Genomic DNA, 138528 nt, shown 5'->3' with positions numbered 1-138528 from the left:
TAAAAGAGTTAACGACAAACTTAAAAAATTCCACGTTTAAAATTACACTTCACTTAGTTTGTCCCTCCCCCCCCACAACAACACTTTTCATGTGGTTGTGGCTATGTTTTTACAAGACGGGGGAAATTTTAGAGTGTCGTAAGTGTATAATGGGAAACATGGATGCATGCAAGGAAAAAGAATTGCAGAAAAAGAAGCAACTTGCAAAAGCAATGCATCCTGCAAATCAGATGTCAAGGTCGTACTCTTTGCAACCGGCATATGGAAAGAAATAAAATAATATTTCATTTTGTAATGGTTGTGTGTGTGTGTGTGTGTGTGTGTGTGTGTGTTGGGAAAAGGGGACTCACAAAGGGATTGCAGAATAAATCCTGAGGAGTGTGAGAGGAATGTTTTCACAGATTGACTTAATACACATCAACAAATTAGGACTTCTGCATTCAAACAATCACCCTTACAGGTTCAAGCCACACTTTCTTTGGAATTAAGCTATTAGTTGTTGTTTTTTTAAAATGTGTGGGAGATAAATAAAAAACACTAAAATGATATTACAAAAATCCTCATCCATTTCCATTGAATGAAGATTGGCAACCAAAGTTTTTCAATAAACTATCAAAAAGTTAAAATATGTTGCAAGAGAAATGTCCATCCATCCATACACCCATCTCTTTTCCTCGCAGGGTTGTGGAAGGTTGGTGCATCATCCATGTCAGGCACCTGAGACATGTGCCATATTTAATAGCGAGTTTCCTTTAAAATGAAAGACTTGAGGAAAAAAAAACATATTTGAAATGCAGGTGGAAAAGGATTCCATCTTGGTCTATCTCCCTGTTGCATAAATGCAAATTCCATTCCGGTCTATATCGTGACCAAAAAAAAAAACGCAAAAGTGAAACCAAATGAACCTGACATCAATTCAGGCTGCAAGTTATTTTTCTTGGTATCTCCTCTTCCAGTAGTTGTAGGTATTTTTCCTCAGACCTGATATTTCAGTAAACAGAGATGTGTTGTTTATGTCTGTTGTATGCCTCCAAAGATACATACAGGAAGGTGAAGCCGACCCCCTCCAATCATGCCTTTTTCCTGCTTGCAGCATTCATCAGTATTTAGCTAACTGACGGAGCACAGGGGACCGAGGGAGGGTTGGGGGGGTAGAGAAAAATACAAACAGTCCCAACACGGCGGGGTGAAAGGTGAAGAGAGCCCTCCCCCCACCACTGTCCGCGCATACTTCAGGCTCGGATTGCAACTAAAAATCACATTCTCTCGTGGCAGTGGGGGGTGGAGAGGAATTCATTGTTTTTGGCATGGGGCAGTGGGTTTGTGTCATAAAAAGTCCATGCTCTTACAAGTGCCAGCGCCTCTTTGACCAAGTGTCTCTATAAAACTGAATGCGAAACAAATGAGAGCTGCAGCGCCGGAGCGGGAGGAGCGACGCGTTCGGCCGGACGAGTGTTTGGGATGAGGTGGGGAGGGGTGCAGGGTGAGGAGGAGGAGGAGGAGGGGTGCTCAGGAGATTTGCTCTGCAGCTTTATGGGTGAGGAGGCAAAGCACAGGCCGGAATGACATGTTGAGTGTGGAAAGTTTTATTCTGAAAAATATACAAAACCCCCAATTTCAGAATATTAATGTCAATATCAATGTCAGAATTTTTGGCTTATGTGAATTGAAAGCTTGAGACAATTCATTGCACGTGTCCGTTCGTGCACTCCTCTTATAGACAGACAGATAGACAGACAGATAGACAGATTTAATTGTTGCAGTTTGTCATTCAAACACATCTTAATTATTATTTTTTTATTTATTTACAGTTTTCCACGTTTCGTTTTTAGTTTTAATTTACCAGAATTGAGAATTGAAATTCAATTCCATTGAGCAAAACTATTAAATTACGTTCCTGCTGATTCCCCTTAAGCCCCAATCTGTTGCTACAGCCATGCCCAACTCCGTATACTAAGTTGGAACCTTATGCCAGGGCTTTGGGGCGGTTTGAACGTCTAAAACGTCTTCTCGTCTTGTTAAATATCACCACAGTTTTTGAGGTGTCTTGCTTCGGCCACTCTTGGTCTCACTTCCAAAGGGAGTTTATTGTCTCCACCAGAAGGAATCCAGTTTATTCGAAGAGCAAGACGTTAAGATGAAACAAGCCCTGATTGTCCTTTTCCAAACCTCCCCCACGCAGGACGGACACGGCGCGCACAGTGGCTGTGCGTGGGGATCCGTGGGCTGCTCCTCCCTCCGGGGGTTATTCGGACTTTACCCCTCACGGCAGCTCCCGTGAAACTCCGAGTGCATTTCTGCTGTCATGCACAAACAAAACTTGAAAGCCACTTTTCTGCTTTGTCTCTCTTTTTTTTGTTTTTTGTTGCCGTAAACAAAGTCAGAAGATCTCCATTTGCGGGGTTTATGTAGAAGCGTTGAGAATGTGGGTCAAATGATCCTGAGCTGCAGTGGGAGTTATCTGAGCTAAAGAGACTTGGCCTCACATAATCGCAGATAGTAGTTCAAAGGTGTGCGCGCACACACACACACACCCTTCTAACGCACACATACACTCCGATCTTCTGTAATCCAAAATTCAATTTGGGTGTAAAAAGAAAAACTTGCATTTTAAAAACTTATCCCCCCCCCACCCCCCCCCCGCTGTGCGTGGTTTTCTGGTGACTAGGCTTCTCCACGTTGGAGAAGGTGTTCAGTGATTCACCAACCTGTGCAAATGTGGCTCGTATTTCGAGGTAACGCCAGGGTGAGGTCGATATTATTCAATACATGCTGGCAAGCCTGTAAATAAACATAAGCAGGCTTAATGCTGCGGAGATGAGCATGCCCAGTCTTGAGGCTGACCCCGTGAGGGACGCGGCCACAGGGGACTCACGTGTTTCATCCAGAAAACAATGTCGAAGCAAGGAAGTGGTTGAGAAAATGTGACGCTGGGACAATAGGCGATCGAATGAGAATAATGTGGGACTATTGCTTTCTCTTTTTTTTCTTTCTTCTTTCCCTCCGAATAATTAACCGATAATGGTACCAATAGATTATTCTGAGAGCCCATAAGGTGCGGAGGCTTCAGCTGCATTCTCCCCCTTTTCTTTTTGAGAAGCCTGTCGGGTGTGTGTGGATGAATGAGGTGTGCGCGAGCGCTCGTTTCAGGTTACGAGTCAGGACTTGTGTGTATGTGTGTGTAGGGGTGTGTGTGGGTGTGTGTGTGTGTTTGTGTATACCTGAGTCGGTGCGTGCAAAAAATCGTATGTGCACGAGCCTTCATTTTATACCACAAAGTTGCTATGCGCAGAGACAAAGTGTGTGCAAAACGGTTTCTTCAACGGTGGGTGAATTACATTCAGTGCTTTTTTATTTTATTTTTTTAGGTTTCTTTAAAAGTCTGCTCTGAAGAAATGCATTAGTATCCATGGATCAATTTATAACTTAATTCTAATTTATTGTGTGATATTTTCTATAATTGTCCCAAACTCCATTTATAATGGCCACACGTCAAAATTTAGGAACGTCGTCAATTTAAAAAAAAAAAAAAAAACGTGGAAAGGGAAAAGCAACCCTGACTGGCACTTCTGTTCTGCACTGTTCACTGCTTGTGTCAAAAGAGGGAAAGAGGGAATAACAAAGCAAAACGTTGAATGTGTTCTCCTTTAATTACCTTAATAATTACACCCTAAACGTATTACAAGAGGCACTTGTTATTTACTTTTCGCTCAATAAGCCGTGCGTAATTACGCATAAGAAACGGTACAGCAATATTCGCATCTTTTGAACTAAATAGTCAAAGTATTAAAACCCCAACCTGTAATCTTACGAGTATATGTGTTTCATTCTGCGCAAGCGTAGAAAATATAGCATATTTGAAACGTATATATATATATATATATATATATATATATATATATATATATATATATATATATATATATATATATATATATATATATATTTTTTTTTAAATGTTTAAAATGCACTGCGTCACACATACACCAACATAAGATGGAACTATTTTATAAGCATACGCATGTTACACCTATTGCACCTTATTGTTAAACCTAAAGGGAACAATATCATACATTCCGGTTTATAACGGATTCCAGAGTTGTTGCTGATTATTTTTGTAATAAAGAATAGTATGGGTTTTGTGTGTGTGTGTGTGTATAAGTGTGTGTGCCTGTGCGTGTGTATAGCTACAGAAACATCCGCTCCTTCTAGAACAGCACTATTTGCTCAAACGGCAGACTGTGGGCACAATTGTAAACTACTGTAATGGCAGGGTGTGGGAGGGGGTTGGGGATGGAATATCCATTTTTATTGCATCACCTGTCAGCGCCGTCCAATGGGCGTCCACTCCGCCAGCATTAATTGATGAAGGTGTCTCCAGACTGGTCCACCTCCCTTTGCATGTCGGTCTTTTTTTTATTATTTGTGGCTTAGCCAGCAGCCAGAAAAGCAGCTGCTTTTTTAGCTCTTATTCTGCTTCTCCCCTGTCTCCGATTCACTCTTTCCTCCCTCCCTCCTCCCTACCCTCGCAATACCTCCCTCTCTCCCTCTCCTCCTCTCGCTATTTTATCCCTCTGGCTGAGGCAGTGGTGCACACCTACCCCTCGTCCTGCTGCCGACCAGAGGGGGAGTGGAGCCGGGCGGAGGCAGGTAACAACGGCGGCCCCCGGCTTGGTGGACGCATCCCTGCGCATTCCTTCACCATGCCGGACCGGGGTGGACGCAGTCGGCAAGCTAGTAGACAGGGACAGCCCCATTTAAAACTCCGCATGTCAAAGTTTGCATTTTCATGACGCAGCAGCAGCAGAGTGGATGGATTAAAGGTATGCAGGATGCCTTGAGCCCGAGACCCTGTGCCATTTGCTGGTGAATCCACAGAGTCCGAGCAGACACTGCATGGATTGATGCGCCAAACATGGGAGACCTGGTTTGTGGGTTTGAGGAAATGCAAGGAGTGAGACTGGGATACCTGCTCATCAAAGGGAAGCAAATGTTTGCTTTGTCTCAGGTCTTCACCGACCTGCTGAAGAACATCCCTCGGACTACGGTGCACAAGCGCATGGACTACCTGAAGGTGAAGAAGCACCAGTGCGACCTGGAGGAGCTCCGCAAGCTCAAGGCAATAAACTCCATCGCTTTCCATGCGGCTAAGTGCACACTTATATCGCGGGAGGACGTGGAAGCTCTGTACGTCTCCTGCAAGACGGAGCGGGTGCTGAAGTCCGCGAAGAAAAGGAAAGCGACAGCGGCGTGCCCTCGCGCGGACGATGAGGAGGAGGAGCACGCGCCCTCGGGTGTCCTGCGCGCGGACGCGGAGCTCATGTGGAAGGAAAAAGTTTGGTTCAGTTTGCACGGCGTCCCAGAGAATCACGCGCTGCACGGCAGAGCGGGGAGGAGGAGGGAGCTGAGTCCTTCTTCTTGCCTTACCGACGCCAAACTACCTCAATTTTACCACAAAGCCCACGGACGGGATTGCCGTTGGACGACTAAATCCAGCCGCAAACACGTCAAAAACTATGAAACTGAGAAATTTACAGGGAGCAGATTCGCTGTGAGCCAAAGGCACGCGTTTTTCCGGCAGCCGGTCTTGTTTCAGTCCGCCGCCGCAGCAGCTCAGTCCAGGCTCTCGCGCTCAGCCGGCGACTCGCTCCACAAAAGGAAGAGGAGGCGCGAGGGGGGCGGCAGGAGCAAACACGTGCATCTGCACGCGCCGCCGGTGCTGCTAGTCCAGCCCAAATCCTCCGGAGCTTCTTTCGGCGCTTTCCACCTCACTCCGGATTTCTATTTGGACCCGCGACCTCACCACCATCACCACCACCACCACCACCATCACCACCACCACAACAACAACAGCAGCAACATCAACAACAACGAGCCCGGCTTCGCGGAGAGCTACAGCAGCGACACCGAATCCTGCAGCACATACTCGGACCCACAGTGCCAGGACTCGGACTTCGGCTCCGGGTTCTCCAGCAGCAGCAGCAGCTCCGAGGAGGAAGAAGAGGAAGACGACACTCAGTCGGAAAGCTCAGAGGTCAGCTCCGATGAAGATGAGGAGAGTTCCACTCAGTCCGACTCGAGCTCCGTTTCAAGCCGTGTTTCGGTCCAAAGCATCCGGTTCAGACGTGCACGGGTGGGTCTGCACAACGGGAAAGCACCTTTGGTCCTGCAGCCCACCTTTCACTACAACAACCAGCAGCACAGGACGCTGAGTCATGGCGACAGCAGGCAGGACAAATATCAACAATGTTGCTTTGGTGAACCACGAAAGGACTCTTTACAGTTAAACCAGGTGGCTAGTGGCAGCATTTTCACCGAGCCCGCCAAAGATAAAGCGTTTGACTGTGACCCAAACAGGACTGAGGAGGAGCCGGTCCCTTTCTCCCCGGGGCTCGACCCGAACAAGGCCTCTCTCCCGGCCTCGTTCAGGTCCCGGGGGTTCAGCGCACACGCTGACCCCAGCAAGCTCCAAAAATGCGTCGACAAGCGGGAGAAGTTGAAACCGAGCACCCCGCCGAAAAGAATAAAGACCGAGTCCGAGGAGCCCCGCGCAACCGCGTCCCCCTACCCCGACAGCGGCAGGACAGCCTTCAATCTCTGCAATGTGAAAATAAAAGTGGAGGAAAGCTGCGATGAATATGAATACCTGCAGAGCCAGACCGCTGTGGTCAAATGTAAAGGAGATAAGGCAGATCTCAGCGGCGCCATCAAACAGGGGGGCTTTTCTAGCAGCGGGATTAAAGCCGCGGAGAAAAGCCCCGACGTGGCCCCCAGGTCCCCCTGCGGTCCTCAGGAATGCAGGAGTAGCCAGGACGCCCCCAGCGTAGAGGAGGGGGAACAGAGAAACAAAACCTGCAGGGCTCCGGGGCGGGAGGCAAAGAAACCCCGAATTTCCCGGACGCACATAAAACAAAACGTGCCTAGAGTCAACGAGGCTCCCGCTTCCTCTTCCTGCTCCTCATCTTCTTCGTCCTCCTCCACCACGGAGGATTTACGGAGCAGACGCAAACGCAGCACCGCCAGCAGCTTAGCAGCAGCAGCAGCAGCGGCTTCTTCGGCAAAAACGCCTTTCAGCCTGATGGCAAATTTCCCATCCCCGCCGTCGCTCGTCGTTGACAGCGACGGGGATTTGTGCCCTGCTTACTCACTGAGCTCACTGAGGGCAGCCGGGCCTCCTCCTCCGTCCCACCCCGTGTGGAGGTGGCAGCCAGGCGGCCAGATTCTCCCTCCCCCACTGCACACTCAGAGAACGAGGAAATATTGAACTGAGACAAAAAAAAAAAGTCCCATATATGTCCATTTCCACAAACCCTGTGTTTTAAGGTGCTCACCCCTTTTGCCTTTGTTTTTTTTGTTTGTTTGTTTGTTGTTGTTTTTTTTCAAACTTTTTTCCTTATCTGGGATTTACACTCCGTTTTTATTCCTCCTCCCTCCCACCCTCCCTTCCCTGAAGAAAAGCCACAAGATTCCACTTGAAGCCTCCACAGGACTGTGAGACACATCTCGTGGATTAATGCCTGAAAACCTCCCTTTAAAATAAGCTATTCAATTTCAATCTAAGCAATATGTTTTGCTCCCCGATCTTTTTTTTTTTTTTGTGGCGTAACCTTCGTTGTCGGTTTTCCTGGTTTGCTCGACCTGTTGGATTGTCTGGTAGCAGGGTTTCAATGAGGTTGTTCTTTGTCTGAAAGGAAAAAAAAAGTGATTTTAAAAATAATAACAATAATCCAAGAATATTTTGGATGAGGCAACCGCAGGGACTGTTTCACTTTGTAAGTAAAGAAGAGACAAAATATCAGGGTTTCCAATTATGTGCCACCTGGTATGTTTTCTAATAAGCGCTGTGTTTTTCTTTCCTTTTTTTTAAAAAAAAAAAAAAAAAAAAAAAGATGGCCAAAATAGTCCACGTGAACTGTGAAATAACTTGACTATTATTTTAATTTTATTTTTATTTTTGTTGTTGTTGTTGTTCAAAACCAATGTATTCTTCTGGACTTTATCTTGGGGTGCTTGAGATTTTCAGTTATTTGTCAGAAGTTTGCAACCGTGTGACACAAGAAACAAGGGGCCCGAGATGCAGAACAAGCCTTATGTAATCAGACAATCAAAAATGAGAACATTCGCGGACTCCTACCCCCAACCCCACCCCCAAGAAAAGGTCCCAGGATAATACCATATTCAAGTCACTCCGAGTCCATCTGGCATACGCAAGACCTTTCGGTCAGGCTGGGTGCGTCTAGTGTATTTCATGTAGTACATAATGGGAGGGGAACGCAAGGATGTCCAAAGTGGGTTAACAGTGGTACACCTTGTAATCACTCCGGCTAGAAACAATGCGACGAAGCACAAGGGAAAAGGTTTGAAAGTGTGGCACTTCTACACCGTTTTGCGTCGTGTTTCAGCTCTATGTTTAGGACCGACACGTAAAGGAAAAAATAATAATTATTAAAAACAAAAACAAAAAAAAATCAAAATCATACTTGTTTATATAGGGGAAATGATTTGATTGTGTGTGCTTCTGGAGACAAAATTAGCAAAATTACGAATGGATTTTGTTGCTGGGTGTTCGCTCTCCAAAATTTAATTCAGTTTTATATATACATATATATATTATCCTGCCTTTATTTTACTAATAATGTCCTGTTTTTAATTAATTTTTTTTTAAAGAAAAGATGCAGCCGAGTTATTGATAACCCTATCTATCCACTCACCTCTCCCTCCCCTCCAAAATAATAATAATAATAATAATAACAACATAAACAACACAGTTTTAGGTTTTGTGAAATGTTGCTTTCTTTATTTGTGAAATGCATCCTGAATGTAGCCTTTCTGAACATGGCCGCTCTGACGTGCTCCATGCAGCCCCGTTCAGTGTGTGTACAAACCTTTAAATGAAGAGGGGCTGAAGTTTGCACCGACATGTAGGCATTGTTTTTGTAAGTGAATGTGTCCACGGTGTTCGTGGCGGTTGCAGGACGCGCTCTGCTAATTGGCATGCTTTTCTGTCCCGCCACAAAAGAGAGGCCCCAGCAGCTTATATGGTGAGGCAGATCACAACAAACTCCAAAGCCCGTGAATGATGTCAGCCCTCCTCACAAGCACACACCAGAAAGAAGGGAAGAGGAAGGCGTGGGGTGTGAGGGGGGCATTCACTTGTAGAATGATTGTTAAAAAAAGAAGAAAAAATCAAAAAGAAAAGGAAAGAGAAAGAAGAAAGAAAGAGAAGTGTAAAAAAAGTGCGTTTAAAATAACTTGTGGATACATATTGTAGATGTCAGTGACACACACACACACACACACGCCCCCACACACCCTGTACCCCGCACCACACACACACACACAAACACCCACAACTCACCATAGGCCTTATGTCCGAGGCTGGAGCTACTACAACTAAAACTTGAACTTTTTGATATTCTCAGTCTGTCTTTGACTCTGTGCGTCATAGGCTTGTCCTATACTACAACTTTATGTTATTCTACGCGGGAATGACTGTAGCAGTAAGACGGAGGGAGGTGTAGCTGCGTTACAAGAACATATAGGCTGCACGGCGCAGGAAGGAGCGGAATCCATTCGCAACGCAAAGCGGCAGCCTATTTCCCCGCACAAACCACGGCTGACGGGCATAAATGGTGGTTTTCTGGGGAGGGGACCTACCTGACAGAGACCCTATCAACGTGAACAAGTGTGTGTGGGTGTGTGTTTGTGTGTGTGTGTGTGTGTGTGCGTGTGTGTGTGTGTGTGTGAGCAGCTACATCCATGCCCTCCTCACCCATTCAGCTGGTTTGACATATTACAATACTTGAGGTCAGGTGTTTTTTGACGCGGAATTTTTTCGAAGTCACTGGCTGTTTATATATTATATGAAACTGAATATTTATTTTTGTGAATTTTTTTATGGGAGGGGGGATTTTCTTGTACATTGATTCTTTGTTGTGAATGCAGAACAACTGCACTCGAAATGGAAACTTGAACTGTGGTTTTCTGAAGCACTTTCCCTTTCTATTCTTCTTCTTTTGTTTGTTTGTTGGTTTGTCTGTTAATTATGGAACCTTCATTAAACGGGACTGAGTGTGATCATCAGCGTGCCTCTTTCTTCTGAGCTTCTGCGTTTGTATTCAGTAGTTCCTTTAGGATGAACACGCTTCACTTTTCTTAACGCTGGCATTTTATGGGCGATTACAGCTGTGAGCTTTTTGTCTTGAATTACCTTGTCATAAAATGCGCACAACCTTCCAAATGACGCTAATATGAGCAATTTTTAGGGAACCCTCAATTAAATAACACTTATGTCCCGGGGGTGGGAGATGGTGGGGTCGGGGGGTGGGGGAGGGTGTCAGAACAAAACAACTTACTCGGTTTAAAAATACAATTCTGGTCAAATGTTTTAGAAATACTAAACGCTGTGTCCTTGGAGTTGAGAGGTTTCCCTGGCTTGGTATGTGTGGACTAAGATATAACAAAGCATACAGGCTTCAACGTGACCAAGCACTCTGCAAATAAGGTGCATGCAAGTCTGCTCCATTTACAGAAAACAGAGGGAAACCCCAGTAAAAACTGAACTAAACAACTTCCTGCACACACACACGCACACACCCAGAAGCACAAACACGTATATGGTGTGCTTCCTTTAAGCAGAGACGATTAACGCGCCTAAAATAACCCACACGTTCACGCAGCAACATAACAGTGCCGAATGAAGGGGTTACCCCCCCCCCCCCACCCCACACACACACACACACATTGCTGTTTCCGTGCCAATCGACGCAACCACCAGAGCTGCAAGAAAAAAAAATTAAATATCAAAAAATTATTTAAATGCGCTGTAATGTGTCTCAACTTAATGAGAGCGTGGAAAACTCCGAGCCTGGTAAGGATGGCCGGGGTCAGTGCAGGGGTTTCTGGTCCCGGATAGGCGGCTGCTTGCTGCGGGGAGTGTGCAGGGGCCATGCTGGGAGCGAAGACAAGCCATTATGCTGCTGCTGCTGCTTCTGGCGTTTCAGGGTTAAATTCCTGCGCGGATTGGGGAGCAGCAGACTGTAACTCCTATACAATAACAATCGGAAGAATATAGAGAAGAGGAACAAATCAAGCGTCAACACACTCCTGGGCTTCACAAATAAAAAATAAAAAGAAGAAGAAGAAGAGAAAACAGTGTGTTCCTAAATGGGTTTAAATGCTTGTATTATTGTTATTTATTTATTTTGGTGGTGGGGTGGAGAAGTAATGTTTAATGCTGACAGACCCCCGTGTTGGGGGTCAGCACTTTGCATTGATCTGCGAGACAATTAAATACGTGGGGGCCGATCAAAGCTGTCAGGACGTTTTTATGTGGGATCTCTCGACTAAAACATTCGCCCGTCTGTCCTCTAGTTGTACAAGCGCGATAACATGCACATGGGAGAAATCGCCTCTTAATTCTAAGTCTACTGAAGTAAACAGCAACTCATCAAAAATAAATAGCATAATTAAAATATATATTTATATATATATATGTGTGTGTGGGTGGTTGTGTGTGTGGGGGTGTGTGTGTGTGTGTGTAAAAAATAATGGGGGACTTTGGTGTTCAGTGCACTGCTTTCAGTGGATTTGCCATGCGGTTGTGCAAAAATAAATAAATAAAAAAAAAATAAAAAAAAATGAAGAAACAGCTCGTCTCTGCGTCAGCGCGACTTAAAACTGCACAACGCAAAAAGCAAAACTTTAGCGAACAATGCAGATATGGCGCATTTACAACACAGTGACGCACGTTGCGCAGCTTTTTGTAATTGCGATCTCTGCGGTTGAGATATGACTTGCATGGAAGAAGTCTGAGTTTTAGGGGCGGTCTTTGCTTTAATTAAGCGCGTGGAGGACCTGGTCAGACTCCTGTCCAGTCCAAAATTTGCCAAAGACAAAGCACCAAAAGACCGGCCTGGCTTGTAAATTTGCTTAACGTTTCGATCTCCTTTTCATATTGCTCAGATGAAAGAGATCCGCGTGTATTGATGGATTTTTAATGAATTGAAATGAAGTTCGGTCCATTCAATACAGCGCATTCTCTAAAGCGGCAATACATGACTTTCCCACGGTTCCCACGTAGCATTCTAGGAACTTTAGAGTACGCACATGTCCACGCGACGTACATAGCAAATGATAGTGGGTTATAGTCATTTGATCGTGCCAATGTGTCGCAGTAAATAAACGGACGCCTTTTCAACAATCTCAACAACTTGACTCTGGTTGTGTGAAATATATGTATGTGGTGAAATTATCTGAAGTTTAGTGATGCGAGAGGAAGCAGAAGGGGAGAGAGAGAGAGCAAGAGAGAGAGAGAGAGAGAGAGAGAGAGAAGGTCCAGGCGGAGAGGCAGCGGTGACTCTGCCATTTTTACCCTGCGTCCCCCTGTACAGACCCGGGGTCGGGTCAAAGGGTTGTCCTCCCTGATGTGTGCACAACAGCAGATGGGATTCAGCTCTCTATTCCCTAAAAAGAGAAGAAGAAGAAGAAGAAAACAAATAAACAAACAAACAAAAAAACTTTCAAATCGTTGAGCAATGTAATTTTAAGTGGGGGTGTTGACTGCTTTTAATTTAATTTAATTTAATTTAATTTAATTTAATTTAATTTAATTTAATTTAATTTAATTTAATTTTTAGAGAATAAGTTGAAAACGCCAGTTGAGCTAGGTATGTGTTTACAGTAAGGTTTTATTTTTTATTATTATTATTTGAAAGATTTATTAGAATTTTATATTTCAAATATATTTCTCCAATCACAGTAGCGTGTACCTTAAATAAATAAATAAATAAATAAATAAATAAATAAATAAATAAATAAATAAATAAATAAATAAATAAATAATTTTCCCTTTATCAAAATGCCAAGACTTTGCTCTGACGTACTTTGAATCTTGCCAGTGTACATGCACTAATGTGGGGGGAAATAAAAAATAAATAAATAAATAAAAATAAAACAAAGCAACAGCATACAAATAAACAAAACCCGGGAGCCCGGAGAGCTGCAGTCTCCGGGATTTCTTCGGCCACTTGGACCGAGGCAGGGTGAAGTTGGGGAAAAACCAGCGCCAGAGGGCTTCTGCCCGGTCATGGAGCTCAACTCCATTTGTAAAGGCTTTCCTATGGACAAGAGCGAGCCAAATGAATAACCCAACGCTGCGCGGGGGCGTGAGGACTCTCTCCATACATTTCAATCGGTCACCAACACGACCTGTTTTCGTGACGGACAGACTCGAAGTGATCAGGAAAAATCAGCAAGCGTAATCAATCAATCAATCAAACCCAAACTGTGTATGTTGTAGACATAGTTTTAATAGCCTGCTAAAACAGATTTAGATCGAACAGCTGAAAGGGTAAAGTGTACCTGTCTTACTTCAACTTACTCAAATGTGAAATAATGAGCGTTTAAACAAAAGCAAGAAAAGCCCCACACACTCCCTGTAAATAAACTGAAAGTGTAAGGGTTTTTTGTTTGTTTGTTTGTTTGTTTGTTTTTTAAATATGGCACTAGTTAAATTACAGCAAATCTGTGATCTAAGATTCATATTTAAAAAGCAACAATTATTCTAGAAGAAAAAATTATACAAGAAATGTACACAGCAGCTGCAAGGTAAAAGTTTTAAGTATTTAAGAAGGAGAGAACAATAAATAAAATAAATATTCCTTGTTGCTTAAAAGTCAGAAACTCACTTACTTACCCACATGCTTGCACTTAATTATCACATTTTATGTTTGTTCAGTATTACAACACAGGTATTTTTTTTGTTGTTGATGTGCCCAATGCGTTTGAGACGTCCTCTTTTTTGCAGTGACCCATAAATTTCGCTTTATACATCTAGATTAAAATGTCCCCACTTTCTGAGAATGCAGCTGGTATTTAGGCACTCCCCTCTACTCCCCCCTTTTCCAAAGCTCTGTTGAAAATACTGCACACTATGGAGGGATTTGAACATGGCCACAAGCAGGAGTGACCTTTGACCCCACCCCCCACCCCACCTCATACCGGGGAGTTATAGGACGAAGAGCCGAGGCCAACAGGGCTGAATCAAAAGCTGCTGACACACAAACACACAAACACAGGCTTGAATGCTCAGAGATTAGATCTGGAAACAGGCACTTGTTTGATGCCGTCTCTGTCCTTCGCGTAATTTCACCGTAAAAATCCAGAAGAAGCTTATGTGGATTTTCAACTTCGTGCCGCACGATCTCAGGCCACAGCTTGTTTCGTATCGATTAGCACGTCAGCTTGGCTGCCTTGCGCCTGCCTGAGCTGACAGATGCTCTCACCTATAGGAGCCTATTTGTCAGGATGGAGACGGATGGAAACCTCAGCCTCTCTGCTTGCTGCAGGGCAGCGGGAGGCGGGAGGAGACACAACGTGTCAGAAACCCATCTGAGTGGGTGCGCTTCCTTTTCCCTCTGTGCTTTTAAAGTGAGTGTCTCAAATGAAACCACAGGGAAAAATCATAGGACTTTTCTTCTGGTTGTCTGGGCCTCTGGGTGATAAGATTTCAGCCAGTGGATCTCAATCTCTGGGGTATTCAGCAATTGTTAGTCAGGTGGTAAATGTAGATTATATCCCTTGTAGGAAATCTTACACACATCTGCATCATTCTGAATCCCCCCACCACCAACAACTATTATCAAACCGTGCATGATTTTGTTTTTTATGTTATGTTTTGAAGAGATAACTTGCTTTGTCTCTTCAAGTTGTAATCTCTTAAGGCCCAAACATAAACGTCATCATGTTCCCAGCCTAATATACATAGATTCAAATCAATAAAATCACAAAGTCTTTAAAAGTTAACACCTCATCAAAAACAAAATGTCACTGGACTGCATATGAAGCAGCTTGGTATTACTTAGAGATGAAACTTTGTGGCAACATTGGAGCTCAAACACAAAAAGCTGAAATTAATTTATTTTCCAATCAAACTTGAGTCTCTCCAAAAACAAACAAACAAAAAAGTCACAATTTATATATATAAAAAAAATAACACAATGTGGTGCTTTGGTTTGTTACATCTTTGATTGTCATTTATTATATTGCCATAGAACAAAGAATGTAGTTAAATTGCCTTTAAATATATTGTAATGTAAGTAAAGATGAGGACATGAACAAAGCACTGGACTTTAATAGACCATTAGAGTTCAAAACTATAGTTTTGTATGAGTGTCTACTTTAAGTAAAATTATTCTATAGACAGTAGTTGCGTTAATATCCATATCCATTTTCTATCTACTGGTCAGGGCTTAGTTTCTATTTATCAGCTGTTTCCTCTCTCTTAGAGTTAGTTGCATTTAAGGCTCACAAGAAAGTTTATCCTCCCCCATTCCCCCCCAAAATTAAAAAGAAATTTAAAAAAAATTCCCTACACCTTGATGCCTCTTTAGTTCATCTGAAGATAAACAAGATGCAAATTAAACAACGAAAGCACAAAACTGCAGACAAAAAGAGCTGATTGTGACTCTGAAACGGGCCACAGATTCCCATCGGTCTCCTTCAGAAACTAAAAACAGCTTCAGTCAGAATCACCTGAGGGACAAAAAGTAGCTGACGGGTTAACATTTGAATCAATGCATGTCTGTCCTCGTAAATCAATGCAAAACACAACACATTAACACTCGCATTTACTAAACCATAGGATTCATGTTTTCTGTAACGACATTCACCTTGGACATTTTAATAATATTACGCTTTTCTAGATTGTCTAAACCTGAAAACTAACAGAACAACTATGGAAAATGGAGGACTTAAAAAAGAAAGTAAGTACTTTTTTTCTTTTTACTTCTATTTCATGTTGTGATTTTTTTTTTCATTCCATTTTGGTGACATGCTTTATCCGATTTCCTGAGATGTTTCCATTTTTTCACAAAGACAAGATTTTATTTGATCTTATTTTTTTGCTTTCTTCAAGTAAAAAAAAATAAAGAGTTTATTTGAATGACCTAGTAAAATAAAATGATCTCATGATATCACAGAAAGTTGGTTCAGTTTAAATAAGCTGCTCCTGTCCAGCATACAAGCCCAAAGGTTTGACTCCTATCCAGTTCTTACAAATGAGTCTAAATGAACTGGGAGGGATTCAAAATGAATTCCACTAACATTGAAATACCTTTTATTTTATGTTGGGGGGTTGTATAATTTTTTTTTTTAATTTTGCACCTTTCAGACACAGAGCTCTATTTTTTTATTGCCCACAGGTCAACCTTTGCACTAACAATAAGTTATGTTGTTCAGGCTTTCTTCGTTAGCACAGCATGTTTCCAGAACGGATCCTCTGCAATATATTCAATAAAAGTCAGTTGAGGATGATTAGTGATGATTATTCCTCCTGATTTATTATTATGATTATTTTTTTTCATTATTGGAATCTTATTGAAACAGATTAAATATTCCTGGTTAGGGATTGGGGGGCGGGGGGAGCACATTGTTGTGTGTCTTTATTTGAGAGAAGAGCGTTTTGGGTAACATTTCAGTCAGGTTTAACCCGGTGAAACTTGTATGTCGTCCCAAAGGAGACCATCACACCTTGTGATTTCAGTTTGCTGTCACCAAAAACGTATGGAGAAACTTTTCTATAGCCACCTTTCACCTTGGATTTTGGCGCACATGATTTTCTGCCATGAACCCAACCAGTTATGTAAATGAAGAGGTGAGTACCCTGAATCTTCAACCGCGTTATAAAGATATCACTGTTATGTTCCTTCAACCTCTCGGCGCTTCGCAGCCTCCCTGTCCCAGCCGACCTATTTTCCGCACCGTGTCACCGGCGGAGGCTCAGTCTGAGGGGGCGCTTACATAACTGCCTCGCGCACGATCTCGGCGCCCCTCGGTTACGGCTTTTTCTCCACGCCGAGCTGGCAGCTGCTTTCTGGAGATTTCGTTGATTTGATTGTGCGCTAATTACATCACCGCTTGCGCACGCCGAAAGCAGCGCACGCATTTAACGAATGAAGACAGTTGCTCGAGTTCCGCGGGCCCAAAATGGGTTTTTGGGTGGGTGGAGGGGGGGCGCACGTTTGGGAGTACGCAGCGTGCATTTACGTTGACGGGTGGGTTGAAAAATTCGGGAATCACCGGGGGACCTTGGACTGACTCCAGAGGGGTTCCGCAGCATTTTCGTTTTGGTTTCAAAATAAACCAGTTGATGTTTGAATGCCTTCCGGTTAGCTCGATTGAGTTGAAATATAATATTTTTCCTGTTTGCTGGCTTAATAAATCATATGAAGGACCACACGTGAAAATATCGGTTTAAAAAAAAAAAGTCCCCACTCAGTTTTAGGAGCTCAAACCAGGCTCATTTGGGATTACAAGAAGTCCTATTCGGTGTTTTTACAGCATGAGAACCGACAATAACTCAGGAAAGACGAAACGGAACGAAATAAAAAGAAACATGCTCCAGTATAGAAACGAACAGGGAGAAAATGCGTTTGATTCCCTCGTTGTGCCTCTTTCGACCTCAGAAGTGCTTCAGCTTCAGAGACGTTGCGGTCTCCCAGCGCCCCCTGCTGTCCATGCAGTTCAGAGAAAAATTCTCTTAAAGGGGATGTCGAGAAGCCGGAATAGCTTTTTAAGGTGGACCGCTGGAGTTATTCCTGCTGTTTCTGTTTTTTTCTGTTTCAGCAAAGGGCGCACAGGGCAAGTTGGACTCAGACGCTTCCAAGCGCATTTTTCACGCCCTTCCACGTTCACTTGAAGCGCACAAAGAAGAAAAAATAATGCAACACTTAAGCTTTCCTACAAGTTAGGTAATACAGTTGAACTACTGGTAGCATTTGTTTTTACAGTTCTGGTTAAATTAGGAGCGTTTTTAAATGAAGCAAATGGGAAAAGAGGGAGATCGAAATACGAGCAATGCATAAGCAGAAGGCAGGTTGAAATCCGTCCAAACTGAGAAAAAACTGGAAGAGTTGATAATAATAATAATAATAATAATAATAATAATAATAATAATAATAATAATAATAATAATAATAATAATAATAATAATAATAATAATAATAATAAAGTAGCAAAAATTTTTTTTAATGTGTAGCATATTTTTCGCTGTTTTTTCCAGAACTCATGGTGCTTGCTCTTTAAATCGTAATGTGACTCAAAATTCTCTTTAAAAGCTACTCGGAAAGCCTCAGCTTTTTTTTTTCTTCCTTCCATTTTTTGTAACGGAGAGGAAATTAACTCCTCTCATATTTGAGATTTACCTGCCTTGGTTGTAGCATATATTGATTGGTAAAAAGATAGTAAAAGATGGTGACAAAGTTTTTAAAATCAGACAGAAGCTACAGTACTGCCTAGAACTGAGCGTGTATCTGAATTAGCTTTTTATTGTACGCACATTTTATTTCAGTTTGTCAACAATTCTACCAAAAATATTGTCTGCCTAAGTTGTGCACATAATCCTCACAGCAAACACTACGGTAGTTCAGTCCGTAGCAGAGAGCTCATGTTCTGGTTTGATTCTGCTTCAAAACTTCTAAAATCTTTGATTATACCATGACTATGAGATTTCACACTGGTATAAATCAGATCTCGGATTTAAAGGAACAGTTTATCCACATTCGTACATGCCACCCCTTTCCACATGATTGGGGAAAGATCAGTTCAGGTAGACAGCAGTATGTTAAAATGATTCTAATCTTCTGGCACAACAACCCTACCAGAAATGTCAAATTATTCTTAATGAACCATGATTTTCAATCATGCGTTGATTCTCAGCGGACTTAAACTCGTCACTCTTCGTATTTAATACAATTTACTGCTTGACCCCTGCGGTGTTAGACGATCCTCCTCGTCATCTTTTCCTCCTCATCGTCACACCTTCATTATTTGCATACAGTGGCCTCCGCTGTGTTCCGTTCTCCCCTCCCGTTCACCTCATTTCTCCTCTGCAGCTCTTCGTCATTTGATCCCGGAGTCATTTGGTCTCCATACGGCCCTCTGTCCGGACCAGTTATGGCCGCCGCTCTTCTCCGCGCACTGATCCTCGCTCTGCGCTTCGCTCTCGCCGCATCCTCCTCGCCTCCGGGTCAAGAGGTTCCGCTGTACTTCGTCCGGTGCGCCAACACCGGCTCCGACCGGGCTTTTACACCCACGGGTGTCGGTGACCTTGACCCGGGGAGCTGCTCTGCGCACTGCCTGCGCCAGGGGTGAGTTGGAGCTGCAGCTTCCAGTCAGGGCTCAGAATGGTAGCACACGTTTTGTTTGTTTTGTTTTTGTTAGTTTTTTTATTTATTTATTTTTTGTTAAAAACCAAATTCTAGTGCAAAAAAAAGCATAAGTTTCTAAAATAAATAAATAAACTATAATTTGCATGATGCAGCATGATACACTGGAAAGCTAACTGTTAACCGTTAGAATGCAATCAATAAATTTGTGTAGCAATTTTTTTTTAAATTTTGAATTAATTAGTTAAATTTCATTCAGTATTTCACATTTACTAATGCAGCTAAAACAGCTGTGCCAAAATAAATTGGGGTGCAAACGTTATTTTCATAAACATTCACAATCAAGCCAAGCCTACTGAACAAAAACATTTGAAATGTAACCTTAAAGATGTGATGCAACTTTTCTGTCACAACAACCGCTGAAATGTGTTAACAGCTGCTTAGCATTAAGAAGGTTATTATTGTAGCAAGTTTGCCTTTTGCATTTGCTCTTCCACTGAACCAGTTAGGTTGGACAGAAACTTGAATTCTTGTTTGAGTACAGCAGCCTTTCCCAGCCATAAGCCTCCTGAGAGCTTTTAACTCTTACAATGTTTGCTCTTTTAGTAAAAGTCAATTAAAGCAGCCTTACTGTTCTCTGCTTGTAACTGTGAAAATGGCCGACAGTTGACTGAGGAAACATATTCAGTCAATTGATGAAGATGTTGTAATAATTGCTAATAAAACCCATATTTGCAAGCAAACTTGTAAATCTGCACAACTTCATCTGAATGATTAAGATGTTCATCATTTTAACAAGTAATATTTGATAGCCTCTAAAATCCTATTTTATAGTGCACATTTGCTTTTGTGAAGTCCAGTCATAACATTTGATCACAAGCAGGTTTTCCGTAAATCTCTAAAACACCTTTGGCTTGTATTGCGCCTCCGTTGCTGTTCTGCATTCTCGGTTCATCAAATATTTTGAATGTAATTTGTTAGTTTATAAAAAAGGCAATTTTTTTAGTTGTAAGGAAAATAAATAAAACAGCTAAATAGTTCATCTGTATTCTAGAAATCTGTTTTTAAGTCCCAATTTTTTATTTATTTATATATTTTTTTGCATAAAAGAAAGGCTTCAGAAGACTTAAATGAGCAAGTATGCAATCTTTGGACCAGTTTGAAGTTAGATGGAAAAAGAAACATAACTCTTCAAGCACTGCTCTGCTTCTGTTGAAAACATGTTGTTGGAAGGAGTACTATATAAAACCAAAATTTTGAGGTTATTAAATATTCACCAATAAACTAAGTCAAAATTTAGCTAAGCATAATAGTTTATACATGAAATGCAATGTTCAACTTGAATTATTTTAGTTTGGTCACAAATTGTTTCAAAAGATTTTGAATAGAATTTAGCTTCATGTTGGCTCAGTCAACTATTAGCCTTTCTTGTTCTCCTATTCTTTGGTGTCCTGCAAAGAACTGTAATTTGGATATATTTATATTACTTAACTTATGCTGTGAATCGATATATTATTAGAATAATTGAAGAACTGTCAAAGACCTTATGGTTGAGAACATTTTTGTTTTATAGCAAGAATTTAAGCTTTCATCCAGCATTTGCTAGCTTAGCAACAGCGCTAATGCTAAAATCAAACTTGCTAGCAAGTTAGGCTTCCAAACCCAGAGGTTGCCATCTTAGCTCAGCCATCAGGAAAAAATGTTTAGTCTCAATTTAGTCACATTTTATGGCTTAATCATAAGGAAATTTTACTTTTTATTTTTTCTTTAAGATAACAAAATTAACAGATAACATTTTAATTATCAAATAGAATTCAGCTAATTTAGTATATTAAAAAATGGTAGGCACCATTTAGATGTTTAACATATTATATGTCTACCCATAAATTAAAATCTACATAAACAAAATGCATAAGCTACTAGCTGTACCCCAATTTCATTGGATAAATACTTTTTTTGTCAACATGTCTTTAAAAAGTAGTGAGATATTTGTTGCAATCTGTTGATCATTGATCGTGTTTTTGTTTCATTTAAGGTGCCAATATGCAGCATTGTCTTCGGAGACTTGTTGCTGTGGAAACCAGCCTCACACTCTGCTGCTCAGCGTTTGTTTTATCTCTTCTCTTAGAGAGGGGACAATAGACGTGATAGAAGGAAGTGAAAAACAAAGGTGGGAAAAAGCACAGTCTTTTTCTTCATTTTTTTTTAAATTTTAAGTCTTCTCTTTCCTCCTTGATCCTGCAAAACTAAAGAGACTCCAAAAAAAATATTCTGCAACTTTTCAAGTCAGCCTTCTGTTTCCATTTCAGTCCCATCTATTACGTGCCTCTTGGAATTGTTGGAAGTGGACAAGAAGGCTCTGAGTCACGAAGCGAAGGACCATTATTTCTCTATATGAGTTTGTCATCATGTCCTGAGGGAGAGCAGGCAGGGAGGACGCTTGAAGCGAAAGTCTCTGGAAAGCTGGCTGGATGCTGGAGGCAGACCGCAGGTCAGCTGCTAGTGTAATTTACTGAGCTGAAGCTGTTCAGTTTCTACAACACACAAAACTCTCCTGTGCTAAAAATGTACCATGGCTTACTCTATGGGTATGTGAAAATACAGTCATTTTCAGTAGATAAGAAAAGTTTATTTATTTCAATAACTCGATTCACCAAGTGAAACACACTGCATGCACACACAGATTGATGTTTTCAGTCCTTTATTTCTCTTAATTATGATGGTTTTCTGCTTACGGCTAAAGAAACTCAGCATTGCAGATACAAATCTTACTACACACCAGTAAAAATTTGCAAATGCAGAAATGTGGACTTTATTTATTCTAACTTTTGATGTCAAATGTATTGTATAAATTATGTATCTTATAGATTTGAAGTGAAACACTCCTATCCAACTGAGAAAATAGCTATATATAAGTAGGATGTAACAAAAGTTCGAGTGACATAGTAAATTCTGTCAAACCTCATTTCCTGAAATTTAATTTAATTTAATTTAATTTAATTTAATTTAATTTAATTTAATTTAATTTAATTTAAATTATTTATGACACATTGTAAATAATGAACACATGTTTATTTACAACACAAATAAATAGGCATTATGTTTTTTATAACATAAATAAATGTATGTTATAAATTTAAACTATATAACATAATTTAGCCAAGCAGATAGGATTTCTAAAAAAACCCCAAAGTAGTTTACAAAGTACAAACTCAATGTAACAACATGCAAACAAGTCACATCACAACCTGTGAAATTATGTTAATAAAATAATGATTGTTAGACATATGGAGGCTCTAAAACGTGAGAAACTGAGGAATCATGAATGTACAATAAGCATAACCTAAATAAATCATCTGATATAAAGTCAACTATTAAATAATAAGAGTCTCTAAGCTTCCCAAGTGATTTAATCTATAACTGTAAGTTGTCTCATTAATGTTTCAGTAGTTAAGAGATCCCTCTATTATTGTGACGTCCAGACTGGTGATTTTATGCTCTTATGTCCCAGTATTTCTTTTGGAAATATTTCCCAAAGGTCAAGGTTCACGTCATGTGTTGTGTGATTAGCCCTTTTTTTGTTTCCTTGGATTGGAAGTTAAAAACTGCAGGGAGCTATAACATTCTTGTAGTAATGTTTCTTTAAATGCTCGTTAACGTCCTGCTAGACGTTCACAGCACCTTCTCCACCCTCCACTTCTCCGTCTCAGCGCTCTCTCCTGGCAGCTATTTACGTCAAGGCCTCCTTGACAACCTCTCCTGCCGTCCCTCATCGCATTTAGGCTCCAACAGAAAGCCTGTTGAGGCCGAAACTGTCACCCAGCAGGCGGATATGAGTGAAGGCGGGGAAGTTCTCCTTTGCTGGGGCTTAACACATAAACAGAGAGAGAAAATACTGGAGGATGTGGAGAAAGCTAATCCTTCAAGTGCCGACTGCCTGAAAAGCCCTTTGGTGAGTCAGGATGTATGAACACTTTTGTTTTGGTCACTTTTTGAAACTCTTTTCTAAAATTATTATTATTTACTTTTACAGGAGAAAAGCACCTTTTCACAATGTGACAGAATCTAGATAGAATTTTCTGAAACATTTATTGATGCTGCCAAACACAACTCTGCAAGTTTTTCAAAGGAGAATCAGTAAAAATAAATAAATAAATAAATAAATAAATAAATAAATAAATAAATAAATAAATAAATAAATAAATAAATAAATAAATAAATGAAAAAGAAAGTGTGAATTTTTGCTTATGTTATGCCTGGATTGTCCATCTAATGTCAAGACATAAGATGTGTTTCCATGTTTTAAAAATATTTTGAACACTAATTTAGTCTCAACTCAGAGTTGTTACATATTTGTTCATTCACTTGTTGGACAAATTAAAATAAAAACAGGAAGTAAATTCAATATATATATATATATTATATTTCGTGTAATCCTATAACAAATTAATAAATAAAAACCTGTAACAATAAAAATTATCAAACTGGACATTTCTAGATATTTTATTTTCAGAAGATGAGTTGTCAAATTGGTCAACATTTTTATACAAAAAGGTAATAATTTTAACCATGTAAAAACCTCTTTAATTGCACTTTAGTAAACCTCTACAGTATTTTTACCACTAATACTCTACTAATCCTTTGTCAAAGACGGTATCTTAAGCCGATAATCTGCGGGCAATCACAAAAAAAAGAAAATCTTCCACAAACAAATGTTTTTGTGTCTAGTAATGTTAAAAAAAAGAAGCAGAAAAAAGGGCCACAAATCTAAACAAAAAATATATACATATGTAAGAAAGGCCAAATGTTGCTGTTTTGCATCTAAAGTCATGACAAAATCTTTTGGTGTACAAAAGAAATGCATGTTTTCAAGTGGAATATTGAGTCAAATATGAATCATTATAAACTAATCTATAAATTCCTATTTTCTCCATAAATCTCAACATCATGTCTTCCATTTAAAATAACTGCGGTTGTAGTTGCACATACAGAATAAAGGCTTTAGTTCTAAATAAAACTAAGGCTCATTTTAACATTTCAAGCATCAACAAACCCTCCTTTAATCACACATTACTGAGCTTCTGATGATCTTTATGTGCCTTTTGTCCTGCAGGTAGTTGCATGTCTTTTCATCTCCAACCACAGCCAGGATGTGTCTGACAACAAGATGGCAGCAGGTGATATTTCTGACAACAATAAACTCTTGAAGCTCACAGTGGAAGCAGAATCCAACCGCAGTTGTGATGATCCCAGAGACTGTATCTGCACAGAGAAGCACTGTAACCACGAGCTGGTGTTCGACCTCGCCAAACGGGTCACATCAAACCAAACGTGTCTGGTTTCATGTAGCATTTCAGGAAAGTCAGTTGCGACCGTCTCTCTGCTGGTTAATGCAAAGGTAAAGTACAGAGGCAGCAGCTGCACCGCAGGGGCCGAGGCAACAGTGGTTTTGCTTTTCACCCGCAGCGAGCCCCTTGCGAATCAGGTGCGAGCTGAGAAGCAAGTCTATTTTCAGAGCAAAAGTGTGATAATGTGTGTCAAGGGGAAAAGGAAGTCAGAAGCTAAATATATTACAACAGAGCAACCACCAGCTCAGAGTGAGAAGGAAAAGGGTAAGAAGTGAAACACTCTTAAAGAAGTGCAACTCTCTCGTGAGAGTGATTACAAGATGTGTGCAGTTTTTAAGAATTATTGCATGAATTGATTTTCTTTATGCTATTAGATTTCTGCACTGAACAAAACTATTGATTTTTGTTCCCTCAGCTGTCAGGATTTATGCAGAACGGCAAGTGTATCCCACAAATAAAGACATAATCTTCCTGGTTGTCACTGACATACCTGATCCTGTAAAATTCCTCTGGGACTTTGGAGATTCCAAAGTAGCCAGAACTGGATTAAGGACCATCACAAAAAGATACCACAACCCTGGACGGTACGAATCACCTGTAAAATATGCAAATTAAAAAAATGCTTTCTACTCATAAGCTTGTTTATCGTATCGCATTGTATTGTATCGCATCGTATCGCATCATATCATATCGTATCGTACCGTACAGTACCCGATCGGGGAGTCAAACCCAGGACAAGGACAAGCTGATGCAGAAAATGGATGAATGGATAATTTAATACAATACTGCAAAGCATCACATTACATTATATTATATCGTCTCATAATATGTTGCATTGTCACGTCACATTTAATCACATCATAGCATAACTTAAAGTAAAAAAAAAAATGCTTTCATTGGTACAGTTTTTTTTTGTATGTTTCTTGCTGAGACATCATTTTTATCCTCCTCTCTTCACATAGTTACAACGTGGTAGCGGCTGCATCTTGGGGTCAAATGTCGGTCACCTCGGACGTGTTTCCCATTGAGATCCAGAGGGCTGTGAAGCTCAGCAGGCTGGATCACCAGGCCTCGGTCTTAAGGAATCAGACTCTCACAGTAACATGCAGAGTCAATGTCGGGACCAACCTCACCTTCATCTGGAGCTTCGGAGACGGAACAACCAGACCTGGGCTGAGCATAACACGTCATGTCTTCCACAGGCAAGCCAGGGAGTTTCACCGAATTTAGAGATTGTTTTTTTTTTTTTTTCTGAGCTTCTCTTTTCCATAACGCAGTGAGGGTTTGTGTTGTGTGTCAGCAGGTTGGGAGAGTTTACAGTCAAAGTGATTGCGTCCAATCTCATCAGTTCTGCGTCTTTGAGCAGCTACGTCTTTGTTGTGGACCGGCCGTGTCGGCCTCCACCTGTCAAAAACATGGGTCCGCTCAAACGTCAGGTACAAGCTGTAACTCTACTTCAGCCTCATCATACAAGAAGATAATTTAATAGATTAGTGTCAGAGAAGTTAAGCCTGATTCTTGTGCTAAGTTTCAGAGACATGAAGTTATCCATCTGGGTGTGACATTTGAGTCAGATGTGGAGTGTGACATATCAGAGGGCCTTCGCTACTCCTGGACTTTACTTGATTCTGGAGGCCACATTATTCATTTGCCTCACACAGACACACAAAGACAAAGCCTGATTCTCCAGAGCCATCTCCTGCAGTATGACACCTACATGGCCATAGCGAGAGTAAGTTATTTAATGGGAAAGAGAGCCAATATCATTTAGAGTCCAACTCAAATGAATCCTCTAGTTGTTTTTTTGTCTTTTCTTTGTTTAGTTAGTTGAGGCTTTAACTTGCATTTATGTCCCAGTCCTATATTTACATACCAGAGCATCTTTGATTTCTACTCAAGTGAGGTTTCTGTCCTCTCCAGGTTCAAGTTATTGGCAGTGTGGTGTACAGCAACTATACTGTGGCTTTCCAAGTGAAGCCAAGCCCTCCGGTGGCGTTCATCCAGGGTGGCACCAACGTCTTTATTGGCAAAACAAGCAGCAATGTGGTCACCCTGGATGGACAGAAATCCTATGATCCAGACTTTCCTAAGAACCCTCTCAGGTACAAACTTTCATCCAGATTAGACACTCAATGGCAAAGGTTTATATGACTCAGAGACAATATATTAATATTCTCATGGTAGTGTTACAATACATGATTTTTTAGCAGGCTTAAAACCTGGTGCAGCTCCAACTGGCGACTGCTTGGCCTATTTTCTGGGAGTTCAAGGAAGGCTCAGAAACGTCTGAATACAGTGAACATTAATGGCTGAATTGTAAAATAAGTTTGATTGGAGTTTTCTTATTTGTTTACTTCTGTTTTCTGATCATTGATTTCTGTAGACTACCTCTGGTTTGAAACAGTAGGAATAGGTTGCTAACCCTCCACCATAATTAAGATTTGTCGTTTTTTGCTTTAACAGCAACTGGAAGGTTATCATTGCTTCCTCTTATTATTTTTCTCTCTCCATAGTTACAGATGGACATGCAAACCAGTTTCGAGCATCACCAGCTCCTGTTTTGACCAGGACATTCCCACTTCATCCCCTGTGCTGAAATTCCCTCCCAGTCTGCTGAAGCCCAAGTTTGACCAGTTCCAGTTCACACTTACTGTCTTCAGCGGAGAGCGTTCGGCTTCATCAGAGGCTTTCCTCACAGTCACGTCACATCTCACTGGGTATTTGCTCATTCCTTGAAATAAAACTGATACATCCACAGATGCATCAGTTTGGAAAATAACTGGTGAACAGGATTGGATACATTAAAAGCAGCAGTGGGCTAAACCATAAAATTGATTTGAACATGTTGTACCCAGGAAGGTCTCCGTTTTCTGCCATCAGTGCCAGGGAGATCATATGAACTGGGATCGGTCTTTTTCCATCAGTGCATTTTGTGAGGACTCCAACATTCACAGTGAACTCATTCAGTACACATGGAGTCTTTACTTGGTCAACGCTTCATCCAAACCCATCGCAGAGGGTAAACAAAGATCAATTTGATCTATTGTTGCTTTTCACTGGCTTTAATGAATGTAAAAATATCCTGACCTGGTTTTGGTTCTCTTCCAGTCCCGTTCTGTTACACAGTAGATGTCAGCTCCCCTTCAGCAATCCTGGAGGATCCCACCACATCCACTCTGACACCTGAGATGTCAAAGGAAAGCAGAGACAAACCAGATCAATCTGGTGCGTTAGTCTAAAACAGATTGTAACAAAATACTGTCTTCCACTAAATCTACTTGCCCTGTTTGTTCCCCGTTTAGATTTGTCAAGGTCTGGATCTTCCCATACTTCTGTCTTTGACCAGGACAGTAGACTGCCCTTAGACCACATCAGCCTCAGTGGCATTTCTAGAGAAATCCAAAGTGAGTCCTCTGCCGACTGGAGCTATGCTTTTCCTTTAATGGAGGCCGATGATGTAGCGCATAAACCAGGTAAATAATATTAGAGTAAAATGTTCCGAAGTTAAGTTTTTAGCCTTGCTAACAGTTTAATTGTTCAAAACAAACCTCCTGAATTATATTAGGAAGTTAGAGCCCCATTATTATGGAACTAAATATGAATTATTTTGGCACTCAATATGAATTTTGGCTTAGAAGTCCCTTCTAGCCAGTGTGCATGTAGTGGTTGTACAAATTTTACTCAGACACAGGAAGAAAAAAGTTATTTCTCCATGCACTTTTTGTGAAATTATGCTTTGACAAAAAGCATAGTTACGTTATGTTACGTTACATTATGTGTTATATTATGTTGTTTATAATCTTCAAAATCCAACTGTATTTACTTTTTTTAAAGTCAGTTCAGCAACAGGTTCTGATGATTATGATGCTCCGTATCCAAGTGTGGAGGAAGGAGATTCAGGGATGTCAGGAGGAAGATCTTACGGTATAAAACAAAACAATCCTACAAGATTGTTTGTGCAAGATTGTTATCTGATGAATCTCTGTCTTTACTAGGTATAGATACTGAGCACTTCAGTCCAATTGATAACTCGGAGTCTGATCTGACGCTACTCAAGAATGAGGGAAGTAAGCTGGTTGATTCCAAACCTTCTGTAGCGATTCAGGAGCCAACCTTGCTCGACTTCCACCGAGATGCAGTAGAAACAGGCCTATTTGAGTCCTACACTTACACAGGTGGAGCCTTCAGAAACGTCATAAAGTCATGTCATTTAACACTCTTTCCTGCTCGATGTTTAGTTTTGCATCTTTGGTTATTTATTTCAGGAATTTCCTCCACTTCGCTGATTTTCAAGCCCTTCAGCCTGAAGCCAAGAAGCATTTACATGTTGCAGGTCACTGCCAGTAAGTTTTAACACCCGTGTGTTAAAGAAAAATAGATTATCAAGGTTGTTTTAATTTAATTTTTAATTTTTTTTCCTAGAATCTCAAAATAATTGGATTGGTCAGACTCAGCTGTTCCTAAAAACAAACCCGGTCCCAGGAGGTGTGAGGTGCCAGGTTCAGCCCGTCGAAGGGATGGAGTTACACACTCTCTTCAGCATCTTCTGCACCTCAGGACGGGAGGTCTGAAACGTGTGCTGGCAAACCTATTGTGTATTTAACTCTTTATATATCATACGCTTCATACATGAGATCCATCTCCAAATTATTTTCTGTTATCATAATGTGAAATATCTTTTAATTTGGTTTTCCATCCTTGACACCCTGGCAGATTTAATCCTTTAAATTTTTAACAACATTTTCATTGAGAAAGCAATCAAATTATTGCATCAGAATTGCAGAGCACCATTTAAATTTGACTTTTTTTCCCCCCACAACTTTGAAGTTTTAGTTTAAATTAGTGTCTTTGTGTTGATATAAGGACTTAGAGTACAAGTACAGCTACAGTGTAGGAGGCAGACCCCCCAGGACAATGTACCAGGGAAGAGACTTTCTGTACTACTTCAGCCTGCCCTCTGGTGACCCCAGAGATGACCACGAAGGTGAACATTCGGCGCAGATTAATGAGGTTTGACACTCATCAGCCTCGTTAAATTGAGGCGTATTGGACTGAATAATCTCGTTTATTGCTGTATTTCTTCAGTAAAAATCTACACTGAAATCAGAAGCAGCAGCTCTGGATCAGCCACCAAACCGTGTCCTGTCGCTGTCCGAGTCAGACCGAGCTTCATCGGAAACAACTCCTCCTCTTCACAGTCTCATCGTGACCCTGCTCTGAAGCTGTGAGAGACAAAGTCCATCAGTGCTTCACTGTGACATTTGTGTTTTATTTAGAACCAAACAACAAAACTATTAAGGCAATTTTTAAAATTAATTAATTTTTTTTTTTGACAAGACATACTTCATTTATCAAAAATCCGAAGAAAATAAAAAAGGAAAGCTTATTAAATAGATTTTTTAAACCATGTTTTAGATTTTTTTAAACTGTGCTTTTGGGGGGCGGGGGGAATTTAAAACATTGGAGATAAACCAAACCCACATGACTTATAAAGCAGTTTATAGTTTGGCAGACACCAAATACAACTTATTAAGAAATTATAATTTCTGTGTTGACTTAAACATCCACTTAGTTGTGCTTAGTTATAAAGTCAACTATGAATTTTGGCATTCACTATTTTAAACTGGACTTTTCTTTTTTGTAGGGACAGATTTTGGTAATAGCTTTTCTGATATTTCATGGTATATTAGATTTCGATAATTGGCAAATATCAGGTTCTATTTACTTTTGTTCTTTTTCACCAGAATATCACTTTTGATGACATTTAAGAAAATATATATATTTAGAAAATGATAATTTTTGAAAAAGTACTTTATTTGGTGGCATCAATTAGACCATTTAATTTTTTTTTTTTCTAATCAGCAGGAATACAGAGGAGTCTAACATGTAATCTTTCTTTTTGCCTGAAGCTCAGAGAGTCTGAGGAACTTGTCCACGTTAGTAAGGCTTGGGAATCCTGTTGAGATCCGTAACTATGTCAGCCTCCTGACCAGCATCCTGAACAAACTGGGCCAGGATGCTGAGGCTAACACACACGCACAGAGACACACTCGCAATGTGCTCATTCACACTTTATCCGATTTGAAGAGGAGTGATGAGGTACGGACACATGGCCCCTGCACTGCTTGATTCAGTCTGCAACAGTCTGTTATATCTATTATGGTTTTAATTTTAGAAATCATTTGCTGAGAACATCATTATTCTCAATGAGTTGCTACAAGTTACTAATCAGGTGAGAAATGAATGTCTACTCAAATGAGAATATCCTTAATGATAACAAGGGTTTCTGACAATTTTTATCACCCCCCTTCAGGTGACATTCATGAGCGTCAGACGTGTAGCAACATTCGTCCGGTCTGTTTCAGAGATACTTCCTGAGTTTAGTGCCAACCAGGAGACGCTCTACAGTCTGATCAACTCTGTGTCGTACTGCCTCCAGGTGGTCACAAGTTGTAGCTGCACATCTGAAGCAGCAGTCTATTTTAACAGAACCCGTGTTTTAGAGCCAGAATTACCCACAGCGCAAAACACGACGGATTCTGAAAATGCATCCGATAGCTGCGCACAGAAGTCGCCCGCTGGCCCTGACCGCCAACATGGAGGAGCGGTCACAGCAAAGCGGCTGGGGCAGCTTGTGGAGGAGATTCTGCGGATTGCAGCAGACTTGATCCTGGTGCGTTCAGGAGTGCTACTTCAAATTTGAACTATTTTAAACAAGCTTCTCAACTGGGATTCGTTCTGTCTAATTTATTTCCAGAGGGCTGTTTTGCCCCATGAGGCCAAGCAGCACAGAGTTACCACCGGCCTCATCGACCTTCTCGCGTCATCCCAAAACCGAACCTCTCTGATCGTCAGGAGCGGCTTCACCACCGTCCGCATGCCCGCAGCTCTGATCCGGAGCGTGTTTGGGCTTCACGCTGGAAGGGCTCGACTCAGAGAGCAGCAATCCTGTGTCTTCAGAGTGCTGACTCAGCTCGACCGCAACCTTTGGCCCCAAAACGCACAACTCAAGACAGGGGGAGCTTTTACTCTCGCCTCCTTTTCCCAGCTGACCGGACCGGTGGTGGATTTCAGTCTGTTTAAGTGCAGCAGGAGAAAAATCCAGATTCACTCACTCCCTCAGCCAGTCAACATTGAAATCCAACTTCGGCAAAGAAATGTACGCCGTCTCTTTTTATGGTGTCTAGATCTCTGTGTCTACCAAACGGCCATCATGCCTAATTTACATGCAAAATTTCCTTCTGTAGGAGAGCTCTACCGGTCGGCACGTTCTCCTTCGTAACCAGATCAGCTACCACAACTTCAGCATCAGCCAGCAGCTCCTGCAGCAGGCCATCCAGATCACTGTGGCGTTCACACCGCCGCCCAACGAGCCTTTTCCCATCATGCTTCTCTTCAGGTAGACTTGTAACAACAAGCACACAAAGAAGCACTTTTTCCACATTTTGCAATGTTAAAATCCAATATTGTGAAAAAGAAAAATATCTGAAAGGTATGGCATGCATTTGGATTCCTCTCTCAGGCAAACATTTAGAACCGCAATTCTTAATAATTACATCTGCAGGCCTTTAGGGGTTCGTTTCTACCAGGTCTTCACATCCAAGCATTGAAATTCTTGCACAAGAATTTTAATTGTAAAAATGCAAAAAAATAGATGTTTTTTTTTGTTGTTTTTTTTTTTACATCTTTTTTTTATGTAAAAAGAGTCAGTTAGTTGATTAGTGAGCATTTTAGAACCACATTTTTTAAGTCTTGCTACAGATTCTCAGTTGGATTCAGGTCTGAACTTTAACTGGGCCACTTTCCTGCTCAGTGGTCAACTTCCACCCCACTCTTAAGTCTTTTCTAGCCTCATGTTTTCTCCCGGGATTAAAATTGAAAACGCATCATTTATTCTTTCACTTCCACTTTATAATTAAAGCCAAAGTTAATTTTATTTATATATAGCACATTTCCAGCAACAAGGCAACACAAAGTCCTTTTATGTGTCACTTTGTTTTGATCAATCACACTCAGTCCTGATAAAATGCAACAAACATAACAAAACATCTCATTGTCAACAATAATATGAAACTAGATCATGATTGCTGGCTGTTTCAGGATGTTTGAGAAGCCAACTCCCAGCATGCACCACCTGAAAAGGATTCACCAGTGGGAGCAAAACACCATACGTATAACTCTGCCCCCTTCCTATCTCGGCGGTAAGAGGATTCTCTATTAGAGTATCTCTAATTGTCACTTTTAGCCTGCTTCCTCTTCTAGACAACCCCGTCTGATTGGAATTGCTTTGGCTTCACTAGAAGTTCTGCTCTATGAAAAACAAATAATCTCATAAAATTTCCAGCTGCAGGCATTGCCCACATGGCGCTGCTGGACGCCAAGTTTGCAAGATCACATAGAAACAAGCTGCAAAGCGAACAGATAAGCTACAGTGTGACAGTGGAGAGCAGTCTGTGTTTGTCCTGGGACGGGCAGCAGGGGGCCTGGACGCACCACGGCTGCAGGACACACCAATCGGACGCGTCTTCTGCGGTGAACTGCAGGTGAGGCATGGACTGTGTGCGGACAGACTTCCAGAATTCAAACACATCCACATAGTCTAAAAAAAAAATGCCATGGTAAAACTTTGGATTTGCAACTTGTTTTTGTTCATATTAGTTGCTACCAGCTGAGGCCACTGACTGTGTTTCAGCAGCAGATTCAGATTAGCCAGGTCACAGGAGATCTGGATCCCTTCCTCAGGTGACCTCTTCCCTCGTTTCCACCTCATTTTCACATGAGAAAGAAAGTGTGATAGATGTTTTTTGGGGATTCATTTTCGATATTTTGAAATTGGGAAAAAAAATCTTGAAAATATAAAATAAAACCTTACTATAGGACTCCACTGCACCATGTTTTTTTCTGTATTTCTCAGTGCATCCAGTGATCCAGTTGTGCTCAGTATTCTGGCGGTCCTGCTGGTCCTGTACATCCTGGGGCTGGTCTGGTCCGAGAGAGCTGATGTTTTGTCCAAGGAGAATCAAAGGCTCTACTTTCTACCTGACAACAATCCAGCAGACCCGTACCTCTATGCTGTTTGCATTCACACTGGTCTCTGCTCTGCGGCCCGTATGACTGCAAAAGTAAGTAGTTCCATGCTCATGATCTTTCTGCATTGATCTGTAAAAAACAATTTTGTGATGGTTGCAGGCTTTCTGTGTTGGATTCAATTGCTCCTGTACTGTCTCCATGCAAAAAGGCCTCAGATGGTTCTGCATTACCATAGACAATATCAGTTAGGAAGCATTTAGAGGACTGATTTTCACACACACAACCCATATGTACATAAGAAAAGAAAAAGCTGTATGCATCAGACAGCTCTCCAAAAATACAACTCTTTATTGTTTTTTATTTTTGCTTTTTATTTATACAAATTGTCTCATCGGGATCCAAGATCTCATTTGCCAAAGTGACCTGTCTTTTGACAAAACCAACAACAAAAAAAGACAAACACAGCAGCAAAACAAGAAAGTAAGAAATATGACTCAGTTAAATAAGCTAATACAATATAGTTGAACAAGAATATTTCTCTTTTTGTCAAAAAAGAAATGCAAACTAAATAAAATAAGTATAAAGTCACAATAAGTATGAAGTCGCAATAAGTATGAAGTCACATGCAAATGCAAGAGCTGAATTCTGTTTGCTAACTTTCACAGGTTTACATGGTGCTGCATGGTGAAGGCGGCGTCTCACAAACAAAAGAACTTCGAGTCCCAGGGTGCACTCTGTTTAGAAGAAACACAAAAGACACCTTCATACTAAGGTGAAATCCTCTCCACCTCTATGTTTTCTTAGCAGCATAGCAATGTTCCCCACTTCTTAAACACTTCAATAACAGTGCTGAGAAACTTCTCTTTGCTTCTGGCTCTCCACAGTGCGGCCGACAGCCTGGGCCCAGTGTGGGGGGTTCATGTTTGGCACGACAACTCTGGAGATTCCCCTGACTGGTACCTCAAACAAGTGGTGGTGTCAGAGGTAGACGCCAGAGGTTTACTGTCTGCTTGTCTTCCCAGTCTGTCCGCTCAGCTGTTTAACTGCTTGTAAAACCAGGTGAATAGAGGGCCAGCAGTGGAGCGCTCATGGCTGTTTGACAGTGAACGCTGGTTGTCTGTGAAAGAGGGCGACGGTCAAGTGGAGAGGAAGCTGCGCGTCTGCTCTGGGGAAATGCATCCGGTTAAGGTGCAACAAGTGGATGCAGACATGAAGCCTGTCTTCTTTTAAGCCACAGTGTGACTCTCTGTTTCCATGTGTGTTCATGCAGATGCTGTTTCTCAGGTTCTTTGACTACTTGGCTGATTTCCACATGTGGCTCTGTGTGTACAGCTGCCCTGGCCCCAGCTCACACACACACACTCAGAGACTTAGTGTTTGCCTGCTTCTCCTGTTGGGGTATGCGTGTGCCAACACCGTCATTATATCGCATACAGACGATCAGGTGGGTGAAAGCAACCTTGACGACCACGATCATGTTTTACCATGGGGATCACGGAGATGTCCGGGGATATCATTTAATAATTAAGTCGCTTTATTGATCAGCTTTAATGGATTTTATTTAGGGGTATCGAAGTGAAGGTGGCTCAATGCAACTGCACACCACTGTTTAATGTGAAAAGCATGCACTTTTTTTTGTCCGCTTTACAGTTATTTGCTACGATTTATTTCTCTATGAATTAAAATCTCAGTGAAATGCACTAAGGGTTGCCTTAACTACAAAGTACATGGTTTCTTTTTTTTTTATCTCCCTACTTACAGCTGCCATTTGAGGTGGGCGTCGTCGATGTGTCGGCCGTGTCTGTCACAACCGGACTTCGAAGTGTGATGGTTGTGTTGCCTGTAGCAGCACTCATTTCTTTCCTGTTTCGACTGACTGGGAACACACGGTCGGGCTCGGGAATTCAACGTGCAAATTGCGGAAAAACTCCACGGGACGATTTTCAGGGTCAGGTTCGATTTGACTCTTTGGTTCCAGTGAGCTTCATGGTTTCTATTGCTTTATTTCGTTGCGTTGCCTTTTTGCGTGACAGTACCGGCGGCATGTGCCTTGTTCGTAACATCTTGCAGAATCCTTTTCAGCAGACGACAGTGAGTTGGATTATCATCTGTCTTGGGATGGCCGCCGGAGGTGGAAACAAGAAGACTTGAAGAAAAAATACCAGGTTGACCTTTGAATAATGTATCATAACTCTTCTTTCACAGTAATACAAGTCGTTTTCTGAAGTCATGTTTCTTTGCGGTAGGATACAGACATCAACTCAATTTCCTCCATTCGTGAAAATAAAGGCACAGATGAAGAGTCTGCAATCCAGACAAGAAATGACGATCTGCTGCATAAACTGCTGCTGACTTCTAAAGGAAGAGCTGAAAGACGTTTACCTGAGCAGGAATGGTTTAAAAATTGCACGGACAGAAGAAATGAAGGGCAGCGCAAACAAAAAAATCTTAGGACTCCATCGTTCTGGTGTCATTCTCTGAACTGGGCGCTCTGTGCCCTGTTGTCTCTCTCCTGCTTGGTGGTCACAGCTAAAAATGGAATGAGGTAGAGCACTGGTTGTAGCTTTACCTTTCTTTTTTTTTAAAAAGAAAACAGCAGTAAACATCATTAATACTTGAACCATATGTATGTATTTGTGGATTGCCTTCTGTCAGATTCAGCAGCAGCCAGGTTGTGCTTTGGATACACTCTCTGTGTGTTTCTCTTTTGGGCTGTATGTTCTTCATCCAACCAGTTGTGGTAATAACAAGAACAATTCTATGAAAAAAGAAACATATTTTAACCAAACTTAGAAGCACTTCCTTGCATTCATCAATAATGTAATTCTCTTATTTGTTCTCTCCAGATATTTGGCATGACATTGACTGTCTGCTTTTGGTACAAGAAACCCGCAGATTGTCATTGTTTTTTCAGCAAGAAAGCTACTGATGAACCAGAACAGTTCATAAAGTCTGATCTCTGTGAGAAGACTTCCTCGTCTGTGGAAAAGGTGAAAATGAGACTCTAAGTTTGAAATCCCATGCAATTTAGAAAGTTTTATGAAGTGGTACAACAATACTTGGATACTTGTGGATTAACTTGATACTCTCAACTGCAGGGACTTTCATTTTAGGCTTGTTTGTTTCTTTTTGTTGGTCAAGTTATCCCTCAGTTCAGTTTTCTGCTCTGATGTTCAGTTTCCATGTTTCTGCAGCTTCTCAGGGCTCGGCGCCTGCGTCTCGCTCGCCCGCCGGCTCCGGCAGAGCTGAAGAAAATTTCTGGAAAGAGGAGGAGAGAGGCTCTAATTGAGGAAACACTCAGGTTTGTCTTTGTGTTTTTAAGTGCATTTGAAAAGGTTTGAAACAAGAATTTACCCTCCCCCCTTTTTTTTCATGTAGGGATTTTGCTTCCTGCATCATTATGCTTCTCCTGATGGTGTGCATAATCGCTGGCAGCTCAGTGAAAGAACATCAAAATCTCAACAAGGCCATAAAGAGACACTTTATAAGGTAACACCCAAGCACTGCTTCGAGGCAATCCAGATATAACTCGCAAATATGGAATAAAAACCTTTACATTATTTTTTGACAGAAACAATTTTACGTTCAGCTCCATAAAAACACACGAGGACTGGTGGAAGTGGACACAGTCGAGTCTGCTCGACTACCTGTACCAGAATCCATCAGCAAAACCCGAGGTGAGCCAAGTCAAAAGTTCTTAAAAAAACCCCATCTGATATAAATGTTGATTTTATCCATAAAATTAAGTTTTAATTGTTTTTTACTTTAGTTGTTATTTTAAATGAAAATAAAAACTAATAGTGAGAAGAATAATTGATGATTCTTTTTAACAAAGTGTTGCATTGAATAATTTTTCAGCAGCTACATGTAGTCATTGGGGAGCCCATCATACAGAAGACAGATGGCTCCAGCATTTTTCAGGTAAATTAGAAACAATCACAATATGAAATGTTCCTGCAGATCTAAAACATGCAACGATACAAAAAGTTATTTGGGAAGCCTCAAAGCAACCTATGCTATGATTTGTTAAAAAAAAAAACATTATATATTTCTAACAAGGTTTTCTTTAAATATGTTCTTAAGTGAAAAAAAGAGTCTTCACAAATGGCCAGAAAATAGTAGAACAGTTCCTTTAGACTCTTTTGTTTTACTTGTTGGCTTTTGTCGACTGTAAAAGAAAAGAAGCCGAAACATTTGCGGATCACAGATGTACTTGGTCAATTCAGAATCTACCACGATTAATAATAATTTGATCATCTTTGCAGTAAAATATTTGGCACAGTTTTTGGGAACTAAAGCTTGGTTCTTATCCATCTTTTGTTTAATGTGGTGTTTTAAACATATTTTCATTCACACGCCTACTATCTGTTCACCGAACTCAATGTCGTTTTCAATTTATCCCAGAATCCTGTGCTGACAAATCCACTGATGTGTGATCACCCGTGTCAAGAGGAAGCTTCTACAGTCAGTTTAGGCCACACAAAGTGAGACCCATGCAGACACAAACATTGTTTACTCATGCCAATAACTGCTGATGCTGATTCTGTGGCATTATGTGTACTGCTTTGTTTTAATTATTGTTTTTTTCTGCAGGTCTGAAGCTGCATCAAAACTCAAGATTTTGAAGTCAAGCAGCTGGATGAACCGATGGACGGTGGCCCTGAAGGTTCAGTTCACCTTGTACAGCCCTGCGCCTCACTTGTTTAGCAGTGTGAGTCTGATCTCTGAGCAGAGCCCCGATGGCGTACTGCTGCACTCCGTTAAAGTCCAGTCAGTGAGGGTGTTGCACACTCCTACTCCATGGGACTATGTTGCCATGGTTTCCAAGGTAAACCACTCATTCAAATCTGGAGGAGACACACTTGAAGAATCTGGAACTAAACAGACTGACGTGATGTCTTCTCTTCCACACCAGCTTCTCTTCCTGTTCTTGGTTCTGCTACAATCCTACAACCAACTGTCCATTGTTGCACAGCAAGGGCTGGTGGGATGCAGGAGAAGACCTTGGATGTGGCTGGATGTAAGTGAACCAAATCTTCCATCCAGCCACGTGGATCGAGTAAACAGGGAGACATACTAAAATTATCCAACACACTAGTACATAAAGGGCCACAGTAGCTTTTCTGAAGGGTTAACCTACCTGAAATACTTTAATAAAGTCATAAACATGCCTGATTGTGATTCAAAAATGCTTCACTTTTCTGCTCTGTCTCTCCACTACAGGTCAGTCTGCTGCCAGTGACTCTACTCTGTTATTTCTGCTTGATCTATCGCTCCACCATGATCATGGAAGTTGTGAGTTTGCTGCAGACCCAACACAGAGAAGGTGTTGATGTTAGCGCTGCAGCTAGCTGGGAACAGGTGAGAGACTGAAACAAGGGATGGCAGGTAGATTATTGTACCATTATTATTTGTGTTTTTGTCTGTGCAGAATATTCGGATGCTGTGGGGGGTTGTCCTCTTCCTCCTGACCATAAAGTGTGTGACTCTGCTTGGAATGAACAGGACATTAAGTTCTTCAGCTGCAGTTCTTTCACAGACACTCTCCAGCCTCTTTTGGCCTGTGGTAAAAAACAAATATTATACAGTAACAATGCTGGTAAAAGTTCCCAAGATGTCGCAAAACCTTTGCTTTCTTACAAGGTTTTGTTTACTAATGCTCTTTCACCTGGAAGGTTTCAGGCCTGATCCTGCTGCTGGCGTTGTCCTGTTCGGGTAACCTGCTGCATGTAGGGAGCTGCTGGCCGTTCGGCTCAGTTCCTCACTCCCTGCAGACTCTGCTCTGTGGTTACCGTGGACACCAGGTCAAAAAGAACCGCCTCCGCTCAGGACAGGATTTCTCTCACCGGGCCGTTCTGCTTCTGACAAATACCGCTGTGCGGACAGCGATGGTACATATTTCCAATTGAACTTTTGGAGTTTGAAAGAGGATTTTTATGTATTTAAGTAACTTTTGCACATGTCTTTCTTATAGATAATTGGGGTGATATTCTTATTGGTGAAAATGGCTAGAAGACCTCAAAGCAGGAACGTTACTTTTACCACAGGGGAACTATTGAGCTACTTACGAATGAAGGTGTCTGAATTCACTGGACAGCAAAAACCAGCAAAGATGGATGATTATGATAAAAAAAGGGTAATGAAAAACTATCAAGCTACATTAAAAATGAGAGAATATAGTATTAAATTACATGCAAAACTGAAATTAATTTTAATTTATTTATTTACTAAAGGTCTGATAGCATCAAAATCTTCAATTCATTAGCAGAATGCAGATTGTAAGTTTGACTGAGGCATAAAGACTAGAAGTCAGATACTCATTCAATATTTTTTATTTGCTAGATCAAGAGAAACATTTTACCTTTGTAGAAAAAAAAAATACAATCATTCATCTAAACTTGTCTACCTTCAGTAAAAGACCATTAATCTTCCCAGACCTGTGTGCTTGAGGAGTTGGAGAGCTCCATAGACGAACTGTTGCTCAGACTCGACGTCCTTTCCAACAGCATGGACCAAACCCACCGCTACAGAGACGGAGACCGCCCTGTCCTCCCAGCCTCCCCACAGTCCTCCAACATGGACACACAGGTGAGCAGCCATCATATCCAACACAAGAACTTAATTATATAGTTCTGTTATGGAAAATAGAATTTATATTGCTTCATTGATAGCCAGGGGGAAACTAAGTTGTTGTGCTCTCAGCAAACTCACACCAAGGTCTGAACTCTTGCTACTGGCCTTGGTCAGCATGGCAAGTGTTCCAGTTCAAAGCTGGGTTAGAAAACCAATGAACAAGACTCACTTTTTCAGAAGAGTTACTCTGAGAAAGTTTCTTCTGTGTGGATGTTTGACAAGAAAGTAAACAACACAATATTTCAGAACCAAAAGCTTTATGTCAACTCTCTGGCATAGTGACTTTATTAACAGCATGGAAGCATTGCAATCAGTGAAATCCTTTGTAAGCTAAATTATTCTGGAGTCAAATTTGAGGCCGTGAGTCTAAAATCAAAGGGGTGAAAAAGGAAATAAGCAAGGTTTTATAACAGCCTAGTCAAATCCAGAAATCGGCTCTTTGGAACTGCACTGTGCAGAAATGAATGTTAGGGAACATCAATGATCTGAAGACAAGTGTTGAAGAAGAACGATTGAAGACACCGATAAAGTCATATGATTTATTGAAACATGTGATGTACAATACATTGTTTTCAAATGGGTAGCCAGTTCTAAGCTGTTTATGGTTCTGCCAGGAATGTCTGAGGTCACAGACTGTGGTGAAAACACAGAAAACGGGGAAAATAACAACCCAAGAGTCACATGAAGCAACAACCCCTCCTGCAGCTCGCCTGTTGAGGTAACAGAATTTGACTTGCAGCATTATCCTGAAGCGAATATCAAAGCGCACTCAAATAAATCTTCATTTCTATTACCACCAGATCCGAAGTTGAAGTACAAGTCCAAAATATTACAAATGAATCATTAAAAATTAAAAATTGGATGGCATCCCCAGAGTCGACCTCCTCCGAAAGGCTTCAGTCAGAAGATGTTTGTGAGAAACGACCTGAGCTGCAGACTGGAACCAGTCACAGCTGCTGGTTTACTGGAACTCATTATAAGCTGGTGGAGGTTCTGGTCCATAAGGAACCCGAACCAGGAGAACTATAATCCATTATTATTGTTTATAAGCAACTCTAGGAAAGAAACATCTCCAGCAGTTGCCATCAGATGTTTTTCTACCACTGTTTGTTTAATGTTTTCACAGAATTCATAATGCAGATTGCAGTAAATAAATGCCAATGCAAAGATTAAACCTACAGACAGTTGTGATTAAAATAAATCTAAGAAAAAACCATAGACTGAAGTTAAACTGACTATATGTAGTCTATAAAACATGCTGTAGCTTTTTCTAATATCAGAATAAAAAAGAAATATGCTTCCCTGATGATATCTTTTTAATTTCACAAAATAGTAAAATTGTTATTTGATTCTGTATTAAAAAGTAAAAATATTATTTCAATCTGAATTTAGATGGCTCATTTTCTAAGCTCTTATTTTCATAAATATCAGTCAAATCTCACTGGAAGATCACAAGAGTTTCGACTTTCTATGCAGTTTTTTAAAGCCAGACATAGGTATGTAAAATTATTTAGCCATTTTCCTTGGCCAGTCATTTACAGAAACATTTATTCTGTAATTTACAACCAACAGTCAATTACACAAAAATATAATTTGCTGAATGAGGAAATTGAGCACTTACATTTATTTAGATGAGTGTCTAAATAATGAAAAATAAAATGTCCAATGTGCTGAAGTACAAAACCGATCTTTGAATTCAAGTCAGAATTTTGACTAATGAGTAAAGTGAGGTAAAATTCAGTTATAATCTTGAGTTAGTTCAATTAATTTGCACTTGTTTCCCAACATATTTGTTTTTAAGCTTTTGTAACATTAAACTATGAACACCAAAAACACATTTTTTCTTTTCTCAAACAAAGTAAATCTAAAGTAGTAGATTCCTTTAACTGGGGCTGTGAAGAAACCTGGAACAAAAGAAACAGAAGAAGACATAAACACGACCCATCTACCCACATTCCTGCCTGTTGCTTTTAGTAGGTAGTATGGGTCATAACAGGTTGGTATCTTGCTGTTATGATACAAATGAATACCCATCCAGTGAGCATTGTTGATCTCAACTTCAGAAGCGTGGCGAATCAGTATTAAAGGGTCCAAAGTTTCCATCAGTGGGGCAGTGAAGATGCCTTTACAGGCATGAAAGCTTTTCAGAACTCTGTTTGTGCTCATATTAATTCTGTTAGTGTGCATTAGAACAGTGGCAACATTCATAACAACTTCACCTTGTATCAGTTTTACTCAGTCTTCCTATTTCATCATCAAATGTTTTACTTTTAATTCTTGGTTATCCTACCTTTGTACTCTCTTCTGATTGCCTCCACCTCCTTCTCATTGGTGGTCATTCTGGCTTCTAGTGCTGAAAGAGGTGCAGCAGAGAGTCTTTGAAGATGGAAAATTAATCTACGCAACCTATCAAGGTGAAAATCAACTCCGAATGAAGTTGATTTGTAGGTTACTACCTGTGTCTGAACATGATTTCACTGCCATAGTTTTTGAATATTTTTCAACTCACCCATGTTTTTACTCTTGAGATCCTCCACCTCACTTTTGGCAATGTTCAATGTGAACTCGATCTGGGAACAGAGATAGATAATGTTCCTAGAAAGTCATTGAGTAAACAGCTGGAGCACAGTAAGAGGTTGTGGATTATTCTATTTAGAGGTAGAAACTGTCAGTTCCATTCGTTTTGCTTTAAGAACAATATATGTCTTCTACATGTCCATGATTGATCGTGCTGTCCTGAACTCAGAGGTTACCATATTTGTTTATTTGTCTTCCTCACCTGCGTTCTTCCTCTTGATTTCCTCCATTTCCTTCTCAGTGGAACTTATTTTGACTTCAAGACCTGCAAACATAAAAATATAGGTTATTATACAGAAGATTTGTGAATTTAAAGAGTAATTACTGCTAATTAAAACGTCTATCTTTCCAACATGCATTACCTAATTTTTCTTCCTCCAGCTTCTCTATCCTGCTCAGGTAATGCTTCAGATCAGTCTCCAGTTTGATGGTCATGTCTCTGAGCTCCTTCAGCTCGGCCCAGAGGTCCATGATTTCATTGGTCTGTATGGTACTCTCTGCCTGATTAATTTCAACACCCTGAATCTCAGCCTGGAGACCCTGAGCTACAGTTTGAGCAGCTTCACTGTCCACCTCGCTGTGAGCCCAAGCCCAACACTGACAGAGGAGCAAAATGTGAAAAACTGCAGATCTTCTCATCCTGAAACGTCTGCTGTGTAGATGGTTTATGTTGCGATCTTGGAGGACTTGCTCTCCTCTGTGTTTTATACCAGCAGAAAGCAGGTCACCAGACAGAAGCCTGAGAAATAAGCAGATGTTTCTGATAATTCCCTTAGATTTTAGTGTTTGTGTTTTGATAGTTTCTCCAAAATAGGACAAAGAAAAATGTGAGGAAGAAACTGCCCCAAACTGGTGCTGGAAACCACAAAACCCCACTATTGAAGCTTTTATAGGCAGCCCAAAAAATAATCAGTTATTATATACTGGGCTGCATTTCAGTGAAGGAACAACTCATTTAATTTAATGTCTAACAGCCCAATTTGTGTGATCTGCATTAAGACAAAGACAGAAGGTTTAAATCAAAGAAGCAATCTCTCTGTTTCTTCAGTTTTTCTATTTGCAATGTGTTTAATATGTGATCAACATATTGTTCATGTTTTTCTCTTTGATCCACATTGCAAAGCTTCAGCTGTGTCATCTTCTTTTTGCTGCTCACTGATACACTGATTCAATATTCGGATCAAAAGCTTAAAGACGTCCTCAAGATCTGGGTTTTGACGTGACATTAATCCAGAAAAGAGATGCATAATAAGTTTAGACTGTTGTGACTCACCAGTGGGCTCACTGCCAAGTTTTGGGACCAAACTTCCATTTATGATTATTTTGGCATCCAGGACTGTCACTAGTCTGTCTAAATAAAAGTTAGATAAAATAAAATGAAAGACATCTCCCACATATTTCAGGTAGTTGAATAGTGAGATATGATAGCCAAGAAATGTTGCCTATCTTCCTGAATAATAGAATTACAGGTAAAATAAATTAAAATATTCATTCTGTTATTTTTTATGTTAATTTGAAGTCGGACTGAATCCTGAGTTTAATATTTATAAATGTCATATTATTGGGTGATCATGCAGATGATCCAATCTCAAATACAAGAAAATTATCTGAGAATATTATCATGATTTACACTTAGCTGACCAGTAGAGGGAGCTGTTTCCCAAAGACGGGCCAAGTCCATTAGTTAAAGACATGCACAATAAAAGAAAATGTAAACATATGGAGAATTGTATTAATATTGAAAAATATCAAATAGCAAGCATGAAATGATCCAGTAGGATTATTATTATTATTATTTTTATTATTATTATTATTATTATTATTATTATTATTATTATTATTATTATTATTATTGTTATTTTTATTTTATTTTATTTTTTTACATTTGGTCTTTACAAAGACTGTGCAGAGATTTTGGATCTAGATTTAAGGAACTGTGCAACAGGCTTGAAAAGAAAACCTCCATACAAAATGAGGTTTTGTTTAAACAAAATTGAATTGTGGTTCAAAGTCTGCTCCACTGTAATACTCCGTGTTGTAAATCAAGGGAACAAACACAATGAAAACACCTGTTAGAAGTTTCTCTATTAGAACAGTGTTGTGGACGGCCAGTGTGGAAAATCTGAAACAGTTGGATTTGATTGAGCTGCTCTATTTAGCATATTCAAGTGAATTTTAAATTCCTCGATTAAATTCCAGTTGTGCCCTGAAAGTTGCTACTATTTCCTGTATCCTGTCTTAGTGCTCACATCTAGCAGAGCTAAGCCAGCCCTCCACTGCGGGCCTTCACGTGTCTCATATCCCAGGATCCCCTGCTGAGGATTTGTGATCACACCAGCTGCTATTGAGAGGGTTGCTGCTCTAGCCCACACAGCTAAATAGTTTTTATGCTCCTCTAAGAGCAAATGCCTAGAAAACTAAAAGGAAAACAACAACAACAACAAATGCTGAAACACTGAGTTCCTTTAAATCAAGGCTAAGAATTAATTTGTCTAGAACTTCCTTAGATTAATAATACTTGGAACATCATATAATGTATAACATTACATATAAGCAAGATTAAAATTCTTTTTCCAATTATTTGCAATCATTTCCTGTCAAAACACAACTGAGCTATCACACCCACATTAAGGTTTTTTGTGAGTCCTACAATCAGACAAGGATTGTAGGATTGTATGTTGTTGTGTTACTTACACAACAACATAGTTTCTTTTTTTCTTCTTGTAGAATCTGCAGTTTAACACACACTACTGTGGTTTCTGGGTCACACAGAACTTTTTCCACTCCACTCAGAGCAAAACATATTTAATCTGCATATTTTCAACCTTTTTTTTACATGTAAAAACTTTGAAAAGTTTGACACCTAAATGTAAACCATTACAACCATTTGCCTTCAGAAAAAGTTTCAGTTTTTACATGAGCAAAGCTGGTAGGCATTCAACAAAAGGCTTGCAGCTGTAGATTCTGTAAAATGTAATTCTACAAAGTATTGACTTGGGATGACTTTGGATTTTTCTGTGCATTTCTTATGTAAATGAATTTAGAGCAATGCATAATTTTTTTCTACTCTTATGCACTACTTTCTGTTGCCATATCACATATAACCACAGTAAAACACGTTGAATTTGGGGATGGTAATGTAACAAAAAGTAAAAAGGTCGGCACATCTTGAGTTCAACTGCTAAAAATTTCAGTATAAAGTAGTTTCAGTTCTTTTTTTGGAGAGCTAACAAGTTGATAGGGTTGTTGGATAACTTGTCAGTTATTTTTTCACCGTGGAAATTAAGTAAATGTGTTCAAGTTGTGTATTTAAATTATACATACCACTTCTTCTTCATACATTATAACTGAAAAGTAACAAATCCTGTATTAGGTGTTATTTGGTTTTCATGTATAATTTTTAGATTTTGTAGACATAACTATTTGGCTCCTCGTATACCAAGAATAAAAAAAATAGAGGTGGTTTGAAACTTTTGCCCAATTGCCTTCGACTCAAGATGAAGAAGAAGACCGACGCGAGTATCCAATGGCAATCTTCAACGTTTCAAAGTGAGAAATTCAGTGGCGATTCGTGATTGGAGGACGCCAGGTGGGTCAGAGCCAATCAGAGCGTGGCAAGTCAGACAAGTTACAGAGGGAGGAGGCGGTGGTGGTGCGTTCGTGAGAGTTTGTATGAAGCCACAAACCAAAGGTTTGCACAGCAGTAAGCCATCAGTATTGATCCGGGCAGCGGGTCTGTGTGACAGGCACCTTTTTGATGACATTCATCAGCTGTATTAGCTCAGTTAATTAAAGGGCTACAGCTCCCGAGTGAACCGCAGGGACAATGAGGAAGGTTGCTCTGCTGCTAATTGTGCTCCTCGGCGTTGCACACTTTGCGACTGTCTGCAGGTGTGAAGAAGGTGAGTCTGGCGTGTCGCGGTATTGTTTCAACCGAAATGACCTAACAATCGCGTCGTTAGCGCTGCTAACACTTGTTTCCGGTCTGTTACTGTCACCTAGCTAGCTAAGTAACTGCACATAATTAGCCTACTAGTTAGCATCGGCTGGAATGCCAACAGGGCTGCAGAACTCTAAAATCTGAATTTACACTGTGGGAAACGTATGCAATTGCATGTTTTCAGTGTTTTGTTTTTTGTTTGTTTGTTTTTCCTGTTTTCAAAACTACCAGTATGTATAAATATTGCTTTTAAAAAAAAATTTGATTTGAAAGATTTGATTTCTAAATCTTGGAACATTTCTGCTAAGATGCAGAAGAAAACAAAGCCGAGGCAGCTGATGAGGACAGTGATGATGAGGAAGAGGAGGATGACAACGACGAGGATGACGCGGAGGTGAAAGACGAGAACGGAGTCCTGGTTCTCACCAACAGCAACTTTGACACTTTTATCGAGGGAAAAGACACGGTTCTGGTCGAGTTTTATGCACCATGGTAGGCTTGCTTATTTTAGGGTCTCTCTTCCAGCTTTGCATACCAACAGTGAAATTGTTGCCCAATATTCTGGACTTTGACTGGGCCATTCTCTGACACATGAATATGATCTGATCCCACTATTTCATGCTTGCTCTAACTATAGTTGTTCTGTTGGGAGGTGAAAAGCAAAAAAAGTGCATAATTTTTCTCTAGCTTTTGTTGAATTATGACAATCAATCCCAATAAAATGAATGGTTTGTGGTTGCAATGGCCCAAAAAAGAAAGTTTAAGGAACTGTAACATTTTATCATAAAACTGTAAGGGGTATTGAAAGAAATTGCAACAAAAAAAAAAAAAAACTGTCAGTTTTCTTTATGCGGAACTGTCTTGTTTATATTGTCAGGTGTGGCCACTGTAAGCAGTTCGCCCCAGAGTATGAGAAAATCGCTCAGACTCTGAAGGAGAACGACCCTCCGATTCCTGTTGTCAAAGTGGACGCCACGAAAGCCGACGCGGTGGCGAGCCGCTTCGACGTGTCGGGATATCCCACCATCAAGATCCTGAAAAACGGCGAGCCCGTCGACTACGATGGCGAGAGGACCGAGAAGGGTGGGAATTCAGGAGCAGCTCCTTGCACGTTTTCTAAAAGAGCATCAATAATCGGGTTGACTGTGTATCTGCAGCCATCGTGGCGCGGGTGATAGAGGTGTCTCAGCCGGGCTGGAAGCCGCCTCCTGAGGCCACGCTGGTCCTGACCAAAGACAACTTTGACGAAACGGTCGATAACGCAGATATCATCCTGGTGGAGTTCTACGCTCCATGGTGAGTCGCTTCTTAAAGGCAGACTAGGGTTCCAATTTAGACTCTCTCCTTTCTTGGATCAGTGATTTTAAAATGAAACGAACCGGTTTTGTCTTCCGCAGGTGTGGGCATTGCAAGCGTCTGGCTCCGGAGTACGAGAAGGCTGCAAAGGAGCTGAGTCAGCGTTCCCCTCCCATCCCGCTGGCCAAGGTCGACGCCACCGTGGAGACGGAGCTGGCCTCGCGCTTTGGGGTCACCGGTTACCCAACGCTGAAGATCTTCAGGAAGGGCAAAGCGTTTGAGTACAACGGACCCAGGGAGAAGTACGGTACGCGTTTTACCGACCAAACCACTAAACTGAATTAACAAGACGCTGTGCATTTTAGTTGATCCTGTAACAAGACGATCCTTTACTTCTTAACTTCAGGCATTGTCGACTTCATGAGTGAGCAGGCAGGACCCCCTTCTAAGCAGATACAGGCAGCAAAGCAAGTGCAGGAGCTTGTCAAAGATGGTGACGACGCAGTCATCGTTGGCATTTTCTCCAGCGAACAGGATGCAGCCTATGAGATCTACATCGAAGCCTGTAAGTGGGTTTTTTTGGGGTTTTTTTTAAACTTTGATGCCTAATTTGTAGACTGTTGCTGCATAAAATGCTACTCAAGGACACCAATAGCATTATTGGCTCCAATATTTGTTGTTATTCTGTCCGTTTCCTGTCTGGCAGGTAACGCTCTGAGGGAGGACTTCACCTTCCGTCACTCCTTCAGCTCCGAAGTGGCCAAGCTGCTGAAAGCGTCTGCTGGTCAAATTGTCATTATTCAGCCCGAAAAGTTCAACTCAAAGTATGAACCAGCCTCTCACAAGCTTACAGTCAAGGTGAGGTCGTCTGTTTTCAGTTCTCTTTCTATTTCTAGTTCAATTTGAAGGTGAAACTTAATTGGAATATAAAATGATTCGGCTCAGTTTTGAGTAAGCATTGAGCAGCAATCCTCACAAAAACTATCTGGCTTGAACTTGCTGTGTCTGAAACGTGCAGGAGTCGATGTCGGTGTCTGAAGTCCAGGAGTTCTTCAAGAAACACTCCATTCCCCTGGTGGGTCACAGGAAACCCAGCAACGATGCCAAGCGCTACGCAAAGAGACCCCTGGTGGTCGTATATTACGGCATCGACTTCAGCTTCGACTACAGGATAGGTGAGTTGGAGATGAAATTCTCAGCTCGGTATTCACTGTTTTGCTAAAGTATTCACACCCCGTCACAGTTTGATATTCTACAACCACACCTTCAGTAACTTTCATAGGGATTTTATACAGTAGATCAAAAATATTATTGTAGTAAAGTGGAAAGGAAATGTTAGTTTTTATAATAAAACCAAAAAAAATCCTGCCTTTTTGAGTGAATACTTTGCTGAAGCACCTTTTGCTACAGTTCCAAGTGTCTTAAGAATTATTTTTTTTTTTAGCTGCTTCACTCACTCGGGCATTATTTTTTGCACAACATTTTTTCTGGAATATTTGCATTGAATTTCCACAACTTTGACACTAAGAGTACCAGTGACATATTTTCTTTTTTTTTTTCTTCTTCTTTTTTTTGTCATTAGTTTTACAACTTGCCAAAATTTTCACAAATATAACCACCCTACAAAAGAGAATATTTGTCCTCTTTTACAAAAGTTTTTATCTAAAAATATTTATCTAAAAATGTTTTTAAGAAGAAAAGTCAGCTCTGTAATTTGGAGTTCTAAGTGACTTACCAGGTTTTATTTAGGGGTGTTGGAGTAGAGAGAACTGAATAAATGCACACCACACTTGTGACATTTTTGTTGAATGTTGTGGTTGTAGTGACTTTTATTTATTTCCTAAGGTCAAAAGTAAAAGCTCGTCTTAGTTTACTCTGTTGCATCATTTTGTTTGCATTCTGAGTTCTGATGTTTCTGTGGCTTAAAGTTTAATCTTGGAGCCGATCAGACAGCTGCACACACCACCTGTGAAGAACCGTCTCTGCTTTGGAAAGCTTTTCATCTCGTCTTTTTTTCACTTTCAGCCACGCAGTTCTGGAGGTCCAAGGTGCTGGATGTCGCCAAAGACTTTCCGGAGTACATGTTCGCCATCGCCGATGAGGAAGATTACGCCGAGGAGCTGAAGAGCCTGGGCCTGAGCGAGAGCGGCGAGGAAGTGAACGTTGGGATTTTGGCGGACGGAGGAAAGAAGTTCGCCATGGAGCCGGAGGAGTTTGACTCGGAGGTGCTGAGAGAATTTGTCGTTGCTTTTAAGAAAGGTGGGTCTTTGTTTCATGTTGCATCACTTCTGAAGGATGTTTTTTTTGTAAGTTTGCTAAATTTTTCAGCATGTCTTGCATTTTGACTACAGGAAAGCTGCAACCCATCATCAAATCCCAACCAGTGCCAAAGAACAACAAGGGACCAGTTAAGGTCGTGGTGGGAAAGACCTTCGACGAAATCGTCATGGATACCCAAAAGGACGTCCTGATTGAGTTTTACGCTCCCTGGTGCGGCCACTGTAAGAAGCTGGAGCCTGAGTATGTGGCGCTTGGCAAAAAGTACAAATCCGAGAAGAACCTGGTGATCGCCAAGATGGACGCCACCGCCAACGACGTGCCGAACGACAGGTACAAAGTGGAAGGCTTCCCCACGATATATTTTGCCCCCAGTGGCAGCAAGCAGAGCCCGGTTAAATTTGAAGGTGGAGACAGAACAGTAGAGGCGCTCGGTAAGTTTGTAGAGCAGCACGCCACAAAGCTCCTAAAGAGAGACGAACTTTGAGACTTTCTCTCTACGAAGGAGCTAAGAACTCTAAAATGGCGGCGGGGGTCTGTTGGAGTCTGGGAGGCCAAAGGGAACACAGCAGTTTCTAAACGGTGTTACTGACTTTCTTTGATGCTTTTCAATCTTCCTTTTTAGTTTCTGTTCATTCCGAGAGGTTCGACTTCTGTTTCTGAAAGCATGTAAGCACTGACTGTTTTTAAATAAAGCTGAAAATGATGGTGGCTTTCTGCGCCAACACTCAGACGAGACTCTTGTGGTGATGAGTTGAAACAAGAGGTTGTTTTTTGTATAAATTTTAAATGAGGAGACTGGAAGTGCGTAAAGTTAGGAAAGAATCACATTTTAAAAATCACAGTTTTAAACATTATCACAAATGGCTACATCTTAAAAACACTGTCAGACTGTACCTTGATCTTAATTATTGAGCTTCATGTTAATCCTGTATTCACCTAACATATTAAATTAAGATATAATCATTAAGCATCATAACATTTTTGAAGGGGTGAGGGGGATGCTTCTGTAACTATGGCTCAATGATCAAACAGAATCCGGATAGTTCTGACTGTGTGGTGCTAAAAAGTGCTTCATGTTCAGATGTTTAAAACATCTTCATTAAGGTGTTCATTAAAAACGTCTCTGTTTAACAAAACATCAAAGGTTTTTGAGGTTCTGGCCGGGTACTGTAGAGCTGCTGCCTCATTCACTCAAAGGCACTTGAGATACTGGCACTTGGATGCGTTGGTTCGCCAACAGCGGCGGAAAAGATGAGGGGGAACGTTAGGAAAACTCGTTGGTAAATCGCAAGTGGAAGTCACGGATCTTCTGCAGCACCACCTTCAGCTTCTCTGTAGGAGGCAAGATGGTCATCCTGGATGGAGGAGAGGAGAAGAAAAATGCAAATGCGCAGCACAGTTTTTCGTGACTTATTCATAAACAAATTTCTTTGTAACTATGCTCTAATTTATGTTGAGCTATGATGTGCAAAACCACGAAATACACTAAAGTTTGTGGTTGCAACAAGACAAAATGGGATAAACGTTCAAGCTGTCTGAAAACTTTTGTAATATTAACATGAAGTGCAAACCTGAAGTGGAAGGTTCCATCTTTCTGACCGAAGCCACTTCCTGGTACCAAGCAGATTCCCTCCTCCTCCAGCAGCTTCATACAGTAAAACATGTCTGGGACTTTGCCTTCCGCCTGCAAGCACACACATGCATGATTGCTAACGTGTTGACGCTGGATCACCAGTCACCCGGGGCAATGCAAGAGCAGACCTTGGCCTTGTCGATGGCTTTCTGTGGGAGAGTGATGCGGGGGAAGGTGTACATGGCGCCCTGCACCGGATTGCAGGTGATCCCTGGTACTGTGTTGAAGATCTCCTCTGTCAGCCTGGCCTTATCTGCCAGCGTGGCCAGCACTGCTGTCCGTTCCTGGAAGGGAAGCAATGAGTAGGAGTTAACCGATGACCTGAAACTGAATCCATCTTTTCCCACAATAACTATTCTGCGCTGGCATCTTACTGGCTGCAATAGATCCTGTACAGTGTGAGGCTGAAACTCTGGATCAGAGTCGATTGTTTCGAAGGTTTCACAGATGCTTGGTTGGATGAAGACAGGAGATCTTTGAGTTTTTCCATCAATACAGTGCTCTTCCAGTTTGCTTTTTGCTATAAATGTATGTTAATTAATACACAGAGCCATTCTAACATGAAAATAAAACCTATTTTAAATTTCTCCACTTGATCCCTGAAAATAAAGACGATCCTTCCCATTTCAGACTCATGCAGTGTGTTGCAAATTGATAATTTCTGGCAAGACTTAAAAAAAAGAAATTCGCAGAGGCCTTCTGTCAAAACTGAACAGGCTAGAGATGTTTTATAAGGAAGAAGGGGTCAAAGGTTTAGTCTCTATGTGTGCAAGCAGAATAGATCAGAGGCTGAATAGAAATGCACACCACAATTTTCAGATTATTTTTTTTTTTTCCAAATTTTTAAAACCAAATTCAACTTCGTAATATTATTTGTGTTGGTGTATCACTAAAATCCCCAGAAATACAGTGGATAGTGTAATTGTACCTTAGGAAAATGTACTGAAAATATTTAAACATTTCTGCCACTGTGAAAAGTGCAAGTTAGCCTTCTGTGTTATTCAACAAGGAACAAAAACAAAAAGTGTTTGTTTTTTTTCTTTTTAAGAGAAAATAGCTGACTGACCGACTGTCTGGCCACGATACTTTAATCGAGTCACTTGGTGGCATCATTCCCCCACTGAGTGAACGCTGGTCACTGTTGGCTCTTAGGTTATATAACTTTGCTAGGGAGAAATATTTTTTCACTTTACACCAATACTGTAACCTTATGTTACCAACTGGAAATCCCTTTAGTTGTTCTGTTTACCTAAAGTTGAAGTAATCCAAGGTAAAAGTAGTCAAATATGTAACTGACATATTTCTATAAAAATCCAAATAAACTGAGTTCGGCAGTTTGAGCTACTTGAATCCTGCAGTCAAACCACTCAGATATCACTGTTTATTTCATGTCAGTGATTCAAATCGTGACATGGACTCTGGATTCTTTGGTTCTGCTTCTACACATCGCCTGGTCATATTGTAAAGTTTATAGATGACCTATATGATTCGGCCACTGAAGAGCAATAAAAGTTCAAACAACCCGGCAGCAACCACGTTCTGAGTTAACGATTCTCAATACCAAAGAGCAACAAACAACGTTCCAACATTTCTCTCTGTAAAAGTATGAACAGTTCTTCCACAGTCTTCACAATAAAAACTACACTTGGTTTAACTTTAACTCTTCCTGCAGCAGTTTTGCGTCTACAGAAAATATGACACGACTGTCCCCAGTGATTTGACAACAGCTCACAAGCCCAGCTGAAATGTGCAAAATGTGTTTAATTCTTCTTTTTTTTTTTGCTTTATTGTAAGAGGAAGCAGAGGAAGAACCGAGGTTTTTAAATGCGGAGTCATAAATATACCGTTTCCCACTTGGAAAATTGCTGAAATATGCAGGATTTCAATGCTAGCATAAAAAAAAAAATCCCTCCAGTCTGAGAGTCACGTTACCAGTGAACTCAGTAATGACCACATAATGAAGGACTTCCTCTCACTGTGAACAATCCCTCCGCCTGTTTAATTTCAGCAGAAACAGGTTAACATCATTACTACACTGTACATTATATAATGTGCTGCATATAATCCACTTTGCAAAGCTCAGGCTGCTGCTTGAAACCAACAGCAAGAAGCAAAACTCCTGCACAGAGAAGCCGATTACTGCCTTGTAAAGACTTCAGCTCACTCAATGCAGGCTTTGTGTGTGCAGATTATGCCCGTCGGTTCTTGTGCATATTTACATAAGTGAAATGTGTTTGCTGAAATGTTTGCTGCTGCATCCGGGTGTGCAACCGTGTGATTAGGAGACTTTTGCTTGTTTTTTTTTTTTCACCTTCGCAAACGAAGTGTAGGACGGTTCGTCGGGCTGCGGGGGGTTCACCACCAGGTCCAGGAGGGCCTGTCCGGGAACAGGGGGGCACAGACGCACCGACACCAGTTTTGTGAGCTGGGCCTTCACCTCCGGGTCCATGTTGATCACCTCCATGTAGCCGCCACGGAACCCACACCTCACGGAGGCAAACAGAGAGAAGACAAACACGAGGATGACTACACGATACGCATATGCAACAAAAAATAATAATAACCCAATTTTAATAAGGTTTAACGTATAAAATAGAAGCCAACCTTTATTTCAATAACACAGATCAATAGGTCATTGAGGCAATACGAATAGTAACTATTCAAATGTAAAGCAAAAAATATTTTTGCTAATGTTTGGGAGCATTTAGCAAATAAAAACAACATAAAACAAGAAACTTTTAGTCTGTTATCTTTTTGCTAGGTGTGTAAAAAATCTCTGCTTTCAGCAGCAGCTGACAGCTGGTAACCAAATAAATGTAGGCATTTAATAAAACATTCGATTGCACTTTATTACAAAACTGTACAGCTCGAATATTAAACACTTGAAAGCGTTTAAGATTCATTTCATATTCAGAAATGAATCACTTTCCAAAACCTTGAAAACACCATGCATTTTCAAGGATTTCAAGCACCTGTACGAACCCAGACTATAACGAGAGAAAAGCTAGAGAATTCCTACGTATAATAATTCATAAATGGAGTCGCTTACTCTCCCATGTAGCACTTAGAGGTGGAGTGGAAGGAGGCCATCTCCACGGTGCTGGAATACTCCGGTCCCATCTCAAACAGAACCTTCTTGAAGGAGTGAAACTTGCAGCCCTCAGCGTACACGTTATCCTGGTAGACCTGCCAGAGGAAAATGGTTTCAGAACAAACTCTGTTCACACGGGAATTAAATGAACTGGAAATAAATTAATACAGATGCGCGAATGGGGCCCATAAATAGGCAGAAAATAAATTTCTCTCCTCTTTGATTTTCCACCTAACAGTTGAGATCATTTAAAACTTTGTTTGTTTGTGCTTTTAGATGAATTAGACATTTATTTTATTTTATTTTGTTTTACCTCATCGGCCATGAGGAAGAGATGCTCCTCTTTAGCGAATCGGATCACATCCTCGATACACTGTCTGCTCTGCACTTGACCTAAAATTAAAAAAAAAAACACAAAAAAAACCCAGAACATTACGTTTAGAGTAAAGACAGTAGAAGAGTGAAGTAAGATGTTTGGAATATTTCTATTGCCAGAAAAATTGAAAAGAATCTTAACCTATAGAAGTTATAGATGCATTTTTTTTTTTCTTCACAAAATAAGCAAATACAAATCAGAGATTTCTGCCAGTGAATGTGCAGAGTTCTGTGTATGTGTACCTGTGGGGTTCCCGGGGTTGATGATGCAGAGCACGCGGGGCTTGCAGTGCTGCTTGGCTTCATTTAGCGCTCTCTTGAGCTCTGCCACGTTCAGACTCCAACAGTTGTCCTCGTCCAGATAGTAGTTGATCTGCACGGCGGCCAGGTCGGCCAGGGCGGCCGAGTACAGAGGGTACTGAGGGATTGAGATCATCACCCCGGTGCGGTCTCGACCCTCGCCGCACACCAGCAGCTTCAGAATGGTCTGAGATTTGGAGAAATCAAGTTTTACCGACATGATTTTGGATACCATTAGAAGCAGATCATTTATGAAGGAACCTGGAGTCAGTGTAGGCACTGAGATGCTCGTGTCAATCTACGGCTGTTCAAACCCAAAACAATTTTCCGAAGATTTCACAAATACAATAAAGCCTTTTGTATGTTTCAAAATTGTGTTTTAGAATTTTGCCAGTGGTGACCCTGCTGTTCATGCTACCCTGGATGGTGAGCCTTATGGCCCACACCGAAAACCTTCACCATTCAGAATGTAGAGAGGAGTTGCAGTACCAGAAAATACCAGAATATCTGCAGATTTCAGCAAGTCAAATGTGAGGCTTCTTTTTCTCTTGCATACCATCCTAGGGGTATTTGAGAGTCAGTGAAATAATTTAAAACCTGACACCTCTGCCTGTACACGCTCTGCCAGATATGCCAGTGTTTATTACTGCATGAGCTGGATGTTATCTCTTTGTGCTAGATCATATCTTAAAGTTACTCAGCTGTGTGAAATGGTTACATAAAAGTGAGGGTGATAAAGGTTTGTATGTGGATTAAAGTCAAAGATGTGCAAAGTACAGCTCAGTAAGTATATAATTAACAGGCGTTCAATGTAGGCCAGTTCTGTGAAATGCGTGTCGCTTTCGCAGGATTAAAGGAATAATACGTGAAGGAGGAGGTGTCAAAGGCGTGTGACAGATACCACAATAGCATCGCTGGCCCCGGTGGAGAGGAAGATGTTGTCGGGATTGGACAGGACGCCGCCGTCTCTCCTCTCGATGTAACGTGCCACATCCTGCCGAATGCACTCGATTCCCTGGCTGGCACTGTAGGCCCCTGCAGGACAGCAGAGTGAGCTTTGAAAGTTCTGCACAGATAAGCTGACACTGTTTAACCCACAGAGACTGACTGTGACGGTACAGAGCAGCTCGAAGACATGACCGATTGGACGGAGCACAGGGATGGGCGTGGAGTTGTCTGACCTATGCTGTGACCCCCGCAGGCGTCCAGAATACGCCGAGCTCTCTTCTTGGCGTCCTCTGGAAACTTGTTGTCTTCCAAAAGTTCCGGGTAAGAACAAAGAGCCAACACCTGAGAGAGAGATGAGGATATGTGGTTTAGCTACAGGCTTTGCAACAATTTTTTTTTTTTTTTGTCTGTCAATGAGCGCTCCATATTATCAGCAAAAGTGCAAACACAGCAAACAATCAGGGAATAAATCCAGCCCGTGAGTCTAACCTGTCTGAAAAATGTGATTGGTCTCTGACCCATAGCCTGGGCATCGCCTATGTTAGCCTTGATGACTTCTGTGAAAGGTTTCTTCACACCCTGCAACAACAAAAACAGAAAGTGTAAAAGTCAAATTAATGAGGCGGACCTTTGTTCAAATCTGTAGAAACTTGTATCGTATTCATACTTGTACTTGTTATGACTCCGTGGCTTGGAAACGTTTTGACACCTTTAGAACTTTTTCTTCCTTTTGCCACTTTACATTGAGAAATCTTATTGCATTTTATTGAAGCTTCATGAGACATGCTAACACAAACTGTGTTTGTCTAACCTTCCGACAGGACTTCGGCCCCTAAACGAGCCAAAGTTACGACAGCATGGATTAGATCAAAGCATGTTCATGCGGTAAAATGGCCCAGTTAAAGTCCATATCTTAATCTAACTGGGAATTTATGCCAGGATTTAAAAACACAGATTTCACAGGTGCTCTATGTCCAATCTGGACTCAGGGAGTTGTTCAAAGAAGAATGGGGGAATTCTTTTAGTATCATGTGAAAAGCTGGTGAAGACATAGTCCAAAAGTTTTGCAACTGCAATGTGATGTAACCTGATACATTGAACTGCAGTTAGTGGTCCTACAAAAGACTGAATCAGGAGAGCTCATGACAAATGCCCACCACACTTTTTATTAGTAAAATGTACATTTTTTCTGTCGTAATTATGCACTATATTGTGTTTATCGGTCAAATAAATTGCTAATGATGTACAATGAAGTGTGTAAAGTGTAAAGTGACCAAATCAGAAAAAGCTTCAGACGTACTTTAGCATCGTACTGCAAATCAGAATGAAAAGCACAGCTTATTTTCACCCTGCATCGACCCGTCGCTCCCCCATTAGAGCGGCCCCTCTTATACTTTACAGTCTGGTGTGATGTGCGTTAAACGACTGCTGAGTCTCACAGAAACACAATCCACCCACAGTTCATGGGTTGCATGTTCACCAAGACATGCTGGCTTAATCTAATCACACAACACAGGCTTCTGTCTTTTCTTCGCTTCCTCTGGCCATCTTCTGTTCATCAGCAAACCGTCTCTCTTCATCTCTTTGACCTAAACGACACACCCAAACTCAGGGTCTGTTTGCTGGATCCGGCACGCTGCAGCTGCTGCCGTTTCTCAGCTGACGTCAACCAAAACGACAGCACGCTTTATGGTAACCGGACCAAAAAGGTCAGCGTGTCAGTCAGAAAGGTTCAAAGTCAATCAGGCGGTCAGAAAAACTTTGGTCATCATGGATTTTTACACAAGTCCAGCTCCAGCCGGGTGTAGAGTACAGGACTTGAAATACATGCAACGTTGTCAGTTCATGTCCAGGTCATGCAAAGTTTAAAAAAAAAAAAAGAAAAAGAAAAAGTGTTTGGTTCTTTTTGAAAGGATTCTATGATCACAGAGAATCGTCCTCAACAAAGAATCTTTTCTTTTATCTTTTTTTTTTTTTTTTAACTATGGCAAGGCTAGCTTCACATTAGATCAGATCGAAGTAGCTGGGTGCACCTTGTTTGCTTTTTAATCTCTACCAACAAAGTGTCCGGTTGTTCTCCGAGCCAGTTACTTCCTGCGCTCTCCTGCTCAGTCAGCACCAGGCACTGACTACAGAGGCCTGACCAGCACAGCAGCACAGCCAGACCAAGTGACCCAGAGGACAGAGTAGAGCTCACAAACAGAAACCTTTTTGATTCACAACCCCCTTCCTTTTTTTCACATTTTGTCCTTTAACAACCTTAAACCCCAGTGTACTTTATTTGGATTTCTTCCAAATTGGTTGAAGTGTAAAGCATAATTTGCTTTTAACCAAATATATATGAAAAGTGTCCCATGCATGCGAATAGAAAAATAAATAAAATTCTGATCAAATTTTTACTGTCCATTTATCTTTCCAAAACAGCTAGAGCTCTGTCAGATTGAATGAAGAGCATTTGTTCACATCAGTTTTCAAGCCTTGCGTTCTTAGTAGGATTTCAGTCTAAACTTTTACACTTTGGTCTGAGCCATTCCACTTTTTTTTATCATTGTCCTGCAGAGAGGTAAACCTCAACCTTGACCAGGTTTCCTCCCAGAACCTCATGTAAAAAAACTAAAAAAAACATCCACACACCATGATGTTGCCACCAAAATGCTACATTTATTTGCATTTTGCAAATAGTCCAAAACTTTGCAATATTTGTGGCAACATGTGTAACACTCCAAGAGCTCCGCATACTTTTCCAAGAGAAACTAGACTTGTGGATGCAAACTGGAAAATAAGCATTGCTAATTTCCTCATGTGATTCTCCAAGGACAATGCAATCATTAAGACGGTAATGAAATGAAGCAGAATTAGGTATCAGGTCACTCAAAGAAATGAAAACAGACACGTGTGTGGAGTCGTACGGATACCAGAAAAGTTAACGTCTCCCATGCTCCTGCTTGGATGAGACCCAGCCATCGTGACAGAAAACACCAGACTTGCCAGAAGCTGAGATCCAAGCCTGAATTAGCTTTCACCAGAGCAGGCAGTGTCATGCCAGATGTCTGCGTAAGGATTGTGTGGACAAACACACAAATGCATTAAATCTGCTGAGCCACCAGTAAAAGTGTTCCAGTAGCAGATCTGACAGGAAGCAAATCCGCAGATGACTCAACAACTGCTGCAATACAAACCCTCTGACCCCTCAGAAAAAAAAACAACAAAACAAAAAAAAAGCGCCTTAGATTTAGATTTGGCTTTTAAGATATTTGACACAACCCACTTTGCTTCTGAGATAATTATTTTGTCAGCTGTGCGGGACATGATTCGTCCCAGTTATGAGCATAGAAAAACAAGTGGACAGCCGAGAAGCGCAACACTTTCATCAGGGCTGCTTGTTTTGAACCTCCAGAGCCCAGAGGGCCCCAGCAGGCTCTTTCTTCTGAGTGGGTAAGCCCAAAGACACAAAAGAGGACAGATAATGCTCATCTTATGTAACAAAGCTCCACAATATACACGTCCTCGGAATCCTGCAGGCAACTCAGACAAAAGGAGAGCTAAATGCACTCAAAGCCAGTCAGAGCTATCCACTACAGCTGATCATGTGTCTCAAGAAAGAGGAGAGAGAGAGAGATGGCGTGTAAAAAAAACCAAACATCACTTTTAACATGCTTATCATTCCTCCAGTAGATCAATAACGTCCCCGTTGGAATGTAATATAACCAGAACATGACAGGCTGGGACTTGGGGGGGGGGGGGGGATGACCTGTTGTCCCATTCCTGTCGCTAATCGCAGAGGAAGTCAGGAAAAACTAAACTGTCTAAAAAACGAATGATATTTTTTCACATTTTAATCAGATATGGAACAGAACATGGACATTATGTTTTGTTATGTTTGTCCACTGTCTTCAAAAGCTGTTTTTTTTTTTTGTTTGTTTTAAAGCTACAAGCCAAACGTCTGTAAAATCAATCTAACTCAACTGAGAGGTACTTTGCCGCAACATGCCATCATCATGTTTTTTTCTATTTGTTATGCTTTTTGGTTGTAAACAAAGATGAAGGTCTACACAAAACAAGTTTTCACACCAACATGTCTCTGGTGACTTTGCATAAGGCATAAGACAGCCAACTACATCTGTTTGTATGGTTTATTGTTTTTTTTTCCATTTTAGTTGCAGTTTTACTTTAAATTCCTCTTTCAGATGTGTCTACTTGTCTTCTGTGGAACTGCAGTAAAATGAGGCAAGTGCTAAATAAAATCAAACAAAAACAACAGGTTGATATGTTTCGTGCAGATTTTATGTGTCATTATTTCTTCCACCAAAAAAACCAAAACAAATGTGCAAACAGACATATAACGACGTCAGTCCTATGTGTTGACAACACCATGCACACACCAGCATACTGTGGAGGGTAGGAAGTGCCACGATTTTGCAAATAAATGAAATAGAACACTACAAAGAACTATTTAGTGAAAAGGGATAAAAAAAAATACACATTCATAAGTAAAATATGACATATGTCATTATTGAAATGTGTTATTAATATTTTTTTATATTATGAAAAAACAGATTAACTATGCCACTATTAAAATAATTACTTCATGGTCAAATGCTCTGGGACATGAAATTGATTCTATCTGTCAGCTTTTAATGCCTTGTAAAAATAATCTTTACGTCTTGTAAAAACAATTATAGAATTGTACAATTATACTACTATATATGTATAATTATAAAATTCTATAATAATTTCATGGATAGGTGGCACTTTTTGCCTTCCGTACTTACAGCCCACACAACCACCATCATTCCAGTCAAACACACAGAGGGAAGAAATAAGGGGGGAAAAAAGAATTGCTTGGTCCAAAAGAGAGAGATTATTTATAAAAACTTAAGTAAAGTGATTTCCAAGTGCATGTAGGACCATTACTCTGAATAAAACCTTATTACGGCTTTTACTAATTTCACGAGTTGCAAATATACACTGGAAAAAAAAAATCTGATAAATAATTAAATAAACAGATGTATAAGGGTTAAAAGTTGTTAAGATCATTATTGTCACTGCTTAGTTTCCGTATTGACAGCATAATCTATAATGCTATAATAATCAATTAGTAAGTATAAGCCTTTTGCAACTCAAAAAACAGACCTCCAATACATCAGAATGTACATCGAATCACTCAGAAGTCTCTTCACTGTTGCAGCATTTTCCATTACTCATTTGTTTTTTCGTCTGCGCAACCGAAGAAAAGCTTTTTAATATATAATTATTTTTGTAAAACACTGCACTGAAAGTGCATAATTTATTACAGTGAGTGAGTGGTTGGTTGATGGAAACCATGCTGGATAACATCTTCAAATGTAAAGGTGGAATTCCCAACAGGTGCGTAAGAGGCACGCAAAAGGCAGTCAGTTGTATGCATATAAACACTCATACTGTGCATTATGTAAATGAAACCAACTTTTATAGCGCCGGTTCATTTGTTTCTGACGGACACTTCGGCTCTGTTTTCAGTTTACCTCTCGGAGCTCCTTCTCTATCTGCACCGCCCGCTGGACGATGGGGCCGCGGACCGCGTACTCCACCCGCTTCACGTTGGGGTTCATGTTCTCCACCGTCAGCACCTTCCCCCGACACGACACCCCGTTCACTGCCTGCTGGGACATCCTGGCTGCTTTGTGCTCACCCCGCTTTCTGTCAGTGCCTCAGACTGTAAGACTTTTCTAAAATTTTAATTTTTTTTAGAAGTAGAAGAAGAAGAACAAATGAAAGATATCAATAATTAACAGAAGTTGGTCGCTGCAGAGGAAGAGATAAAAATTATCTTTGGTTACCAGCTGCTCTGCGGGGAAAACAAAGTTCAAATCAGCTCTTGCTCTTGGCTTGGAGAGACTTCGGAGCCTCCCTGTGCTCATATTCCCCACCGGGCCGCCACGCCTCCGTCCGCGGGTTGGCTGGAGTTTCCTCCCTTCAGTTTCTGAACGGAGCCTGCCAATGGTACGTCCGAGGGCTTTAGGAAAATCTAACTTTACAGACGCAACATCGACAAAGTCAAGGAAAAAGAAGACAGTTACATATCCACATCCGCTGACATACACCGACAACTTACAATATAAGTTGTTTTGGGTCACCCGAACAAGGACGGAGACTTTTCGTTCTAACGTCTCCATGCCGTCCCAGCTCATTGAATGCGGCATGAAATCTGCTACAGAAAAACATTTTTTTCACATGCAGGGTGAACGCTTTGCTACGTTGTTCGGTAACCTGGAAAATTTGGCATCGTGAATACAGGGGTGACATCGGCGGTATATTTAAGGACAGCCTGTGTATTTTTCTGAAAGGTGGAGCAACTTATTCCGATCAATGAGATGTATGCGTCGTCCATTTGCTTCATTTGAATACATTTGCATGGCAACTGCTTTCGCTCCTAGCTGTTAACTGGAACCATTGATTATGAATGATAAATCATTTCTGTTGTCAACAATGTAGTGAAGAGTCTCGGACTAAAGGTGTTTAGGGAAGAATGATGAAAAGCTTGACTTTAAACCCGAAAATGCCATTTTTGTAAACCAAAATGGGAGAAAACGGGGAAAAGATTCATAATAGCAGTTTTTTTTTTCCAAATAGCAGTTTTCCTCTCGGTTTTCTATTGCTGTGATGTAGGCTAATAGAAATTACATCATAGATTACTAAAATATATCATTTTAGTAATCTGTACTAGGGGTGTGCCCATAAAGATTTGAAAGTTTGCCCATGGCCCGGTACCATTGCTGGTAGTATCATTAATTAGAGACAGTAACTTTCCACTACTTATTTTTTATTAGAAAAAAAATAGACATTATTTGACAGAAAAAAATAAAATCTATACATTTTAAATTAAAAAAAGCAGATGATTTTAAGTTGCATCAGCCAGCAGCCATAATGTGCTAAAGATGGCTCTCTAGAGTTACATTATTTACACTGAGTCACATGAGATGATTTGGTCATCTGGTTAGGATGCCTCCACAATAAGGCCACACTTTTGTTCTTTTTAACAGAATGAATTCTAATTGAAAGAAAGAAGTCAATAAATGACACTATACTATAGCAACATGCACCGTCTCTGACCAGCTTTTCTGGTTAGATAGTGAACATTTCTAACAGAATCAGAGGGGGTCGACACTTTACTAAATGGATTTATATTGTACTCATTCCATTTTTAAGCATCCATCCATTTTCTTACATTCTTATCCCTAGTTGGGTCGGGAGGTGATGGCGCCTATCTCCAGCTAACATTCCGGGCGAGAGGGCATTTTTAAGCAAATTTGATGAAGTGTAATTAGTGTGACTATTACATTTTATTCCTTATTGGATAAAAAACTGAAGAGGATACGTTTCAGTAGGGGATTTGTTTGGACCATGACCAAAGTTCTCACTGTGTTCTATAATAAGTAGAGTTGTTAATGAACTAAAACTCATTGCAATGGTACGACAGGACAAACAGCATCTCATACATAAAGTTTCGTCCAGTCTACAGCAGGGTTGTAGTTTAGCCAGTTGTTTTTAAAGCACTAATTTTATCTAACCCTTATTTTTTCATAATCTTGCTGTATTTGTGCCACAACTACTTTCACATGTATGATTTGAACAGTATATTTGTCTACTTAAATTTTGTAAAGTGCAAGTGTTCAATGTAAGACAGTGCATACAAAAATGTACTTATTAGACTATATATGTGTAACCCAAGTAAATATAACACCAGTTCCAAAAAACCAGCAATGTTTGACCGCTCTGTAGTTCTAGACGAAACTTCTGTTCTTCATTAACATCCCTGGCAGAAACAAGCCAGTACTGGATCTTCTTCACATTCTTCAAACGGTCAGCAAAATCTCCCTCTCTGTTAATTCTTCACCACATGATCTTGAAAATCTTATTGGAAAAAAACATATAAAATAAAATACCCTACTTCTTGTCCATTCACTTTCCTTAACCTACCACAGTTAGCTGTAAAGAAGCATCACAACAAAGGTAGTTTATCCATTTCTGAACTGTAGTTACAGAAGTTGTAACTACAGTACAGAAAAACAAGCTGCTATAATAACCAGATTATCAAATCGGCATTTGTGCAAGAAGGACTCTGCAGAGACATCTTGGAAAAGTCTAAGGAAAGACATTTGATATCGCCAACTAAAACAGGGCACGTTCTAGCATGTGATGTCCGGCTGACGTTTGAGTGTCACGCAGCACGCATTCTGTTAGCATCAAATACCACGTTAACATAATAGGTTATGGTCAAGGTCAGCTGTAAGAAAAGTAAAAACTGAGCAGCGCTGAGGAGCTCAGAAGCCAAAACAAAACCATCCAGGAGTGCTGAAAGCCATATTGGAGTTCTACGATCCGAGTGTTTATGATTCCGGTGCAAACTATTTCAAGTTGAGGCTAAAAGAAAAGCTGTTTCATTTACATTTAATGCTTTCAAAGTCCTATTTTCTTCATGTCTATGTATGGCTAAGCTGGCAGGCACTTCAAAACAGACTGAAGTGTGACATCTGAGCTGTACTCACCAAGTCTGATGAAAGAGTAAAATGAAAAGAGGAGGGGACGAGGGGGCTCACGAGAAGCTTAACTGCAGCAGAAACCGGGTGTTTAAATACATTTTATCAGAAGACACAGAATGTTTTTGTGCGACTTTTACTTTTCCCGTTTGCAGGAGTCTCCATCAGACTCGCCTGCAGCAATTAAACACTTGATGGAGCTGCACATCTGCTGAGCTCATTATACAAACTAGTTCTCAGTGCAATCCTGGTAAAAATAAATAAATAAATAAATAAAATAAAAAAATAAAAACGGTGTTAAAGGGTTAATAGTGACATTGTGATGACTTCCCGAAGGGCTAGTTTCAGAAAGAGTCTGAGTCTTTAAAGAGACAGAGGCCCAATTCCATGTCCTTAAATAAGGATGTAAAATTTCTATTAAGTCATATTTGATATGTAGCTTTTTTTTAAATGAAAACTGAAGGTAGAATTACCTTACTTGATTATGCCATGAAATTGCATTATATGCCTGCAAAACGTACAATACTGGCCCCTGAAGATATATTGTTTGAAAAAAAAAAAAATCTTAAAAAATTCACCAAAAATTCCAGATATCCAGACGATATCTGAGGAACTCCATATCGGGGTTCATCCTTGGCTGCCAAGATTGGTACCAGCCTGGCTTAAAATACTGTGTACTCAGCAAGGAAGAAGCTGTTTATCCAAAATAACATAAAAACAGGTTCATTTGTAAGCAAAGTCAAAAACTAAAACTAAAAAAACAAAAACATTTGGAGAGAAGAAACAACCTTGTAAGTCAGAGAATACCATCTCTACTGTGAAGCATGGGTGCAGTAGCATCATGTTGTGTGGTTGTTTTGCTGCAAGAGGAATTGGTGCCCGTCACAAAATTGGTGAGGAAAGAATCAAAACATGAAAATATTGACATTACAAGACATTAAATAGATTATTATTCCAAATGGTCATCAAGTCTAAGGAAACTATCAAGATACGAAACGGGTTAAGGATGACAAGGTCAGTGATTTCAAGTTGCCAACACAATATTGGACACATAGAAAATGATGGGCAAAGAAAATTGAGTTACACAAGTCTGTCAGAGGAATGGAACAAAATTACAACAATCCACTGTATTTAGAGAAGAAACAAATGGTATAATAATTATAAAAAGTGAGAAAAAGAAGGAAGTTTTGTACATTGTATTTAGTCCCTGGGATGAAGTATATATAATCTTAGTAATCTGTAGGAACGCTATCCAGATGTGCAATATTGAAATACAAAATTGATTTGTGAAAAGAATGTATTTAAGTCTTTTTTTCCCCTCAACAGGAATCAATAAAAACAAAACAGTGATGTTTTACAGTAAACACAGTGCATTAAAACGTTCATCAAGTCCATCATATTTAATCTCAAAGCTCGCCGACGTCATTTGTGGGTCATTGTGCACCAACTGCAAACCAATGTTAAACCAGCCACAAAATGAAGGCACTAAACTCTGATTATCAATGTGACAATTAAATAACTCTTTGATCATTATGTGAATGCAAAAATATTTGTCTTTCGGTTTTTCCTTCATGTCATCACCTTTTAAAGATGTTTTTTTCCCCCCCTCCAAAGTAAGACAAATAAATAATGTGATTAAATTCTGAGAGTAGAAAAACAAATACTGACAGAAGAATGGAGATCAGGTTTTGACAAATGTAAATTGTACATTGATTTAAAGAGAAATAGCTTCATATCAAAGGAAAATAAATGTACAAATTGCACCATTACATTATTGAAGTGTAAATTTTTTGATTGGTAAAGAACAAACATTTTTCTAAATTCAAAATACAAAGCTGTAAATCATTCAAAAATCCAAACGTAAAAAAAAAAACCCTCATTAATGTATCGACATACATTAAAGAAAACCTCTTTCCGTATCAAGAGGAATTACTCGATGAAGTAGACAACTTCATGTTTATGCCGACTCACATTTCTAGGCAAACTGGATACTGGAGTTCTCCTGAGTTCAAGTGAAAACTTTACATTCAACAGAAACGATTGCCTCCCAGCAGGGGGGCAAAGCTGGAGTGTGTAGGTGATTGGAGAAGAAGAAACATGGGCGAAATAAACAAACTGGACATCAAACCATTATTGGCACTGGGGCAGCCCAGTCTCACCAGAAAACGTGCAACGAGAACGTTCCTCCGTATTTCGAATGTTTTAGAATAAAAATCTGAGAAGGAAATGTGTCACTAGGCCATACTGTAGCCGTGCATGGCCTAGTTGGTAGATCAAACATGCCTAGAAGTAGAAGTAGACTATATGTGAGTATCTAAAACGAAAATGTAAACCAAATCATGATTTTAAAGATGTACTTTAATTCTCCTTTCCCAATTATTTGTGAATGAGGGTGAAGTATTTAAGAAAGCACAAAAAAAATGGGGGGGGGGATTAAAATATGGTGAAAAGCAGCCACCGAGTTTTTACATCACATATTACAGTAGTTGTGGCCAAATCAAGAATATCAACTACCGTTGATACTGTCACCATTTATTAAAGCCATGTCCTGCGCCCTACAAAGGTACTTAAACCTCTTCACATTTTGTCACATGAAAACCACAAACAAATGCATTTTGATAGGATTTTATGGGATTTACAAGAGAAACTGAATGAAGACAATGAATGTCTTTAATGTGTGCACAAATAAAGTGTGGTGTGATTTTGTGCTCAACTCCTTTTAATCTAATATCCTTACACAAAATTCATTGCAGCCAAGTGCTTTCTGTTGAGTAATGAGACTTAATAAGAGAATATTAGATAAGAAACAGCATCATGAAGATGAAGTTGGGAGAATCTGTTGACAAGGGAGCTGTACGTGGTGCTCTCAACTAATCTTTCCTTTTATGAAAGACTGGTAAGAAGAAACTGTTATTGAAAGAAGGACCAAAATTCAACCTTTTGTTCGATGTATTTAGAAAAGCTAACATGACACGTAGTGGTGGCAGCATTAAGCTTTGGGAACAGTTTTTGTCAGCCGGGATAGAAAAGTCGGTCAGGTTGATGGGAGATGAACATGCCTAAACACAGAAAAAACGTAGGGGGGAAAAAGAAAAGAAAAGAAAATCAATGCCATGAAACCCGAGTCTGAGGTTGAAATTCAACTTCTGAACACGCAGCCAGAGCAACAAACCGGTGACTCCGAAAAAGCATCTTCATCTGGCAGAGTGAACTGAACTCGAGCTAATTTGTAATGAGAAATGTGAAAAAGACAAATGTCTAGGTGAGCAAAGCTGGTGGAGATAAAAGCTGCAACAACAGCAAAAGCTGGTTCTACAAAGTGCACAAATACGAGCCAAAGGTCAGATCTACATTTGTATATAATAAAGAAAAAAATGAAACATTGGCAACCATTTCTCCTTTTCTATCCTATCCACTACATAGCTAGGCCAACACAAGGTGTTGGATATCAGATGAAATCCTCATAAAATACAGTAAAGTTTGTGGTTCGATAAAAGATGAAAAAAAGTGTAGTAAATAATTTTGCAAGGCACTTTAATTCCTTAGTGAGTCAGAAGCTTTATCTCTGTGTTTAATCATTTTTAGAGAATCTGCGTATTGAATTTCTAAACCAACGTAGTCATTACACGTTCTGTTGAGAGATCAGATTGCATGAGGCCTGAACTGACAGTCTTCAGTGATGCATTGCAATCAAGTCTGTTTTTAAATGTGTTTTGTCACTTTGGAGTGCTTCTGCCCCCTGCAGGCAGCAGAGAGCGTCTACATGAGGCCACAGCATGGCTCCTTGTTGTTGGTCTGCTCCTCTTCAGGGGCCCGCAGTTTCAGCAAGGGAGGATCTCCGCTGGCTGGGGTGAAGAACACCTGACTGGGAGACGACGACTGCTCTGGAGTCGGGATCGTTTGGATTTCTGATTGAGCCTGAGGGGTCGTCGCGGCGACAGGAGGCTCCTCCACCTCGGCGGTGGAGGGCAGCGGGGGAGGAGGTGCAGGATACTTATTGAGCTTGGCAGCCGCGCGCTGGCGCTTCAGGTCGGCCAGGGTGTGGTGCGATTTCTCCCGGGTCATGCTGTCCGCGCCCTCGCCCTCCGCTTGCCGGGACGCAGGACTGAGCTCGTAGGTGCCGCTGCGATCCATGCGGCCCCCGCCGCTCCACAGCTCACCAGGCACAGAGGAAGCCAGAGACACGGATGTCTCCCCGTTCGCCACGCTAGATGACGCGATCTTTCTGTCGGCAACCTCCAGTTCCTCCAAGCGTGTCGTTGCTGCTCCGGTAGCAACCTGAGAAAACAAGAGAAACCTTTAGTAAACTTTAAAAAAACACAAGTCAAACAGGGCTTAATCGGAATCATTACTCATCTTTGCAGTTTGCTGAATCTTATACGTACAAAATGAATTTTGCATTTAAGATAAAAAACAAAAACCTTTTTAAAAAAAATTTGCTCTATGCAGAGCTCTTTAAATGACATAGCTGTAGTTTCACTCGGTTCAAATAAAGTAAAAAGAGATTTCTTATTAAGCACCGTTTGCTACCCAATTATTAACCAATTAATCCTAATAATAATCACTAAATCACCTCTGCAATGTGTTGATGTTAAGATGAGCGGAAAAGGCTGAGTTTTTCACGTTGTTGGGAGTATTTCTTAGCTGCAGATGCACATTTTCCTCCAGATTATCAAGCGTTCACTATTGGAATGCTGTTATGTTATTGTACTTCAGGCAATACAATATTTATTTTCTTATTTAACAAAAGTATTAAGTTATTTATGTTCTACTTTTGAATGGATTTCTAATGTGTAAATAAGATGGAGTGGTTAAATAAAAATAAAAAAAAGCTGCAGAATGTACCAATTTTAAAATTTGATTACTCATCAGAATAATCAACAGATTAATCGATTACTAAAGTAATTGTTAGAGTCGAACTTTGTATGAGATACCATGTGAGCATGCCGAAGCAGCTCAATGTCAGTCTGTCTGTCCTCGTCGTCGTCCTGCGGTTCAGGTGTGGTCGCCGGCTCCTGCCAGACGATGGCCTCCCTGTGGTGCTCCCGGCGGTACAGACTGGAGCGTTCGTTCACGCTGACCCGACGCACAACCTTCCTGTGTGGGCAAATGTTACGAGAATTGGGTAAAACACCTAACTGCTCCTTCTTCTGAAATAAATCCCTGCTCTCAAGTCCTTGGATTCCCTTGTTTACCCTCTGCTTCCAGTGCTGGACACTCGTCTTTGCAGCGTGCCCTTCTGCTTGTCCTGACTTTTCATGATGGCGTCGTGTTTGTTCTTCAAGTCCGTCAGTTTGGCTCTGACCTCCTCATCGATACACACATCTGCAGACGGAGCAACGCGTCACACATCTGGCCTCAAGTTATTTCAGAGAAATATAACAAAATGACCACAAAAAGCCTGTGATCTCACCGAGCGGCGTCTCATCTAAAACAGACTTGGAGTTCAGATTGGCTCCGTGAGCCACCAGCAGCTCCACCACTTGGATCTGGAAGCAAGTGAAAACAAATGACACCCGCAAGACGGGTCAAAACAAAGTTACTCAAGGTCAACAGCAGAACGAACCTGTCCCCAGCAGGCGGCAGCGTGAAGCGGCGTCCATCCGTCAGAGTCTTTCAGTTCCAGCTGAGCCCTTTGGTCGACTAGCAGCTCTGCTACAGACATGTAGCCATTGGCAGATGCTATGTGGAGCTGAAATGGAAAGAATAATAACAAAAAAAAGAAGCTACTGCAGTGCTGGATGGTTCTTATTTGACTGAATCTGCTTATCATGGATGTTTCACATTTTGGTGAAACCGTCCAGTTTGCTTAAACCCTCTTTTATTCTTGTTACATGGCTTCTGACTAATTTGAGTTACTTTACAAAAAGGTTCAAACATCGAGTATAATATTTTCCTTTTCAGAATAGCACTTTGTGTAATTAACCTAATTATTAATTCAATGCTTTCCTGTAAATGTCTGAGTTATGCATTCTGTATGACTGATTATTTTCACATCCATTTGTTTTACCTTCTGTTGTCCAATCCTACTGATTCTCTACAAGTTCAGGGCGCATGTGCAGTGAACGCTTGTCTGGACTATCACTTGTGTGCCATGTGTTATAATTATTTTCATCGGCATCTCACCAGCGTCGCCCCATTGTTGTCTTGTGCATTTAAATCTGCTCCGGAGTTAATCAAAGCCTCCACGTCAGCAAGCATGGCCAGCTCTTTCGCGCCTCTGCATTCATCTATCCGCTTCTGAGTTATCCCTGTGAAGGAAAAAAAATTGCCAAAATGTTGTGCTTAACAGTGATTTAACATAAATTATGTGAAACCTTTTCTGTTGCCCCTGCATTGCAAAAGATTTGACATTTACGGACCCTGCTCAGCCATAACCATCTCTAGCAGCTCCAGTGTAGCCTCATCCTCACAGAGGTCATAGGCCATGTTGCCGTCTGCATTGACAGCCAGCAGGTTGGCTCCACTACAAGGAAAAAGACATGCAAATTCTTCAGGGTTAGAGTGGCACACCCTCGTGCATAAAGCAATGTTTTCAAAGTCAAACTGCACCCATATTTGCATTGGTTTTGCATACTGCATATCTTAGGTCTCTCTATCTGTTTATCCTCAGAAAATGAAAAATAAATAAATACAGAAGAGAAAGAGAGAGGAGTAAAAGGCTCAGAGAAATACGAAAGAAAAAAAACTTGAGGACATTTTTCAGAACGGAAGAGAAAACTGACGCACGCCTGAATGAGGAGCTGCACTAGTCCAGTGTGTCCACAGGTGGCAGCAGCGTGCAGCGGCGTCCACAGCTCACTGTCGCAGGCGTTCACCGAGGCACCAGCATCTAGCAGGCACTGAACTATCTCCACAAAGTCGTCGATGCAGCACTGAGAAGAAAAAAAGCAAAAAAAAACAAACAAACAGAGAAATCCTAAGAATGGTAGCTCCAGGATGATAAAAAAAAAGTTACAAAAAATAAAGCACTGGATAAAAAGCAAACAAGAAAGTACATGCATGGATAAATCATTGCTAGTTTTTGAATGAAGATTAAGCTTACTTCAGAGGAAAGATTTGCATGAATGGCTCAGTCTTCTGCTGTGCAAATACAAAGTTTTTCCTAAAATCTCAGCTGTGACTGATTTTATAAAGAGTTCTCTGTACTGACAAACACTCCTTTCATGAGTGAGAAGAGGCAGACATTTACATCAACTTACAGGGCGAATAAATTACAAATGGTTTAAATTGTTAAACACACGCCATTGGAGTTAAAATCACAGAAATCCCTTAAGGTCTTCTAAATCTGGCTATTAAAGTCCCCAGTCTGCTAAAATTTCTGGCCTTTGAACAAAAGTGGCGTTGAATAATCTGTCATTATATAAACTAAGTTATCTGAAGATTTAGACATAATAAAACCTTAAAAAAGGACATGATGGGTGCAAACATCACAGACAGACACAACACTGGAAAGCTACAAACATTTTGAAAACGTGCAATTTTTGTTTGTTACAGAACCTTTACTGTTACCCTAAAGCAAAAGTAGGTCTGTGTGCATATTTGGTGGTGTGAGGGAAAATTAATGTGCTGAATTACCCACTTAAACATGATTTTAAAGTGTTCAGATTTTGACAATTCCAGCAAACCCCTGAACCAGCTGCCTCTGTACCTGATGCAGGGCTGTCAGTCCGTCCTCATTGACCAGATCTGGGCTGACACCGCTGTTGAGCAGCTCTCTCACTAGAAAAAGCAAAGGCACACATAAAAACACACACAAAATCCCACTGGAAGAAAGCTTGTATTTAATCAGGGTGGATTTATTTAAGGTATGTCTGTGGGTCCTTTGTAGCCACCAATAAGTTTTTTGAAAACAAAATTTGGAGATATAGTAAAAGATATTTCAAAAAGGGAAATTATCTTGATTTATCGTGAGGTAGAATCCCTCACATAACCAATAGGGCTTGTGTGTGACAGACCAAAACAAACTAATGCAAAACTGTGAAAAAGGAAAAACAAAATACACCCAGTTTTCAATCTTTTACACAAATACAAAACTGGTAAAAGTGGAGCGCATATGTTATTTTGGTTCCCCTGACTAAATACCGTAGAGAACCGTCTTTAGCTGCAATTAAACCTCCAAGTATGCTGGAGCATGTCTATCTACTTTGTACCTTCAGAGATTGAAATGTTTAAACAGTCTTCTTTGCAGAATAGCTGAAGTCCAGCCTGAATTGATTTGTGAGCATTTGTAAACAGCAATTTTCAAGTCCTAAGAAGATTTTTTTTCAATCAATTTAGGTCTGGACTTTGATTAGGAGACACTTGGAGATACTTTGATATAAAGAGTTAGTATTCCAACCAAGATACTTATTTGCATGTTTTCCAAGAATTATTTTTAAGCTATAGTATTACATAAAATCCTTGTTATATACATTGAAGTGTGTTATTGTAATGTCAGAAAATGTGAAAGCCTTTAAAGAGTATGCAGAGTTTCGCAAGGCAGTGTGTGTGTGTGTTTACGTCTCACCCTCCTCAACGTCGTTGCGGGCCGCTGCTTCCAGCAATGTGACAGAGTTGGGGAACTTTACTTTTGTAGTGCGTTTCTTCTTCTTGTCCGCCTTGGCCCTGGATCCTCGGGACGCGTCCTTTTCCATCTGCGCCCACGCCTTCAGCTGCTGGGCGCGGCGTTTCTGGGCATGCTTCAGGCGCTCCGTGGCACTCAGACGCCCGACCGTGGCCATCTCGGCCAGCAGTTCGCCATGGTCTGCTGCCATGGCGACCAGGGTTGCGGTTATCCCGTGCCTGTGTTCGGCTCGTTCTCCGAGATTAGATTCTTTTAGTGGTTTCAAAACTTTGTATTAGTCTTCTCTTGGGTCAAAGAACTACATCACAATGTTTAGCAGAACATAAAAAAGGCATAAATAAATAAATTACAAAAAATGGAAGTGATGAAAAATAAATTAAGTCAAGTTGCTTTTTCTCTAAATATCTCCATCATTACAATTGGGTTTTATCAATGTTTTATATAAACACTTTTATTGGACCAAAATGAAATGCTGTTGACTTATTACCGAAAGGAAAAAGTGCTAGCTTCTGCAAACTTTCAGTCCTTTCCATTTCACCTGTAGATGATCTTGCAATAATACATTCAAAGAGAGAAAAAGAGAAAGGGAGGACACAAACTCTCAGCTTTGTGGACTCGCTTTTCCCCCCCAAAGTGTTTAATTTGGGGCTGATAATGTCCAAGAACTGGATTCAACAGGGGGTGGCGATTTCAGAATCCACTGGCGATGAACAAACATGTGCATTATGCAGATAGAACTGGGACGCTCAATGACAACAGATGCAGGATTCAGACCATGTCCTCTCCAGTACCAGATTATTTCATAAATCCAATTGAGGTGCTAAGTAAACACTGCATGGCTTTTTCTTGTTGATGAACATTCTTCAGGTGAAGTGTTGACAGTAGAGAGGCTGTAGTTAGCTGCTCTTCTGTGATCCAGTCTGTGGGCAGGGAGAAAAAAAATGTGAGTGCTACGTTACAGTAGAATGCATGAGTTCTCCACTTCTAACATTGTTATCTTTAACCCCTGAGTTCCCTCATCTCCCTTGTCTCTCCTAAAGAAACTTGAGATGGTGGGATGCTTTTCATTAATGACTGACACTAGCTGAAGCTTGCTTGCAATGGCTGTCCCCACAGGGATGAGATCAAGACACACAAAAGTGGTTAAAATCTGCGCAGCAACACTCCGTTTCGGTGCAAGTTCAAACTCTAGCAACGCCAGACATTAATATCTCTCCTGTTGCCTTCCGTTAACTTCCAGTAGAGATACACGATTCACGCTCGGCTCTTTCCAGGCTACTCATATATTATTCAGGCTTTGGCCTGTGCACACCGAGAGGAAGGTCAACTAGAGGCACTCACTAAGATAGAGAGAGTGAACGGTAAGACACTAGTGCGAGGACACAGAGCTACCGCAGCAAGCAAGAAACACCTGAAATGTGAGTGAAATAGCGTGCTTAAACCATACTAGCTCAATAAATCAGTCGAATAGCAGACAAATAGGTGTACTGATAATGATAAGATATATCAGTTACAAACTTCCTCTCAGATGCTCGTCTTACCGAGGTTTTATCATTCCTGCAATGTTTTTCCTGAATGTTATAATTCATAAAGTTTGGAGTGATTTACAGCTAAAAGCTCCAATGATATTTTCAGTGTATAGAGATTTACCTACACGCTGTCTCCTTTACCGTTTTGGTTGGCCTTGTGAATAATCTATTTTAAAATATTCAGAGTCATAGATCACTCTGCAAGGATTTCCTTATGTTAAAGGTCAAAACACTCAAATCAGCCACTACAGGCGACCGGCTACAAATCAAACGAGCTGAGAAGAAACAGTCGTGCTCATAAGTTTAAATACCTTGGCTGAATTTGAGATTTGTCCATTAGTCAGAGAACATGCAACAAATCCAACAATATATAAGAACTGGAGGCTTTTTTGGCAAGAAGATAAACTGTTCCACCAACTACCTTATAAACTTGGTGTTCAGTTAAGTTGAAATGGGTAAGAAATGAGTTATGTAAATATTTGATGAGGGTAATTTGGGCAGTTTCTGCTGTCATTATGATTTAAAGATTTTAAACACAAATGTTGATTATAAAGTGTTTTACCCAACCAGTAACCAGAAGTCAAAAAAAATATTTTGAACATATAAATTTTCTGGAAACTGAGCAAAACTGTATTTCCTGGCAACTGCCTAAATGCATTCAACATTTTTAAACAATGTGAGATATTGATAAATCAAAGTAAGTGTTAATAATTCATAAGTATTAATAATTCATAGTATATCGTTGTAATCAAACAGCGATATACTTAACTTCTTTAAGAAACAGTTCAATAAAACTATACTAAATGACAAGATTTCAGACCAAAACCTAAAAGAAACAGCACGTTGGACTATCTATATAACATACCTTAATCTCTGTTTCATTTTGTTACTTTTTGTTCATTTGAACAGCAGTGTCACAAAAAACACAATTTAGAATATTTTTGACAGTAGAGAAAACACAAAACAGCTACCAAAATTCCTCCAATAACGCATCAGTGAACTAAGAGCAAGACCTAAAAGCACTAAAGGTTTCCTCAGTAAAAGGCTACTGACCAAAAACAACTTGTACAACCTGTCTGACCAAAATAAACAAAAACATTTTTGTTCTGTTTCTTTTGTCTATCAACTAGTTTATTGCATTTTTGCCCTTCCTATCCATGTTGGCACAGCCAGTGATTAGGTTTACTCTTCTTACACCGTCAGGTTAGACTTGCAGGCTATTCATTTAATAAATGAAGGCATCTGAAAACTACAACTTGTATTTTCTCAGGCTCTCTTTGTCTGATGCTTGATTTTTTTTTTTTTTTTTTTTTGATGAGCTGAAACATTGAAGTGTGACTTTTCCAGCCTTCACAAGGGATAAAAACTGATTAAATAATAGATATTTGTTTACAATTTGTTCAAGCACAATGAAAAGAGGACCTACACCACACAAGGATTTGTCCAGGTGAGCTTAGAATCCAATATCTTCTTAGCATTTAAAGGGCATAGAGCAAGGCTCCAAATGCAACACAGCTCTATATGCGTGAGCTGGTCTCAGCCAACATCTCTAAATCACTGTTAACCAAACAGTCTCTAGGGTGACAACAATCTCATTAACAACTTAAATGTCTTCTGGGCAAAAGGGAATTGTCTCTTTAAAATCTCCTAACCGTTTGCTAGGAAGCTTAGTTGTTGCTGTTATGTCTTATCTAATGAGCACCTCTAATAAACCTCTAATGGAATTAATTGTCCACCATTTGTTGAAAGAATGGAAAGCTAATATTTATTGAACACAAACACTAACTCTGACACATGAACTAACAAATCAGTATCAGTCTCCTACAATCCTTTCATGACCATAAACACGCAGTCTGGGCACAAGAGGACAATGTTTGCAGATTAGCGACCTTGGCAGAGTGAGATGGACAAGTCAGATCTCAGCCAAAGCCAATCAGTGCAGGGTATCAGAGGAATGGAGCTCAGCCACAACATTGCAATGTTTACTGTTGAGTTGACTGAGAAATAAATCTTATCCCAAAAAGAGCAAACATTCATGGTTTAATTCACAGATCCTACTCATACTGCCAATTAATGCAAACAGCATAGAAACTTAGGAGAGCCGTCTGCAAATTAAAGCACAACCTTTCCTAAACTGAGGAAAACCCTTTCCCTACACACGTTTTTGTTGAGCCTTTCGCTCAGGAGCACAATCAACAAAAAAACTGAAAAATGTTTTTGTCAGAATACCCTGGTATGTATAGTGGCTTTATTTCTGACCAGAAATACACAGATTTTTTCCGATTGACCAGGAGATAGCCATCCAATTATATTCACATCCTATGCTCAGTTTGACTGATGTAATGAATTTGGTAGGATAACTTCAAAGGGTTTCTACTTATCCACTACCCTACTCAGCTCCAGACCGTCACAGGAGCTGGACAGAAATCAAAGGTTTTGTTCCAGTGTGTAAACATTAGCATGACAGAGCAACACTGTTTAAAATCAAGTTTCAGGAACAAACTTCACTCCAGTTATTATTTATGCATTTGCCTGCCAAAAGAAAAAAAGAACGATAACGCAGTTAATAAAACAGAGAAGAGGGGGGAAAAAAAATCCTGATTCTCCATAACTCATGAATTTAGGGATATTTGGATTCTTTCATAACACTTGTTGTGGAATTTGTTGTTGGTAAGACTGTAGGAACCTTGTGAGTTTCTGAGTCAGGCAAAGACCAGTCAGAAGGAAAATATAAGGTTCAGTCATAACAAAAACTCCCAAGACAAGAATTTTATACATGCAGAAAAAAAAGTGTGTTTAATGTGTTTGGAAACATTCTGCAGCATCACTCTGACATTTATAGTCTTCCAACCTGTTTTAATTAGATGACCTAACAGGAAGGGGCCGTCGGAGAACACAAACTTTCTCTGAACAGCTATGATAAATAGAGTAGCATAAACACACATACATGTAAAAGCTCTTACGTCCTTATGTTAGGTGGTACCTACCTCAGTGCAACAACTTGATCACTCTTCCAAGAACACGGCTGAAAATACAGCCGACACCTTTGCTCAAACTTAAAGCCGACTACCCAGAGCGCTAAGAGCTTCATCCGTGGTTTATCGGCACGAAACAAGTCCAAACTGGGCTGTGTGCTGCCAACAACCTAGTGAAGTGATTTGATGAAGCGCACAGATGGAAGCAAACATTGCTGAGTCAATGTGGCTTGGTGGTTCGGGAACGATCCAGCATAAAACCCGAAACAAAGCCAAGTGGCCAGAACGGCCTGCCAAACACACAGAAAGGCTTTTTTGTCACTTACTATGCAGCACAGACATCAATTACAGAAGAAGTGGAGCTTGAAACGGCTTGCTGAGTAAATGAATAACAATGGGTGTCTCTATTGGCATCAATTTTAACCAAAATTGATGAGACAAAACTTATGGATTTTTTTTTTTTTGTTTGTGGTTGCAAAAAAATCTGTACATGACTTGATTATAATTTTGCTGACAGGCCTGAATGAAGGAGAGGCACAGAAAAAGCAAGCAAGGAGGATCTACAGTAAGCTCTGTCATGTGTAAAGATTTGGGTTGCACCATATAATCACCCAGAAATCTCAGTAAATCTGCCAAGTAGCCAATGGCATGGTAAGAGAGAGAGGCATTGGATGAAAAGGAAAAATAGTCTGACTAAATGTGGACAAAAGAATCTGGAAACTTTACTTCTAAAATGAGATAAAAGTGAATAGCTGGCTTTTACACACCCAACAGAGAATAATGGATACAAAGAGGAATTTGAACTCATGCTTTCTTGAGTCATCTACACTTTTATCATTACAAACATAAACCATATCAAGATTGCTGGAAAAGAAATATCTTTCTAGTTACTACTTCAGTAACAATTTCAGCTACAAACAGGATTTCCGCTAAATGACCCAGTATTTGCACTAACAGCTCTTTCCCTTATAAACTCACGCAGGGTTCAAGTCCACTGAATCTCGTGTGTTGATATGCAATCTGGCTGTTTCATTATTTCCTTCCAGAGCTGTGTTCCTGTTGTCACATTGTGCATCACAATCTTAGTCTGCATTATAAAGACTACAAATATTTGACTACATTTCGAAAAGCTGCTGAAAAAGTACTTTGCCCGTACGCTGCGATACTCATGAGCAACACCTCGGTTTAATGTGTACGAGTTAAACAGAGTTAAATGACGCATAGTGAGAGCCAAATGCTAAAGAGGCGTGTTCACTTTGTTATTATCAATGTTTTTCCACAATGATTAGGGCTCTCACAATAAGCAAGTACTTCCAGGTTTTCCAAAACATAATCCGATACCCACAGATGTTATGTTTGTGCCTTGCAACAGTATTCATACACCTTTAATGTTGTCACACTTTAATCACAAACTGTAATGTATTCAACTGGGATTTTATGTGAACAGCCAACACTTCAAATCTCTTTGCGAAAGCCGGGCAGAGAGACTTTGGAGTCAGGGACATGATCTTTGCCTATTATGATCGATGAAAGAGTTGGTTTGAACATCCTCCTTGCAGAAGCAATAAAAGCAACACAAATCAAGCACACCAATCTCTGCTTCATCTGAAAGTTCAGTGGAGAATACCTCTAAGAATCCCTCTGTGTGAACTGGAGTGGTGATCTGGAACTAGGAACCTGTGCTGGTGGCTACCTACTATATTAGATCTAGAAATGACATAACAGTCAACCAAACTGTGTTCCTGTTCCATGTTTGAAACCAGAGGAAACTGGTGACTGGGCTAACTACTGTTAACATGGCATCTGAAGGAACAATGAGGTTATTAGCAGGACTCTGGAGACCTTGACCGCCTCCAGAGGAGGTGTGCTGGACGAGGGACACATCTAAAGTTGTAGAGCATTGGCCATAAAGGACTGTAGTTTGACACCCCTAACAATCCTAATCGGATTGTTGATTCATCTTCCCATCAAATGTTACCAGCTTCCTTGTCCCACAGCATAACTTCACCACCACCATGTTTCACTAAATGTGTAAAAGTTCTGAGGCTGTGACTAAATAGTGGGTTCAATGAATCCAGAGTCATGTGCAGTGTTATTTGTGTGTGTGTGTGTTGTTGTTTTAAAAGAAATATGTAAAATTTACTTCCCACTTAACAATTGCACACCAATTCCTGTCCCTCTCACATTAAATGCCAACAAAACACCATGAAGTTTATGGTGACAAATTGTGAAAAGGCACAGGTAGTTTGAATGTTTTGCAAGAGACAGGAAATGACAATGAAAGTAGAGTTTAGTTAAATTAAAAATACCATTTGAATAAACAAATAATTTTATTTCGACCAGTTTGAAGCTTATTAAATTCAAAAACGTAGCATTGTATGGTAATTTTATAATCTAATTATTTGATTACTAAGCCCACACTCCTAATAATGCAGAGGGAACCTTTCAAAATTGGAGATGTATACTGAACTATATGATATGAACTTTTATGTCACTAATTTTCGGACGATCTTAATTTTAAGTGGTCGTAGAAATAAATTAAGCATGTTGGGCTTTTGTTTTTGACTTAATTCCACTTTAAACTGTAATTAGAAGCTCTAATAGAAGCAGCAGAGGCTTAACATCAACCTAAACTGTGCTGGAGCAGCAGCAGATTAGCTAATGCTCCGTAGCGGTCCACCTACACTGACTCAACAGGTAGCTGTTGGTCTGACAGGTAGAAAGTAGTTTAACTCAAGCGCCTTCATTCACAGCAGGAAGGCTCTAACAGAGTCGACATTTTCCTTTTAATTATGCTATAAAAGCTACTGAAAGCACCTGCTGACTGAGTTTATTGAGTCGACTATGGAGAGAGATCACGTAATGCTAGCGTTACCTTAGCTGGCTGCTGTGGAGCTGCTCCATAACCAGAAAACAAACCGCTGCGGAGATTAAACATTATTTCGTGTTCTCGGCGACGACTTTATGTATTTGAAAAGGCGTGAAATGAAACGGAACAGGACGGCCACTTCCACTTGAACTTTATAGAAAACGCAGAGGTGACATCTTACCTGTTGAAGTGGCTGTCAGCGGCGGCGGCTATGAAAACCGAGTCAGCTGCTGTCCACCGCTCCAGCTCCTGCCTGCCAGCCCTCAGGGGAAATGCCTCACCATAACAACCTGACCTGCACCCTCTCCTCCCACAGCGCAGCTTCCACTAGAGGGCGGCAGAGTCTGCAAAAGGGAAATGCTCAACTTTCATAGAGTTCAGTGTGTATACAGTTCTATTCACCTCCAACATCCCCATTCAGTTCAAACTTTATTGGCAGACATTTTGTCTGTTTATGAAACATAAAAACCCCCACACCATATTAACCATTATATTATATTATATTATTATTATTATACCTACTGATAAACCAACACAAATTAGTTAATAATTATTAAGTGGGATTATAATGACACGTGATATTCATTGCACTGACTGGGCCATTATAATGAGAAGTTCAAATAGTCTGTCCTACAATTAGTTATTGTATTATAATGACCTTCGAGGTCTTCCATGAACAGCTGTAGTTTTACTGAAAAAGAATGACACAAAGGGCTGCACAGTGGCGCAGTTGGTTGAGCTGTTGCCTTGCAGCAAGAAGGTCCTGGGTTCGACAGGGTGTACCCCGCCTCTCGCCCGGGACGCAGCTGGAGATAGGCACCAGCAACCCTCCTGACCCCATTAGGGAAGAAGGGTGTAAGAAAATGGATGGATGGATGGATGAATGACACAAAGGTGTACTCTTAATTGCATATTGGCATCTGAAGGAAATTTATTGTACTGGATCTTTAAGACGAAGAGGGGTGCATATAAAATGCAAGCCACACTTTCCGTATTTGCATTTGTAAAAACAATCATTGAAAACTTTTCATGGCTCTTCTTCCAATTCACACTTATGCACTCCATTGTGATCAGTATTTAAATACCTTGAAGTTTGTATTTACTAAAGGATCAAAGGTGAAAACATTCAGCTGTTTTGTCGTGCGGTTATATGTCTGACATTGAGTATGTATTTCTTTTCTTCTCACATTGCGCAAGAAAGAAATTCTGAGCAGAATTTGACATTTCTGTGCAATCTCTTTCATGTTAGTCTCAAAGTTCCAGGAATGTACACTCAACAAACCTTTTGTAAACAAGTGGGTGTGACAGCCTGGTATGCCCTAGAGGAAAAGCACAACACTTTTCACTCCTATATACATATAACCTATGCATAAATGTGTTAATGTGACTCCATCTATCAGAGTTGAGCTGTAGAGAATCACACCAAATAGAGCCAGAACAAGAACTAAGCATCAATTTCACTATAAAAGGTTGTTATACACACAGATCATTAGTTCATCAACCAAACTTCATAGCACTGTTTAGCTATCAGGTGCAACTCAACAGGTGGGTGAACAGCTGTGAAGAATGGATACACTTCTAGCAGATCAGGTTGTCAATATAAGAGTCCCAGTACGGGGTATTAAAGTGTCATCCAGCCTTTCTGGCACTCCTGGTAAGGAAGTGACAAAAGCCTTATTTATTTTTTATTTTAGTAGAAAAAGGCTCCATTAAACAGAATTAAACAGAACCCTCTCATTTGTGAGCATTTGCTTTCTACAGAGCAAATTACAGAACAATCTGCTTTGTAGGAAGCAAACTGTTCCTGCAGAACAAAAAGCTTCCTACAAGCTACAGAACAAAAGCAAAATTAACTTAATTTTATCAGAATATCAAAGCTTTATGGACATTTCAATTAGCGTAGTGTCTTGTTTCCTTGGGGGAATAAATATGACATAACACCAAACATTTCATATAGCCACTGGCTACCAAGACAAGGAAGAGTGCTAAAAAAAAGAAACTCACTGTCAGAAAAGTGTAGGAAGGAGAATTCCTTTGGGTTGAACAACTAGTAGACTCTGAACAATTACATTGTGGAAAAGTACATAATTTCCACTGTTAAGTATGGTGTCCAATCTGTGATGCTGTGGGCCTCCTACTCTCCCAAATGCCTTGGGAACCTGCATTGTAAATTCTCTCTAAAATGTACATTTTTCCGTGTTATTCAGATATCAAATGTTCCCCAAAGTTTATCTGCAGGCTCATTCTTCTTCCTATTTTTCAGTAGAAAAAGAAAAAGAACGCAGGGACCTTTCAGAGACACACAGCATAATTAAGACTTTCTTTCACTTTCTCCTTCCTCCACGGCAAGCATTTAAAGCCTGCCGAGGAGGGATTTGTCACGACACAATCAGCCCAAAGATGAACAGAATTGTCCCTGATGCTGTTCTATTCACAGGGCATCCCATTCTTCCCCTGCTTCACTCGCTAATCCAGTGAAAACCTATTAGCTCCCACTCCGGCAGACAGGAAGAGAAAGCCTGACAGTTTTAGGTGTTTTTGGAAACAAAAACTTCTCCGTTCATGTTTAACACAGACTTTCCTGTTCAGTTCTATGAGCACAAAGTCATGTAAGAACAAAGTTTCACCAAGTAAATTGGTCAAAAGGTTGCAGTGAGGATGTAAGATGGCAGTTGAACAATAACCACTAGAGGGGGACAAAGTGTCAGTAAAAATGGGACAAACTGAGAGAAGAAAACTCTGCAGATTGTAGCAGGTGGTTGATGTGAAACTTGTTGCTTATCTTAGCTGCCAAGTTCAAACAGTTTGCATATTACTTCCAAGCTGGAAAAAGCTGAAATATTAAGCGGTGAGTCCTTTTTGCCAGCGTCTCTAAAGAAGACAGTTTTTTTCCCCCAAATATTTGTGGAGTAAACTAAATTATGGGCAGCTGTGGTGCTAGTTAATTAAAAAAAACGGTTGCAATTAGTGCCTTAAAAAGTATTAGTCAAGTTTATCTCCAGCTAACATGTTAAGTTTTGTTGATTCTTCTGGGGGATTTGTAATGTGAGCGAGTTTCCCCAACAACTGGGTGTGGAAACATTGGTTCATGTATGAGGATGAGGGTTTTGCCAAGCACAGCACTTAACAGCCTGTAGCATATCAGAAACCCCAAACATGCTTTTGAATGGAAAGCCTGCCCAGTAGCCGCTTCCTCTCATGCTAAGAAGCTCTTCCCGGGTGGGAGCAGTCTCCAGCTCCCCCCTCCCCACCCTCCATGGGAGCTCCTTGTAATCCAACTTGTTGTCTCTGGCTTGCTGGGAAGCAAGACTTTTACACATTAGCACTACATTAACCTGAACAAAGGACTTGCATTCCCGAAACTTTAGTCTCTGAGCTCTCGACGACTTTCTGCACAGTCCTAGAGAGCCCCACCTACCATCCCTGCTGTGGAAAACAATCCTGCTGGCAGAGTGTTCAGCAATTGGGCCAAATTATGTTCAGATGATCAAGAAGCTTACAATTAAAATAGATTGTTTATATTTAATAACTGTTGAAAGACTTGCCTTTAGAGAATTTGAAAAGCATATAGGGGGAACAAGCTGGCTTCTTACTATTAAAATACGTTAATCCCAACGTTAAAATCTAAAATAATGTCATTCCCTTTGAATGAAACGACCATTGCGCTGAAAATTGTATCAGCTCAGAGTATGCATATATGCATATGCACCAAAAGACCTACGCACTACATGCATTTCAGGTAAGCAAGAAACACGTGGAATTGGTAGCTGAAGAAGACCAGGATGGACTCTAAAGCTCAGATTTTAGTATCAAAGATGTTAAATTAAAATCTTTGCTGCTTGAAGCAAATAAATTTTTCTCTGCCGAAACTCGCTCATCGGCTGGAAGTGTTGAAATCTTCTCCCTCCTGTGACGTCACCCCCCCAAAAAAGATGAACAAATCTGTTTTTCTCCCTTAAATGCATTTTATTTCCCAAATAAATTTGTGAATTCGGGCAGTGAAAATTCTCAGGTCATGCAGGTGTGTTATATTGTCGTCAGTAGCCTATACATTTCTAAGTGAGAGGTAAAAGGAACACGGATAGTCTTTTAATAGCTACATTGAATCTTTCAGTGTTTGTATATTAGCCAACAATTTTGTATATTGCTCACGGAAAATAGTTGATTAGCTTTAATCGAGATTACTAATCTCTCCCGCTCCTTCCCGCACAATCTGTAATGTTTGACATTAACAACAAATTAAAGATGCGCCTCTTAAGTTTAAGTCAAAATGAGTCCTTTGCGCACTACTAAATTTTATCAATAAACAATGTTTTTGTCCCTTAAAAACGCCGCTTTCTTAAGTCATTGGTGCGTAAATTTCCCAAGCGTTGTTCCAGAACAAATTCTTCCACATCTGTGCTGCAAGTGGTTTGTTAATATTATCATAATAGCATTTTACTGTCTTTCTCTGTCCTTTTTTGTGCGCAAACCCTCCCCAACCCCCCAGGGCGATCAGCCACTCTGCTCTCAGATAACGCGCCAGACCCCCCTCCACGGTTACGCAGCGGGATTTACATGAAACTGTTAATTGTTTGCTCTTCAAATAGTCAGCCTGGAGCCAGCAGTCTTCCAGAAGTTAAGGACCGACTCTCCGACCTCCCTTATCCCTCCCCCTTTCTTTCTCGCTCCTGGCCGATCACTCTCCCCCTCTTCTCCGGGGTTGTATCAACATGACAAAGCACTGGCCGGAGCAGAGCCGCCTGGCACCAGCCGCTCTGTGCCACAGTGGAGAACACCGCGACCATCAACTTGACTTCTGCAGAAATGTGCAGCGGGGTTTTCCTTCCTGCGGTCTAGCCCAGCAGCGGCCTCAACAACTGACTGAGATGGCCCCCCAGCAGCAGCCCTCTGCACGCACCGAGCACCGTGGCGGTGCCACTGGACTGGTGGATCAAACCATTCCAGCACACTCGTCATACCAGGACGGCGACGACGCCAACGCGAAGCTTCGGGACGTGACGCGGGAGACGTGGAGGGCTGAACGGGAGAAAAGCGGCTCCAGTAGTGGGAAGAAGAAGAACTACCAGCGGTACCCCAAGCCACCCTATTCCTACTTGGCTATGATCGCCATGGTCATCCAGCGGTCCCCAGAGAAGAAACTTACACTATCAGAGGTAAATGGTCTTAAATATAAAAAAGGGAGTTAATCTGGCATAGCGCACAAAGTCTATTACGCACGGCTCCAAACCTTTTACGCTTAAAAAATTCTGGCTACTTCTTTTGGTTACACTAAAAAAAAAAAAAAAACATGCAGGCATCTCGTTTACATTGAAAGATCTGACACTAAACAGTCACCTCTCTGTGACACTTGGGTGACCACCATTCCTGCCACTCATGGTTTGCTTTGATAAGCTTGGGCCATAGTAAAGCCAGACACTGATCTGCATCAGTACACAGATAAGATATACAGTACAAGCTTAAAAAAAACCCACACAACTATTTTTGACTTTTCTGACTGCAAAGTAGTAATTTCCATTATTAATATTTCTGTTTGTACATCATTATTTTTGGGGGGAGGAGAACGGAGAGACATTCCTGTGCTGCAACAAACATGAAGTGAGATGGTCTTTGCTGTTATTCCAGATCCTGAAGGAGATCAGTACCCTGTTTCCATTTTTCAAAGGGAACTACAAAGGGTGGCGAGATTCTGTGCGACACAACCTCTCCTCCTACAACTGCTTTGTTAAGGTTTGTATACGTAACACTCTCATACTTCCACTTTCAAAGACTTCAAGGGGCCATTCTAGAAGCTGATGTCATGATGTTTCCCTTCAAGGAAACTTTGTTCCATTTGTAGGCCAATATGTGTGAAAAGCCTTTAAATAATTGCAATACTGCTGCAGTAACAGAAACCCACACTTAGAAGTATTATCTCTTAATTTGGAGGCATTTGTTCAGCATTAAGAGATAACTAAACAAAATTCACAGTGACACAATTAGAGCCACCTAAAAAAGAAATAAATGTAGCAATAAGCATTACATTTTGTCAAATGCCATCATCAAGAAGGATCATATATGATGTTTAGATATCATATATATGGGTTGGAGTGAGATGGAGCTTTAGAAACACTTTGTAGCTTTTGTTAAGTGGTAATGATATTTGTAAATGTATCAAAGTAAAATCATGTTAATTCGGTAAGTGGCACACAGCTTTTATACAGCTTCACCAGAGGAGCCAATAAAAATGGTTGACATTATTTGAGGGTCAACCGGTTTATGCATTTTGCGGCCATTGTGATGAGTTTCTTTTGGTGAAACTAAGCCCATTGTGCCAGACTGGGTAGTCAGGTCAAACAGTCAGCAATGCATCTTTCTTTTGAACTGCAGGTGCTGAAGGATCCAGGCAAACCTCAGGGTAAAGGGAACTTCTGGGCTGTGGACCTGAACCGTATTCCTCTGGATCTCCTGAAGAGGCAGAACACAGCTGTGTCACGCCAAGACGAGACTATCTTCGCTCAGGATCTGGCCCCCTACATCCTGCAGGGACACAAGCCGGAATCTGAGCCGCCCCCTCCTCCGACTGAGTGTGTGACCTCTCTCCCGCACGTGTCATCAGGAAATCCTTCACCGTCGCAGGGCGACTTGTTCAGGCCCAAGCTGGACTCGTCCTTTGCCATCGATTCCTTACTGCAGAGCCTGCGGCCGACGAGCGCTTCTGGGGATGTGAGCAGAGACTGCTGGGGTGAGGTGGAGCGCCCTCGGCCCTCGCCGCCTCCACACTCTCGTTACGCCTCCTCCGCCAGCTCGGTAAGCCCTGCCTCAACCTCTTCCTCCTCCTGTGATGAGGAATGGAAAGGCTTGTCCCACACTGGGAAGCGTGTTCCTCCCAACGGTGAAGCAGGATCTGATGGGTATGAGGAATACAGACCGCCGTTGCACAAATCTGCCAGACGGGAGAGTGTTGCTCCTCCGTGGGAGCTTCCAACCTCCTACGCCAAGTATGCTCCCCCAAATGCAGTCGCCCCACCCAGCATGCGGTTTAACGGAGGCCCCTTAATGCCGCTGCATGGCGGACTACCACTTTACAGCTACAGTAGCTCTCCCATGGCGCCTGCCCACTTCATAGGTCAGTCTTATTGGCCAATTCTCCCCAGCAGGCGAGTCTCGGTTCAGGCCCCTCCTCTTCTCATGGACCTGGACAACATGCTGCAGTCGGTTCCCCCAAATAAGAGCGTGTTCGATGCACTGCTGCCCGTTAATCAAAACACTTACTCGCATCACCAGCCGCAGAGCCAGTACACCCTGCAGAACGGGACTCCTCTCAACAGGTATCACCAGTACTGAGTCATTCACACACCAAACAAGGAATCCAAACAGGAAGTAAACAATAAGCTCCAGACAATCTCTTTGATGGTTTCTTGCTAGCCAGAAGCTGGTTTTTCTTGTTTTTTTTATTCTCATTTTTTATTTACATGTTAGTGTGTTTTAAAACAAATTGCAATTCTGCCTTCAGCATTGAGTTTCATTGAAGCAAAACTACCTAAAAAAAAGCTATATAACCCAACAGATATCTACCTCAATGTTTCAGTGAAACGTTGTGCTGCTACAGACTCTTTGCACTGCAGATCTTTTTTGCACAGTTGTTTTATACAATGTCTTGAGGATTGTTTTTAATGCTGTCTATCCACTGTGACTATTGAATGTATTACATGGTGACTCGTGGAAAAAACCACCTGCGAAGTCCAAAATGGCAAGGAGTTTGTTACTGATGGCTATCGGGTTTTTTTTTTTCACGTTGCGTTACTCAGGCTGGCCTTAAGTGAGAGCTGATCTTTAGGATATATGTAAAAGTTTTACCTTCCTTGTTTACAGATGTCTCTCTTTTTTTAACTGCTTGCAAAAGAAAGCCAAGAAAATCCAACACATTTTGAAATCACTTGAACTCACTTTTAGAACACTCAGCACCAGTGTGATGCTAATAATGGAAAATTTAGCTTTAACAATTCCATTCTTTTCTACATTTTGTCTTGCACTATTTACCTGATGATCTTCCAAAGGACACCTCTTTTAGATGTTTCCTTACCTTGACCGAAGAATGTAATACAGGCTTCCCATCATCTTTAACTACTGACCAAAAAGTAACTATGCATCATTAAAGTTTACACATCTGTAGAGATCTCTTGAAGTTTAACAAGTTTCTAAAAAGTTTATTTTAACAGTGCTGCTCAGAACAAATAAAATTTACATTTTAACAAAACTGACTTAGGTTCATTGCATTGTTTGTTATTTTTTTCAAAGATTGGGTACAATAATCCTATATGCTTCTGGTAAAGAATTTTTGTTGACAATTTGAAGCTGTAATTATGAAGGCGACATAAAGAAAAAAAAGAAGTTATAATTTGTAAGGGCACTGATTTTAAATATGTGGCTAAGCAAAAATAATGCAGCCCTATAAATATTTTGTAATTTTCTCCGGCTTGAGTATATAAATCTGAAAAAGTGTAAAATTTAAAAAACAAGTATATTTATTTACCAGAACTGGAATTTCTTAGTGGAGCGGCGATTATTAGCGTGGCAACAAAACACTCCAAAAGGACTCCATCGAAACAAAATGAAGACGTTTTAGCACTGGGATCAGTATTAAAATATTCATGCATATTTTGAATTTAGAAAAGATGAAGTGTAACATGTACTCTCTTCACTTTTTTTGTTTTTTTAAATCATCTCCAGTTGACCATTTTTGCTACAGGAACTTGAGTTCAGAAATTGGGAGTTTCCAGCGCTCCTCTTTCTCTTGCAGCACTCTGATTTACATCAGCAGTCCAGCAGTCGTCAGCCTCCCGCTGATTCCCCTGACCCCTGCTGTGACCACTATCTCTGTATCAGCTGCCTACACATGCATGCCTGCCTGCATGCACTCCCTCCCTCGCCATCCCTCCTCCCTCTGCTCATGATCATTCCTGACACCAAAGGTGGGAGGAGGGGGACGACGCTTTAATCGAACGCAACCACTCTAACCTTTCTGGTTGCGACTACCTGTCACGCATCAAGTTTGCAGTTGTGGAAATTGTTTTTTTGTGTTTCCAAAACATGGAATTTAAACAATTTTCTGTTAACAAATGGGATTTATTTATCACACTTTTTTTTTTTTTTTAAAGAGGTACAAAGAACAGATTGTTGGCTTGAGAAAAGTGCTTGCTCAACAATTCACATATCACTGAAGTTCATCTTGACATTTGCTAAAAACAGCATTCAGAAATGCGCACTGTGTTTTTTGCAAACTCAGAGGTCTGGATTAAAATACCAGTGTGAAACGTGATGGATTCAGGAATATACAGCCGACAAAAAGTGAAATTTCACAGAGAAACATTCATAGTTCAGGAGGTTGATCCATTATTCTGGTCTGATTCAAGATTTCTTGTCAAACCTTTAATATGCGTCTTTTTTTTCACACTATAATGCTAGAAAGGATGCCTGTCACAGTTTCACCTTTAACTTTCTTTTCATATCTTTTGGTAATTCCATTTGATGAAGAGTCTGACTCTTGTTTCCCACGATTTTCTCTTCTCTGGCCTTCCAGTTCTTCATCATTTCTCTTTACACTCCCTCTTGAGCCATTCTGTATTCAAACACACTGCCCCTTTCAGTGAACACCTCATTCAGACGCCTTCGCTTGCTCTGAGGTCCGCCGCTCTTCAGGTCTCCCTCGCTCCCAAACCCCCCTCCTCCAGGGGTGTAAAGACAGAACATGTCCTGCAGGGGGAGACCAGGAGTGGATGTGTTATTTAAATTAATGTCGAACAAAATTAGGCACACAAAACTGGGTATTATGAATAACGTGCAGTACTCCTTGTGCTACAGTATAACTATGTTTGTAGAAGCAAAAGATCTATAATCTGTCTGGCACAGGACAGATTGTATCAGATCATAGATGCTTCATGCCGTTTTTGTGGAGTTTTAATGTAAAGATTTTTTCCTTTCTCCCAGCAGGATTTTCCTGCCACATTTACAATCGAAAGAGCCATTTTTGGCCTCAGTACAGCGAAACAAAACTGGAAAATCTGTTGTGTGTGTGTGTGCATGTTTTTTTTTATTTTAAGAAAAACAATTTTATTCCTATTTTTAGGTTTACAAAATGTGAAAATCGGCCGCAAAATCTCTGATTGGTGCGCCTCTCTCCTTACTCCTGGCTCAAGGCTGACACTGGTCTTTGCTCCCAGGTTGAGGATTCGACCGTCAGCTCTGTGCAGCAGGTTGAGCCCCGTCGCGCCATCCTCGCCCCCTAAGCGTCAGAGAGAAACATGACCAAAATAATTTTTAGACTACAATAAATGGAAGAGAAGGGAATAAATGAACACACAGAGGAGACCTGGAGCAGGTTTCAGTGATTACCTTCGAGGCCGTAGGGGCGGATGGCCCGTCTCTCCGTCAGGACAGACAGGACCACCTTGTTCCTGAACAGAAGTTTACGGATGACGCCGTCGCCTCCCCGGCACTTTCCCGCGCCTCCTGAGCCGGGTCGCAGAGAGAAATGCTCTAAAATCACTGGATACCTGGACAGCAGACGGATCAACAACTGAAGAAAACAAAAACGACAAACTGACACGTCTTCAGCAAACTGTCTCACCTTTTTTCCAAAATCTCTGGATCGGTGATGCGGGTGTTGGTCATATGAGAGTGGACGCCGCTCCGGCCGTGCCACCCGGGCCCCGCCCCCGCGCCCCCAGCGACCGTCTCGTAATAGCCGACTCGCTCGCTGCCGAAGGAAATGTTGTTCATGCAACCCTGATCGGAGGAAGACGGTGCAGCGTTAAGGAAGCGTAAAAATATGCAAACAAGACAAAATTTAAGACCTCTGATTAATGTATTTAAAGTCAACTTACTTTAAAAAACAAAAACAAAAAGAATTTAAGATTTTTTTTTAAGGCTTTAACTTCAGATGCGTGAATTTAAGACCTTTTAAGGATCCAGTGAACATGAGAATTGACGTTTGTCTCACCTGGGAGGCGGAGCAAACCTCAAACGCCTTAAATATGACATCCACCACTCTCTGAGACGTGAGCACGTTTCCTCCGACCACAGCTGCATTCTGGGACGGCTGGAGGATGGAGCCGGGCGGGACGATCACTTTGATCGGCTTCAGGCAACCCTTCGTGAGCGAAAAGAGGAAGCTGTCTTTAAAATCGTCCGTTTAGGATTAGAAAAACTTTAAAGGAGGCCAAAGATTGGACGCTTTCTACCTGATTGAGAGGGATGTCCTGGCCGACCATGCAGCGCAGGCAGTAGATGAGAGCGGACAGGGTGATGGCCCGTGGAGCGTTGCAGTTCCCCCACACCTCGGTTCCAGTTCCTGTGAAGTCAAACACGGCACTGCCCTGTAACGGAAAAGATTTATTCAATTGGCCGCCGTCTCTTCGTGTCTTCAGATTATCCTGACAGAACGCTCAGAGTTCACCTCTTCTTCATTAATCTGAACCCGGAGTCTGATCGGTGTCCCGTCGTCCATAAAATCTTCTGATTCCACGTCCAAGGAGCCGCTGGTCTGACGGCGCCGGCGCTGTGCGAACTCTCTGAGCATGTCCCTAACAGCCAGCTCGGCGTTACTCTGGAACACAAACATCACAACACGGGATTTCTTCAGGTATTGTCTTGTATTTAGCCTCAGATATTTCACTATCAACTCTGCTACAGTCAAGGTTTGACAGTACACTGCTACACTGAACATTAAAAACAAACTTCAACTTTAGGTTGGGGAGAGGCAACAATTGCTTTTTTGTTCTTGTTTTCTACAAAAGAAATAACAAAAAGAAATTATTTTCACAAAGTGGCTTTAATTGCAATCGTCTGTTTTGTGAGTTGAATAATGGGCCAGGCTACAAGAATTTTTGTGTATTTTTGCTAGCAGTCAGTCAAAACCAAATATGACCAGCTTAGATCAATGTCTATTCATGTGTTGGGCCGGCCAAGTCAAAGTCCACACTTGCATTAAACTGAAAAGAAATTGAGTTTAGAAGTGACCTCTGGACTCAATATAAAGCCCACAAAAGTGCCAAGCTGGTAAAGACTTTCGACTTGCGGCTCCCTGTGAAAAGGTTGCTTTACAAGGTGTTGATTCATTGAAGCTGAATCCAAATATGCACCACATATTTCAGAGTTTTATTTCTAAGACAACACAAGAAATGTTTAGTTTTTCTTTTCGCTTCCAAATTAATTTCTTTTTGGCCAGTCAGATTAAATCCTGATCAAATACACTGAAACTTGTGGATGAAATGTGACAAAACGAAAAAGAAAAGAGGGAAACTTTTCAGGGAATTCTGAAGTAGAACTGGGTGATAAATTAATTTTAGTCATTAATCAATTTGACTGTTTTTGAAGATTTAAAAAAAAAAAAGATTTTAACCTGTGCACTCCTTGTCATCCCAGCAAAGGCCTACCATCCTGTTTTACAGTTTCTATTTATTTGCTCTTTAAATTCAGGTCAACTCATAGAATGAATGACTGAAATAAAAAGCATTTTTTGAAAATATTTTCTATTCTTAGCTATTAAGTAAGTGAGAAATTACGGGAATCGGATTTGGTAAGATAAAATCATGAATTTTAAGTTTCAGTGGTATCTACTCTGAACCTTTCTATTGACTTGCAGGAATGTTTACCTGGATGTATCCCATGTAGGCCTGGACCACGTCTAACCCGTAGCAGTCGATCAGCTCCCCCACTAACTGGCTGCCCCTCTGGTTGGCTGCCACCTGAGCCCGCAGGTCTGACAGGTTGTCGTGGAGATTACGAGTCCCAGAGCAGCCGGGGTGCTGAGCTGGAGCCATCAGAGCTTCGGTGACGGCTGGCATGGAGACAAGTGGAAGAGGGAGGGGTGGAGATAAACTCCGCAGGAAAACATCCCCATTCTAACGGACAGCGGAAGACATGTTGGTCTTTTTACCTTCTTCCTGGAAGACTCCCCCAGTGACGAGCTTAAATGAAACAAAGACTGCCCCCTCCTGCTGAAGGGAAGTGGAGTGGGGGGGCATGGAGCCCGGAGTGATGCCTCCGATGTCGGCATGATGCCCCCTGCTGGCCACAAAGAAGACAGGCCTGTTGACTCCTTTTCGAAACACCTTTGGGTTGAGAGACAGAAGAATGACAATAGTGAAGAGAGGACAGAAATGGGGACAGATGAGGACATTAGAGAAGAACCGAAAGCCTGACCGGTGTGATGACGGTCAAGTCCGGGAGGTGGCTGCCGCCGGCGCACGGGTGGTTACTCAGAATCACGTCTCCTTCTCTCAGCTCGTTTCCCAGTGATCTGATCTGCACAAACAGAAGGAAAAACACTGGACATGAAACACTAAGACTTGGTGTCAGTTTCTGCACTCAGGAGTGGTCCTGCTAATCACCTGGTACTGGACGGTCTCCTGCATGGCCCCCAGGTGGACAGGGATGTGAGGCGCATTCGACACCAGGCCTCCGTCGGGCCCGAACACAGCGCAGGAGAAGTCCAGACGCTCCTTGATGTTCGTGGAGATGGAGGTCCTCTGGAGGACTCTGCCCATCTGCTCTGCAACGGTCCGCAGGACAAACATACCGGTCAGCAACTTTCCTTCACAATCGCATCTCTAATCCCTCTGAACATTGTTTTGAAAGTGCCGTCCCACCTGCTATGCTCATGAAGCGGTGGGAGAAGATGGAGAGCTGCACGGTGTTGAGCTCAGTGCCGATGGCGCACTGAGAGTCTGAGCCGACAGCCAGGCAGACGTCGCCGTCCTCTGTCAGGCGGGCCGCACAGGACGGCTCCACCAGGATGGTGCTGACGGAGATGAAAGAAGAGATGGTAAACTTGCAGCTTACTTATGAATGAATTTAATCCACAAACGCAAAGATTTTAATATTCTGAACTCAAGAGCAGGAAAAAAAAAATAATCAGGTTTAGGCATGATGTATTTACGTCATCCTCACAGTAAGAGATTATTCTCACAGCACTTGAAAACTTTTTTCCACATTGTCATAATGGAGAATTTGTGTGTAAATAAAACAATACTAATTAAGCAAAAATAGATTTCAACCAGTTTCACTTTTGCAAAATTTATCAACTGTAAATTGCTTGTGTCTAAGCAGATGAGCAGCATTTCAAAAGAGCATATGTTTTATAAACAATAATATTACTTGTCACTAATTTGGTGTTAAAGAGATTAGCATTATTTTCTGGCATCGAACTCCCTAGATGCTAATTAGAGGTTAATGTTAATGTTAGCTTAACATTGATACTATTGCTAAGCTAACATTAGCATTAAGCTAACATTAGCATTTTGACTAATTTTAGCTTATACACTAATTTTAACACACTGAATGGAGTAAGTCCACGTCACTCAACATGCTAGTGTGTAACGTTGATGCTAATTTTTAGCATCAGAACACGGGGTTCCAAACGACAGGCACACTTTGGCAGGCCCGGTTTAAATTTCTTCTGAAATTTTCTAGTTCTTTAGCTTTATTAATAATGTCTTGTGACAGTATTCTACATCCTACAGCAGGAACGATGTAAACAAAAGTATAGCAAGATTTTATGTTTTGAAATGTCGCTCTCTATACTTGAATGGTCTGAACATAGAACTACATGTCCAAAAAATATATATATAATAATTGTCCAATTTAAATGGGTGATGCTTAACATTTAAAATATGACCCAACCTTTATTTCAGTTACACAGATCAATTAGGAATAATAAACATTCTAAAATAAAATTAAAAAATGGCCTTGCCACTTTTTCTGCCATTTACCAAATAGAAATAATTTTGGTAATCCTAATTGACCTAAAGCAAAAAAACATTTAGTCAAATTTTCTTCAGATAGTGAAAAAAATAAGACTGTCTTCTTGTTAGGTATTTGATATCTGGTTTCAACTGTCTTTATAGCAAAAATTTGCAATTTGAATATCAAGAAATTTCAAGGACTTTATACAGAAATCAAGAACTTTCCAAACTTTGAAAACACCTAATTGACGTTCCTAACTGAAATTCCTAATTGAAGTTCAAGCATTGTCAGGGCTTTCAAGCGGCTGAACAAACCCTGGTTTTAGGCTCAAAAACTTCCCTTCAGCTAACACCTCCGTGAACCTTGATGAAGGGCAACCAGTCCATCTCTAGAGAAAAGCTTGCCTGTTTTTGTCGATGATGATGGCCGGTCCTTGGATGCTTTTGCCACATGGCAGTTCTTCCCACAGAAACACACTGGTGTCCATGTAACCGTCTTCAAAGAAACATTTGGTCATCTACACAGGAAGACAACAGCACACCTTTGGCGTGAAATTTTAACAGCAAGGATGGCTACTATTATATGTGCGTATGTTCTTGACTACCATGACAGGTTTGGCTTGTTTGTGTCCCGTCTTTGATTTATGCATGGAGTTGATCCCAGATTTTCCACAGCCTCTCACTCTGATGTCGTCCACCATGATGGCTCTGTCTGGGATGGTGAACCCAAACTCCTTCAAATAACTGCAACAAAAACAAAACATGACTTATTCCCATGAAGAAAAGTCAGCTGATTTACACTAAAACAGGCATAAATAAAGGGACTCGGCAGACCGTTTGGCGAAAGCGCTGCTGAAGTCGCCGGCTCGACAGGAGTGGGCGTTTCTGGGGTAACCGTCAGCCGTAACCATGAGGGCGCAGTCGGTGCCTTCGTAACGCAGGTGGAGGAAAACCTCAGTAGATATCTGACCACTGGGCACGACAAGAGAAGTCCCAGAGAGTTGGATTATGTTACTGTCAACAGTCAATGTTAATCAGAGACAGCTAGGTAACATTTAAAAATTAGGATTCAATCATTCATATAGCAAAGAGGTAAAGCAGTGGTTGAAGGTACTTCATCCCTCTTTTTTAGGAAGAAAATCTATCGGTTATTTTCGCTTGCTGAGTTTTGTTGGCTCTGACCTCGAGAAGCCGCGTTCGGACAGCGTGTTGCGGCAGCGTCTGCAGAGTTGCTCCATCCTGCGGTCCAGCTCGCTGAAACACCGCTGCTCGTACTTAAGGGAGCACGGCTCCTGCACCTCTTCCACAACGTCTGCCAGGGCAAGACCGTATGCTGACAGGACACCGCTGTACCTGAGAGCAGCACAAACACACACACACACACTCCAACAAACCAGTTTAAGCAACAAAATATTCTTGTACAGCAACTTAACCCTCCTTCCCCACTTATTAATCTTACTTATGGATGAAGACGGTCTTCATTCCCAGAGCTCGGGCTATAGAGCAGGCATGCTGGCCTCCTGCACCGCCGAAACACGCCAGCACATGCTGAGACGTGTCATGACCTTTGGCCTGTTAGGTTTTTAGAAGAAGAAAGCTAACACAAAATTCCTTAATTCCTTATCAGTAATCCTAAAATCCCGCAGCGCTGTAATAGCTTACTTGCGTCAAAGCCCTGATTGGTCGACACATCGCCTCGTTAGCAACACGAATGAATCCCATCGCGACGTCTTCCACGCTCATCGTTGATTGGCTGCCTGGGACCATGTTGTTCTGGGAGCTTGTGGCCCCATTGGCCTTTATTTGAAAACATTAATAATAAGTCTCTTACCTCACTGTTTGCCATTAGTGTTGCTAAAATGAAAACCTTTAAGTAGTGGGACCTGGGTCTGACTTGCAGACAGGAAGCTGTTGATCTCCTCAGTGAGACGACGGAAATGCGTCATGGTGTCTTCCAACGACAACGGTTCGTTCTCAGCGGGGCCGAAGATTTTTGGAAAGAATTGAGGAAGAATGCGACCCAGAGCTAAGTTGGCATCGGTCACAGTCAGAGGGCCACCTGCAAAATACATTTAAAATTTTTTTAAAAAGGGGAAAAAAATCTGACCAGAAAATGGTTACTAAAAGGCATTGTTACAAAAATGTAAGATATTTGTTTGTGTTATATTCTCAGCTTCAGCCTTGTTTTTATCTTTTTACTTTTACTTATTCTGCAATACAAAAGTGGAAATCGGTCGTTGATCATGAATCTAGATGGTTTCTGAAAGACATCCTCTTTATTCCTGCTTTATAGCTTTCGCATGATACAAGCTTGAGTTATGCAAGCAGAACTTGAATCCACTTTTTCTCTTTTATGTACATTAAGCAGATTATTAACTCAGAGGAGGCTGGTGGGACGGAACCCCAGCTCTGTTACTGCGGATTATTGCCTAACGTCATGGAGATTAAAAGGGCGAGGTATAAAAGGAAGATTCAATAAAGCCAAAAAATGAAACGCATTCATGTTTATTAACTGACCATGGAGGTCAGTCTGTAATCTCACCTTTCCTGTAACAGGCCGGTCCTGGATGTGCACCTGCAGATTCTGGTCCTACGACAAACATCCCTGATCTGGGGAGGAGGGCGGAAAAAGCAAAAAAAAATTCATAAACATGCCAGGGAAATGCAAATAAGAATTCGTAAGAGTTCATTTAAAAGATGAATAAATTCCTCTTTCAAGGGTAAGTTCACCTGAAAAAGAGTCGGGACCCCCCGCCTGCAGCCACGGTGTTGATGTCCAGCTGAGGTGCTTGCAGGGTGACTCCAGCCGTCGTGGCCTCAAACACATGTTCGTACTGGCCAGCATAGCGGCTCACATCGGTGGAGGTTCCTGGCGGGAAACACAAAACATCCATCCATTCATTTTCTAACACCTTTGTCCCTAGTGGGGTCAGTGTCTATCTCCAGCTAACGTTCCGGGTGAGAGGCGGGGTTCACCCTGGACAGGTCGCCAGTCTGTCACAGGGAAACACGCAGACAGACAGGACACACAACCATGCACACACACTCACACCTAGGGAGAATTTAGAGTGACCAATTAACCTAGCAGTCATGTTTTTGGACTGTGGGAGGAAGCCGGAGAACCCGGAGAGAACCCACGCATGCACAGGGAGAACATGCAAACTCTGTCCAGAAAGATCCCAGGCTGGCACAAAACATGAAGATTAAAAAAATAATTTAAAAAATAAATGGAATAGAAAGTCTCGAGTGGTATATTTGTACTTCACCAAATTCTTTTGAAGCCTTTAACCTTTTGGGATGTTACAGCATAAACATCCCAGACGTTTATGCTTCTGGGATGTTTTTTGTTTTTTGGCTTAGATTTACTGTGAAAGAAACAAAGTTAACATGTAACTGGAAGGTGGAAGAAAAAGGACATAATCTCACACACTCACCGCCCATATCAAATCCAATCACAGGCTTCTTCTCCATTTGGCTGTAGGAGGTGACGGCGTATCCCACCACGCCCCCTGCGGGGCCGGAGAGAATGGCTCTAGAGCCACAGAACTGCTCCATGGGGGTCAGACCTCCATCTGACTGCATGAACAGCACATTGACATCCTAAAAAAAGATCCAATTAGGAAATTCAGGCCTAGAAAGTTTAAATTAAAATACACAAGTTATTTTTTTGATGCCCAAAATTAAATTTAAAAAATCTATAAAAATACCAATAATAATTTAAAACAGTACCTTCAGGCCACCTTTGAAACCGGAAGTGAATCCTTTTAAATACTGATGAATTTTGGGTGTGAGATAGGAGTCCGTGCAGACCGTGTAGCCCCGAGGGACCGCCCGCACCATCGGCATGACCTCGCTGGAGAGAGACACCTGAGTGAAACCCAGACGACGGGCGAGGGAGCCCACCGCTTTCTCATGATCGGACCAGCTGAAACCAGCAGAAAATCAAACCTGAGTCAAACATCTGGCTCACTGTGTTTGTTTGATCACACTTTTAGACATATCTGAGTGAAGAATGAGATAAAAGCAAAGAGTGTCTCACCCATTCTACTCTTTTACATCAAAAACTTTAAGATAAATCAGACTGTCTCCTCAAGAGCAAAGAGATTTCTAGGAATAATCGGGTTTGATGTCTACGTGAAGAAGGAGAGGCAGGAGAGGAAAACATGACCTTTTACCCAGAAGGTTGTATAAGCTTCACAGATAATAGACGAGAGCTTACTGGACATACAGAGCAACTCCCCCATAAGAGACAGAGAGATCCCGGGATCTCAGGGAGTTATATAATCACATATCAGCTGTTAAGAAAATAGTGGATTAGAAGCAGGGAAAATGTGGTGAGATAGTAAAAGAGAATTTAGTTACCAAAGAACAAGGGCTCAGTCTGAAATCTAAAAGAGGACGATGGCCTTACTGACGTGTACGAGTGGAGGAGGAGGACGGCGACGCTGGAGATACCGCGGGACAGAACTCCTTTCAGGTCCTTTTCCACTTTTTCCAGATCCAGTTCCTGCCACACCTCCAGAGAATCACCTGTACTGCCTAAAGAGAAAAGCAAAACAAAACAAAACAGGCTGTTGGCTTGTTTTGTGTACCAATCACAGTTTGTTTGATTTTTTTAGCCGGGTTTTAGCCTCCAGCGCTATTAACCAGCAATATTAGCACAAATAAAAACTGTAAACATTAGTCTCTGTTTAAGAATGGAAACCTTTATATTAACTCCAAGATCTTCAGAAAGATGGAAACATTTACAAATCAAGCAAGTTATTATGATAGAAACGAGATGAAAGCTCAAAACGATGTTCGAGCACCTCTGACGTAATATGTCAAACCTTCTTGTTATCCAGCCATAAATATAATTATGATGTTTTAAATACTAATACAACCATTAGCCACACAACCAAAAAGCAACAACTGTCTCAACACGAGATTTTGAAATTTACAACCATTTTCCTTTCCAGAACTTAATAACTCTAACCTCTGATCAGTTTCTGACAGAAAACAACCACTAACAGTTTTTTTTATAACCTGTTAATATGTAACTTTCATTTGGCCCACAGGAAAACTTGTTAATGTTTGCAAACGTAACATTCAAACTTGATCATTCAAATCAGAAGGCATGAACTGGTGAAGCAGCTGAGGATAGGAAACAGGTGAAATCAGGCCACAAAGGCTTTGGTTTCAGATTGGAACAAAGCACTTTTTCTCAAAACCATGAAAATATAGTTGATGATTCTTCTAATGAAGTTTCAATCTAAAATGTATGGCAACTCTTTCAAAATATCTTCCTCCACAATGGCCAACCCAAAGGTGTAGGGGTGATCTAAAAAATACCAGCAACATTTTCGGGAGTTGTTTCTTATCCTGACAGATGCAGTAAAAGTATAATTGCTAAAGAAATGCCTCCTAAATTAAAGCAGAAAGAGTAGTAAACATTGACTTTATGAATGCTTCTTTCTTTGCAAAACACTCTAATGTCCAACTTTGATGTCATTAAGGAAGCCAACAATTAAGATACTCAATGAAATATATGAAACACTGATGAAAAAGAGGAATAATTGAACTTTGCAAACACCTGTTACAATACGTTTGGGATCTTTCCTGGGCAGCTGGCAGTCGTCTCGACAGAGGACGACTCGCTCATCCACCTCTATGACCTCCTCATAAAGCACATCAGGGACGGCGACCGCCTGCATGTAAAGGTCAAGCAGATGTAGTGAAGAGAGGGACCAGACAAGTCCTGTGAAAAAAATCTTTTAAGATTTTCGTTCGCAGTTTCGCAACAAGGCTTAGTAGATAAGTGACCCCAACAGTTAATGGTACAACGGGTCATGGGCGGAAACTCCAGGGGCTGCCACGGTGCTCTGCAACATAATACCTAAACCTCATGCTGCAGAAACAGAAGTCTAACTTAGTAGAAGAGTTTAAAGAGTGAATATCATACAACAAGAAGACAAACGTTACCAAATCAAAAAGTTTGGGCCTGGCCTGTGTGCCAATGTGCAGCAGGTCCTTGAAACCTTTTGTGACCAGCAGTGCAGTCCGTTCTCCTTCCCTCTCCAGCAGGGCATTGGTTGCCACGGTGGTGCCCATTCGGATCCAGCCAATCAGGGCGGTGTCAACAGGCTGGTCACGAGGGAAGAGCTGCCCCGATTCCTGCAGTAAAAGCCACGCAAACACATTAATCGCAGTTGTTAAGAATGTTGCCCAGTGCTTTGCAAAATCACAGTATTTCACAAGCAGCCTTACATTTTGGCAGATTAAATCCACATAATTTAATGTTTTGGAAAAAAGAACCTATTCTGGTCTGATGGAGGCAAATTAAATTGTTTGCTCTACATCCAAAGCTAAACATCCCCCTCATTGTTCTATGCACACAGTAAAACATGGTGGTGGCAACATTATGAGCAGGGACAGGACAGTTTGTACTGGGAAGGTGGATGAAGCTCAACACAAAACAGTTTTGAAAAGAAAAAGAAAAAAACTCCAATTAGTGGAAAAGACTTAACTTGAAACGGGGGTGGAGATTTATCTTCCAGTAGGACAATGACCGAAACAAGAGCTACAACAGAATGGCTTGGGTCAAAATTTATTCATGTGTGAGAATGGCACAGTCAAAGCTAGGACCTAAATTCAATTGAGAATTTATTCACATTCAATCTGGGTGAGCTTTTGCAATGGATAATAAAGCTTAAGTATCAAGATGTGCCAAACGGAATGATACCCCCTAAATGAGCTGAAGCTAAGATTACAATGAAAGGTGGTAACAAAATGTGAAAAGGTTCAAAGATTATAAGTATCTTTGGAAGGCGCTGTATGTTTACATAATACTTTCTAAGTCTAGTTCAAAGCTGCAGAATATTTAGAACTTCCACCACAAGACAATGATTCAGGAAAAATAATAATAATAAAAAAAAAATGCATCGCCTTCATTTTACCTCCTCCAAGACCCGGCGGATGCCCTCGGTGGGAGCGTCTTTGTAGTTCTGTGGGTCTCTGGACAGCAGTTTAAGGACTCTCTCACGGCCATCAGGCAGACGTGCAAACACATCGGTGAAGGTGCCTCCTCGGTCTATGGCGAAGTCAAACTTCCCCTTAGTCTCAGCCATAGTGGGGAAAATGAAAAATGCAGTTGCTGATCCTTAAGGAGCTGAAAAAGGAAAACAAAATTAGACTTAGACATGTTTCATTCACACGACCAGGCTTCATCTGTATTTGCAGTCAATTACTACGAAGTTTACACAACAATCATGTTGGTTTTCTTGAGGGGCGGGGGTTTCTAGACACTGTATTTCCAGGTTTTCACCTCTCACACATAAACATTCCTGCACATAAAGACTACTGCACTTTGCCTGCGTGCATCTAAACCCAATTCGACAAAAAAAAAAAAAAAAAAAAATCCCCAGACTTTTTCGCACGGAGGCTCTTTGAAGCGTGAAGAATCGGGTGGCAAGTTTGCGGCTGCTGCTGCCTCTTTAAAACTGTGTGACTGTGAATTATGCATGCAGTTAACGTTCGACAAAAACCAGAAATTCAGCAGATTATGCGTGACGCTTTGTGACACCACAGCACGGGAAAGCATGCAAACCACATGCACATTCATGCACAGTGCGCATGAAGAGAGTTAGCTTCTGTCGTGTACTTCCAAAACAACAACCTCTACACTAAATCCTCTGTTTGTCTCAGTTGATGTTTTTGCATGCATGCATGCTGCTGCTGCGATCATTTCAGTTCATAGGAGGTTCGGAACAACAAACCCAAACAGCACTTGGTATTTTTACTCACCTGTGTCCGTCGGTCGCTGCAGGATCTGTTCCTGTGGTAATCTTCGGTAATCCGGTGACGATCCGATGCGATCCGATCCTCCCAGGCCCTCTCTGCGATCGGTTCCAAAAGACACGTTTGAGGGAGTCGGAGCAGTTTCGGAGGTTTAACTCCGCCTCCATGGGAGTGGAGCTCCAGGATCTGAAACCCGACCTGCTCTAAGAGGGGCACTGCGATGAGAAATCACACCTAACAGGATCTTACATTTCAGCTGCTGAAAACAAAAATCCTTTGACATGCATGTGTATCACAGAAAAACAACATAAACCATATAGTGGCTGGGAGACCACACCTAAAGAATAATAGAGGAATGCATCGGTATGAGGCAATAAAAAGATGCTGAAAAAGTGAGAAACATTTTTGGAACATAACCAGAAATATGCAAATTACCCAAAATGTAATTTCATTTTTGACTAAATAAATCCACTTATTTAGTTTCAAAACGTTATCTGAAACATGTGGAAAGAAGCACTGTCGTTAATTTATCCAAATTGCCCCTACATATATCGACTTTTCAGATCCCTTAATCAACTTTGTTTTTTTATCTCCAAAACCCAATAAATCTAGTGATGTCTACTTCTGTGTTCTGTGTGCCAGAGACATATGGTAAAGTGGCAGAATAATGTAGTTTCAAGTAACTATATAAATAATGTAAAAGTTATATATAAACCATCAAACATAAATGAAATTAATTTTGCTTTCGCAATTTGACGCCTTCAAATTGGCTTCTGTCTCTTTAAGAAGCTCCAGGCAATCTTGAGTTTAGGCGCTCCTGAATGGCTGCTCCAGGAGGTTCAACAATTTCTCAAATATGCATAAAAGAATGAAAGCAACATTCCTGATGTGCTTTTGATTAACGCACAGCTCAAAAATGCAAATTTTACGTATAATAATCCCCCTATAAAAGTTTGGTACAGGAGTGAAATCATCTGAATACATCTATATTTGATTTATGAAAATATACAAAAATGTACAACAAATAACTTGCTGTTAATAAAATGACTGAAAAACAATAAAAAGAAGATGTGTGCAATTTATGGTACAGATTTAATGTGACAGGCCACAAATTCCTCCATTATTGAGATGCAGAAGGAAAATCATTTATGTTAACATTTTCAGCCCCTTACACTCTGATACCCTTAAAATTCAGAGTAATCAACTGCATCAGAAGTCATCTTATGCAAACACTATTTACACTGAGGAACACTGCAAGTGTCAGGAGGCCAAGTAACAGAGTCAGTGTGATCCAGTATTTTTGGCGCTCAGTACAGACTACTCTCAGTTCAAGGTCATGTGCTGTAGCCAGTTTGATAATGCTGGCGGGAGGCGTTAACATCTTTCACACATACACAGAGCCTAGGGGAATCTCTGACACTCTGCATGTGGCACTCTTTCTCATATATAGCTAATTATCTTAACAGATAATGAAACTAAAAAAAGCAAAGAAGTTACCTCACCAAGTGATCCAGCCGATCGTAATCTTGTTTACACCCCACTGTATAAAATCTGTATAGAATTTGTTAAAGACTTGACGTTTGTTAAGAGTCGAAGAACAGATGAAAATTGAACTTTTTATATTTTACCGAGTTTGGCAGGTTGTAACATGAGAAAACGGAAGAGATGTTTAAGAGTTATGGATGCTTCTGCACGGCAACTTCTAATTTTGCAATAAATCAGGCAAAATCACCCTCTAAAGAGAAATCAAGGTGGCAAAGACAAAGAAAAAAAAAATCTGGATAATTCATGCAGAGCAGTGTTGCACTTTCTGAAACGTCTGCTGCCACCCAGAGGACGTAACACCATCAAGTGGACCAACAAAGTACGCAGACTGAGTTTAATGCATATTTATTCACAATTAAGGCACCAGCGTACATCAGAGTGCTGACATGTAACAACAGAGCTTGTCAGTTCTGGACAGTAGTGTAGTAGAGAAAATAGGCAGAATTAGATTTAGAGAATAATGAAAAAAAAAAAAAAATCCATAGATATAAATCTTTAAAAAGCTGTAAAACCAGAATGAACTCTACTACATTTAAGCTGTCCATTGGGAATATTAGCTTATCAATAAAAGGTGTATAGATTGACTCTCTTATTGAACATAATAAGTTAATGGTAACATATTTTTATCACTGCTTTTTCTCAGGTTTTATAATAATGCAACAACCAACCAACAAAGACCAGTTTGAAAGGAGGAGGAATTTAAATACAGACAGTCTGAAATCTCTCAGGTGAACCATGAACTACATATAATTCAGCCAGTATTCCACACAGACACACACAAGCATACTGACGACTGGTTTGTAACACTTCACGTTCTTAATGCAAAAAAAAAAATCAAAAATCAAAACAAAAAATTACACATCCACAACAAAAAAAAACCCCAGATTATTTTACATTTTCTGGAAAACCTCAATCAGTGACAGCCTGCTACCACTTTTGGCACGGGAGAAGAAGGCCACTTCAGTTTAATACGAAGCATCCCAGAGTGTAGCATCCAAAACAAACACCAGTGCACTTGAGGCCTGTACCCTGAAGCAGGATCATCAAACCTAGAGTTTCTTTAAATAAACATGTTCAGTTAACCCCAAATTTTCTGACTCTAGGTGTGAGTGGTTTCATGCAAATCAGGAGTTTGAAATTAACTGACCAATCACAGTAAGGATGTAAGATATAGAAATGTTTCTGAATGCTTCGATTAATAGGCTGGATAATTTCTGGATAACATGTCCAGAAATTACTGCCAAAGCATAAAAAGGCTCATAAGCTCTAACAGTTGACAAGAAAAAAAAACCTTGATGAGTGTAAAGCTAGAGAAGCATCAGTTTTATTGACCTATAAAATGGAAAAGCTTCCTTAGCAGCAAAAGATGGAGAGGAAAAAAAGACACACTCCTTCACTTTCAAAAGCCTCAGTTTTGTTGAATCCGGAGCCTTAAGATCACTTCTGCATTTGTTTCCCGGGAAACAGACCCGGAAAGAAGAGCCATAGCTTTGTAACACAAAAACTCCCAAACTCAGCGTGGAGTTACCTTAACAAAACATTGACAAGCCTTTTGGGAGCCAGCCCGCATACCCAACACTGAAAAGGCACCACGGGCATTCAAAGCTACAACTCCTTTGTGCTACACTTAACCTCACTTACCGACTTACTTTCAGGTAAGCCGGGAAATGCTTACTGGTTAGAGATCTGCGGAGAGAGAAGACACGGGTTATCTTGTACAGTTTTGGTTTAAGTGTGATTCAGTTGTACGCTTGAACTCTTCCTCCTTGTGTTATGAAACTGGTGTATTTCCAGAGATTTCCAAGAATCCCCATCCTGAGTGTTAGTGACAGTTCTGGCATTTAGGGTGACATTTCTGATTGTTGACATTGCAGCGGCATCCTCCACTGGTGTCTCCAGGACCCTTTAAAAGTAAAATTGGAAAGTTGAAATTATATTTAAGCTATATTGCAAGCAACCACAAAAAAGCAGCATCATGCAACTTTTAGGACTTTTATCAAAGAAGAGGGGAAAGTAATAATTTCTTACCTTGGGTCCCCAACGAGGCCCTCTGGTTACCCAGCAGATCTCAGTGTGACAGACAGTGCAGCGCAGCCAATCACATCCATCTCTCTTTTGCACAATGATGCCACACTGAGGACAGTGCATGGCCTCCCCTGACTGCACAAGGGTCTGATTGTGGTGCAGACAACAAGAGCAGAGGAAAACAAAGCGAGAATAAGAGACGGGGATGTGGTTGGTGGAAGCCGATACCAATTACTTTCTCGGTTTACAAAGCCAGTGTTTCATTCTTTAACAGTGACGCTACAATTTGATTACTTTCATGTTAGGCAGTTTGTTTAAAAAACCAACTAAATATGAGAGTGATTTCAAAAGCTTTAAAGTGTTATTTTGTGGCTAACCTTTAGCAGATGTGTCGTTCTTCTGGCAGCAGAGTCGTTTATGGCTCGGGCTGCGAGGTCGTCTTGGTATTGTTTACAATTCATTCCCTCATGGATGGCCTGACCAGGAAAAAAACATGAGTCTAAGTCAAATTATGATTTTCAGAGGCTATAAGAGTAAAGTTTTGTCAAACAAGACAAAGATTGAACTATTTGGCTACAATGAGAAGAGGAATTCATAGGGTATTTGTGTGGACATCTTGAAATAATAGTGGTTGTTTGCCTATATGTATATAATTCAGCCTTTATGTTTAAATTTCACCAAGTATGAACGAACCTCCCCCAATTATGTATAGCCTTATCGCATAATTGTTCTTTCTTAATAAGACAAAGCCAGTTCAAAATCCTTCGTGACTCCCATAAATTGACAATAACATCAGTGCTTGACTGGCATTGTCACTTCTAGTGTGAAGATTTACTACTTCTAAGTGTGACCTGTGTGTTTCTCACCTTACAAATGAGACAGTTGTGTTTCCGACAGACGGGACAGTGGAAGACATTGACGGTGTCCTCGTACACACACCATCCCAGGCAATCCGGAGTTGCACAGTGATAGCTGCCCTCGCAGCGAGACTCTGCTACAGAAAGGCTTCTCTGTAGCCAGCGCTCATATTCCTCTGGAGGCACCAACTAGAAAGGCATATAGTGGGAGATCATGAAGGAATATGATTTAAAAAGTGTGCTGTCGAGAATGCCCTGACGAAGTGCCTTAGTGCAGCTCACAGCTCGGATCTCTCGCTCCTGCAGGGCCCAAGGACAGGCGTACGTATCGTCTCTGTATGGACAGGAAACCTCAGGCTCCTCACACAGCATGATGATGGAGCGCAAGCACTCTCTAAGCACGGGCATACAGAAACAGACAGGGTTCAGTTATACAGAAAAACATACTGGACAGTGTTAAATCCACATCTTCCCACTCCCACATCTCACTTGCAGAAACAGTGGAGGCACTCTCTCAGCAGGACACCTTCACCCGACTGCAGGTCCACGAAGCAGATCTTACAGTCCACAGGCTCAGGATTGGGCACCAGGTCCTGACCGTCTATCTTCACCAGACGGTCAAAGTTCTCTCTTCGCTCCTGCTCCTTTACCTGAAGGAATTGTAGTTTACATTAGCACTATTTTTAATCACACTACTAAGCAATTAAATAGGCGAGTCAAGTGAGATGTATATATTCACCCATCAATCTGGCAAGAATTATTGACCGATCTATTATTAAACATTCAGAAGATGAGGAGTTAATTGATTTTTCAGAAAAATTGGAAACATCACCACAAGCTACTGCTTTTGCCCCTCAAAGAAGTGTGTAGTTAGTCAAAGATAAGGCAGGTCCTTCTGGCTCCAAGTAACCCAAAGACAAGGGTTCGAGTGTGCAGGTCACGAGTGTGCAAACATTGGAGAAATGGGACGGTACAAATTACATTGACTTGTGCATCTGTGACATCCAAAATGGCAAGACTGGTCGCTGTTCAAATTTGCGTTGTTGTGACTTTTTGAATCCAGGGCAAAATTCAATAGTATACTATGCACACATGTATAGTATAGTGAAACAGAAATTATTTAAATCCTTTCTGCCTTTGTAACTCAAAATGTCACATGAATCGATAAATTGTGGGGAATACACTTTGTTGAAGCTTGGATGTGGGCTTAGCTGAAGTGTGGATCAAAGGCGCATAGAGGGCAGTGTGAAAGTCCACTCTGGAAAACCGGTACGCACTCGAACCATTTGAGGGACACAATGGTGGATGTGGAAGTTTTGGGACAAAGCCTAAAGCTCCAACAAACATGGACGTGTCTTTGAACTTGCCAACTGCAAAAAGTCTCTTCTTCTGGAAGTCCATATGACTCCAGCAAGAATGCTTTAACTCATTACTGATACATACAAGGCATCTGTTTTAAAGGGTTGGAGGACTACAAGAGACATTTTTAAAGTCTTAATATATAATATTGTGGCATAAAGGATTAACTCTATGCTCTGTAAATTATAAACTTCCAGTTTTCTTGTAAAGGGAACTTAATAGATGAATTAAGAACATGTTAGTGTTAATCCTCTCATTCACACATCAAGTCCAAACACACTCAAACATTTAAAACCTTTTATTTTCAGATGTATCACAAGGTAAATACAACCACAGTGCAAAATCTGGTTAATACATTCAACATACTGGCAACAAGAGGCGCCAAGGAGCTCAAAAAAATATAACTTGATGTTACTCGTCAGAATTACCGGTCAAGTCTGACTTCAAAGGCAGACAAATTTTTTGCACATTTTTAACCCATTTTCATTCTGCATTACATCACCTGCACTGATTTCTATGAACATTAAAACACAATAAAGTTTAGATATGCTTTTGTTGGTAACCAACAATTTAAAAGCTATTAAACTTCAGCAAAAGCAACAACAACAAAACAGGATTTTTACTCAAGTATGTATTCATATATACATTAACCGGGTTCAGCATGATTACTGTTTTGCTGTTAAGTTGCTAGTCTGTTATCTGCAGTGGAGTGTGCGTGTGTCAGTATGTTCAGTAGTCCTGGTCCAGGTTAAACAGCAGTGAGTTGTTATGAGGCCCAGCACTCCTCAGCATCTCTCTTCTCCTTTTCTCCTTCAGAAAAACAGAGACAAAAGAGAAGAGAGTCAACCTGAGTGAGTCTGAATGTTTCAGTTCCACTGGCAGCCTTCAATCAATTTCAACGTTTTTCTTTTGGATTAGTTTGAAAGGTGTGTTTGTTTGCTTATATATTAATCAGCGAGGCGTCTGCGTAGCCGTTGACAACCACACATAGCCATTACAACATGTTTCTGCATGCAGACAACTGCAAGAAAACACCACTAGAGCTATTGGTAAATTGTAAGAAGAGTTACATTTAAAGAGTGTAATTTTCCTACCAGCTGATACTGTCTGATTGACTCCTTCTCCTGCTGGATCCTTCTGAGCTCCAGAGCGTCAGGCTGGTGTCCTCCAGGGATAATGTAGTTCTCAGGCCGGTTTGTACTGCAGATCTCGCAGCCCGGCCGCGTTGGCTTGTTGATGTATGTGCAAGATGGACAAGACCAACCCTGAAGCAAAACAATTAAAACTGCATTTTTAAAACATAGAAAACAGAAAACGTATAAAGACTCAACTACACTACAATGACAATATTTAAAACTGAGACGATTCACTTTGGTTTTTGAAAATACCACTGTTCTAGATGTTAAATTGCTGTATTTCCTAAGCTCTGTCAGCTGCTAATGTTAACATTTAGTCTGAAACAGATTACAGATTTTTTAAAAACAAAAATTTAGGAATCATTGATGATATTACCTAAAAAAATATATATATCTGTAAAAATAAAGCTTTTTCAATGTTTTTAATTGTATCTGATCCACAACATAAAAGACTACAGTAAAAACCATGAGGACTAATTTTCTATACATAATACAGATTCTTTAAAATAATTTAAATTGCTAAAATTTCCTATTTGCAAAACCAAATATGTGGCTAAATTCTTATCTTCTGATGCCAATACTGTGCCATCTTGAAGATTACTTTTCAAAATCCATATGTTGATAAAGTTAATGGGCCAAATAGTATTAAGTCTCTTGGTGTGTTGAGCATTGAAGCCTATGATACTGAACAAATGTGTATCGTCTTTTCTATTACTTTTGCATATATTTTTTACTCAATAAGTATATCAAGATTCCTTCACTAATTGATTGCAAGTCACTCAGGCACAATTAATATGTTAAATCATCTGGTCACGTGGCCAGATGCAAATTGCTGCAGGCTATGAAATGTTTAGATTTTACAGGAACTGGGAATACTTTCGATCAGAAGTGTCTAGACCTCCTTGTGTCTTACCAGGGTAGAATGTGTGTTGGGATTGAGTCGAGGCATTTCGAAATCGCCGATATTCGGTCTCTCTGAGCCACCTGCAGGAAAGAGAGCGCGAGAGAGAGAGAGAGAGAGAGAGAGAGAGAAAGAGAGAGAGAGAGAAAGATTTAGCAAACTTCAAATTTTTAAATAACCTCAATTAAGCCCCAATTAAGCATGACAAAATTAGCTCAGATGATTAATACTTTTTGATGGCCAATTTGGTTTACAAAATAGTAAACTAAATTGTGAATAGTAAAATAGTATTCCGTTTTATTTATGGTTTTGCTTGTGTGTGCTTTTTATTTATGGTTTTATTTAATGTTCGTGCTTGTTGTGTTTTATTTTAGATATTTCAAATTTTTCAGTTGCAGTGTTCTTTACAAAATGAAAGTTTATTGGTCTTTGAGAGGATGAACCTGAATTATTACACCTTTATCAATACATTACTTGAAAATAGTCTCAAAACAACAATATTAATGCTCACCACAATAATTTCTGGAACAACTTATCATCCAGCAATGTAGTGATGATGGTACATTAAAACTACTCTGTCTATTTAAAAGTAAATACAACATTAACACATATAACTATACTAATTGATATTATAGTGTAAGTGAAGTCCTGACCAAACAAGCCCAGGTTTTCAACAACAGTCTCTTGTTTTTCACACGTTAAAATAATGCTAACAGTAAAAGAGAGACTGTATTGGCTGCTGCAGGTCCTTGTCTATTTCACAGAGCCTTCTTTCATCACATATTGCACTGGATCTTAGCATGCCTAATCATCATGATCAGGCGATCCATATCTAGTGTAGCAGAGATCCGTTCTTACCATTATTGCTGGTCCTGCGGAGTCTTGGAGGTAGAGTGGAAAATGGCCGCCCATCATGGGAGAGGGGGCCGTTTGTGAAGGCAGCAGGGAGCGAGGGGTTTTGAAAAGACAACGGAGGGCTGAGAAGGAGGGCGCTCTCCTGGTCCTTTTGCAGGACCTGGAGGGTCAGGCGAGAGTGGCGGGCTGACAAGAGGTACAAGAAGGCCGTGTCACCATCCTGATGGACGCCGTACGACGCGAGAGTTCGGAGGTCGGCACACAAACACTGGCCAATCACCCAACGCTGGACCCGCGGGTGGAAGCCATATTCGAGAAACATCTGGAAAGGATCCGAAGCCGACAGAAAAGTGTTATTATTAACCATTAGATAGAGAGAGATGGTGTACAAGGAGAATGTGATGAGTTTGATATGAACCTGCTGCTTCAACGACGCAGTAGTCATGTGAGGGAAAACTTTCACAGTGATGCAACAAGACGAGGAGGAATCCTCGACAATAACAGCTAAACTGTTTTTAAAAAAAAGCAAACGGCAGATAACTGATTAATAACTGTGGTTTCATATATCAAATGATCATGACAGTTGCCTTACTTTATTTCAGTTTCTTCATAGGTTTTGGTGGAGGGCTGGATCTTCAGGGCTGCCTGTCTGCGGGCGAGAGAGGCGGCGAAGACAGAAGCGCTCTGCAGGTCCCCTGCCTCGATGGCTTTTTTCAGCTCTATGCAGGCATCCTCTAAACACGAACCACAGACATGAAGAGTGAAATGAATAAAGGAGCAGATGAACAGATATTCACACAAACTGGACACGATTCACTTTGGCACACCTGTTTGCTGTAAAGCCGAGGTATTCCGGAGATGGAGGCCATCGAAGAGGTGCTGTAGACCGTTTTCCTGAGGTGTGGCTGAAAGCATGGACAATGTGTTGAGGAGACAGTCAGAACAAAGCAAAGACAGCTAAAAAGAAGCAACAAATACACAAAAGCACAAAAGTCAAATAATGTACATCCGGTCATCAGATTTTTTATTTTTTTTTTCCCCACCAGGGGGTCCTTTTTGTGAGCTCTAGTGTCCCTTTTTTCATAGTAGGCTGACAGGAAAGGGGGAAGACATGCGGCAAATGTCGCCGGGTCCAGGAATCGAACCCGCGACGGCCGCGTCGAGGACTGAAGGCTTCCAAACGTGGGGCACGCTACCCTCTACGCCACCGGAGCACGCCCCCGGTCATCAGATTTTTATCTGTCTAAAAATGTTCCAATCCTGTATCATTTTCCTTCCCTCCTAACTGTGTGCTGTTTTATCACATAAAATCGAGAGATCAAAGGATTTGAATACTTTTGAAAGCCACCGTTTAATATTTGCTACAATAAATGTAGCATCTAATTTTCTACAAAACGTTTACATGAAATTAATCAACACGTCTGACTTTGATACCAGAGCATTGCTTCCAATTCTAGGTATCCTAAATTTGGGCTGCAACAAAAAATCATTTTAGTAATCAATTATTCTATTGATTATCCTGCCATTTATCCAAATTTTTTATTTTTTATTTTTTGGCACATTCACCTGATTATCCAATTAACCACCTACAAATATATTAAAAAACCCCAACAAATTCAATTAATTTTTCAAATAATAAAATTATTACTTTATTGCCTGAAATACAATAACATAGTATTCATTCAGTGTTCTCTTTATCATTTGCACTATCTGCAGCTAAAAAAAATACATATAATTAGATTTTTTTTTTTTTTTTTCAGAAAATGGTATTTTCTGAGTTAAGAATGTATAGCATTGTTAACAACCGACTTTGACAAGAGGAGAAAACACCAAGCCCTTGTCAGTCTGTGATTTCCTCGGAAGCCTGGGGCAACAATCATCCACGGAAGAACAGGCTCTTCAAAATGCTTTCAGCAGCGCAATGGCAAAATGAGAACATGTGCAAACTATGTAGATGGATTCAAAAGGCAAACTGAAATTAATGAATATATTCACATACACAAAAAAAAGTAATCTGTTGCTTAAAGGGCAGATTAGAAACGCTTAGGCGAAAACTACATCCCGTAAATGCTTCAGAAAAGAGTCTGAAATCCCACTGCAGAGAGGGGAAGCTGAAGTCTTTGTTCTGCTCATTCATCTAGCCTGAACTAAAGCAGGCAGCGTGTGCAGAGACGGGCGACTGACCTCGATGCGCTTCTCTCAGCGAGGACATGACCACGGTGGCCCATCCCTCAGCCTCTTGCTCGCTGCTGAAGTTGAAGCTGATGCGGTCGCACGGAGGCGCCACCGATATCAGCTCGTGGCACTTTGGCGACTTCACTTCATAATTTATGGATCTTAAATCAAACTCGTTTATGGTCTGCAAACAAGGTGGAAGAGGAAGAGACGAGGAGAGATGAACATGTGCGCACGAAAACAGAAAGGGAAGTCTTTTCCCTGCAATTTTCTAATCCAGTACGTCAACTAAACGTCATTAAATGACCACCACCTCTTTTTCCATTAAGCAGGCTGCTAGTAAACACTGCATAGCCTGGACACTTTCTTATTAGCCTGTGACTACTACTCTCTCAGAAGAATTTATAAGTCCATTTACTATGCCTTTTTTTTTTTTTAGAAAAATAAACTTTTCCAAGCCAACATGTTTATTTTCTTGCAAAAATAATGGCGATGCACAGGTCTTCAGGCAGCAATAACTCCTGATAAGAGATTTCATAAATGAACTTCGACATAATTAGAGCATGAAATATGAATACATATGAGTTGTAACTGAAAACAAAGATGAAGACAGTTTTTGTTAATAATAGTTGCTTTGTATCCACTAACAGAGGTCTCAATATCCGTTAGTGGATACAACTAAGGATGTATTTTTACAGAAAGATAGACAGCTAAAAACAATGGCATCACGTGGGGTTACTTTCTAACAGCAAGGAAAAGGGAAGCAGGGCAGAGTTGCCTGGAAAATGAATGGAGCTAAATACAGGACAATATTGGAAGAAAACCTGTTGGAAACTGAAGAACGAGTAGGACAGCTCCATATATAAAGCCTGAGGTACATTGTAATAGCTTAGAGCTACACAATATATTGAATTGCTCTCACCATGATAACATGTGCAGTACTGTGACTGCAAAGGAATGGTTGGATGAAACATTTGGTAGGATATTACATTTCAGGTGCCATATATTTGGCCTTTTGGATAGACTTTGCCCTAGTTGCCTAGAGTTGATGTTTATTTTTAGAAGCCGAGATGCTAAAGCTGAAGGAGAGTGGTGGTGGGGACCCTGTGATTGGGGGAAAAGAAAGAAAAGAGCCCGAAAAATATGTTTTAATTTATACTGTCATGACAATATTCAGAGACAGTACCGTAATTACAGGCTTCACTGATAACGCTCTGTTCTAATATTGGTCAAAGCACTATAGTGTTAGATTGGCTCAGTCAAAGCACAGACGTAAAGGTGGTATCAGTCTCTGTGGGGAGAAACTGTTCGCAGAATGACTTTTCTAGAAAAAAACAGCCATGGTTTTAAAACACGACAGGAAATAGTATACTGGGGGCTAACTTGTCAGTTAAACAAATAAATATTTTAAATAAAAGTAAGCATATCAATGTGAACATGTATTTATTTACAAATCCGTTTATGTTTAGTGCATGTCTGCGGTCATTACAGAGTTTTGGTCTCAAACCAGACAGTTTAACTTCTGCTCCACTATGCAATCGTTTGAGTTTCTGTTTTAGCCCGCAATATGTCACAGTGTTAAGACAAAAACAAAACAATACCTTATTTCGTGTGAAAACCTTTCCCCGGTCAAAACAAAACCCAAAAGTCCCTCATCGTCACTGTGAACTCACCACACTCTGGCCCGTCCCGCTGGTGCTCTGTATCGCCAGCCGGAATTCCCCGGATTTCCCCGGGTCCATGCTTAGTTGCAGGCGGAGTGACTCATCACCAGCTCCCGGAAGACACAGCGGACGAACCCCGGAATGGCACACCGAGACCCGAACCGACATGAGGACGGTATGGCAGCCAGGCTGTGCCTGCGAGGCTTCATAGCTGCTGGTGAGAGCGGTGGACTGGTCCGGCGTGAGGCCGGGGCTATGAGTCCAGCCGCCTGAACTTAGCGACATCACGCCGACAGACTCATGTAGCAAACACAAAAACACGCAGGAGTCCCGTGGGTGTGTAGCCTCCTGTTCCGCGTAGCGAAGCGCTCCTTTCACATTTCTCAGTGTACCTTTTTTTGCCGAGTGTTTAACAGGAAACAAGTGTGTAAAGGCAGTTCCAAAAAAGTAGAAAAACAAGGTCGACGTTCACTTCTGTGTTCTTCTTCTCTTCCGCCGAAACTCCATCCAGGCAAATATTGAATCTTTGTATTATTCAACTGGATACTTTCACACTAAATCGTGCTGACTAAGACTACAGCGATAGTTTGCTACTTCTGAAGCTGTTTTGTTATTGCGTTTGCTTTCTCTTCCACTGCGCATGCTCGACAGGATGTGTGTATTTTTTTTTAACACAAGGAGGCAGCAAAACACCCAATTTCTAAAACATTTATTCAAGTAGTATGGAGGTCCAAAAGGGACACATTTAATAAGTCATCGTGTAAATATTTATGAAGATGATAATTTAAACAAAATTTGAACTAAATAGACCAGAAAAATAAACCAATTAATAAATAATTAATTATTTTATCAACAATTATACATTTATGATAATTTATTACTTTCATAGTTAGATTTATTAAACTTTATATGCAGTTAATGTTAAAACCAAATAAAATGGTTTAACTATTTACCTTTACTGAATTAGTTTATTGCCTTGTGTTTCAGCAAATCATAAATCAATTGTCAGTCATACCCATCAAAGTCACTGAGTAAGGTTAACTACTGAAAAGGTAATTGGTCTGCATTGACATGAATAAGTAAATAAAGTTAATTTATATAGGATTAAATAAATGATAAAAAGATTTTAGTTTTAGGACCTGTTGATTTATGTCCTTATGCCCTTTGCTAAGCAGGTTGACCAGTCAGATATGTATTTATTTTATTTCATGAGTAATACCATGATTTAATAATTAACTAAACAATTGTCGATAATGTGAACAATAATGACTGCAAATGTTATCAATGACGTCTTCATTTGAATATTTATATGTAATATCATTCAATACTTTTAAGTTAGTACTAGACATAATTTTCATTATGCTCACATTTCTGCATTAAAATTGTTTTCTACTGGTCAGATGTAATATTCTAATCTTCAATACCCAATTTACATGAGTTGTAAGGAGAAAATCATCAGCCTGTACACCTGATCAAACAATGAGTTAAACCTAAGGTTTTTCCAAGTAATGCTTAGCAGCACAACATTTTATTTGCAATGTTTTGTGTTTGTCACTCACTTTCCTACGATTGGATTTAAGAAAGTAAGTGCGCCACAAACTGTGGTTAGTGAATATCCCCACCCACACACTGTGGGAGCGTATGGGTGGAGATGTGCTTTTCATGACGTATGAGGCAGTTAACAAAATATACTGTAGCATGAAAGGGGAATGCTTTAAATCACAGGTTAAAAAGATGAAGTTGTTAATCCTCCTGCAGGCATGTTTTTTAATCAACAATGTGTTCCTCTAGGCTCTCAAGACTTCTCAATATGATGCTTAAGTTGGGAAGAAACAAGACAATGTTATAAATCAAGTGCATTTACTCTATGCATTCAAAATCTTCCTGAAATAGCCTTCTTTTATCCTGAATCGCTGTTTAAATGTTTTTGTAGTGAGTAAGCACCAGCCAGGCCTTCTCAGATTTTTGTGCCAGTCTGGAGATGTCACACCTGTTCACGACAACGAACCAATTAGGTATGACCTTTGTTGTTCCAATAAGCTCTCCCAGACTTAAATCAAATCAGCTTTATTATTCAGAGACGTGTGTATGCTGCACATCCCCAGGTAGGTATCTTTGGATTATTGCATCTCTCCTTTGCATATGTTTTATTGCAATATGTTCTCCGCACATGACAAATATACGTCTGTAAAGGAGACAAAGCACTGCCCTGCAGTGGAGCTGAGATATAAAAGTTCCTTGGAGCTGGTTTGCAAACATTCTCCAAATGTCTGGAGTACACAGGCTACAATTTGTGTAAGCGTTGTTTTAAGATAAGAAGTTAAGTCTTCCAAGCTTCTCCGTAACCCAGCACTGGAGGCTGATGCCTTTTCCATTAGGCCACTGTACCATGCTGCAGCATGATTTTATTCAGGTTCAAAACTGTGTAAAAGTAGATTATATTTAATTTATTAAGACACAAAACAACACATCAATATCCAATACAGAAGTGCATGCTTAATTTAGAAGAACCATTCAGACAAAAAAAACCCCAAAACATTAGAAATATTTCAACTCAATCTATGTTTTAAAGCAATTCACTCAAATTGTTCATGCCTCTTGATGATGTATTGTTTTATACTAAACATTACAGAACTTAAGATTCCAGTGTGGTTCTGTTATACCTAAATTGCTGCTGATGTTTCCTTGTTTTCATCTCCTGACAGATTTGTACAACAATAATTATTTCTCCTCCTTGTATCCTCTCTGGGGTTTTTACTTCACATCAGCACACTGTTCACTCACTCCTTTGCCCCACCAGCACCAGTAATAGAGTAATACACATAAACCAGAATCAGACAACTTCTTTATGGATTTGCTCCAATTTTGTGTTTGTTAATATTCTTTTTTTTTTTTTTAAAGCAACAAATGACATCTAAGTTTTGTCACAAGTGCTCTTCAGATGTATGTTGTTGTGACTTTCAGCACTGTATCTAGCTCTAATGTGATAGATTCTGGTAGTTTGTGGTTCTGTTTTACTCTCTGCGATGATGCTGATTGATGAAAGACCCACCACAGCCCTGGGTCACTGCTGTTGGGATGACCCCCATGTTCACTAATCCACATGTCACTGACTTCTTGATGGACTGCTCTGCTACGTGACAGACGTCAGGAGATTTTTTCTCAAAGAGACAAGGGGTTTGAGGGAGTGGGAGGAGGAGAACAAGGGGAGGGGTGATGCTCGCATACCGTGATCTACACTGCGATCACTCGGGGTAACTGACGTTCTTGATTCATCATCCGACGACCTCACGAGCCGCGTGGCTATATAAGCTGGGGGACACTGCTGTTCAGAAAACAAATCCAGACCTCAAGGAACTGACCTCAGTTCATCACCAAAGATCTTGGTAAGTGCTTCTTGGTAATGATTTTGTGGATTTTATTACCTACAGCCAAACAGATTCATGGAGATATACTTTAAGAAGCTCAAAATGGATTTGCTTCTCTATCCATTTGTCAGTGAGAGTCTTGAGAGACAAATCCTTTAAAAACAAAATAAAATGAAAGAATGAAAGGTAAATATAAATGAAAAGATATTGTTGATGTTTGATCTAGTTGTATTTTTCAATTTTCTAATTTATTTCTACTTAAGCAAACCTAGTTTGATGACAAAATGAATTGCTGTGTATTTCTTTGCATGTCCCTAAGTACAGCCTAGGTTAATCAGCAGTGCCCTTCAGTCCCCCTCAGTGCCTTGACCGACTCCCCCAGCCCCAGCATGCTGCCTGGGAGAGACGCTGCTGTCCGGCGGTGCATCCTGACGAGCCGCTGGCTGCCCGCAGCTCTGACGCTGCTCCTGCTGCTGTCCTCCAGCTTCAGCCGCGCTCAGAGCACCACGGTGGAGCATGATTTCCACATCGTTCACAACGTGGACAACAGAAGTAAGTAGAAGTAACTGCTGCCTCCCTATTTAACAGCTGTTGCTACTATTTTGTCACCAAACAGATGTGGTGGAGCAGCCTGGCTTTCGAAGCTTGATAGTCATCATTCTACTTATTTCTCTTTCTTTTTATTCATTCCATCAATTGAAATCTTGTATTATATAGCTTAGGTTTAAACTAAAAAAAATAAATTATATGCCTTGAGTATGTATGGAAAGATAACATTTTTTAAAATTTAACAGAAGAAATACATATGTAAAAAATGCATTTTAGTAAATGTAAAGTATGAACCCAACTCAATCTCCTGAACTGAGCTGCTTTATGCAGTAATGAGATGCACAGAGTGGTTGTGTGGAAATCACCTACTTTTTTCATTTCCTTTGTTTAATAAACAAGAAAACATTATCTTATAATAATTTCTTTGATAATATTAACAATACAATGTGTTTTTCAGGTAAGATATTACAAGCTGTATTTTAGAAATGATATTGAAGACAACATTTTAAATGTTACACAATTACTATTTTTGTCATTTTGCCTACTGGATGCAGGAAATCGTATTTCACAGTAAGATAAAGAACAGTGGCTAATATTGTGAATGACAGCTATCAATATGCTTCCTCTTAGATATTGGTTTAAAAATGCCTTTACTTTAGGAAAAGTGCTTCTGGAAAATTAATCAAAAGATAGTGAAAAATTGCAAAAGCTGATTCTTTATGCTGATGTATTTAAAATGGGAAAAAAAGTCCACTTTTTTATTGCAACAACTTTGAATGTTCTTGCAGAAAGATTATTATGCTGTTTTTTTGTTTCCAGCGTTTCTCTTTTGCATACTTTTTTTGTTAATATTTTGTCTTGCTATTTTTTCTAAATGAGACATTCAGTACAAAATAGAAATTTATTATGCAAAGAAAATACTTTCCATTTAATTTCAATATTTATTTTGTACACATCTAAGTTTAAGGGATGTGTTTATTTTTCTACCTTTGTTTTCTTTAGTCCAAATGAATGCAAATGAGGTTCGATTGTAAACAATTTCAGAATCTGGTCAGGATCCATTTTTTTATGTTGAAACCACAGAATTTATGATGCGCTTCCTGTTTTTCATGACCACAGACATATTTTACTTCCTTCTCCTGCTGATGTTTGTGTCTGAATACACTGTCCAGGTCCAGAGATAGACCCGTTCTGGTATGTGGGCCGTGGAGTGCGACCCATAGGGCGCTTTGGGAAGAGGCACAGCAGCATGGACGCTCTCGGAAACAGTGGGATGCAGCCTGTCCTAAGGACTTTGGAGCTGCTGCTCAACAGCCTCAGAAAAAAGGAAAACCTTGAAAAAGTAATCAGTGGAGAGGAAAATGTTTGGTTACCATGATGCCATGTTCTTGCCTTCTGTCCACAAACCTTTTTTTATTCTCTTAACTGAAGTTGTACATTCATTTCTTTTAATGTAAGCTATGAGGTTAGTCATACATGCATAATTCATTCACCATAAAGTATCTATACGTAAAAGAATGCAATGTATATTTCTCAATAAATAACAGTGTTGTTAGGATACCAGTTAACGGTGTCGGTTTTTGAGCTTGCAGGTGCACAACAAAATGTTTGCTTCAAGCAAAACAGGATTCCTTCAAGTTTGCAAATTTTATTTCATAATACATTTTATTTCTGAGTATTGTGGCACATAGAGAATCTGTATTTTTTGCATTTTAATATTTTCCCCAACATGTCATATGGATTGCAACAAACGATTACACATAAAAAAAAGTGAATCGCCCGCCTTTGGAGCTGTGCACAGTGTTGCTCAGACTGGATTTAAACAGGAACAAAAGCAGTGTCTGTTTCCATGCCATTCACTTTCATTTTCAAGAATCCCAGTATAAAATGAGATTACTGGCATCTTACAGCTTTAATTTTAACGTCCTATACAAATCCAGCTTCACAAATTATAGCAATTTTTACAGTCTCTTGCACACAACACTGAAAGAACCGACCGGGCAATAAACATGTGGCACTATATCATATTCATCTCTTTTTAACACATATACATACATTAGCAAACATTTCGATGAGATATTATTATTCTTTACATTAGAAAAATACAGGACACCGATGATTGGACCCTTGCAGATGTGCTTTTCATGAAAAACTTTACACCGATCCCATAAAACCAGAAACATGCTTTTATACTACAACACCTTTTGGAGAACAAGACTGACAAAAGTACAGAATCAGTGTGTGCAAACTGAAAGATGTGAAAGGCTGCGATGAAAAGGTCACTAATAGAAGAGGGAAGAGCATTCATACAGTGCATCATCACATCTTTTATGCAGTCCATCAGGACATTCAACCCTGTTTTTATATTTCGCCAAAACAAACAAACAAACAACCAAGTGCATGGCTAAATCAGATTCTGATTCATGTAAGTCGTCACAGAATAAAGAAAAGTTACCCAGAATGAAAGGCAGTCTCCTCAAATCTAGTGTCTAAGGAGTATACAAGTACAGTGTGAATCAAACTGGCCACTTTAAACATGCCTTTTGTAGCAACTTGTTTTTGTAACACTCATGTCACCACTGCTGATAAATGATGGCTTACACTGAAAACAGTTTGAATCACCACATGAGTCTGGTAGAACTAATTAGGGGTCCTTAGAGGGTAGGATAAAGCCTTTAATTTGTGATAGTCCTTATTTCTGTGATATTGCATAAAAATGTTCTGCAAGTACAAAAATAATCTGTTTGTAACAAAATCATGTTTTCATGACATTTATAATATAGCCCATTAAATGTTGTTGTGTAAAAATCTCATCAAGATTTTTATGATTAGAACACAAAAGTTCAGCTATAACCCGGAAAAGGATACAACAAAAACAAACATTTTATTTAAAAAGAAAGGCCACAAAGTTGAAAACAAAGAATGCAAAATAAATTCTACAGAGACCTTTTTTTTTTTCACCGAATGTCAGACCTCAATTTTTCAACTCAGTCTTGTAAGAGAGATCTTTTGAGCTCAGTGGGACAAACCTCGTTAAACTAAGGTTGTTATTATTATTTCAGTGGTTCCGTGTTCATCTTGGTTTGAAATCATACAGAAAATTATTTTTGGTTTGGGATTCATTAAAAAGGATCTGTGCACCACCTCTAATTTAAGGATTATGTTGTAGGCCAGTTGTAAATTGTTGCCATTTTACAAAACAAGAAACCAAAGATTCATATTAGCTTAACATTTCTAAAAGGAGACCCTGATGTCATTCGCAGTTGCTTTTTTCCAAGCCTAGACCCTTTTTCAACTTTTGGCCACCCAACAAGAACTTAGCTAAATTGTGCCAATTATTTATTTGAAATAAATTTCTTGCTTTAGTTGCTGACTTTTTGTCAGCAGATAATCATGCGTTATGCACACATTTAGTCTATTTCATCATCAGAGATGTCCTTGCTAATTGAACTAGCTACTTCATCAGTGCTAATGCTTAGCTAAGCCAACAAATGGAGAGTAATTGGCTGTGATACCTACTGACATGATTGTATTTATAACGCTTTCTCGGTATTTTCTATTCACCCTGATTAAAGATATACTGGGCTGCAACTATGGTAGAATAAGATCTTTATTTCATCAACATCGTTAAAAGATTTATTCTAGTTGTTTCTCACTTCCTGTGTGCATAGTTAAGCTGGTTGATGATGATTCATTTCCCTAAGTTGCTGCCCATTTGTTTCATTATAATTAGCATCCACTATATTTAGACTCAAAGTGATCTTAAAGTCAGACATACTGGACTTATATTATCTATCTCATCTGCATCATCTACTTAGGTTGGCTCTCCCTCCTTTTCTCATGCATAGCAAAGCTAATTGGCTGTTAGAGCCTACTTGGCCTTCACCAGGTTTAATGGAAATCATGTTTAGATATAAAATTGATCTTCAAGAAAGACACATTGGAATTTAATTATGGTAGAATATGTTATTTATTTCACCTTACTTTTACTTTGTTGTATTTAGCACAAGCCATTTTCTTCCACTTAATATAATATTCAACTTAAACTAGCTGGTTCCCCTTCTTGTATGCAGTGTTGTACTAAGAAATTGGATTGTTTTTTAGTTACAATTAAAAAAAAAAATACAATAAGAACACCATAGGAAGGAAAAATTTTGTTTTGGAGAATTGAAGACTGCCAAATGGCCCTGAGCTCAATATCCAATATGGCTGCCATGCATATAAAATACAGTGAAAGAAGATGTCTGGCTATAAACTCTTTATAAGCTTTGTGTCAGTTTCTCTCTCATTAAACCAACATACTGTAAACTTCAGTTTGGAAACACATTTCTTTAGTGTTTGAATAGATAAAATAAAGATTAGTGCAGATAGCCTAACTGGATGCTGGATATCAATTAGCTTCCCTCTAACTGGAACACTGGCTTCTAAACTATACTGCAATTATATGAATATTTTATTCTCATCTGTACGTCAATAGTAGATTGAACAATATCACAAATGTGCTTTGTATTTGTTTTAGCTCCTGCACACTGCAGTGGTAGGAAGAGTCCTTCCATGTTTTGGCCCAGATACTTTGCATATCTTAAACACTGTTTTCAGGTACTTTGAGTGCAATGATCGGATTTTAAATTGTTAAAATATCAAAGTGTAACGGCTGTCTGACATAAGTGTGTAAAATGAAAAAAAATAAAATAAATCAATGGTAGTTGGAGGGTGGATAAATACCTGTTTTCTTTTTACCAGTTTACTTAGGAACTAAAAACACAAGACAGCATAAAAACTGTCCGGTCTTTCCATGATACTGAATCATAGAGAGTTTCACACAATCTTTCCACAGCTTCATCTTACACTCAGTAACAACACTGCTGCAAACAGATAGAGAACGGCAATGCATTCTTCTTTGTCTGTACAGATGAATATACATATATATTCTGTGAGTTGTATGTAGCATGAGGATTATTTTCAGATTTTAAGGCAGATACACCAAATGCTAAGTCAGCTTTTACATGTGTGCATTGAGGAAAGAAATACTGAAGGTTAATGGTGAAAAAGAGAAACAGCCTTTAATGCTTTCTTGTGAGGTGCAGCTGTTGAGGTTGGCTGAGGGTGGAGATCGCAGGGTGGGTGTCAGCCCCTGCTTGGCCTAGAGCTGGAGGCAGATGCTGGGTCAAGGCACTAGATGTGAAGGGCCCCTGTCCCTGAGGCTCTGTAAAGTGGCCCTGAGGGACTTGTGCTGCTGCTCGTCTCTATGGCCGAAGAGCTCTAACCTGCTGCTCTGACTCCAACCTTTCTGAAATGCCATAAAACAAACAATCTGTTACCCAAGAAAATTAAAACCTTTTTTTTTTTTAGGTCTTTTTTGTACAGTAAATGGACAGGAGAGAGAAGCGGAAGACATGCAGCAAATGGCCGAGAACCCTGGTCCGAGACAGCAGAGCCTGGACAGATCCATTGTTTTGCAGGGTTTTAAATGCCAAATTATTGAATTATCTCTTCATATTTGGCAAAGGCCTGGTCACAAGACGTTCAATTCAGTTCTTTTAAATGAAGGAAAAGAGCTAGATACCAGCCCTATAGAGGACTGATCTTTGACATCACTGACCTACAGTATGATGGACAGAGGGAATGAATGACGTGATCTATTACTCGTTTTTCAAACCGCGCTGATAAAGCTAGTCTGACTCAAAGCTTTTGTAATGAGAAGAGTGAAGACTAAAAAGAATATAAAGAAAGCTCCTATTAGAAAAAAAAAATCCATTTACAAACATGAAAGGGAGACGACTACTCGTAGCTCGATAAAATAGCCTCATCAACCTGTACTGGGTGTGTGTTTCCATTTGGGTACCTTACGTCTAATGGGGCTTTTCAGTTTCTTAGTCTGTTTTTAGAAAATGTATTCACTTTTGCATCTATTCAGGAGCAGCATGTTATTTGGAGGTGAAAAAAAAATCCTCCTGTTTCTGTGTGTCTGTTTTAGACTCTCATACACTCACATTATATCAGCAGATAAAGATGTACTATTAACTGCATGCTGTAGTGATTTAGTTACTTATGCATATGCATATTCACCAGCATATTTCTGGGAAATAAGCAGAACATCAGCTCGTAATATACATTTTTCTAAATATATTTGACATTTTCTCAAATATCTCAAGAAAATAAAGATTCTATCTCTGGCTTTCTCTGTGCGCGTCTAGTTTTCTGCAGACTAAACAGAAACAGCTAGATTAATACCTTTTAATGGAGGTGCTGGGAGTTTCCTTCTCTGATGGCGTGACGAGTCCAGTGTTTCAGGCTGCAATAGACACAGTTATGTAGTTTACAAACTCCAAAACAAGCAAACTGGATTTTGATGGAGGTCACGTTATGGTACGTTATGTTTTATCAGCAAAAATCTTCAAAATATCAAAATAAATAAATAAATAAGAGAATCAGATGGGCAGAGGTACCTTGGACTTTGGCTTTATCTTTGAGAAGCGATTGCAGACAGTCACATTCAACCCAGCTGTTTTCAGAGCTGAAATTCTGGCCTCGATGTTTGATATCTTCAAAACAAAGACAAGTCATCCACAAGAAGACCTTTTACTTAGTTGTGACTTATGGACAAGCACCCCATATTTTGTATTTTCTCCCAAATAAATAATCCTACTAAGTACCTGTAGTTCAGACTGCTGGACTTGAGCTGCTGCAGTGGCTACCTGGTCCTCCAGGAAGGCCAGATCAGTGTCTGTGGTCCCACTGCTAATACTGCGGGCACATTGCTCCAGTTCTCCTAGCGCCCCCTCCAGGCCATACACAGCTCCAGCAGCCAGGTACACCTGCACAGTCAAGAAGAGCTAAACAGTCAGTGTCTGTCAACAATCTTTGTTCAGTCTGATATGTTTATGCAGTGCTGCTCCATAGCCTACATTCTCCTCCATCTTGGTAAGCCTCTGGTCCAGCCTGCGTGTCTCGGAGCTGCTGGATATGGGAGAGGCACTCATGGACTCAGACGGGGTGTAGCTCTCACCACCAGCCTCTCCAATCAGATCCTCTGTGGCGTTCAAGACCTTCAGCACTTCCGTGGTGATGCTGCACAGTGAGGCTGCTGAATACTTTTGCTTTGATTGGAAAACAACGAAGCACATGTGCCTATTGATTAGCACCAGTAATCAGGGTGCAAAAAAATTGTGCAAAAAACCCAAAACTTTTCTAGCATCAAAGGAATTTAGTATGCAATTGTAAAAGCAGATGTCAAGACACAAGAGTGCATTTTTATTGGGCTCATTGGGTAAAGCATTTAAATCCAATCAAGGAGAGAAAAATATATTGTTTGGATTTTTTAGAAATTCTAACCTCAGAACTCAGGTTGTACAAAAACACATTGAAGGGACACACATCAACCTTGTTAGAGCTTGAAATTTATCACAGAAACAGTAGGAGTGCAAAACAAGGACATGAGATGCGACACAAATTAGGAGAAATATGTCCAAAGGCAGACAGACAAATTTAGAGATATGGGTGGCGATTTATTCTTTTAGTATGCCTTAAATATCAAAACAACAGCAGAATGAACAGCATGTCTTGATTAATAAACAGATGAATTTGCAGAAATTAGTTAATTTGATCACTAATTTCTCACATTTATTGTGCGGCAAACTGGTTAGCAAGAAAGTTGTGTGTTCAAACCCTGGTCTGTGTGGAGTTTGATGTTCTCTCCAAACATGCATGGCTACTCTGGTTTCCAAAAACCTAATTGTTTGGTTGAATAATCCGTCTAAATTGCCCAGGTGTGTGTGTGTGTGTGTGTGTGTGTTTGTACACGATTGTTTGTTCTCTGATGGACATGTCCAATGACTGCTGGAGACAAGTTACAAACTCCTCCTGTGCCTCCATTCCCCTTATTGCCTAGAAGCTGGTATACACAATCAATGGATGGATGGATGGACACTTGTTAAGACTATATTTAATATGTGCTAATATTAAAACAACAACAAAAAACCAAGAAAGTTTTTCTTCAACTTGATGGGAGTCGATGCATTTACTAGTATAAGTCCAAGTCCAGTCCGTCTGTCCAAACTCAGATGTATGGAGAGGTGTATGAAAATAAATGAAACACATATATGTTTTAATTTCAGTTGCGTAATCTCACACCAAAAATCTTTCAGCCTTAGTACAGATGTGTTTGCCACAGATTAAAATGTTTTATCCTTTTTTAAGAGCCACTAGTTACTTTCTGATTTAGATCCACTATACTTGAACATCATGTTTTCTCATCTTTCTCATTATGAAAAGTAGCTGAGTTAAAGTGTCATGTCAATGTAATACCCATGGGAAACAGGAAGTCCTGGATTATTAATTAAAGGCTCTAAATAAAACGCTTCCAGTTAAGTTTATTTTATAAAATTTCTTAAAGATGCCTAAAATTGAGCCCCAAATAATTTTGTAAAAATTTGTTATTTTTATGATTAATTAAATAATTTTCTCCACATCTTTGCCACGAGTTCCAGTGCATGTGAAGGAGTGTGTGTATAACTGAATAGCAAAGATGTAAAGCAAAAACAGCGGCTGATGTATTCCCCTGAAGAGATAAAAACACTGCGGACATAAAGGGAGACGTGTTTTGATCAATAATGAATAAATCGTTGGGTGGCACTTTGATCAGCCCCATCTCAGGCTTATTGATCCTATTTTAAGCAAGTGTGACTCTCTGAAAGGTGTTTTGAGGTTATGTGAGAAGAAGCAGGTACATGGATGGGAACAAAACAAAGGAGGTAGCATCTTTTCTTTCATCCCAGTTCAGTGATCTTAGCCATGCGGAGCGGCACAAATGGACATTCTGAGATATGCATCGATCTGAGCCGCTCAATAGCCGTGTGAAGACGTCCTCGTCCACTGGAAAGAGCCGGCATCAAACAATCTAAACGTGTGTGTGGCCGTTTACGTTTGTTCTTTCTCTCTGTGACTTGTTTTCTCGCCCTCTTGGTAAATTTCTAACAGGAATCGCACGTAGCCTCATCCAATGATCTGCTCCTACATTGTCTAAGGAAATTCTGCTTAACTACGTGCACACAAGGATTGAAACAAAACACCTTCAGCTATTGTGAGCAAGCATCCGTTAAATGTGTATAAATTGGCTTTTGGTCTTAATTAACTGTTATTTTACCAAGAAGTGCCTTGAAACACAATCTTTGTTTTTCAAAGGGAGACCAGGTGAAAAGGCACACTGAGCTTTATTTTACTCTGGAACAAATCTTTATTTTCTGAAAAACCAAAGCCAGCTTCTTATTTGTGCACGTACATGCTGACGATGACGCAGATGAGAAATATAGTGGATAATTACATCCGCCAGGCAGCTACACAATATGGAAGCGTCACTACTTCACATTGATTAATTTAATAAAAACCGAACTCTATGCTGTCTTTGAAAAGGGCGCACTTTTGATGCAAAAGCTGAAAATGGACAGAAAAGACCAAAATAAAAAATGAATAAATAAAAAAAAACTAAGTCGGTGATGGTGATATATGTTTCCACCCGCAATGAATTCCCAAAAGGGGGATAAGAAAACCGACAGAAATAGATGTTATGAATGCATTTGCCATTCACCTTGTTGGAAGCAGGCGTGACTCAGAGAAGCATTCATGATGTCCCTAATGACCAACCATAACTCTCAGTTTTCATAGGGGCTTGTGTGTGTGTGTGTGTGTGTGTTTGTACCTGACTTTGTGCTGATTAGTCTGACTTGACTGGAAAACAACTATTAAGCTAAGACACTGCAGTAGGAACTTCTAATTAAAATAATTTTATAAGCCTTTTATTTTACTGTCTTGTGTTTGGATGTGTGATATTTGTTCCCATTTGTACTAATTTAATGTGTGCATATCTAAAAATGTTTTTTTCAAAATCATCAGAGATGAGTGCTGCTATCTTCCTTTCTAAATGGAAATTCAAACATACAGAGCCTTAGAAAAGTAACCAACCCCTGAGCCTTTTCCGATTTTATCACAATACAGCTGTTAAAATCAGTATTACAATTATTGTTGTTTTATGTGCTACACAAGCAAAATGTAATATACAATTAGAAAGTGGAAGGAAACTTTAAAGAGGCCAATTAATGAAACAGTCACATTTTTTGGGACAGTCAGAGGAAGCCATAGATAACTGGACAGAACATGCAAACTCCATGCAGAAAGGCTCCAGCAGGGATTTGAACCTGCAACCTTCTGGCAGCAATTATGCCAGCTGCTCCACTGTGCAACTCTACCCCACTTTTATTTCTACAACATGTTGAACACCAGATATTCCTTCCATTCTACTATATAATTACACGCTGCTTTCTGTGGTTCCGTGAGATACAATCCCAATCAGATAAACTGATGTTTGCGGTTGTTTAACAGGTATGAATACTTTTGTAGTGCAGCGTGCGCAGAGGGGAACGGAGGCAGATTTCTTTGGTGTGCGGGAGTGCAACAGCCGCTTCACAGATGAAAAATTACCGGACCAATGGCTGCGATTCTTTCTGAACTTTGGAGGCTTTCATCATTAAAAATGTTTTCCACAGAGAGCGGTTGGGAACTCATGCGCTTTAATAGTTTTACACCACGCTGGATTATGTCGAGAGTGAAGCAGATGTTGGAGTGTTTGAGACGGGAGGACTCGCTTTGCTCTCTGGCCGCACAATGATCTCACCTGCTGCAAGACAGAAGAGAGCAACTGAAGCCTCTGTTGTTGTTCCAAGTCATTCTGTCCCACCTGATACAAAGACACACACGCACACATAGAAACACACAAAGCAAATAAAACCAACCAGACGAAACACACCGAAGCAGTGAGCGCAAAGGAGGACAAAAGGAGTGTAAATACAACTTTAAAGGACGCCATAATGGAAGACAAGCAGACAAAACAGACATACAAGCCAGAGACAGAGAACTACTGAGAATGAATGCGTTTCTAATCTCTCATCTCACCTGGTTGTTTGACAGCCCCCCCTCCTGGGAAGAAGGAGAAACAGCAGGTGAACTTGCACTGGATCCGCTCCTCCTGGCTCCACCTTTTTGCGCCGCCTCCATCTCTCCATCTCTCTTGCGCTGTTTCTTACTTACTCTGTTCACCTCTCCTCTTTTCTGCTCCTTCTCGGCTTCTCTCTCTACAAAACTCTCTGCTCTTTTCTCTAACCTCCTCTCCTGAGCTCTCGTTTCCTCTCGCGCCGAGTAGCTCTTCGCTAATCCGGGAGCCCGTTTCATCTGCTGCCCATTCACCTGTTCTATCACTCCGCTTCCTTTCTCTTTCTTGACACTTGAACGCTGCCTTTGCCTCTCCGTTTCTTTTGGCCTCAATTTCTCTTTCTGTTTCTCACTTTCTTTCTCCGTCTGTTTGTCCTCCTCGTCGGATGAGACGCCGTCTTTGCTGCTCCCTCGACTGATCAGCCGACTGAGCTTAGATCGTATTTCCACTACCAGAGAATCTCCAGAGCCAGATCCAGGCCCCGGGCTCCTGGAGACCATTTCTGGCCCCGGGGACACAGAGTGAAGCTGAGCAGAGTTGTGCGGTGGAGAATTTGCAGCCACTGTGTCTGAGGGCTCTGGCTCTCCTGCTGTCATGGCATCTAGTTTGAGGGCATCTGGTCCGGCTGGTGCTGCTAGCGTACTGTTAGGCACCGGCTGCTCCTCACTTAAACCTCTCTTCAGCAGAGCGTTGAGTAGAAAACCACTGTTCTCCTGAAACACGCAAATCACAGGGATTAAACTCATCTGGTCCACTAAAGAGAATGCACAGCTGCATTAAAAAAACACAGGTGTTTGGTAGCAGACATGAACAAATCCTTGGTGACACAGTGGAGATGAAGAGATACAAATAAGCAACAATTAGAAGTGTTACCTGTGCTAAGGGGTAGATGGACTGTGAATGGTTCGGACCTCCAGGTTTGTTCTGGTCCGTTGACGACTCCTTTCTGCTTTTCCTGCGTCTCCGTGATCTTCTGACACACTGCCTGTCGTCCGCCTTGCTGCTGTCTCCCGTCACCTGCTAAACAAACAAAAATATTAGTATTTCAATAAGTAGAGCAGATGTAAAAAGTGCTGCGACAGACTGGCGACCTGTCCAGGGTGTACCCCGCCTCTCGCCCGGGACGCAGCTGGAGATAGGCACCAGCAACCCTCCCAACCCCATTAGGGAAGAAGGGTGTTCAGATAATGGATGGATGGATGGATGTAAAATGTGTAACCTTCCCTATTAAAATGATTTTTTAAATTATTTCTAAAATGAGACTTTGATTAATGATTTCAATCCTTTCGCCTTGGGTTTATAACTCAGCCAGAAAACTAACAAATCTGTTTTTCAGGGTGTGTAAAATGAACAAAATAGCAAAAAACTTGTTGCATGGGGGAGCAAATCTGAAATGAATCATTTGTGTCGAAATAATTCTTAGACTCTTTTATGCTCAACATTGTAATACATTCGATTTCAGCTTCTCTTTCGTTGCATTTTTTCCATCCGTTACTAATTTACAACCATTTACTGAACAGTTTGCATAGAGGTTACAAGGATCAAAACATCTAGATGGAAAAAAGGCACAAATCGGAGGAAGGGAGTGAACCATTCCATTGTCTGTAAATTGTGACGCCGAGATTTTTTTTTCTTCTCCAACCTGCCATAAGCTTTAGCCTCTATGAAATGCATGAAGGAAGCATCACCTTGGGGTTAAAGTTCACATCCAGAACTTCTGTGTGGGCTGAGTGTTGGGATAAGCTCTGCTGGAGGGGCTGATGGTACAGCGGCTGCTGATGAGGATGCAGTTGAGAGTCCGCCGGTTCCTTCCTCCTCAACAAGTTGTGAGTGGGTTTGCGAGGACATGCAGACAGCACCGACGAGGCCTCCGAGTCCGAGTTGAGGGTCTCCGTGTTGGTGTACAGGCCAGAGGACGGCGAGGTAACACCGGGGTGCTGGGTGTAAGTCCACTCGGGGTCATGCTGCGAGTCCGTGTAGTAAGTCTCATCGGACAATTTGCGGCGAAACTGTTGGAGCGCCGCGCCCCACCCGCCGTCATCCACCCCGTCTTCCTCCGAGTCGGAGCCCATCTCGTCGTACGCGGAGACCACTCTGGACTCCTTCTCCAAGACGCTGTACACCAGGCTCTTCCTCTTGGTGAGCAGGCTGGGCCGGGAGAGCTGCGAACTGTGCAGAGCGATCCAGTTTCCGTCTGGGCTCTGCAGCACCGAGGATGCGCCTGGAAGCAAAAAAGCCAACAGGATGTTTGAGGAAAAAAACCCCAAAAAACTTACGGGACTATCAACCCTTTTTGGAAATACAAACATCTGCATAATGTGGCATAGATTTGAATTTAGCCTCCCTGAGCCAACAACATTTTTCTGCAGAGTTATTAACTGGCTTATTAAGACCCCTTGCGAAAAGTTCAAAGAGCCACAGGATTTAGATCCTTGTTGTAAATCATTCTGTGGTAGCATTTGGACTTCTCACACTAGATTTTATTTTGGGGCATCAGATTAAATGTACAGTTTTCAGAACTTTGTGTGGATCTCTACAACATACAATCCCCATAAAATACACTGAACACTTTGTGACAAATACCCAAAGAGTTAAAGGAATAGAAATGCTTCTCTAAGAATCTGCATCAAGAGCGATAAGGTGCATGAGACCGGGATCTTTACTTGAGTTGTCCAAGCGATCCATGCTTTTCCAGCCGGGTAGAGATGCAGCCTTGCCCTCCCTCTTTAAGGAAGCGTAGTCCTGCAGAGCGCCTCCACCAGCGGCAGCAGCCTTCTCCTCCGCCTCCTCCTCTTCTGGACCCTTCTCTGGGGAGTCGTCACTGGTGAGGGAGAATGCTGACCGGGACCGCTGCAAGACGATCGAACACTTCTTTAGTTAGTTTTCACCTTATTTTGTCAAGGAAAAAAAAAGAAGAAAGAAAACAAACAAACAAAAAAAAAAAAAAAAAAAAAAAAAAAAAACGCTGGCCGTGATTTAATACTCCCAACAGCAGGTGGAGCTCCAAAACAAGTAAATAAAATACCATGCACTGATTCCCAATAACAAAATCTCCCTCTGGACACAAATTAATTAATGGGGGATGTTAATTTTCAGAGCACAACTTCTAATTTTACATGAAATCTTCAAAGCGGGCTCATAATTTTAGAGTTCATTAAGACGTTATTTAAGTGGTTAACAATATTTTCTGTGTTTAGCTTCAGGGCAAGCCTAAAAGGATAAACGCTCTTAAGATAACAAGTGGGATATAATCTTAATCTGTAGTGTTGCCAAGCAGTGAGGCGGCTCTGAGAGTCCATTTGCATCCGTTGTGTCTCGGTGAGCGTGCTTGTGAGAAAGCTAATAAACAGGCGGGCTGAGAAGTTTAGGAGGATCCGTGCGTATTTCACAGGACTTTGATCTTCCGTGAGTGAAACAGCGGGAAACTGAGAGGCCTGGAGGGGGGGTCTCAGCTTTGATGCTCCGCTCACACACACGACAATGACAAATCTATGAGTCCCTGCTGGCTGGTAGCAGGATCCAGTGGGAGGCCGATCTGCTGCTGGTTGGTTTTTGCTGCGAACTTGTGTATGCAGCGTCTCTTTTCTCTCCAGATTGAAACATTACCTGGAAGGATTGCAAGCTAAACTGCTCGTTTGGATTGTCTTAAGTCCAATTTATTTATTTTTTTATTTAGATCAGCCGAAACCATGCGGGGGGGATGTACATCAGAGAGGAAAACAAGTATTGGCCAGACAACTGTGATATTAGAGGGAATTCTAGGTAAAGCTTCCACAGAGTGCCCAGTACTTCTACTAAATCAATGTGAATTTTAGGGTTCATTTCACTTTTAAAGCAATTCTCTGTGTAAATTAATATATATATATATATATATATATATATATATATATATATATATATATATATATATTTTATATTGGTCATTTAAGTGCAGCAGAATGCAGCTCTCCATTAGAAAACGATTGTGCTGGATGCCCAAAATAAATGATAAATGATCACATAGAGAAAGTTCTGTGTTTTTTTTTTTTGGAATAACCTCAAGAGCTTCGTTAATAACAAGCTAAGAGGACACATGCTTGGCAGGTTTAAGGCTCTTAAGGTGTGTGGTCTGGATAGCTCTTTGGATTCCATTATAAATCCAATAAAAATCTTTTTTTTTTTTAAATCACAAAATTAATGACCAGGCACTGACCTTCACCTTTTAAAGCTGAATATTTGATTATTTTCCTACAAAGCACCATGTCCGCACACTTTGTTTTTCCATTTTTCATAAGAGGGAAAGGCGAGTTCACAATAGGACAGGCAGAAAAATAAACCAGGCTATCAAACAAGACAGCAAATGTGAAAACTAACTAACTATCTCTGCACACAGATACGGTTTACACCCGACATCCAGACATTTTGGGATGAAAGGGACTCACCCACAGAGGGTAGGGGTTCTTCAGAGGGTCCTGTGATGAAGTGTGAGGTTGAGAAGGAGATGGCAGCTCACCGGTCTGGACTAGAGATTGAGGTTGTGGCCAGACAAAGTCATACTCTGTCTGCATCTCTGATCGCTTCCTCCTCTGAATGATCTGATGGGGACAAAAGAAAGAAAGAAGAGAGAGATAGAATCCTCTGAAAAATAAACATTTTCTAACACACTAATGCAGTATGTTCAATGGTCTTTAGCTTCCTTATCAAAGTAGGACATCAGAATAACTTTATTACAATTAACCTACTCCACTTCCGCTCAATGTTTCATGCTTGAATGCGACACCGACGCAAATTGATTCAAGATGAGTTCATTATTTATTCATTCTCATTTTAATAATGATGGCTTCCATTATTGCGTGCTGATGTGCAAAAATAAAAATGTTGTAAAAAGACAAAACAGCCTCTCGCAGCTCACCTTCTGCACAATTGTTGTTGCGAGTTCCTCTATGAGCTCATCTTTGTGGTCCCGCAGATATCGAGCCTCATTCTGCTTCTCCTGCACACATGTTTCATTCAAAGAGACTCAATTATGTAGAGGTCAGACAGGAAGAAGTAGGACATGGCTGGGAAAGTTGGTCATGTAAATATTTAAATTAGGAGAAGAACAAAAAAAAAAGAAAAAAAAGGGTAAAACAGCATCTTACCAAACTGTCCCGGAACTCCTCCGCCTTAGCGATGGCCTCCTCTATAGCTTCCTCAGCAACACGCAGGGCGACTGTGAGTGTCTCTGCCATACTGTGTCCTGTTACCACAACAACAAACATGGCTCAGATATTCACATATGTCAGTGTTAAACTCTGAAAGTTTTCCAACTTGCCATTTGCAGGGCAAAAATACATATTTATCTTCCTATTCAGCTTCAGGTTTTTTTTTGTGATTTCTTAAGCTGTAGGCCCCATTCAAACAAGAAAAAAAAAATCAACAGTGTGGGTTGTTTTTGTCGGGGCTTGAAGACGTCGAATCAACAATTCACTAAGCTCACTTTTACATGTGATTGGGTGTGATAATATTCTCACAAGAAAGAATATTCTTTCTTGTGAGAATATTATCACACCCAATATATATATATATATATATATAAAAAATTCCCTTCTCACCCACCGCGGGTGGTGATTCTTCTTCCTCTACCAGAGGCCTGGGAGCTTGAGGGTTCTGCGCAGTATCTTGGCTGTGCCTAGGACTGCACATTTCTGGACTGAGATGTCTGATGTTGTTCCTGGGATCTGTTGTAGCCACTGTTCCAGTTTGGGGGTGACTGCCCTGTCCCGATGACCACAGGCACCACTGTGGTCTTCACCTTCCAGGCCCTCTCCAGTTCCTCCCTTAGGCCCTGGTATTTCTCTAGTTTTTCATGCTCCTTTTTCCTGATGTTGCAGTCACTTGGTATTGCCACATCCACCACAACGGTTTTCCTCTGTTGTTTATCCACCACGACTATGTCTGGTTGGTTCGCCCTCACCATTTTGTCTGTCTGGATCTGGAAGTCCCACAGGATCTTAGCTCGGTCATTCTCCACTACCTTCGGGGGTGTTTCCCACTTTGATCTTGGGGGTTCCAGTTCATTGAGATATTCTAAAGCACAGATGAGCTCACCTCATGGTTTAATTTCCGGTTCAAAGCAATCACACACATACACATAGTATGCCTCTGAAACCTGCTGTTATGTGTTGACTGTCTCAGGGGCCTCCTTGCACAACCTACACCTTGGGTCTTGTCTAATGTGGTAGATCTGGGCCTCAATTGCTCTGGTGTTTAGGGCCTGTTCCTGGGCGGCCATGATGAGGGTCTGTGCTGTCCTTCAGTCCAGCTTTTTCCAGCCATTGGTAGGACTTTCTGATGTCAGCCACTTCGGTTATTTGGTGGTACATCCCATGCAGGGGCTTGTCCTCCCATGATGGTTCCTCCGGTTCAGCTTCTGTTCCCCATTGTTTGAGACATTCACTGAGCACATTGTCTGTTGAGGCTTTGTCCCTGATGTATCTATGGATCTTGGATGTCTCTGCCTTGATAGTGGTTCTCACACTCACTAGTCCTCTGCCTCCTTCTTTGTGTTCGTGTATAGTCTCAGTGTGCTGGATTTGGGGTGGAACCCTCCGCATTGTTAGTAGTTTTCGGTCTTAACATCTGTGGCCTGTATCTCCTCCTTTGGCAGCTAATTATTCCTGCAGGGTACCTGATTACTGGTAGGGCATAGCCAGTTTATTGCACGGATCTTGTTCTTGCCATTGAGCTGGCTTCTCAGGACTTGTCTTATTCGTTGGAGGTATTTGGTTGTGAGCTCTGATTTTCTGTGATCTCATCAAGGTTGCCATTTGATTGTGATATTCACATGTATATATATATATATATATATATATATATATATATATATATATATAACTGTGTGTCCAAACTTTTGGTCTGTACTATATATATAAAAAAAAAAAAAATTCCCTTCTCACCCACCGCGGGTGGTGATTCTTCTTCCTCTTAGCTCGGGTCCTCTACCAGAGGCCTAGCTTCAAGAAGAACTGGTTCTCTGCAGTATCTTGGCTGTGCCTAGGACTGCACATTTCTGCTTGGTTAGAGCTGGATTATGGTTTCTGAAGACGACAACAGATCGGTGGAATTACCTGCAGCAGCGGAGGACGGTGTAGACACAAAAGTACTGCTGTCAGAGAAAACGGGGGCGCCTCCAAAGATTCACTCGCAGACTAGTAGGCAAACAACAAGCGCTGCTTGCACGCGCTGAATAAACTTGCCAGTCATACGGAAGAAGCCCACGGCATCATGTTCTTGAATGCAAAGCATATGCTAAACCTTTAGCAAACAGGAGTACTGTATCCATTTCATTTACTAATACTCCATGCATTTGAAAGACTGTGGAGGTGAGTTGAAATTTTGATTTTATTTCCACCCAGACCCTATAAAAATTCTCAAACGTACATTTTTAAGTTAGTGTTAGTGTGGAATATCTACGATTTTCTTTTGCTCTGGGATATAAATAGAACATGTGATGGGATATATATCAAAGAAAGTCTTTTCTCCTAGCCATGCTTTGAAATAGGAAATAGTAGA

The 138528-nt window shown here is 40.6% G+C and overlaps 10 protein-coding genes across 18 annotated transcripts; 5 read left to right on the top strand and 5 right to left on the bottom strand.

Moving 5' to 3' along the window:
- Window positions 1-3951: 3951 nt before the first annotated feature.
- skida1 (SKI/DACH domain containing 1) lies at window positions 3952-10066 on the top strand. The gene has a single exon (XM_044103945.1). The coding sequence runs from the start codon at window positions 4916-4918 to the stop codon at window positions 7262-7264; it is 2349 nt and encodes a 782-aa protein (XP_043959880.1). The 5' UTR covers window positions 3952-4915; the 3' UTR covers window positions 7265-10066.
- Window positions 10067-24696: 14630 nt separating this feature from the next.
- LOC122824672 (polycystic kidney disease 1 like 1) lies at window positions 24697-41990 on the top strand. Its single transcript, XM_044105533.1, is given in 48 exon segments — window positions 24697-24778; window positions 24930-25098; window positions 25477-25716; window positions 25818-25950; window positions 26043-26246; window positions 26435-26616; window positions 27028-27231; window positions 27370-27533; window positions 27623-27739; window positions 27817-27987; window positions 28349-28438; window positions 28510-28689; window positions 28780-28857; window positions 28937-29079; window positions 29378-29498; window positions 29600-29750; window positions 30433-30613; window positions 30690-30746; window positions 30828-31187; window positions 31272-31673; window positions 31762-31913; window positions 32615-32715; window positions 32859-33057; window positions 33173-33256; window positions 33429-33636; window positions 34210-34316; window positions 34429-34528; window positions 34604-34732; window positions 34815-34988; window positions 35306-35492; window positions 35615-35709; window positions 35791-36089; window positions 36200-36284; window positions 36391-36534; window positions 36739-36845; window positions 36923-37033; window positions 37116-37221; window positions 37403-37465; window positions 37949-38028; window positions 38138-38372; window positions 38460-38564; window positions 38768-38905; window positions 38976-39110; window positions 39220-39435; window positions 39519-39680; window positions 39980-40132; window positions 40792-40895; window positions 40978-41990. Coding segments are annotated over 48 exon segments (7437 nt in total). The 3' UTR covers window positions 41207-41990.
- A 4349-nt stretch (window positions 41991-46339) lies between these two features.
- Window positions 46340-50998, top strand: pdia4 (protein disulfide isomerase family A, member 4). Of its 2 annotated transcripts, none has more exons than XM_044103940.1 (10): window positions 46340-46656; window positions 47009-47186; window positions 47572-47777; window positions 47852-47990; window positions 48092-48297; window positions 48397-48555; window positions 48697-48848; window positions 49009-49165; window positions 50016-50249; window positions 50342-50998. In XM_044103940.1, exons 1-10 carry the CDS (start codon window positions 46581-46583, stop codon window positions 50752-50754), a joined length of 1920 nt encoding a protein of 639 aa, XP_043959875.1. In that variant the 5' UTR covers window positions 46340-46580; the 3' UTR covers window positions 50755-50998. The 2 variants fall into 2 exon arrangements, with proteins under 2 accessions (XP_043959875.1, XP_043959874.1); XM_044103939.1 differs by having other exon boundaries at window positions 46344-46656; window positions 47003-47186.
- A 78-nt stretch (window positions 50999-51076) lies between these two features.
- si:ch211-217a12.1 (alanine aminotransferase 2-like) lies at window positions 51077-62886 on the bottom strand. The gene is made up of 13 exons (XM_044103943.1): window positions 62712-62886; window positions 62437-62628; window positions 62122-62325; window positions 57107-57196; window positions 56851-56959; window positions 56571-56704; window positions 55613-55856; window positions 55308-55387; window positions 54953-55089; window positions 54215-54389; window positions 52032-52187; window positions 51842-51954; window positions 51077-51625 (listed from the first exon to the last, which is right to left on the bottom strand). The coding sequence occupies exons 3-13, from the start codon at window positions 62266-62268 to the stop codon at window positions 51535-51537; spliced, it is 1476 nt and encodes a 491-aa protein (XP_043959878.1). The 5' UTR covers window positions 62269-62325; window positions 62437-62628; window positions 62712-62886; the 3' UTR covers window positions 51077-51534.
- Window positions 62887-66415: 3529 nt separating this feature from the next.
- On the bottom strand, window positions 66416-81490 carry ppp1r16a (protein phosphatase 1, regulatory subunit 16A). Of its 2 annotated transcripts, XM_044103941.1 has the most exons (12): window positions 81257-81384; window positions 74190-74622; window positions 73646-73951; window positions 72788-72858; window positions 71866-72011; window positions 71499-71602; window positions 71263-71387; window positions 70703-70828; window positions 70550-70625; window positions 70332-70461; window positions 70071-70233; window positions 66416-69414 (listed from the first exon to the last, which is right to left on the bottom strand). In XM_044103941.1, exons 2-12 carry the CDS (start codon window positions 74233-74235, stop codon window positions 68896-68898), a joined length of 1812 nt encoding a protein of 603 aa, XP_043959876.1. In that variant the 5' UTR covers window positions 74236-74622; window positions 81257-81384; the 3' UTR covers window positions 66416-68895. The 2 variants fall into 2 exon arrangements, with proteins under 2 accessions (XP_043959876.1, XP_043959877.1); XM_044103942.1 differs by having other exon boundaries at window positions 73646-74622; window positions 81257-81490.
- A 2288-nt stretch (window positions 81491-83778) lies between these two features.
- On the top strand, window positions 83779-89318 carry foxh1 (forkhead box H1). Of its 3 annotated transcripts, none has more exons than XM_044103938.1 (4): window positions 83779-83923; window positions 85669-86231; window positions 86701-86805; window positions 87445-89318. In XM_044103938.1, the coding sequence occupies exons 2-4, from the start codon at window positions 85788-85790 to the stop codon at window positions 88399-88401; spliced, it is 1506 nt and encodes a 501-aa protein (XP_043959873.1). In that variant the 5' UTR covers window positions 83779-83923; window positions 85669-85787; the 3' UTR covers window positions 88402-89318. The 3 variants fall into 3 exon arrangements, with proteins under 3 accessions (XP_043959873.1, XP_043959872.1, XP_043959871.1); XM_044103937.1 differs by having other exon boundaries at window positions 85665-86231; XM_044103936.1 differs by having other exon boundaries at window positions 85565-86231.
- A 474-nt stretch (window positions 89319-89792) lies between these two features.
- oplah (5-oxoprolinase, ATP-hydrolysing) lies at window positions 89793-103724 on the bottom strand. 2 transcript variants are annotated; one of them, XM_044103933.1, is made up of 28 exons: window positions 103584-103724; window positions 102737-102948; window positions 101763-101954; window positions 101374-101488; window positions 100217-100340; window positions 99531-99726; window positions 99236-99401; window positions 98532-98670; window positions 98344-98411; window positions 97685-97860; window positions 97464-97598; window positions 97261-97373; window positions 96984-97154; window positions 96636-96773; window positions 96407-96545; window positions 96207-96319; window positions 94707-94858; window positions 94449-94609; window positions 94261-94362; window positions 93995-94169; window positions 93711-93895; window positions 92513-92662; window positions 92298-92432; window positions 92057-92206; window positions 91685-91842; window positions 91450-91610; window positions 91242-91339; window positions 89793-90810 (listed from the first exon to the last, which is right to left on the bottom strand). In XM_044103933.1, exons 2-28 carry the CDS (start codon window positions 102905-102907, stop codon window positions 90655-90657), a joined length of 3939 nt encoding a protein of 1312 aa, XP_043959868.1. In that variant the 5' UTR covers window positions 102908-102948; window positions 103584-103724; the 3' UTR covers window positions 89793-90654. The 2 variants fall into 2 exon arrangements, with proteins under 2 accessions (XP_043959868.1, XP_043959869.1); XM_044103934.1 differs by lacking the exons at window positions 101374-101488; window positions 101763-101954; window positions 102737-102948; window positions 103584-103724 and having other exon boundaries at window positions 89795-90810; window positions 100213-100311.
- A 1731-nt stretch (window positions 103725-105455) lies between these two features.
- Window positions 105456-116830, bottom strand: shrprbck1r (sharpin and rbck1 related). The gene is made up of 14 exons (XM_044103932.1): window positions 116104-116830; window positions 114440-114614; window positions 113083-113160; window positions 112848-112989; window positions 112674-112764; window positions 112259-112577; window positions 111413-111483; window positions 110458-110628; window positions 108494-108654; window positions 108287-108398; window positions 108014-108193; window positions 107525-107623; window positions 107151-107294; window positions 105456-107025 (listed from the first exon to the last, which is right to left on the bottom strand). The coding sequence occupies exons 1-14, from the start codon at window positions 116377-116379 to the stop codon at window positions 106945-106947; spliced, it is 2100 nt and encodes a 699-aa protein (XP_043959867.1). The 5' UTR covers window positions 116380-116830; the 3' UTR covers window positions 105456-106944.
- Window positions 116831-116943: 113 nt separating this feature from the next.
- prlh2 (prolactin releasing hormone 2) lies at window positions 116944-124917 on the top strand. Of its 4 annotated transcripts, none has more exons than XM_044103931.1 (3): window positions 116944-119480; window positions 119814-120014; window positions 121184-124917. In XM_044103931.1, the coding sequence occupies exons 2-3, from the start codon at window positions 119852-119854 to the stop codon at window positions 121387-121389; spliced, it is 369 nt and encodes a 122-aa protein (XP_043959866.1). In that variant the 5' UTR covers window positions 116944-119480; window positions 119814-119851; the 3' UTR covers window positions 121390-124917. The 4 variants fall into 4 exon arrangements, with proteins under 4 accessions (XP_043959866.1, XP_043959864.1, XP_043959865.1 ...); XM_044103929.1 differs by having other exon boundaries at window positions 119787-120014; XM_044103930.1 differs by having other exon boundaries at window positions 119782-120014.
- Window positions 124918-125052: 135 nt separating this feature from the next.
- Window positions 125053-136227, bottom strand: myripb (myosin VIIA and Rab interacting protein b). Its single transcript, XM_044103920.1, has 12 exons — window positions 136116-136227; window positions 135887-135967; window positions 135417-135569; window positions 133659-133845; window positions 132684-133216; window positions 131869-132015; window positions 130959-131708; window positions 126920-127111; window positions 126668-126829; window positions 126461-126556; window positions 126246-126306; window positions 125053-125301 (listed from the first exon to the last, which is right to left on the bottom strand). Exons 1-12 carry the CDS (start codon window positions 136203-136205, stop codon window positions 125258-125260), a joined length of 2496 nt encoding a protein of 831 aa, XP_043959855.1. The 5' UTR covers window positions 136206-136227; the 3' UTR covers window positions 125053-125257.
- Between the last annotated feature and the right edge of the window lie 2301 nt (window positions 136228-138528).

The sequence above is a fragment of the Gambusia affinis genome, linkage group LG21, assembly GCF_019740435.1.
Source record: "Gambusia affinis linkage group LG21, SWU_Gaff_1.0, whole genome shotgun sequence".
Lineage (NCBI taxonomy): Eukaryota > Metazoa > Chordata > Actinopteri > Cyprinodontiformes > Poeciliidae > Gambusia > Gambusia affinis.
The sequence above is the reverse complement of the archived record's forward strand: the minus strand, read 5'-3'. Positions and strand labels throughout refer to the sequence as shown.

Excerpts from the sequence above, each read along its gene's own strand:
- si:ch211-217a12.1 (XM_044103943.1), bottom strand. The coding sequence starts at position 62,268 with ATGTCCCAGCAGGCAGTGAACGGGGTGTCGTGTCGGGGGAAGGTGCTG. Across the intron at positions 56,960-57,106 it reads CAATCACATTTTTCAGACAG|GTGTTGGCTCTTTGTTCTTA; the intron begins GTTAGACTCACG and ends TCTCTCTCTCAG. Across the intron at positions 55,388-55,612 it reads CAACCCCGGGAACCCCACAG|GTCAAGTGCAGAGCAGACAG; the intron begins GTACACATACAC and ends TTTTAATTTTAG.
- shrprbck1r (XM_044103932.1), bottom strand. The coding sequence starts at position 116,379 with ATGTCGCTAAGTTCAGGCGGCTGGACTCATAGCCCCGGCCTCACGCCG. Across the intron at positions 114,615-116,103 it reads GCGGGACGGGCCAGAGTGTG|ACCATAAACGAGTTTGATTT; the intron begins GTGAGTTCACAG and ends CCTTGTTTGCAG. Across the intron at positions 108,655-110,457 it reads CAATCAGACAGTATCAGCTG|GTAAAGGAGCAGGAGCGAAG; the intron begins GTAGGAAAATTA and ends CAATTCCTTCAG.
- foxh1 (XM_044103938.1), top strand. The coding sequence starts at position 85,788 with ATGACAAAGCACTGGCCGGAGCAGAGCCGCCTGGCACCAGCCGCTCTG. Across the intron at positions 86,232-86,700 it reads AGAAACTTACACTATCAGAG|ATCCTGAAGGAGATCAGTAC; the intron begins GTAAATGGTCTT and ends CTGTTATTCCAG. Across the intron at positions 86,806-87,444 it reads CCTACAACTGCTTTGTTAAG|GTGCTGAAGGATCCAGGCAA; the intron begins GTTTGTATACGT and ends TTTGAACTGCAG.
- skida1 (XM_044103945.1), top strand. The coding sequence starts at position 4,916 with ATGGGAGACCTGGTTTGTGGGTTTGAGGAAATGCAAGGAGTGAGACTG.
- oplah (XM_044103933.1), bottom strand. The coding sequence starts at position 102,907 with ATGGCTGAGACTAAGGGGAAGTTTGACTTCGCCATAGACCGAGGAGGC. Across the intron at positions 99,727-100,216 it reads CTCCTCCTCCACTCGTACAC|CTGGTCCGATCATGAGAAAG; the intron begins GTCAGTAAGGCC and ends TGCTGGTTTCAG. Across the intron at positions 92,663-93,710 it reads CCTACATGGGATACATCCAG|AGTAACGCCGAGCTGGCTGT; the intron begins GTAAACATTCCT and ends TTTGTGTTCCAG.
- prlh2 (XM_044103931.1), top strand. The coding sequence starts at position 119,852 with ATGCTGCCTGGGAGAGACGCTGCTGTCCGGCGGTGCATCCTGACGAGC. Across the intron at positions 120,015-121,183 it reads TCACAACGTGGACAACAGAA|GTCCAGAGATAGACCCGTTC; the intron begins GTAAGTAGAAGT and ends TACACTGTCCAG.
- myripb (XM_044103920.1), bottom strand. The coding sequence starts at position 136,205 with ATGGCAGAGACACTCACAGTCGCCCTGCGTGTTGCTGAGGAAGCTATA. Across the intron at positions 133,846-135,416 it reads AGAACCCCTACCCTCTGTGG|CGGTCCCGGTCAGCATTCTC; the intron begins GTGAGTCCCTTT and ends ATCGTCTTGCAG. Across the intron at positions 132,016-132,683 it reads ATGTGAACTTTAACCCCAAG|CAGGTGACGGGAGACAGCAG; the intron begins GTGATGCTTCCT and ends TTGTTTGTTTAG.
- pdia4 (XM_044103939.1), top strand. The coding sequence starts at position 46,581 with ATGAGGAAGGTTGCTCTGCTGCTAATTGTGCTCCTCGGCGTTGCACAC. Across the intron at positions 48,298-48,396 it reads CGGACCCAGGGAGAAGTACG|GCATTGTCGACTTCATGAGT; the intron begins GTACGCGTTTTA and ends TCTTAACTTCAG. Across the intron at positions 49,166-50,015 it reads CAGCTTCGACTACAGGATAG|CCACGCAGTTCTGGAGGTCC; the intron begins GTGAGTTGGAGA and ends TTTCACTTTCAG.
- ppp1r16a (XM_044103941.1), bottom strand. The coding sequence starts at position 74,235 with ATGGAAAGGACTGAAAGTTTGCAGAAGCTAGCACTTTTTCCTTTCG. Across the intron at positions 70,234-70,331 it reads TCCAGCACTGGAAGCAGAGG|GAAGGTTGTGCGTCGGGTCA; the intron begins GTAAACAAGGGA and ends TTGCCCACACAG. Across the intron at positions 69,415-70,070 it reads TGCTTCGGCATGCTCACATG|GTTGCTACCGGAGCAGCAAC; the intron begins GTATCTCATACA and ends TTGTTTTCTCAG.